The sequence below is a fragment of the Balaenoptera acutorostrata genome, chromosome 15 (genome assembly GCF_949987535.1).
Source record: "Balaenoptera acutorostrata chromosome 15, mBalAcu1.1, whole genome shotgun sequence".
Taxonomy (NCBI): Eukaryota; Metazoa; Chordata; class Mammalia; order Artiodactyla; family Balaenopteridae; genus Balaenoptera; species Balaenoptera acutorostrata.
In genome coordinates, this window is record NC_080078.1 from 39298278 (window position 1) to 39417293 (window position 119016).

The following is a 119016-nucleotide window of genomic DNA, read 5'->3' on the forward strand; positions in this document are numbered from 1 at the left end:
TCTCTGCCCTGAGGCTCTTTTCCCTGGTGTGAAAACCCAGCTTTGCTCTCCCTGCACCTGGTCCTTCTGCCATCTCCACTCCCAGGAGGTCCCAGGATGGGCAATATTAGCCTCTGTCCTCTGCCCTGAGCTTGCTGGGAGGCCTGGCATCCCCAGTGGCCCAGACAGAGCCCTCCACACCCTCCCACCAGGCCCCACCACTCCCCCCAACCCTAACCTGCCCTATAAAGCTACCACCACCGAGGCCTCCAGGACCTTTGCATATCCCTTCCTGAACAACTTCGTCTGCCCTCTCACCCTTGGGAGACTCAGTTTAAGCGTCTTGTTCTCAGGAGCCCCACTCCCACCACCACCCTCGCGCGGTCACCATCACGTGGCCCTCTTGAACGTTCACCGCACTCGTCACTCTCTGAAATGATCTACTGGCCTCTTGTTTCTCGGCTCTGCGGGTGTGCAACTGCGCTCCTCACTGAGGGAGGTTCCTGGGCCTGGCACCCCGCAGGTGCGCGGGAGATGCGAGGGCCGCGCAGGGTGCCTGGCCACCGGCTCCGCAAGAGGGGCCGGGAGGGGTAGGGTCGGACGGCCGGCGCCCAAGAGCTCGAGTCCTCTCCGCCCCGCAGGATTCGGGGTCCCCACAGCTCCGCAAAAGGCAGGGCTCGCTCCACCCGGCTCTCCCTTTGCGCGCCCAGCCCTTCCCTCGCCTTCCTCCCTCTCCCGCCCTCCCCTGCCCTCCTCTCCCCTCCCCGCCCCGCCGTGCGCCAGGGTTTGTTATTGTGCGGGCGCCCGTGGCAAGGGGAAGCGGGGGTGAGGGCCGGGATGGCGCGTGCCCGCGCGCGCCGCCGCGGGAGCGCGCTGTGCGCGCGGTAGGGCGCGGCGGGGCGGGGCGGGGCTCAGCATCCTCAGCGCCCCCGCCCGGGCTCGCCAACCCGGATTGGCTACCGGCGCCGGGGGCGCGCGAGGGAGCGGCGCTTAAGGCCGGGCGGGGGGCGCGCTCGGCGCCGCCGGCGGCCGGGGAGGAGCGCGGGGAGGAGGGCAGAGGAGGAGGGCGGGGAGGAGGAGGGCGGGGAGGAGGGCGAGGGGAGGGAGGAGGCGCCCGCCCGGCTCCCTGCAAAGCGGCCTTATTTATCTGGGTACAGCCTCAGCCTCCCCGGTGGGAGGCTCGGGGCGGCCGATCCTCTCCCACCCAGGAGCTCCTCTCGAGGCGCGGCAGAGGGGGCCCGGCCAGGCCGGGCGCGGGGCGCGGCCGGGCCCTGACTGCCAGACCAGCACCTCGGCCGCCTCCCCGCTTCGCCGGTGCCCATGCCGGGCTCCCCATGACGGGAGGACGCCCGGTGGACAGCGTGGCATGAGCCAGGAGCCCGGGCCCAGGTAAGGTGTGTGTGCCGGGCCAGGCCTACAGGACGGGGAGGGGGCAGGCCACAACACCGCGGAGACCACAATGAGGACGAGGCGGGGAGGGGGCTTGGGACAGCGCCGCCGCCACCCCCGGAGGGCTTATGTAACCGCAGCCCCTTTCCTGGCTGCTGCAGCTGGGCCTCCAGCCCTGCCAGGCCTTCCTGCAGCCCTTCACCCCAGTGGCTGGCCTGGTCGAGGCCCGATCCCCATGGCGACTGGACCAAGGCTGGGGGTCGGTGCCACTGTGCTGTTCCCCTGTGGAAGCCGAATTGCAGGACCCCAGCTGGGTTGGCTGGGTGAAGTCCTGGACTCCACTGCACTCTGGGCTCCCCACCCCAGCACCATGAGCCCCTGCGCCTGTGAGACAGGTGTTATATACAATTACACTCCAGGAGGAGCTTGTGAACGCGTGGCCCGGTGGCTGATCTGCCTCTGGACACCTGAACCTGGCCCTGTTTGGAGCTGCCACAGTGGGAAGACGAGGCGAAGGGAGGGGGCTGGCCACGTGCCTGGCTCTGGAGGAGGGGTTGGGCGATGTCCAAGGCTGAAGGGCCCCAGAAGGAGAACTGGGCACCCTGAGACTGCTGGAGGAGGGTCTTGTCCTTCTGGGAGTTTGAGTGGGTGGGGAGAGTCCCCACCCATGACCCCAGAAGGAGAGAAGGCCTGGTTGTTGGAGCATCAGAAAACCCACAGCCCACTGGCCACTCCTCCAGCCCCTCCCAGCCTCTGCACAGGAAGCCTTCCCTCCACGGAGAGAGCAGATGGCAGATGCTGCTTCACCTGCCGCCTCCGAGGGCCCACTGACCAGGGTCAGCTCAGGCCTCCCTGGGGCCAGATGGGGCATGGGGCCCTTTCTTCCAGCAGACTCCTTTGAGGGATACTGGACAGCAGCCTTGGAGCAGAAGGCCTGAGCTGGGTCAGGACCCTGAGAGGTTTGGGGTCCCACAGGCCAGGGCAGAGGCCTGATGGAGACCCACTGGCTTGGCAGGAGGTGGCCACAGGGCTGGACCGAGTGCTGTCTGGGGAGGAGGGAAATTCAAGCCCCAGTCATAAACACTGGCAGAGCAGGGAGGGCTGTTCAGCCCTCAGGGACCCCAGGATTCATCTGGCCCAGTGCCTGCCGCGTCCACGGCCTGGCCTGGCTCCCCCACCTCTACCACCCCTCGCCTTGGGAGGCCTATGGGCACCTCTAACGCTGGGGAGGTTCATGGGACAGATGCCACCCTGCAGCTCACACCCACTTCCAGGGCACTTGGATGAGTCCTGTTTCCCACTGCTCAGAAGGAAACAAGTGGCCCCGAGGTCAGGGCACCTGGGACACTCAAGACAGCTGGGCCTCAGGAAGGCTTTCTCAGACAGGGAGACACCTCACCTAGAGGTCGGGGAAGGGGTTCCTTGGCTGGCACTGTCAGCTGTCCACAGCCCCCATCTTGTCACACGTGGGAGCTTGCTGCTGTGTCTCAGAGGGCTGGCTCAGGGGAAGAGCGACGGTGGCAGCAAATGAAGCACTATGGGGTAAGTGGGTGGCCCAGAACCTTCCCTACCAGTGGCCCGGGAGGAGCCTTAGCCAGACCAGCTGCAGAGGGTGGGCTCAGGCCACATTCCTTCCCTTGGCAGTGTTTGAGGCACTAGATGCCCCAGGCCTAGGCCCTGTGGGGCTCAGGTCCTTCAGAGCAGAGAAGCCAAGATGAGGACTGAAGCCCAACACCCACCCCCGAGGCACCCGGCCCCACATGGCTGAGCTGCCCTGAGTTTGGCCTCAGGACTTGGTCTGCTGAGCACCGACTCAGGTCTCTCCTGAGGCCCACGTGCTCCCTTCCCAGAGCCCCCAGTGCACGGGTGGGGCAGCCCGCACCCCAGAAGCATCTCCGAGCTGGGGGCGGGAGGGGAGCGCTGCTGCTAGGACGTGTGCAAAGTGGCAGGGATGTGAATGTGCCTGAGTCACAGGGCTTGTCATGGAACTTGTCAGCCTGCGCTGTGTCCCCAATCCCAAACTATCCTAGTTGTCACCCCAGCCCCTGGGGCCACCACTGCAGATCGACCTGATGTGAGTTTTTCTGGCTACCAATGCCCTGCCCAGCTCCATGGTCTTCAGCTGGCAGGGAGAACTGGTCAGTGCAGGTTCTACTGGGGCCGGGCCCCCCCAGCATCCAGAGCATACTGCATTACATGGGGGCATCAGGGATGGAGGAAGAGACCTCTGAGCTTAGGGCCATGAGGAGTGGGGCGTTTCCTGGGCGTGAGCAATCTAAAAGAAGAGTGTCCCAGTGGTTGACATCAGCTTGCAGCCTCTGGAAGAAGAGCAGGGGCATGACAGGGGCACGCTGGGAGAGACCCCAGCCGAGGGACCCAGGCTGGGAGGGCACAGGGACTGAAGCAGAACAGAGCAGAGAAAGGAGGTAGCAGCAGGCTGGTGGGGGCCCGGGATTGCCCTCTGGACCACCATGCCTGGCCTGAGTCTTGGGGTCAAATCCCAGCTTTGTACAACTTCTGAAAATTCACTCTCTGAGCCTCTCTCTCCCCACTTGTGGTCAGGCAGTGTTTGATGGGCTCAGACCAGCAATGGGTGGGGGGTGGGGCACGTGGTGCTGGGAAGAGCAAAGCAGGACCAGGCTTCCCTCCCCTCTGGTGCTTCCTGTTCCCTGCCCCCTGGGTCTGGCCAGATTATGGGGAACAGGCAGCCAGCTTCCTTAACTCTGCAGCTCTCAAGGGGGGGACTCAGTCAAAAAGGAGAATGAGCCGTCCTCTTCCCAAAGGTCTGAATAACAGCAAGGCCCACCCCAAGCCCCAGGGTCTTGGGAGCCTTCTCAGGGACTCTGGCACCAACCCCTCCCTCCCCTGTGGACACTGGCCTCTGTCACAACCAGGACTGACAAGCTGAGCTACAGCTCTTCCACTGACTGCCTTCCATCCCGCCTCCTGGGCCTCTGTCAGCTGCACCCCTTTCTGCATGACCCTGATAAATGGACTGCCATTCTTTTCATTCAGCAAGCACTCAGAGGCCACTCAGTAGTCATGCTGTCTGTCCTCAAGGAGTCCCCAGCCAAGGAGAGGCAGACAGGTAGACAGTGATGATAATCCATGTGATGGCGGAGACTCTGGAGATGATTTCTCAGTGCTGGGGGTCCCCCAGGGAGAGGCAGGGGCAGTGCTCACACTAAAGGATGGAAGAGAAGGAGCTGGCAGGGTTAAGGAGCAGGGAGGCCTACTGAGCAAGCGGGGGGACCAGCATATGCCCAGGCAGAGAGGGGGAGGGGAGGAGGAATGCAGGCCAGAGGGTCTGGCTGAACTGTAGGGTCAGGACTGGAAAGGGGCCAGAAGTGAGGCTGTGAGATGGACTTGCTGGGTCTCGGAGCCCAGTGACTTGACTTGCAGAAGAGGCAGCTCCTTATGAAGCCCCAGCATGGCAATCTGCAGACTCTTAGCCTGGAAGCCACCAAGGTCTGGAGTCCTCCCGCGAACCCCTGGGACCCCCCATGCTTCACATGAGTCTGCTGGGGAAACACAGAGGCATGGTTAGCTCTCCTAAGTGGCACCCTGATCCAGCTCTGGCTCAGGCTGATGAGGACAAGACAACTAAAGTAGTGACCATCACCTCCCTCCTCCTGGGGTGAACCCAGGACCCTCGAGCCCCTGCAGCCTATCCCAGGAGGAGGCCTCCCCCAGAATTCCACTCCACACAGAGACACAACACACCAGGGGCTGAGGCTAAGAATAGTGCCAGCCTGACCATCTTATTTTAAAAGCCTCTTTTCCTGGCGTTAGCTCCTGGTGCTTATCCCTAAAGGGGAAGTAGTCCCCAGTGGACTGGCAGCTGCCCCTGCCCCATCCTGGCAGGAAAATCCAAGCAGGTCCTCCTAGCCCCACTGGGTGCAGCGGGGGCAGGTACCAAGAAGGTGGGAGGCTCTGCAACCCGTCTGGCTGGGGGGATGGGGCCAGGGTCAGGGCCAGGCAGAGGGGACCTCATCCCAGCCCCCCAGGGACCTCTTGCCTAACTGGCAGGCAGACCCATTTCCGAAGTGAACAGTGAGCATTCTCCCAAAGCCCTGATGCCTGGGCTAAGGTGTGGCTGTTTCTAGTTTTGAGCTAAAGAGCCAGGGCTCAGGCTGGGTCAGAGGCTTAAGGATGAGGAGCAGCCGGAGCACAGGAAGACCATGGACAAGGTTGGGGAGCAGCAGGGCTGCCTCTGTGGGAAGGCAGCTCCAACCCAGGGCGTGGGGGTGGTGCTGACCAACAGGCTGGCCAGTGCCTTCTGACCGGGGATAGGGTGTGCAATGAGGGGCAGTCAGGCCTTGGACACTCCCCACAGGCTGCTGAGGGCCATCTTTGGCATGGCCCCTCCCTCCTGTGGACTCTTTTCCATGGGCCAGTTCCACCCTGAGGTCTGGAGGGTGGGGATGGGACTGTGGGTGTATGCAAATGTGAGCTCCTGTTGGGGACGGGAAGGGAGCCCCGCAGATGCCCGGGGCATACACGTGATCCCCCCAACTCAGGCGGTCCACGTGCACACCCATGGCTGGGAGAATTTTCAACCTAAATCGGCACTGCTCTTGAGTTATTTCTCCCCTGGTGCCGCCTCCGCCGCCTCCTCCTCCGGATCTTAGCCGAGCGGGCGTCTCCTCCCCCCGCCCCACACCCCAAGCCTCCAGGGCCCCTCCCAGCTCCAGCTGAACTGGGTTTGCCGGGCCGTACCCCTCCCTACCCAACCCCGCCGCTGTCCGTGGTGGAGCGGACCGGGCCTGGCCTGGCCTCCTAGCCCGCGCGAGGCGGCTGGAGGGGCGCTGTCCATGGTGCTGCCGCCGGGCGTCAGGCCGGCCGCACCTTCTCTGCAGGAAGCCGGCGTGCCCTGCTCTGGGGACACAGAAGGTATTCAGGCTGGGGCTACCCCTCTGTACCCAGCACAAACCACAGGAGGGAGTTGCCAGGATAGCCTCTCCACTGGCCCCAGGAGTGGGGCAGGGGCAATTGTGGGCTTCATCCTGTCCCTCCATGAGGTACTGCTGTCCCAGGATGGTCCCCTCCTATGTACTGGCATTAAGCGATGTCGGGCAGCCCTCATGTCAGGCCACCCCTGCCACTGTGGGCAAACTGTACCTCCTGGGAACCTCCGGTTCCTAATCTGAAAACGGTGGTAACAGTAGTGCTTTCCCCTGTGCCCCCAACCCAGGCTGCTGTAAGGTTGAAATACACAATTATCCCGGTGGGCATTCAGCAAATGTGAGGGATGTCGTGTATCAGCCAGTGTGAGGCTGCTACTACCTGGTCATGAGCTGTAGTGAAGGGGCAGCCAAGGTGTGGGAGCCTCCTCTGGGGAGGGAGGCCCTGGGGTGGACTGCCAGCCTGGAAGTTCATGGCTACCAGGGCAGGAAGGCCTTTGGACCCAAAGCTGGTTGGCAGCCATGAGGGCCACATGTTCCAGTAAGACCCTTGGACCCAGCCCAGGATGCACCCCCTCCCCAGATGTGGAATACTGGCAAGTGTTGTCCTGTCCAGGGCTTGGACGCCAGTGGAGGGTGTGGTGCTGGGAAGAGCAGGGCAGGACCACTGGCTCCCCTCCCTCCTGGGGGCTCCTGTCCGCTCACCCTTGGGCCAGCAAGCTCACTATGAGCCAGGCACTGCACGTAGTCCTTGTCACATGCTGTCCCGTGGGGCAGTGTCGTCACTTCCCAGGCTTTGAAGTGAGGAAAGTGAGGTTTGGAGAAGGAAGTGGCTCCCCAAAGCCACATAGCCAGAGTGGGGTGAGCCACTGGGTACGCTACCTCCTTGCTGAATGTCTGAGGTGGGGATGGGCAGGAGATATGCAATGTGGGACAGATGGTAGCACTGTGGGGGTCCTGCTGCCCCTTCTCTCCAGGGTCGTCTGTGCCCAGTGCCCTCTGCCACCCATTCACAGCCTTGGAGGCCTGAGGAGGGGAGCTGGGGGTTGGTCTCAGCCCCCACCCTGTGGGAAGCTCCCTACACATAGCCTTCCACAGCCAGCTCAGTGTCCATGTCTTGGCTCCACCACTTACTATGACCTCAGGCAAGCAACTCATGCTGCCTCAGCCATGATTTCCTCATCTGTACAATGGGTACAGTCATCACATCATCGTCCTCAGTGGGTTGAGTGGAGGATTAAAGAAACAGTATGTGTGCAGGGCTCACTGTGCTGGCATCACGGTAAGCACCCTGGGAAGACACCTGCCCTTTCTCTGGTTAGATTCTGAGCCACAGAACCTCCTGTAGCCACTGAGATTCTCAGAGGCTGGTGTGTGAGTCTCAGATGGCGTACTCAAACCACTCCAGACAGCTACGCTGGCACCCCATAGAGGAGTGGCCAGGGAATACCCCAAACCCTCAGTTCCCCAGCCCCTGTCCAGCAGAGGCAGGCCTGGCAGACATTGACGGTGAGCAGCAAAGGTAAAGGGAGCAGTCATGGGCGAATGTCCCTCCATCTCTGTTCTGTCATCTGTACCTAGGTCTCGAAAAGCTCTGTGAGTGGTATCGAAAAGCTCTGTGAGTGGGGGGAGGTTGAGCTCAGTGCATACAGTAGGTGCTCAAAGAGTGTCATGGTCATGACCAGCCCTGCCTTCCTGTAACTGCTCAGTCAGGGAGGGAGGGACTTACACTCAGATCCTTTCTGTTGGGTGGTTCTGGGAATGGCATGGGAGGGGATGACCATGGATGGAAAGGAGTCCAGTTCTGCCCTGGCAGCAGACTCACTACCCTCTCCTGGACCCTGTCTGCAGACCGAGCGAGGAAGATGTCGAGCCCGGGTGTCGACGGCGACCCCAAGCCTCCATGCTTGCCTCGGAATGGCCTGGTGAAGCTGCCAGGCCAGCCGAACGGCCTGGGCACAGCCAGCATCACCAAGGGCACGCCGGCTGCCAAGAACCGCCCCTGCCAGCCACCCCCACCCACCCTCCCACCACCCAGCCTGGCTGCCCCACCGCCCCGGGCTGCTCTGGCCGGGGGCCTGTGCCCCCAGGCAGGGCTCCCCCTTGGTGGACCAGCCTTAGCCCCAGTGCCCGGGCCCCCGGTAGAGCGGCCGCCACTGGCCACAGACGAGAAGATCCTCAATGGCCTCTTCTGGTACTTCTCAGCTTGCGAGAGGTGCGTGCTGGCTCAGGTGTGCAAGGCCTGGAGGCGTGTGCTCTACCAGCCCAAGTTCTGGGCGGGCCTCACGCCTGTGCTGCACGCCAAGGAGCTCTACACAGTGCTGCCTGGAGGTGAGAAGGAGTTCGTGAACCTGCAGGGCTTCGCAGCACGTGGCTTTGAGGGTTTCTGCCTGGTCGGTGTCTCCGACCTGGACATCTGTGAGTTCATCGACAACTATGCCCTCTCCAAGAAGGGTGTCAAGGCCATGAGCCTCAAGCGCTCCACCATCACTGATGCCGGCCTGGAGGTGCGCACCACCACTGGCCCAGAAGGGCAGGGATGGGGGGCAGGGCCAGGCAGCAGCCACTCAGCACATGTGGGGGGAGTAGGAAGAAGCTTGGGCAAACAAGCAGCAAAGCAGCCAAGGGTGGGGTCGGTGTCCTGAGGAGGAGTGTAGCTCTGGGGTGGGGGAAGCAGGCCTGGCTACATAATTTGGGGGACTAAAATGAAAATTTGGGTTCCTTGTTCAAAGATGACTAAGAATTTCAAGACAGCAACAGCAAAGCAGTCAATTAAATGCGAGGCCATGCATGCCCAAGAAGCTCACATTGGGTAGGGAGGATGCTGGAGGAGGTGGGAGGAACAGGGGCAAAGGTCAGAGGAGCAGCTGTGGAGGCAGCCCCTTCCCCAGGACCTGGACTCTAACATCACATCATTAACACCTATGGCTCTGAGCACCGGCTCTGGCCAGGCCCTGGACTCCCAGGCCCCCTGTGCCCTGCCTCTTTTAGATGTTTTTCAAGTGTAACGAACACACTGTAAAGTGCACTTGTCAGAATACAGCTTGATGCATGTTTACACCATATACACGCTCAAGAACACAGCTTACTGCCCCTCGGCGGGCTCCTTCTGCCCTGTCTCCTACCATCCTCACCACGCCCTGGGGGAAGGGGCGTGTCTGGGGAAAATGTGGTAGGGTTGCACCCTGGTGAGGGGGAGCTCAGGGCCTCCTGACCCCGCGCCTGCCCGCCCTCAGGTGATGCTGGAGCAGATGCAGGGCGTGGTGCGCCTCGAGCTGTCAGGCTGTAATGACTTCACCGAAGCTGGGCTGTGGTCCAGCCTGAGCGCGCGCATCACCTCGCTGAGTGTGAGCGACTGCATCAACGTGGCCGACGACGCCATCGCGGCCATCTCTCAGCTGCTGCCCAACCTGGCTGAGCTGAGCTTGCAGGCCTACCACGTGACGGACACGGCACTGGCTTACTTCACGGCACGCCAGGGCCACAGCACGCACACGCTGCGCCTGCTCTCCTGCTGGGAGATCACCAACCACGGCGTGGTCAACGTGGTGCACAGCCTGCCCAACCTCACCGCACTCAGCCTCTCTGGCTGCTCCAAGGTCACTGACGATGGTGTCGAGCTTGTGGCCGAGAACCTGCGCAAGCTACGCAGCCTCGACCTCTCGTGGTGCCCACGCATCACCGACATGGCGCTCGAGTACGTGGCCTGCGACCTGCACCGCCTGGAGGAGCTCGTGCTGGACAGGTGTGCGGGTCCCCCACCCCGGGGCCATGGAGGGCGGGGCTGGGCGAGGCCTGCCGGACCTCTAAGCAGGGAGCCTAGTGGACTAGTGGACAGGCCTATAGCTAGAGTAGGGCTGCAGCAAGGGGGGGGCGGGGCCCTCATAAGAGGCCTGCCTAGTGTGGGCTATAACGCGAGAGCAGGGCTGAGCTGTGTCCCCCCAGTAGGGAATACCACCGAGGGTTCAGGTGGGGGCAGAGCCTCGGTGGGGCGGGGCTATGGAAAGGGCGGGGCATGTTGGGGCAGGAGGGGAGTTCACGCCCGGGACACTTCGGGAAAAGGAGGAAGGGGTCGGGTGTTTTGAAGGTGGGCAGCCTCCTTCTGTTGCGACCACAGGTGTGTACGCATTACGGACACTGGCCTCAGCTATTTGTCCACCATGTCGTCCCTTCGCAGCCTCTACCTGCGATGGTGCTGCCAGGTATCAGCCCTCCATGCCTCCAGAGATCGGGGAGTAGGCAGGGGAGGTGGGGGGCACGGGGAAAGCCCCCACCCAGACAAGCCGCTGACCTGCACCCGGCCCCCTCAGATCCTGTAAGGAAGTCTGGGATCCCTCCACACCCAAGCGGCCGACGTAAGCGAAGCGCAGAGTCCCCAGGGCCTCACCGACTCCTTGGGGAGCTGAGAACCCCCGTTTTGAACCCACCCCCTGCCCCCTATGGCCTGACCCCAGGAGTGGGGCTCCCTCGGGGCGCGAACGGAAATAGTTAACTCGCCCCGCCTTCCCGCCCAGGTGCAGGACTTCGGGCTGAAGCACCTCCTGGCCATGAGGAGTTTGCGTCTCTTGTCTCTGGCAGGTGAGACCCCCCCCCCCCGCCGCCCTCCTGGACAGTGACCACCCACCCCCATTAGTCCGACTCCGCCAGCCCTGCCGGGTCCGCTGTGCAGACCCATACCTGGTGCTGACTCGCTGAGTCCCAAGTCCCAGTCAGAAGGCGGAGACGCCGGGCAAAGTTTAGCCCGGCCCGGTCCTGCCCGGCTCCCGAGCTCCCTCCCCCAGCCCCGCCCTCCGGAGCCGCCGGGCCGCGCCCACTCAGCCGTCGCCCCGCCTCCCGCCCGACGCAGGCTGCCCGCTGCTGACCGCCACAGGGCTGTCGGGCCTGGTGCAGCTGCAGGAGCTGGAGGAGCTGGAGCTGACCAACTGCCCTGGGGCTACCCCCGAGCTCTTCAAGTACTTTTCGCAGCACCTGCCCCGCTGCCTCGTCGTCGAGTAGCGCGGGGCCTCCCCGCCTCTCGGCCCCTCGCTCTCCTCCCGGCCCCGCCTCGAGCAGGGAGGGCGGTGGGCGGGCCAGCCCCGCGCACGCACGCACCCTCGGGGAATTTGTGCATGCCCCTCGCACCCGCAACTGCACGCCCGCCCTCCACCACGCCACAGCCGCCGCCATCGTTTGCCCGCCCGCTGGGTGCGGGGGGCTGGGGCTCGGTCCTGCGGGCTCTTTGAGCTCGCCAGACGGCCGCCCCTATCGCCTTCCCCGCCACACCCCGCTCTGTCTCCCCGCTGTCCCCCCCACCCCTGGCAGGGCCCAGGGGGATTGAGGGGAGCTGGGTCCCCCAGGACACAGGGGACCGGAAGAGACCCCAGGGCTTCGCGCATCTTCCACTGCACCGCGCCTGGAGCCCTCCGAGGGGTACGAGGGGAAACAGGCTGCCGCCAAAGCCATGGCCCGCCCAGGAGCCCAAGTCCCACCCGCCCTTCCCCCACCTCATACCAGCCTGACCCCAGCGACCTCCCCTCTTCCTTGCCGCTGTGTGAGACAGGCCGTGCTCGCCCCACCCCCATCCACAGGCCTAAGGTCCTTGGGCCCTGGCCAGGCTAGGGCAGAATTGGATTAGGAGAGGGACCGCTGGGCTGACAGTGACCCTGGCATAATCAACATTAGCCCAGCTGGCTCCAGTCCACTTCACCCCAGGGGTGGTACAGCTACCCTGAGAGACCTGAAGCTGGAGCGACCATCAGGGCCTGCAGGCCTTGGGAGCAGTCCTGGGTGAACCCTGCCCCGCAGCCCCTGTAGCCAGCTGGGCCCAGGCCCCTCAGCATCACACTTCACCCAGGGCAGGTATCCGTCAGGTGGAAGCTGGAAAAGGGGGCCCCAGCCAGCGGCTCCGATCTTCCAGTGGCCAGCTCACCCTCAACACCCAGAGGAGGGAGGGCTCCTTTCTAGCCTCACCCCCCTCCCCAGCTTCCCAAACTTCTACCTGCCCACATGGGTTCACCGTGTTCTGTCCAATCCCAATATATTGGGAGGTCCCAGGGGTGCTGGCACATCTTGGCAATTACTGAGGAGGGGGCTGGGACCCCTTTCCATCCCAACCTTGAGCCCCAGGATATACAGCACCCACATCCAATCTTGGGACACTCCCCCCACCCCCCATCCGGTTGGAAGAGAGTAACCAGTTTCCAGAGAGCCAGAGAGTGAGAGAGAGAGAGAAAGAGCGAGCGAGAGATGCTGTTGAAGAGAAACAGTTCAACAGCCCAAAGATTTCCCTGCCCCTGGAGCGCTGGCCAGAGGCTCCAGGGCTGAGGTGGTCAGGAGCCAGTTTCTTCAGCCCCTCCTCCCCACAGCTCCCTAGTGGGGAGGGGCAGCTGTCCATTTGTCCAAAGTATTAATGCAACTGAAGCTGTGATATTTCCAACGACTGTAGGAGGAAAAATTAGGGGGAGAGAGGAAAACAAAACCAACCAACCCCTAAAATCATTTTCTTATTGTACATACGACCTCATTCTCCTGTATATGCGGAAGATATAACCTTATATTTGGTAAGTGTTTCTTGTGCTATTTTATCACGTGATCTGTTTATAAAAATATATATTAAAAAAGTTGTAAAAACACATGTCTGAATTGGTTTTAGGTCATGACGCCATGGTGGGGGGAAGGTGTATCTGTCCTGAGTGGCCCAAGTCTGAATTTTTGTGCCCCTCTCAACTCATCAGACTTACTGGTTCTTTCAACAAACGTGCAGAGGCTGGTAACACTGTGCCAGACTGGAAACCCAGCAGCGACCAACAGAAGGTCCCTAACCTCTCACTGCTTCAGGGAGGGGAGAGACACTAAAATCATTACACATAACATTCCCTCCAAAATATCTAGGATCTAGCCCATCCTTCAAGAAGGGCAAAAATGAGGCCTGTTTCATGCACAGGGTAACTAAGAATAGGAATGGGTCAGGGATATCCTAAAATGGGTCCGCAACACCCCCCCACCCCCGGCTGCAGAGCAGGAGGTGAGCGGCAGGCAAGCAAGCGAAGCTTCATCTGCCTCTCCCCATCGATTGCATTACCACCTGAACCATCGCTCACATTACCGCCTGAACCCCCCCAGCCCCCACCCCACGTCCGTGGAAAAATTGTCTTCCACGAAACTGGTCCCTGGTACCAAAAAGGTTGGGGTCCGCTGTCCTAAAAGATCACACAGTGCAGCACGGACAGACCAGGGCTCATACCCAGGAGAGAAAGGCAGGCTCACAGAGTCACTGATTGAGCCGAGCCGCTTGTGTGAACAGGTCGGGTCAGGCACTCGAGCTCTTGGAGACAGAGACAGATGTAATCCCTGCCTGGTTGAGTTCACACTCGTGTGCAACAGATGATAACCAGTATACAAAGGAATGGGTTGTGACAAGCGCTGTGGAGGTGACAGTGACTGGAGAGGCCACGTTAGATGGGGTGGCCAGGGAAGGCCTCTAAGAACGTGACGTTTAAGCTGAACTCTGAAGGAGAAGGAGAAGCCTTCTGGAGAGGACAGCGGGCGAAAACGTGCGATGGCCATGAGGCAGGGAAGAGCTTGCCCAGCTGGAAGAAGGGCTAGAAGCCGCCGTGGCTGGAGGTGCGCGGAGAGGAAGAGGCCGCGAGTTTGGGATTTACTCACAGCGCGGTGGGGACTTATGGGGGACCTTAGGCCGCAGAGTGGTACCTGACTGCTGTGCGGAGTTCAGATGAGGGGGAACGAGGAACCGAGGGAGAGCCGTTAGAAGGCTGCTCCTGGGGTCCCGGGGAGGGCGAGCAAGGAGGCGGAGACGATGGAGGGATTCAGGACTAGTTTAGGGATGCCTGGACTTGCTGATGGACCTTGGGGCAGAGATGAGCACTAGCATTAAAATACTGCGATAAAAAAAAAAACCACCACTCGAGGCGGAACCGGGGGAGCCCCTCTACCCTAGTTCTGGTCAACCCCTCCGCCCCCACCAGCGCAGCTCCCTGATCCGGAACTTTTGTGGTGTGGGCACCCGCCTCCGGCGAGGGGCTGGCAAGAAAAGGACCACGTCCGGCGGGGGACGGGAAAGAGACGGGCTGCTTCCGGCGCGGCGGTTCCTCCCCGGCCCGGCAATTTTAGGAAATGGTTCGGGTGCTCTCGGAAGGAGACACTTCTCCGTTCGGCTGGCTCTGTTCCCGCTGCCTCCGCTCCCCCGCAACCTCCGCGCCGCCAGCCTCTCCTGCCTCCGGTCCCGCCAGACGCCCCTAGGCTCCTTAAACAGCTTGGTCCTTGAAGTCCCTCTGTGTCCCTCGCGCCTCTGTAGCCTGTGTTCTCCGGGCTCCTCTATCCTTCTGCCCCCCTTCCAGAGGCCGACTTTGCGGACGGTGGGGACCACCTGGCTTCCCGGGCGGGATTGACTGACCGAACGTCCAGTGACTATCCTAATCTGGCAGTTGTGGGGTTGGAGAGGTGGCCTGGCCTGGGACTGACCAGGTAGGGTCTTCCCCATAAGTCAGACATGGGACTGACTGGCCTCAGGGCAGCTATGGCGCCTTCTGAATGCCCAGCCAGGGTGATGGAATTTGCCTGTCAGACTGACTGACTAATGGTGGACTGCCCTGGACTAAGCAGTTTTGGAGGAACCACCCAGGGTAAAGGCTCTGAACTGACAGGCCCCTACCCCGAGGCTGACCAGCCCTGCCAACTTCACTGACCTATCCCCACCACCCGTGCAGCCATGGAGAAGATGTCCCGTGTGACTACAGCCCTGGGTGGCAGCACGCTGACGGGCCGCACCATGCACTGCCACCTGGATGCACCAGCCAACGCCATTAGTGTGTGCCGTGACGCGGCCCAGGTGGTCGTGGCAGGCCGCAGCATCTTCAAGATCTATGCCATTGAGGAGGAGCAGTTTGTGGAGAAGCTGAACCTGCGTGTGGGCCGCAAGCCCTCGCTCAACCTGAGCTGTGCAGATGTTGTTTGGCACCAGATGGACGAGAACCTGCTTGCCACGGCGGCGACCAATGGCGTCGTGGTCACCTGGAACCTGGGCCGGCCGTCCCGCAACAAGCAGGACCAGCTGTTTACGGAGCACAAACGCACGGTGAACAAAGTCTGCTTCCACCCCACTGAGGCCCACGTGCTGCTCAGTGGCTCCCAGGATGGCTTCATGAAGTGCTTCGACCTTCGCAGGAAGGACTCTGTCAGCACCTTCTCGGGTGAGGCCCTTGGAGGCGGGTCGGGCAGGTGTGCATCTCTGCAGGTGGCTGGCCTGTCTAGGCGGGTTGAGAAATGCTGTGTGCATCAAAGGCCCTCAGATGTGCTCTCAGAGAGCTTCCTGGAGGAGGAGCCAGCCGAGCTGGCACTGGAAGAGTGGGTGGAGGTGAGCAGGGAAGGGGCAGGGCAGGGGTAGGCCTGGTGGAAGTGTGAGGGGTACCTGGAGTGTGGTCACAGCTCTGATGCACTTATGGAGTCAGCAGGAGTCAAGGCTGGGTATGGGATCAGGGAGAGAGAAGGGCCTGAGCAGATCCACAGCCCACCTGGGCAGCTGAGCAGAGGGTTTGTTTTGCTGTCTCCTCTTTCCGTGCCTCAGAGCTCCAGGCCACCTCATTGCACAAAGTCTATCTCCAGGGTCCTCAGCCCAGGGAAGCAGTGGGGAGTGGTGCACTGTCTGGTCTCCCCCCAGTTCTCTTCCCAGCAGGCGCAGCTCCCTGACAACCCCCCTTGAGCCAGCTCTCCCTTTTCACCTCGATGAGACCAAGTGAAGCACAGGGCAGAGCCCAGAGAGAATCTGAGGGCCTCTTAAGACAGACCTTGAGCTACCTGTTCTGGGGAAAAGCTGGACACTGCACTCAGAGGCTCTTGGTGCGGTGGTCCACAGGGGTGGACATATACCCTCAAGGTGTCCAGTGCTCTGGGGCTGACCTGGCAGCTCCAGCTCAAGGTGTAGGAACTGGGCAGATCCTGGGGCATCCCATCCATGCCTCTGTGGGCCTGAGGCCCCCGAAGGATTGTATTCGGCCCACTGAGGCCCCTGTTCACTCAGTGCTCTGAGACCTGGTCCTGAAGCTGACCACAGCTTCGCCCAAGGACTGATGTCAGGTGCAGAATCCAGGGAAAATCGAGGTCCAGGAGTCTGTCAAAAACCACCCAATGTCTTGTGTCCCTCTCACCATCCCAGGCTATTGTGTCTGCTCTGCCAGGCCTCTCCTCGCCCCTGTCCACCCTGGGCAGGCCTTGGCAGTATCTACTCCACCCTCTAGGCCTCCTGGCCTGTGCCACGGGCAGGCATGTGACACCAGTCCACATCCATTCCGAGGGATCCCCCTTGGTTGCTCTCCCTCCTGGAGTCCCTGTAGGCTACCCAACCCCCCACCCCCAACTCTCCCTCCACTGACGTCCTGCCCACAGGCCAGTCTGAGAGTGTGCGTGACGTACAGTTCAGCATCCGGGACTACTTCACCTTCGCCTCCACCTTTGAGAACGGCAACGTGCAGCTCTGGGACATTCGGCGGCCCGACCGCTGTGAGAGAATGTTCACGGCCCACAATGGGCCTGTCTTCTGCTGCGACTGGCACCCCGAGGACAGGTGTGGGGTGGGGTGGGGGCCGGGGCAATGGGGCAAGATGGGTGGGGCTTATGGAAGGGCTCTCTCACTGCCTCAAGACCTGTGAGACAGAGTGGGGAGCCCTCCCACCCCAAAAGAGGTCACTGAGGACCTCACGGGCCTTCCACAGGGGCTGGTTGGCCACAGGTGGGCGTGACAAGATGGTAAAGGTCTGGGACATGACCACACACCGCGCTAAGGAGGTGCACTGCGTGCAAACCATTGCATCCGTGGCCAGAGTCAAGTGGCGGCCTGAGTGCCGCCACCACCTAGCTACGTGCTCCATGATGGTGGACCACAACATCTACGTGTGGGACGTGCGCCGGCCTTTTGTGCCAGCTGCCATGTTTGAGGAGCACCGCGATGTCACAACAGGCATTGCCTGGCGCCACCCGCACGATCCCTCCTTCCTGCTCTCCGGCTCCAAGGACAGCACCCTATGCCAGCACCTGTTCCGTGATGCCAGCCAGCCTGTTGAGCGCGCCAACCCTGAGGGCCTCTGCTATGGCCTCTTTGGGGATCTGGCCTTCGCAGCCAAGGAGAGCCTAGTGGCCACTGAGTCGGGGCGCAAGCCCTACACTGGGGATCGGCGCCACCCAATTTTCTTCAAGCGCAAGTTGGACCCTGCCGAGCCCTTCTCAGGCCTCGCCTCCAGTGCCCTCAGTGTCTTTGAGATGGAGCCTGGCAGCAGTAGCATGAGCTGGTTCGTGGACACGGCTGAGCGTTATGCCCTGGCTGGCCGGCCACTGGCCGAGCTTTGTGACCACAATGCGAAAGTGGCTCGGGACCTTGGCCGCAACCAGGTACATAGGGCTGGGCTGAGGGCCATGACCTTGGTGCAGGGTCAGGGAGCTCATCTGACTGCTGTGCCCAGACCCTACCCTGAGTTCAGTGCTCAGTTCTGGTTGAGGTCACCACCAGCTCTTGCCCCAGTAACTAAGGGTGTCCAGAGCCCCAAGTGGGCCAGATGCCAGTGCCATTCCTGGGATGCAGGTCTGGGGTGCTGTGGGGCTGGAGCCCCCTCTTCTGGCTTATCCTTGCTTTTAGACTTCCCAAGGTGTCCAGCCCTACAGAGAAGACCCACATTGCCTCGCTTATCACCTCCCGGGGACCCCAGGCTCATTTCCATGCTTCTTTCTGTGCCTCTACAGGATCGAGGCTAGGGTTTTTGTCTTTCCATGGGCATTGGTTTCCCACCTGGGGCGGGCCAGGACATTGGGTCCCTGGGGCAGCTGAAAGCTGAGGGTTTGTGGTTCCATCCAGGCAGAGGGGGGCCTGCACGGGGCGCCAGGGACCCAGGACCCCCGTGAGTGACCAGTGCCCACCCCTAGGTGGCGCAGACGTGGACCATGCTACGGATCATCTACTGTAGTCCTGGCCTGGTGCCCACCACCAACCTTAACCACAGCGTGGGCAAGGGCAGCTCCTGTGGCCTGCCACTCATGAACAGGTAGACACCTGGGGGCGGCTTTCCCCAGAGGGTGGGATTGTTGGGGCCCACCCATCCATCGGCCTTCTCTGCCTCCAGTTTCAATCTAAAGGATATGGCCCCAGGGCTGGGCAGTGAGACTCGGCTGGACCGCAGCAAGGGTGACGCACGGAGTGACACAGTGCTGCTGGACTCCTCAGCCACGCTTATCACCAACGAAGGTAGGCTGGGAGCAGACGCAGGGCATTCATGGGAGTGGGACTGGGGCCTCCCAGAGTGAGCTGGCCCTGCAATGCTCTCCCTCGGGCAGATAACGAGGAGACCGAGGGCAGCGACGTGCCTGCCGATTACTTGCTGGGCGATGTGGAAGGTGAGGATGACGAGCTGTACCTGCTGGACCCGGAACACGCTCACTGTAAGTGGGGGCTTGGGGAGGGGTGGGACCAGGAGGCGGGGCCAGAAGCTCATACCCTGCCTACCCCCCGCTCCCCTGCATCGCAGCTGAGGAGCCCGAGTATGTGCTGCCCCAGGAAGCCTTCCCACTGCGCCACGAGATTGTGGACACCCCACCCGGGCCTGAGCACCTGCAAGACAAGGCCGACTCGCCCCATGTGAGTGGCAATGAGGCAGATGCAGCCTCCCTGGTGCCTGTGGACTCTTCCTTCTCACTCATCTCCGTCTCACACGCACTGTACGACAGCCGCCTGCCGCCTGACTTCTTCAGTGCCCTGGTGTGCGACATGCTGCGCTTCTATGCGGAGCAGGGCGACGTGCAGATGGCCGTGTCCGTGCTCATTGTGCTGGGTGAACGCGTGCGCAAAGACATCGATGAGCAGACCCAGGTGGGTGATAGGGTCTGGGGGGTCTCCCTGGAGCAGCTGCCACCCCCAGGACTGCCCCTCTGTCTGTGCCCAGCACACTTGGGGGAAGCTCCTCAGTGTGCTGGAAACCCTGGTCTCTTACCTCCTTCCTCCCCTCCCTGCACCACCAGGAGCACTGGTACACGTCCTACATCGACCTGCTGCAGCGCTTCTGCCTCTGGAATGTGTCCAACCAGGTGGTCAAGCTCAGCACCAGCCGTGCCATCAGCTGCCTCAACCAGGCCTCCACCACCCTGCACGTCAACTGCAGTCACTGCAAGCGGCCCATGAGCAGCCGGGGCTGGGTCTGCGACAGGTGCCACCACTGTGCCAGCATGTGCGCCGTCTGCCACCACGTGGTCAAGGGTCTGTTCGTGTGGTGCCAGGGCTGCAGTCACGGCGGCCACCTGCAGCACATCATGAAGTGGCTGGAGGGCAGCTCCCACTGCCCCGCCGGCTGCGGCCACCTGTGCGAGTACTCCTGACCCGCCTGCCGGACCCGGATGGGTGTGCGGGGCTTGTGAACTAAATAAAGGAAGCGGGAGACGTATTCTGAGGCTGCCTGTCACCCGGTCGCGTCGCTTACGGTCCAGTCCCCGCGCGGGCGACTCTGGTGGGCGGGTGGCAGTGTGTGCACGGGAGCTGGCAGCAGCCAATAGCAGCTCTTGGTGCGACCTTCGTCCCGCCTTCCGGAAGTGCCCCCTCTTTCCAGGACGGGCCAAAGGAAGCCGCTTCCGGGAGCTGGCCTGTTGCCACGACGACGGAGCTCCCGGCATGCCTCGCGGCGGCGGGCTATGGCGTTGGGGGTGCGGCTACTCCTGTTGCTCGCGCTCTGGACGCTGGCGGTTCCAGCCCGGAGTCTCCGGGAGGCAGGCGACGGAGGGTGGTGAGCGGCGCCGGGCGGCAGGGCGGAGCGGGGCGCGCGGCGGGGCGGCCAAGGGCACTGACCAGCTGTGTCGGCAGGCGGCGGCCCGGGCCGGGGGCGCCGGCGGCCGTGGCGGAGGAGGAACGCTGCACCGTAGAGCGCCGGGCCGACCTCAGCTACGCCGAGTTCGTGCAGCGGTAAGTGCGTCCTCTTGTGTGGCCACACCTCCCACGCCCGAAAACCCTGGGGTTTCGTCCCCGTGCATCGCTGAGGCCGCACACTGGTCGCCGGCCCGTCCTCCCGGACCTTCTTAGGCCGCTTCCCCTTGAGCTCGTGAGAGCGCGTGTGGGCGGGAGCGGAGGATGGGCGCGGGTCAGACTGAGGCCGTGATTCCGTCTTTCCTTCTAGCTACGCCTTTTCCAGACCTGTCATTCTGCAGGGGCTCACAGACAACTCGGTGAGTGCTCACGCCCCTCGCGACCACCACTCGCCCGTGCTGAGCTTGGCCCCTGAGTATTTTCCCCGCCCCCCGCAGAGGTTCCGGGACCTGTGCTCCCGTCAAAGGCTGCTGGCCTTGTTTGGGGACAGCGTGGTCCGGTTGAGCACTGCCAACACCTACTCCTACCAGAAAGGTGAGCTGCCCCACCCTGCAACCCAGCCTGCTGGCCAGCATCCTGAAGGCAGCACCAACCAGTCTTGACCAACCCCTTTCAAACTGCAGTGGACCTGCCCTTTCAGGAGTATGTGGAGCAGATGCTGCACCCCCAGGACCCGTTCTCCATGGGCAATGGTGAGCCAGACGGGTGGCCATGGGGTGGGGTGGGGTGACTTAGGAGTACCCAGGTGCCAAGATCTCTGCATCCTCCTGTGTTTTCTACTGTCAGACACCCTGTACTTCTTTGGGGACAATAACTTCACCGAATGGGCATCACTCTTTCGGCACTACTCTCCACCTCCATTCAGCCTGCTAGGTACCATTCCTGCTTATAGTTTTGGAATTGCAGGTGGGTGCCCTGCAGGACCAGGGGACTTGGGAACTGGGTGGGGGAGGATTAGGCTTGGTAACCAGCTGCTCATAACTCACCCCACAGGTGCCGGCTCTGGGGTGCCCTTCCACTGGCACGGGCCCGGGTTCTCAGAGGTGATCTATGGCCGAAAGGTCAGCACAGGGTGGGGCTGAGACTTTGGGTTCACTGACTACAGCACAAAGAGTGACCTTGTTGCTCCCACCCTCAGCGCTGGTTCCTGTACCCTCCTGCGAAGACACCTGAATTCCACCCCAACAAGACCACACTGGCCTGGCTCCGGGACACATACCCGGCCCTGGCACTATCTGCACGGCCCCTGGAATGCACCATCCACGCTGGTGAGGTCAGTGGCTGGCAGACAGGGGCCAGGCTGGGCTGGGCCAAGGGCCCTCAACCAATCCCTGTGTCCCCCCCACTCCCAGGTGCTGTATTTCCCTGACCGATGGTGGCACGCCACACTCAACCTCGACACCAGTGTCTTCATCTCTACCTTTCTCAGCTAGCCAAAGGGGGTGGCTGGGGAACCCGTCGCACACCAGCACATGCCCCTATAGTGCTCACAGATTTTATTACAGGGACAGAGGTGGCAGCGGCAGCCTCAGCCCAGCCCACTCTCACCCGCTGTTTCTGGCCCAGAAGGGGGATGGGGGAGGCTCATGACCCAGCAGAACTGATGCGGGTGGGCTTGGGGACACCAGGATAGGGATCTAGGGACACAAACTATGTACAGCGGCTAGAGACTACTGCCCAAGGCCCTCCTGAGCCAGGGTACCGGGCAAGGCGGGTGAGTGGCTCACACACCCGCCCTGCGTTAGTAGTCCTCCACCCAGCCATTCTCGGAGATGAATGCGTCAATGACCTCTTTCATGGCCAGGTTGGGGATGAGCTGTTCCTGGGTCAGGGGGCTCCGAGTCACAGGGTCAAAATGGCCCACACGCTGCAGTGACAACAGAATCAGAATTAGGAGGTGCTCAGTGGGTGTGGGTCCTGCTCCCAACTCCCATGGGCCCTCACCTGCAGGTGCTCCTCAATGTCCTTGCGGTCATAGGTGATACCACTGGGTGTGATGCAGGGCTCTCGCATCAGCTCAAAGCTGATCTTGCCACACAGGTAGTCGGGTATATCTCGCTTCTGCAGCACACAGGGTCAGGTCAGGGGCTGGGAAGGGGCACTGCTCCGACTCCTGCTACCCACAGGCCCCAGAAGACACACAGCTCACCTTTCTCTTCTCATCTACCTGGGAGAAGAGCTCATCCATGTCTGCCAAGTACTTGTCCTGCAAAGAACCAAGCAGCTATATGTGGGCCTGACACCCCATCTCCCTTCCCCAGGCACCGAAACACACAGACCCAGCAGGAGCCAGGGGCACCTCACGTCTGTCACACGCATGCAAATACACACAGGACCCACACTTGGGCTGGGGCACTCTCACATGCTTGGCCTCAATGCAGGCCTGCTGGGCCCGGAGGTGGCCATCGTTCTCATCACCCTCATGGTTCCGCTGACACTCTTCCAGCTCCCTGGAGGTTGACCAAAAGCTGATCAGAGATGGGTCTGGCCAGGAGGTCAGACTCCACTCCAATCTTAGGCGCATTCAGGCCTTATTCCCCTCCATCTCCTGCGTGCCAGAGTTGGCCTTCAATAAATGGTTGTGTTCACGACTCAGAGTTAACCTAAAGGTGGTGACTTCCGGGGGGCACCTATCATCACCACAGCCCACCTCTCACGCTCGGCCACAATGAGCTGTGTGAGGTAAGAATGCAGCTCGTTTTCCTGGTGGATGCGCCGCTCCTCAATGCTATTCCAGCGCTTCTTCTTCGCGATGCGCAGAGCACTGGGGATGTCGTCCCCAAAGTTGAGCCGCTGCTCCTTGGCCAGGTTGTAAGCTGGAGGAATAGAGGATTCGGATAAACCTCCAGCCAGTCCACCCGCTTGGTCCCAGGCACCCTGGCACCAGCCAGCCTGTGAGCCCACCTCGCTGCAGGTTGGCAATAGCCTCATCATAGCTCTCCATCTCCAACTGGCATTGCCCCAGGAAGAAGTGTGCCTTCACAGACTGCCCGTCCAGCTCCAGGGCGCGCCGGCAGTCAGCCAGGGCTTGCTCATGCTGCTGCATCTTCAGGTAGCACAGTGCTCGGTTGGTGTAATACACCGCCACCAAGGGATTCCGGGTCTGGAGAACAAGGGCAGACCAGCCAGCATGAGGGAGTGAGCTCAGCCTACCCCCTCTGTCCCAGCTTCAAGCCCATAGCTGGAATCAAGACACTACAGGTTTCTCAGCTTCCAAGCCTCTGGGTTCTGAGAGAGGGTGGAGCCTACCTGAGCCCACCCTCTGGACTCCAGTGAGTCTTGTGAAGGTGGCTTTTCCAGATCTGTGGAAATCACCAGCTTTGGACTTGGGCTCCTCAAGGGGCAAGGGTCCCTGGCCCCCAGCCGAGTGGGCCTCAAGCACGCTGAAGCTCCCACCCGCCACAGTTCTCTGGCAACCAGCAGTGGCTCGGCAGCCGTGGCCTTAGCCCCTTTGGAACAAGATCATCACTGAGTTCTCAGAGCCCAAGCACCAACCCCCTCCGAAAGTCGGGCGGGGCGGCCAGCCAGGGGCTCCGGGGAGGACGCGGAGGCGAAGCCGCAGCCCGGCCCCTCCCCTGGCTCGGACGCCGGCCCCCTCCCGCGGCGCGGGCGCACTCACGATGGCGCGGCCATAGCAGGCCGCCGCCTCCGGGTACTTGCGGCCCACGAAGAGCCGGTTGCCCTGCTCCTTGAGCTCCTGCGCGCTCGGGCTCTTTTCCGGGCTGCCGCCGCCGGCGCTCAGCCGCGCGCCGCCCTCCTTCTCCTCCTTGCCCTTCATGGCGCCGCGCGGCACGGCCTGGGCTCCGCTCCCAGGCTCCGCGCCGGGCCCGCCCTACGCCCGCAGCCCGAGCCCGCGATCCGCTCGGGCCCGGTCCAGCGCTCCGCCACCGGAACTTCCGGCCGTGCAGGTGGGCGGGGCCAGCGGGAAGGACGGCCTGCGGGCGGGCGGGGCCGCGCGTGCACCAGACGCGAGGCGGAGGCAGGGGCGGAGGCGGGGGCGGGGCAGGCGGGAGAGCATGCGCTCGCGGCGACGCGACGCGCGGCGTCTGAGGCCTGAGAAGCGCCGAGGTCGTCGGGGCAGGAGCCCGCTCGGGCGCTCCGACGCCCCGCCCCCGAGGCTCCGCCCCGGCGCGTGGGGATGGCGGCTGCCCGCGAGCTCTGGGGCTGTGAGGACCCGAGCAGCTGGGCCGCCGTCCTGGGGTGCCACCGGGAAGTGCTGCGGGCGCGCGCGAGCGGCTGAAAACCCTGGAGCGATGGTACCGCGGTGGGGACATCGGGCGGGCGGGCCGACCCCCGTGGCTCGGACTCCCCGTCACTGCCCTTCCCCAGGTATCGAGAGGAGTTGCCCGCGGCCATCGAGGGCCGAGCGGAGAAGCACGTGACACGCGACGAGCTGGAACAGCTGCTGGCGTGGGAACTGGCGGTGAGGAGCTTCCCACGTGGGGGACGGAGCCTTCCGGGGCGGGACGTAGCGCCGTGGGCGTGGCTTCCTCCTGGGGGCGGGCCCTCGCGCCTTGGGGCGGGGGCGGCGCCCCTAGCGAGGTCCACCAGCCGTGACCCCAGACCCGACCTGGCCACCGAGGGGCCGCTTTCGGCCGCGCCTGCAGCGGCTCGTGACTGCCAACTCCCCGGAGCTGGTGGTGCAGCGCTCGGCTGCCGCCTTCCGCCTCCTGCCAGTCGTGAACGCAGCGGTCACGGAATTGTGGGCCCGGCTATCGCCTCGAGTTAGTAGGGAGAGCTGGGCGTCCCCCCGGCGAGGTCGTGGGCGGGACCTGGCGTGTTAGTGGCCTTATCTGTGAAATGGCCCGATGGTCAGATACGTGATACCGAGAGTTGTTGGGAATGGCAGCCCCACGCCAAGGTGCGGCTGAGTGCTGTCCATTTACTTCCCGCGGCGGTCCTGGCTGCCAGAGCTCTCGAGGTAGCAGCCTTCATGTCTGAGGAGGCAGTGGCCGCAGTGCCCGGTCTGCCAGCCCTGCAGTACACCCTGAAGCACTAACTCCTCTACCTGGACCGGGTTCAGGAGCGTGCCACAGCCTGGAGCCAAGGTGCAGTCTGTTGGCGGCCAGGGAGGGCATCCGGGACTCTGGTCAGGGTGATGTGCAGAGTTATCCAGCAGGGTAGGGTGACTGGTGCCCCTGAGCCCCAGACTCCCTCTGCCCCTCCCCAGGCAGTGCCTCAGGCTGTGGACCCCTCACCGTGTGGAGACAGCACTGTGGATCTGGGCTGTAGGGCAGAAGCTGTGCCCTGACCTGCTGCCTGACCTCGGTCCCAGCCTGGCCATCCCTGAGGACACCAGGCCAGCCAAGAAGCACAGGACCCAGGCCTGCTGACTTGGTTGTGGCCCAGGGCTTGCACACCTATCCTGTGATCTCAGGCCACAAGTCTTTGGACAGGAGACTGGCTGCTGTAGGAGCTCAATAAATGCTTGCTGAACTCAAACCTGACTATGAGGTCCATGACCCCTCCCCAGGGGCTCCCATCTCCCATACAGAGACAGCTCATGCTGGGTGCAGAAAAGCAAGGGGGAAGCCCAGGCTGCTGCTTGTGTGGAGGGAAGGGCCCTCACAGTTTGATCAGTGAGTTGGGGGGAGACCAGCCCAGCCCGCAGTGCCCCAGTACAGCCACCTGGTGCTGTGTAAAATATTTATTCATTCTCCAAAAAGGGTCAGACTGCAAGTCTCATGGGAGAGGCCAGGGCAGGGTCTCCTCTGGGGCCACCCTTGAGGACCTCCACCACTCAGCCCAGTCCAGCAGTCCTATCCCTCCAGGCCTGGGAGGGGACGGCCAGGGCTGGTGTAAGGCTTGGCCTGGAGTCAGTGGGCCATAGGGGCCACCTGCCCCCACCAGGAAGAAGCAGCCTCAAGACATACATTCACAGAGGATGAACATGCAGGCCTGCCTAGTGGCTGGCCCACAGATGCTGCGCCCTGGCTGGTGTGGCCCTGGGAACTCTTGTCAGGGTGGCGGGGGAATGTGGGCACCCAGCAGGTCGTAGGCAAAGATGTTCCAGAAGATGGCGAAGAGCAGGAAGGTGCCATAGGCAAGCAGCACCACCCACCAGCCACACTGGTCTCGCAGGCGCGCCTCATAGCTGCGCAGGATGGTCAGGCCCATGCTGACACCAACCACTGCGCCCGCCAGGTGTGCCATGAAGCTGGGCTGTGGGCCCGAGGCAGGCAGTGGCGGGGAGAAGCGCAGCCACACGGCCCGGCCCACCTCGGAGCTCACTACAGAGGGAGGCAGCAGGTGAGAGGCACCCTAGCCATAGGCTGAGGCCCCTCCACCCTGGCTCCCTACTTACTGCACACCAGGGCCAGCACCATCCTCAGCAGCTTGTAGGGACATCTCATCCCAGCCCAGTTCTGATGGGGTGTGAATAAAAAAGGCTGTGAGGGAGGCCTTATGGGCCCCTCCCCGCACCCCGCCACAGGGGCTGCCCCGTTACCATGACGACATTGGCCAGGTGTGCAGAGCACAGGGCGTAGACCCCGCCGGAGCCCCCCACCACAGGGGCCCGCATGTCAGTAATGGAGACGGTCAGGGAGCCTGTGTGAGCAAGGGGAGAGCCGTGAGGGTGAGGCCCACCAGTGAGGTGGCCAGGGCGCACGCACCTGCCTCACCTGCCAGCACACCAGCCAGGTAGAGCAGGCTGATGCGGAGCAGGCCATGCACCATCTCCAGGGGCACCCCAATCATCAGCTGCAGGAGTGCGTTGAACCCCAGCTGCTCCAGCCTGGCCGTATGGGGCAAATGGGTGTGAAGGGTGAGGTCTGCCAGGGGGCTACCAGCCCCCTGCCCCCACCTCGAGAGGCTGAGCCCTCCCGATCCAATCTGAGGGGTGCCAGAGGTGGGCCCACTCACCCAACATGCATGAACATGTAGGTGAGAAAGCGCCAGGCCCGAGCACGGTGGCCGGGGTGGTATACGAGGGGGCTTTTCATGTACTCAGGGTGGTAGGTCTGCAGCACCCACTTGTTGAGACGGGCCCCGTAGCACAGGAACACGATGATCTGGGAGGAACAGGAGTTGGGCCAGGCAAGACCAGGGATGAGGGAGGCTCCCGGGGTGGTGGGCAGTGGACGGGCAGGCCCACCTGGGCGAGGGTGACCGAAGCCATAAACACGGGGGGTGGGCAGCTGCGGTGCCGGTAGAAGTACCAGTGGCGGTCCACCTCTCGGGGCAGGATCTCGTAGGCCACGTAGCGCACGAACCGCTTGTAGACACCCAGGCCTGGCTCGTCCAGCAGCCCATCCTGGGGCAGTGCCCGCTGTCCATTGGCGATGGCCCGCTTGAAGCTGCTTGAGCGCTTGCTGCTGATCTGGGGGGCGGGGCCTAGGCATAGGCCACCATACTCCCCCCATGGCTGCCCCTCCTGAGTGGTCCGCCCAGCTCGTCACAGGGTCTGAGGCCCTGCCCCATGGCTATAGCCCTCCCCGATGGGAAGGGCAGGGAGGAGGGGCCGCCTGCCCAACCCACTCCAGCCAGGGCACTGCGCCCACAACCCAGCTGCCCACCCACTGTGGCACTGACCAGGTCCACCAGCTCCTGGTAGCAGACCTGGCCCCGCTCGTTGCTCTGGGCCAGGGCCACCAGCATGTCCAGTTTGGCCGGGTCCAGGGGCAGCTCATGGCGGTGCACCAGGCCAGTGAAGGTGTCCGCACCGATGAAGCCTGTGTTCTCAGGGTCCAGCTGCTGGGGTCGGGGGGCCGGCGGCCAAGGTCTGAGGATGGGCCGGGCCCCACGACCACAGGGCTGAGCCACGTCAGGAGGGAGAGGCAGGCTCCGAGCATCCTGGGTCTAGGCCCCTGTGCCCACATGGTCCCAGGAGCTAGCTGTAGGCACCGGTACCTAGGTCCCCGGCCTCCAGCTCCGCTAGCTCTCCAAGCGGTCTCCCCACCTCATTTCTGCCTTGCCCATCCTGGAAGGGTAGGGCCAAGGTCTGAGGGCAATCACCAACCCTCTTGCCCCTCCCCAAGCGCCCTAGTCTGGCTCGCCCTTTCCTGGGGTCTCGTGCAGGGGGCCAAGGTCGTGCAGGGAAGGGGCTGCGCTGAGGGTCTCAGAGCTCCGTCCCCCCGGCGCACCCAAGGGCGGAGGGCCGGCAACGGGGGCGGTGCCGGCGCCCCGCACCTCTCCACGCACCTGCTCCTGGATAAGCTGCAGCAGCGAGCTCCTGTCCATAGAGCCAGGCCGGGCCAGGGGCCGGGGGCCGGGGGCCGGGGTCGGCGGCCGCGGCCGGGAGGGGCTTCTCTGCGGACTACTCCGCTCCGCCCCGGCCCTCCGGCTCCGCCCACTCCGTTCGGCGCCGCGTCACGGAGCCGCCCGCCCCCGCCGCACACGCCACCGCTGCCAGCCCAGCCACTCGCGGTCAGGACACGCGCGCGCCCCGCACGCGGACGTGCCTGGGCAAGAACGGCGCGGGGCGCTTGGCTCCAGTGCCGGCGCCCCCGCCCCCCCCCCCCCCGCCCCGGGCTGCAGCTGTTCGTACCTCGGGGCAGCAGCCGGGAAACTGAGTCACGCGCGGCACGCAAGCCCCTTCGGCGCGCACCCCTTTGCCCCGGGCTGGGCCTCAGCGCCGATGCCACCTCCTCGGGGAAGGCTTCAGGGAACAACCCACTGCTGGGGACTGCCCCCGCCGGACTCCCTGAAGGCACCTCCCTCCCTGCCAGACATGCTTGCCCGTCCGGGCAACAAGAAGGCTCCACGGCCCCAGGGGCGAGCACTGAAGCCAACAGGGCAACTAGCAGGGTTGAGGGAGGTCCCTGCAGCAGGCCCTGCTCAGTGGGTGGGGACCAACACAACTGGGGCTGGAGGTTCCTGACTACTCCTGTGGCCACAGTGCTAAGCTGACCCATGGACATGGGGGTGGGGAGAGCCCCAATGGACAAGGCCGCAGCTGGGATGGAGAGGAGCCCTACTTCCCAGGGAGGACAGATAGACCCCCTACAATAAGGAAGGTGACAGGCTATGGGAATGTGCAACCATAGCAACCCCTGACAGCACCACTCAGAACACCTGTGCAGCTGAGCCTCAGGACAGATGCAGCAACTAGAAGTAGCATCCTGCCCTGCCCAGCTTTAGTAAGAACTGCACCAGGGGTCCTCAGGTCACTGGAGCTGGGGGGCCAGCGGGATGGTTGAGACAACTTCAGAGTGTGACCCCCAGCCCCTATTGGGTCAGGCCTGAGCATCCCCTGCCGAGAAGGCAGCTCCCCCGCCTCTAGAAACAGCTTGTCAGGGCTGGGGGAGGGGCCCTGGCCTAAAGGCCTGCCTTGCACGGAATGATTAATTACAGGAAGTAGAGGGGGTACTTGAGTGGCCAAGGTCCTCCGCCCAAGCACACCACATACTGCCTCTGCTCCACGCCCAGCATGCACGCCAGAGTGAGCACCTGAACTCCAAGCTGATCCCCCTCCTCAGCCCAAGAAAGGTTCTCTGTCCCCTTGTCCTTAGGCTGGAGCTCTGGCTGTCTCCTGCCCAGTGGGAAGGGCAGAGGCCTCTGGATGGGGTGTGAGAAACAGGGCAGCTCCCCCAGACCAGGGCCACCTCACACACCAGGACATTTCAGCACATCCCAGAACCCCAGATCCTCAGCACACCTCAGCCAACCTGACAGGATGCTGAGGCTTGGGTAGTGGATACACCTGGCTGTGGGGAGGGGTCACATCAGGGGGTCCTCAGGTATCAGGTCCCCTCCAGCCTCTCACCCTCAGGCCAGCATGGACCTCAATGGACTAAAGGCTCTGAAGCTGCGGCTGGGCCATAATTGGTCCTTACCCTGGCCTGAGACCTCAGGATGGTGACCCAGAGAGGAGGCGGGGGGGGGGGGGTCAGGAGTAACATTCCCAGCCCACACCCAGACCAAGGACACGTTTTAGTTAATTCAAGAAGTCATCCTCAGAAAGCAGGACCCAATATGGAAAAGACACAAGTGAAGTTTAATCAGGAAACCCAATCTCATACGTCTTCTGGGAGAGGCACAGCCCTGGACCTGTCTTCAGATTGGGGGGTGGGGGCGCGCACAATGGTCCAGCCATTTCTTGCCTCCATGCCCCTGCCTTTGGCCCAAAGCTCTGCCTTCTTACCCCCTTCATACCCTCTGGCCACATGGGACCAGGAAGGAGGAGTGGAGCCCTGAGAATTCGGGTCTGAGGTCACTGACTTCCTCACCCACACCTCCCGGTCCCTCCAACACATGATGCCCACAAAAGAGGGTCATGCCCGGCACCTGCAGCAAGGCCGGACACAGGCTGCTGGGAGCTGGGGCCACCCTCGGGGCTGAGGCAGGGGTGGGGCAGCAGGTGAACTGTCCTCAGGAGCAAAGTTGAGAGGGTCTCCATCCCCCCCCCCCAAGCAAGTGGCCCCACACCAGCACCCTGAGATCAGACTGCGGGGTCCGGGGCCTCATCGGCTCTTCACCAGGACCCTGTAGAGTGAGAAGCTGAGAACGGCAGCGACGGCAGCCCCGACGGCCCCCAGCGCCACCCGGAGCCAGAAGGAGGTGGCGTGCAGCTCCCCGTGGACAAGGTGTCTGCAGGAGAGAGGGGAGTCTTGCTGCTGTACCCCCACCTCCGTCTCCTACAAAGTCCCAGAGCCCCACTCAGCTGCTCCGTGTCAGTGCCCAGCATGGCAGGACCCCCAGATGAGAGGGCAGCCTGTGAGGCCAGGCCCCGAGGGCCCCGCCTGGGCATCGGCATGGGCACCAAGGCCCACCCTGCAACCTTGACTGACTCCAGTCCTGACACCACAGCTGTGCCACTCTCCTGGGACAGGGAGGGGTCTCCCACACAGGGGCTTCGATCCTGGTACCCACGGGAAGGTGGCCATGGTGGCAAGCCGGGTGAAGATGGCCGCGCGGGGCTCGGCTGGGCCGACACAAGAGAACAGGGCGGGGGCGGGCAGCCGGTGCCTACGGCAGAACTCAGTCGGAGACAGACCAGGCAGCAAGACGCCTTCGGGCAAGTCAGCCTTGGAGGAGACGAAGAGGCAGGGGGTCTGCCTGTCCATGTAGTGGCGCTGCAGGGGGAGGGGCCATGTGAGTGTGCTGGGGGACACCTGCCCACAGTCCTGCTACCCAGCAGGGCCCCCAGGGTGGGCGGGACCTTGCCTTGTAGACACTGGCGCACAGCGAGAAGGACCTGGGGTGCCTGCTGTCAAACATCAAGCAGGCAATGTCACAGGTGGCGTCGGCCGAGGCGGTCAGGAGGCTGTCTGCACCCACCTCACACAGCTGAACAGAGAGGGTGGCCTCAGAGGGGCACAGGCTAGGTCTCCCAGGGCCGCGTTGGGCGGCTCCCTCAGCATGCACGCTCTAGGCCTACCCTGGGGACCCCCGCACTCACTATCAGGTACTTCTCCTGCCCGTTGACCTGCACGGTGTCGATGGTGTAGGCAGAGGGCTCCCCGGCAGGCTCCCCAGCATCCTGGTGCAGAGGGACGCCCCTGAAGCTCGCTGCTCGGACTCTTTCCAGAACCCCTGCCCCCCAGGTCCACGCACGGCACACACGGACACTCACCCCCAGGCCACGGCCGAGGAAAGCCTGCAGGAAGGAGGACTTGCCCACTCCGCGGGCCCCCACCACCTTGCACAAGAAAACGTTTCTCTGCGTTTGTCCCTTCTCCTGGTCCAGCCTCTTCTCCCGGGTGACTGTGGGCAGGGGGCAAGGATGAACGTGAGGGAGGGGCTGCCGGGGAGGCACTGGCTGGGGGCCAGTGTGAAAGCGGGCACCCACCTGTGATGGCGTGGGCCTGGGAATCCTGCTCGCAGAGGGTGGGGAAGCCCAGGTAGCCAAGGTGCTCAAGACAGTGCTGGACGTCCAAGTAGGTCACCAGACTGGGGACGGGGAAGTGGGGATGTGGCGTTACAGCAGGGCAGAGGATGAGGCCGTCTCAGTGAGTGAGGGCTGCACTTACGTCCACTGGCAGAGATACCCGTGCAGGGGCAACCGACCGGCCTCGGTGCGGACCGTGCGAGGGAGCTGGGGCCCCCAGGGAGCAGCAGGAAACACGCTGAAGAGGCTCTGCAGCTCTGCTGGCGAGAGGGCGCCATCCCGGTCCTGCGGGCAGAGGAGCTGCGGTGACACGTGCGGGCGGGAGGCCGAGGGGGGGGCTCAGTGGGGCCCAGCGCCCTCACCTGGTCATGCTTCTCGAACATTCTCTGCACAAACTGGTAGCCGCGGTGGTTGAGCTCGGTGCTGCATCCGGGGGGCACACGGAGCCTGCGGGTGCCAGGATGGGGGTGGGGATGTGCACACCTCCTTGTGCTCCACAGGGCACCTCCTCTGAACACAGGCCGTCCAGGCAGGCAGTGAGTCCCCCCGCCAGGGAGAGACGCCCCGATGGCCCCCAGCACAGGGTCCAGGAGCCCCAGGCCCCATCTGACACAGATGGGAGGCGAGCCCTGAGCCCGAACGCCACTCACGGTGGACAGAGGTAGTTGGCCGTCAGCTCAAGCGAGTCGCCATAGCCAAAGCGCCTCAGGATGGTCCACGTGGTCTCGTGGCGGCCTCGCTGGATGAAGAGCATGTTCAAGAAAAGGAAGCCTGCTCAGGAGAAGCAGAGAAGGGAGTAACACCAGGCACAGCCTAGCCTTGCCCCACACCCCACGCCCGGGGTAGGCAGGGCGTCGGGCCTCACCGTCCAGGGTCAGCCGGTCATCCTGCACGCCTCCTGCCACATTCTTGCTCACCACCATCTTCACGTCCTCCAGGGCCTGCGGGGCAAGAGGGTGCCCGAAGCAGGACATCTGCTTCCAAGAGAAAGTGGCCGTTAGTCAGACAGCTGCCCTCTCCATCCGTCACAAGGGCAGCCGAGGCGTGGGGTGCGGCTACAGCTGGGAGGGTGGGTACCGCCAGGAGACAGAAGAGGGCACACCTGGAAAGCGTTGAGCTCCTGGTCACTGAGCACCTGGTCCATGTCCTGGTCTGAGAGCCTGAAGATGCGTGTGAGGGCCTGGGCGCACTTGGGCATCAGCTGTGGGGACAGTGGCTCAACACCCCACCGCTCCCTCCTGCTCGCCCTCCCCACCAGCACCTTCAGCCCACCTGCTTGGCCTCAGGGTCATAGAGGGGAGCAGTGGGGTGTAGCACGGCCTTCTGTGCGTAGTAGAACAGCTCTGAGATGTTTTTCAGGTTCTTCGCCGAGCACTGGGACACGTGGGAACAGACTCAGAGGGGGAGGCAGGGAGGACCCCTGTCCTTGCCTCTGCGGTCCTGGCACCCCCGGGGCCCTGCCCGCTCACCTCCACACAGGTCTCGATCTCGGGGAACTGGCTCATGATGGGCAGCACAGCCTCCATGGAGCCCCCCGGCCGCAGGTCCGACTTGTTGCCCACCAGGATAATGGGGACCCTTGGGGGAGAGACCCACGGTCACCAAGGATCAGGGAGCTGGCGGGGCCCAGTCCCCCTCCCCGAGCCCTGCCTATTACCTGGGTCCCCTCTTGGTATCCCCATTCACCAGTGGGATCCATTTGGTTCGGATCTGAAAGGTAAGACCTGGCCATGAGAACGGGGGCCTGCCCGGCCCACAGCTCCCATGTGGAACTCTCACTTGGCTCGAGGAGAGAGGGGGGAGATTGAGGGCCACTGAGAGTCAAAGTCACGGCCACTGGCAACAAACCCAGTGGGGAAGAGCAGCGGGCAGGTAGGACCTCATCTGATCCTAGCAGTTCCCAAACACCCACAAAGGGCCTGAAATCAGCAACTCCTCCCGCAGACCTCACAGATTCAGACGCAAGGCCATCCACGCTCTCGGCGGGAAACAGGGTCATGGGAACTCGGGGGAAGCTTTGGGGGCCCTAGCCAGGGTGGCTCCGTGAAGCTCCCCAGTGGGGCCAGCCACGGGTGCAAGTTGCCCAGAACCCGGGTCAACTGAGCGTCCGCCTGTGGTGTGTGCAGAGAACAGAGAACAGGTGGGTGACCAGGCTGGGCACCAGTGACAGAAAGCTGGGATGGACAGAGAGTTCCCTTCCTCACCTTCTCAATGGTGGCCTCCTCAGACACGTCATACACCACGCACACCACGTTTGCCTGTTGGGGGCAGGGAGAGGGATTGTATGGTGGGATCTGAAGCTCCCTGCTCCACTCACAAGCTGGACAGGACAGGGCTCAGAGACTGGGGGAGCCCACCCTTCCAGCTGCTCCCAGGCCGAGTCACTGGCTGTTGGCCACTCACACCTCAGGCCAGCCCTTCCCTACCCACTTCTGCTGCAGATACCAGGCCCCAGTACTGCAGCTCTGGTCAGCGAGTCTCCTGAGGGCTCAGGACACAGCCACCCTTAAACTTGACGCCCCAGCCTCAGCCCTTCGCTCCCTGGTCACTACAGGCAACAGCAGACAGAGGACAACAGCACAAGGTGGGGGGATGACGGCAACACAGTGGCTGCGGCCTGTACCCTTGCCCAGTGGCACCCCCAGGACACAGATGCTGCAGGGGCAGCACCCCCACCAGGAGCTTGGTCCAGGCACAGGTCCTCCTGTGCAGAGGAGAGCAGAGAGCTAGCTGTGCAGCCCACAGCACTGGTCATGACACCCGGTGCAACCCAGAGGCCCAGGACAGTGGACTGGACTAAGGAGTGGGGAATGGGGGTGCTGGGCACAGAGCTGTCCAAGGGATCACTTTCAAGGACTTGGAGACTGCTCCCCAGGGTCCACCAGAAGAGGGAAGGCTAGGCACGGAGGGCTGTAGGCTGTCCAACCACACATGCAGGAGGAAGGAATGGGCCTTCCTCCCGGCTCCCAGCAGAGTGCATCACAGGGACCCCAAAGACTCTCAGTGCTAACAGGTCACAACACAATCAGCGAGGCTGCGGACACTCTGGGCACCTTAATCCAATCCCTCAGAGAATGAAGCCGATCAAGCCAGGGCGGCCATACCCCCAAGGCCTGAGCCCTGACCCCCATGCCCAGCACCCCCTTCCCCAGGACCCACTGTACCTTGTGAATCTCGTCCTGGAGCTCCTCGACTGTCTGCTCAGCCTCTGGGTGGAAAAAGAGATCCCACTGCAGACCTGCCGGAGACGCCCGCTCCTGGGCGCAACCGCGGGCAGGCGGCCCCTCTACCTGAGTAATCCACGATGTGGGTGGGCACCTTCTCTGGGGTGACGTCCGCGGGAATGGTGATCTCTTCTGCCCGGGGGGGGACCTGGGGCAGACGCGGCCGTGAGGACAGCCGGGAAGGGCGGAGGGCGGCGGCGCCCGGACCTGGGCCCTTCTTGGGCGCGGGGACGCGCTCGGCCTTACCTCCTCGGGGAACTCCTCGCCCACCAGCGACAGGATCAGCGACGTCTTCCCCACCTGGGCTGCGCGGGGCGGCGCGGTCAGCGCGACGGCCAAGGTCGCGGCGCCTCTCCCCACCCCGGCCCCAAGACCCACGACCAGGCTCGACCCCCGCCCGACCCAGGCCCAGGCGCCTACCTACCCTCGCCCAGCAGCAAGATGCGCACGTCCCGCTTCATGCTGGCCGCCGGGAGCTGCAGCCCGACCCCGGTGCAGGACCGGCCCCCGCCCACGACCGCGGTCCCGACCCGCGCTGTAGCTGCGCCCGCACTTCCGGCCCCCGCCCGCGCAGCCGCACTAGCGAGGCGGGCGGGCCAGACCGGCCTAGCTGCCTGGCGGCGCCACCGCGTGGGCGCGCCGGGCACTGCCGGCCAGGGGGGCGGGGCCTTTGCCCAGTGCCGCCCCGCCCCGCAGCTCCTGCTCAGGCTCCCGCGGCTCTTGCAGGGGTCAGGATCCCTAGCAGGGAGCAGGAGGTCTGGAGGTTGGGCAGAAACTGAGCTCAGGCAGCCTGGAGTGACCAGGAGACAATGCCTCAATGCAACACCCACATTTATTTGAACTGTACAAGGTAGAAACAAAAGCCCGAAGGAAAAGAGGCAATAAGCACTTCATACATGTTCAAGGTCTTGATGATTTGCACACACTCCTGGGCAGCCGGGTGTGGAGGCGTGAAGCCCACCCAGCCATCCTGGCCCAGCACAAGGCCCCTGGCCAACCCAGCTTCTCAGCCAAGCCTCTGCCCAGGCCAGGTGCCCGGCTGACCAGCAGGGCAACACCTGACCCCGCACTCCCCACTGGGGGTCAGTGGCCTGTGACTTCCCACACCAGTATCTCACTGTGGGCCGCCGTGAAGAGCAGCCGAGCAGACGGGGCAAACCTGCACAGCTGCACCGAGTCATCATGGCCAGCAAAGTCCTGCATGGCCCCCGACGCACAGTCCACCAGCCTCAGCACACGCTCTGCCGGGGGACAGCATAGGGTGGGCTGGGGCAGGTAGGGTGCCATGGGCCCTGTGCCTGTGTCTGTATAGTTCCAGGACCCAGGGTTCCTCCAACCCACCCTGGCTCTGTCTCCAGCTGGGACCAGTGCCTCATTGGGGGAACCTGGCACCCCACCCCCCCTCATTTCCTGACCCTATCTAAGACTCCCCTGGAGCAGGTGTCCTCGCCCCACTTTCAGGGATGAGGGGTACGGCTCAGTGTGGGGGCACAGGTGTACCCACTGGGCCCCACTCAAGACACCAGCACTCACCAGAGAAGCCAATGGCCATAAGGTGGGCCCCAGGGGACAGGCTCATGGACACAGCAAAGAAAGGCAGTGGGATCTTCTCCATCACCTGCAGACAGCAAGCGTGAGGCACTGGGCAGGGGTTCCCGTGGCCCCAAGACCTGCCCCTCCCCAGCCCTGGGTCCCTCAGAACCACATGGAGGGGTGCACGTGCCTGCTTCTGGCGGAGGCTGTAGAAGACCACCTCATGGTGCACACCGAGGCCCGCACACACCAGCAGCGCCTCATCCCAGGGGCAGAAGGCGGCGAGGGAGGGCGGCAGGCAGCTGGGAACCTACGGAGGGCACAGCACATTGTGGCAGGGTGGGGGGCACCCCGCCCACAGGGCCACCGGGATTCTTACCTCCGTAAGGGCGGGCGCTGGGAAGCTTAGCCAGTCCACGAGCTCACAGCGGTCCTGCAGCCAGTTGGAGGCCCAAACGCTGACCTGCTGGTCCCCACTGGCAGCCAGCCACAGGTCCACACCCTCTGCCCCGAAGTCTCCATACTGGGGGCATAAAGGCTGGTGGGTGCTGCCTGCCCTGCTCTCCCATCCCCTTCCCTGCCAGCACCCTCGGATCAGGCCGGGCCCTGCAGGCTCACGAGGCTACTTCACCTCTCTTCTCGTGCTCTGGATGGTGCAGATCGGGGCTCCCCGATGGTCACTCAGCACACGGAAGGTCATCCCCGTGCGAGGGCGACTCACAGCCACGAGCCCATCCTTGTCTCCGGAGAGGATGGTCTGACCTGGGCGAGGCAGAGACCACGCTGTTACTTGTGAGCCCCTAGCCCTCAGCCCAAAGGTGTGGCCTGGGCCAGGCAGAAGCCGTGCTGTCACCGTGAGCCCGGCCTCACCGTCAGCAGAGAAGGCGATGGCCGTCAGTGCAGCCGAGTGGGGATGCATCTTGAGCTCCATCGCTATGCGGGGGATGCTGAAGAGCCGCAGCGTGCCGTCACTGTAGCCCGCTGCCACCCACTGCTGTTCTGGGCGTTCGCAGGATGGGGGGCTCCAAGACAGGCAAAGGCAGCTCTGGGGACCCACGGTGGGAAAACATCAGAACTCCCCTGGGGAGGGGGGAAGGGGCCCGGGCCCAAGGCCACAGACCGACACCAAGGCTGGAGGGAGGATGAGGCTGCCGGAGCGCCGGGCGTGCACCCCAGCCCCAGGCGCCCCCCCGAGTACCTGGCTGAGCACCTGGAACTGGATCAGCAGCTCCATGCTGGCCACGCTCCACACCCTCACGCTCCCATCGTCACTGCACGTGGCACAGTGGGACTCGCTGGGGCTGAAGACCACCTCGTTCACCTGTGAGGAGGCACCACCCTACCTGAGGCCCACGGCCTCCCAGGGGGCCACTCCTGGGCCTCATCACAGCAGGGGGGGTGGGGCTGAGATTGTAGCGTGTGTGTGTGTGTGTGTGTGTGTGTGTGTGATGTGTATCGAGGGAGAAAGCAGTTGTGTGATTACACAGAGTCAGGATCTCTGGTGTAAAAAAAAGGAGACAGGCTGTGCACCAAAGAGGTAAAAAAAATAGCCGAGTCCTGAATGTGAATTTCAAGCATAAGTATAAACTCCTGATGCATTTTATCTTAGAAAAATAATAATTTAGGTCTGTTTGGCTGAGACGTGATGGGCCCCTCTGGGCCTCAGACCGTGACCTCTAAGCCCATTTCCCACTGGAGGGGCCACAGGCTCTAGAACAGCCAAGTCCCGTCTTGGGCGGAGTTGCAGAGGGAGAGGCTGGAGCACCTGTGGTCCACAGAAGAGGGGGGACCACCAGTGACCACCAGCTCAGGTCAAGAACTCAGCACCCTCAAGCTCATGCCCTGGTGGGTGGATAAACTCATCCTATCTGTACCACAGAAGCGTATTTAGCAGTAAATAGGAGTGAAGCACTGACACTCGCTACAACTCGGATGGACTTTGAAAACACAATGCTCAGTGAGAGAAGCAGATAGAAAGCACCACAGAGGGCTTCCCTGGTGGCACAGTGGTTGAGAATCTGCCTGCCAATGCAGGGGACACAGGTTCGAGCCCCGGTCTGGGAAGATCCCACATGCCACGGAGCAACTGGGCCCGTGAGCCACAACTACTGAGCCTGCGCGTCTGGAGCCTGTGCTCCACAACAAGAGAGGCCACGACAGTGAGAGGCCCGCACATCGCGATGAAGAGTGGCCCCCGCTCGCCGCAACTAGAGAAAGCCCTCGCACAGAAACGAAGACCCAACACAGCCATAAATAAATAAATAAATAAATAAATTTAAAAAAAAAAAAAAAAAAGAAAGCACCACAGAGTGTGTTTCTGTTCACAGGGACCATCCAGAACAGGCAAACCGACAGAGACAGAGTCGGTGAGCGCCTGCCAGGGGCTGGGCGGTGAGTGCTTAATGGGTGGGGGGTTTCCTTCTGGGATGAAAGTGACTGCGGTGATGGTTGCACAGTTCTGCAAATGTTTCAAAAACCATTGACGTGACATGGGTGTGTGGCCCACAGATTATACCTCAACATAAAGCCATTACCAAAGAAAAAGGAAACACATAACCCTCACTACCTCACACAAGAGTTTCTTTGTTGGCTACTGTTACGCCTGAACAAATGAACGTAGAATTTTTTTAAAAAAGACTCAGGAGCCAACTTGAAGACCCTGCCGCCAGCCGAGGCCAGGACTCCATGAGCATCAAGAGAAAGTGACGGTGGGGAAGCCAGACCCATGTTTCCACCCACCAGCCCCTAATAGCTCTCAGAAAGTAACACATTGGCTGCTGCTGGGGAACTTGGTCCACGAGGGAGAGACTCATCTACCTGTGCCCTGTCCCAGCCCCGGAAAATCTGAGAGCTCTCGAGGCCACTTCCCTCCTGAAGGAACGAGGGATCTGACTACTGCCACCTGCAACTCCTGCCGCCAGACAAGGGCATCACTGGTGGCAGACACAGTGCTACCAGAAGGAAGTGACGTTGGGACTGGCTGGCCCTGACTAGACCCTGGCCCGGCTTCCAGACCCCTCGGACCCCAGGGAAGCATGTCCAACAACGGTGGTGGAAGACTCCAGGGTGGATGACCAGTTTTCTTCAACACATAAATTACAAGAGAATAAAGTGGCGGGAAAGAATAAGGGTCAAGAAGGCCACAGGGCCTGGAGCTGCTGCACGCGGACACGGCATGGACCCCATGCCCACGCGGAGGGGCGCGTGGTTCCAGGGGTACAGCTGGTCCTGGGAACGCCTGGACGCTCGCAGCTGCGCTTGGGCTGGGAGCACCCTGGGGGCGGGGACGGAGGGAGTGCGCAGCAGCTGCCTGGCCCGTGCCGGGCTGGGATCCCCTCAGACATCCTCGGCAGCAAGCCGGTGGCCCAGCGGCCTCACCTTGCTCCGGTGGCCGCTGATGAGGCGGGTGCTGGTGCCCTCAGCCCAGCTGACATACCAGAGCGTGCCTGCCGTGGTGCCCACCACACCCATGTCCATGCTTTCGTGGAAGACCGCACTCACGACGGCCCCGTCAAGGGTCAGCTCACGCTCCATAAACACAGAGCTAGACCTGGAGGGGCAGGGGGTCAAAGGGGTGGCAGCAGCGAGAGCCGAGGGAGCCAGGTGCTTTGGCCCACAGGCCCTGGCCTTGCCCGAGCATGTCCCCCGGGGGACGGGCCCAGCTGGCAACAGAGTGCCGGCTCCCAGACACACTGTGGATGCTCACCTGGCCCCGGAGCCCTTGCGCCTCAGCTCCGGCACGGCCTCCACGGCCCACAGGCGCAGCCGCCTGGTGTTGCTGCCACTGACCAGACGCGCGCCCGAGCACAGCAGCACTCCTGGGGGACAGGAGATGCCGTGAGCCACGTCCCCAGATGCCTGGGACTCAAGATGGTGTCCACCGCCCCAGCACCGGGACTCCCAGGGAGAACCGAGCCCCAAGCTGTCAAGGGCCACAGGGGCTCCGTCAGACACCCACCGATCTCACCGTCGTCCGCGTCCCAGGCCAAGAAGCAGCGGCCGGCACACACGTCCCAAACACACACCTGGCCAGCATGGGAGCCACAGTAGAGCAGGGGTGTGGTCCCGTAGCAAAGCGAGGTCAGCTCGCACCCCCCCACCTCCTCAGGGATGGGCTCTCGGTGGACCTGGAGGAACATGAGTGCAGTGTGGGTCAGCGATGCCCTGGGGCCCAGCCAGACCCCATCCTCCGAAACCTCCTCTGAACCCTGGCACCTGGAGGCTGACGTCGCCCCCACGCTGCTGCAGGAGCCACAGGGTGACGGCACCCTGGCCCACGCAGGCAAGCTCGCCGGCGTCCCAGGGGTTGAAGGCCACGCCGTGTACTGGCTCCGGGAGGCACGTGGAGGACACAAGCTCGTAGGTGGCCGTGCTCCACAGGGCCAGGGTGCGGTCGCCATAGTCCCCTGGGGGAGATGCACAGTGACGTCAGCTGCCCAGGGTTCCCAGGACAGGCAGGGGAGTCCGGAGACCACTTTCCTCCGCCCCCGTCCTGCTGACCCAGCGTGACGAGCAGCCTGTCATCTGGCGAGAAAGCCAGGGCCTGGACAGCAGTGTCGTGGTGAGAAAGGAGCTGCCGACAGGAGCCCCCCGGCACATCCCAGACACGGATCTGGCAGCGGGAGGCAGTGCTGCTTCGGCCTGAGGCAGAGGCCAGCACCTGGCGGGCAGGCAGGTGGGTGGTCAGCAGGAAGGGTGCAGTCCACAGGCCCGTTCCCGCTCTGGGTAAAGGGCTGCTCTGGAAGCGAGAGCCAGCCGCACACAGTTCGAGGAGCCAAGCTCTGAGGCACACCTTGGCCCTGGGCATTCAAGGCGGGCTGCAGGACAGGCACCTGGGCATCATGGCTGAGGGCCAGCGTGGAGATCTCCTCAGGGTGGCCAAGCCAGTGCTGCTGGACACCAGAGTGCAGGTCCTCCACCACCACCAGGCAACCACACGTGTAGGCGAAGAAGCCTGTGGGCAGGGAGGAAGCGCCCACCCCATCAGCCCCACAGCCCCAGGCACTCGTGCCCACACCCCCCAACCCCACCCCAAGGAGAACTCCTGCTCACAGCAGGAAGTGCCACCAGGAGGACACACCCGCCCTGCAGCCCAAACCACCTGCGGGCCCCTCCCTGGGGCCTGGCCTAGGGGTGGACAGAACTGAGCCCGCCCTGCAGCGTCTGGGCCGTGGCCCCCACCTGTGTCCGGCCTCCAGACCAGGTTGGCGCGCCCGTTCCCGTTGTAACCCATGACGGCCTTCAGGTGCAGCTGCTCATCGCCAACAGCAGGGAAGGAGAGGCCCTGTGAGGAAGTGGACCCAGGACGCTGGCGCCGGCCCCCCCAGCCCAGCCCCCCAACCTCAAGCTCTGCCCATCAGGCCGGGCGTGGGACTGAGCCTTGGGAGATGCATGCTCCCGGGAGGAGGCAAACGGCAGGAACGTGGGCACCAAAGTCTGCACGCGGTGGCCAGCGGGGCTGGGAGCCTGGCATGCAGCATGCAGACAGGGAGGCAGGAGGAGAAGATGAGGAGGCGCCTGCTGGGGGGGAGATGAAGGGGAGCCAGGACCATGGAGTGAAGCGAGTGTGTGGGCTCAGCAGGACACGCCTGGGTCCAGTCATCGTGTGACAGTGAGAACCTTAACCAGCCCGGTGAGAGCATGGGGCTCAGCGCGGAGGGGTGACCCGTGGGCCGACTGCCACCAAGGCCTGGGTTGCTGTCAGCTCTGGGAGCTGCACCAGGGAAACCCCAGGGAGCCTGTGTCTACCGGGGAGCAGGAGTACCCCCAGACACCACAGGGCCATGCCGCCCGGACCCCTGGGCTTCCAGGATATCCATTGGTGGCAGGGGCTATGAGGACGCCCCACCCGGCCAACCTTGGCCAGCAGGGAGGCCTTGTAGCGAGTTGTGAAATGCCGATAGGAGTCTGGGTGAGTGGGGGGCTGAGCCCTGGCTCTTCCAGTGCTGCAGGCACCTGTCAGGGAAGGGAATGAGGCTGTGAACCCCCAGGGACCACACAGTGACCCTCCTTGCAGTCACCCTGCCCTGGCTGGTCAGATGCTTGGGTTCAAAGGGCACAGATGAGCCACGTCCCATCACCCACCTGGCCCAACAGGGGCCTTGGGCTCTCCATTTTTCCTGTAGGTGACCATCCCTTGTCTGCCAGGGGCAGCCGGGTCTGTCCTTAGGCCACCTGGAGTCCACGTGGTACATGCACCTGGGCCCTGGTCCAGTTATGAGTGACCCTGCCCCACCCTGCTGCCCCTCCCCTGCTTACTGGGCCAATCACGGGGGTGGGGAGGCCTGCCAAGGTCCCAGGGGCCCCCCGTGGCCCCCCAGGCCCCATCACCAGCCCTGCCAGCCTCCTTCTGCACCAGCACAGGTGGGCCTGAGGCCTGGCAGAGACCCTCAGGGCCACGGCTCTCATCTGACATGGAGAAAGCGCCTGAGGAGAGTGGGGAGACAGTGAGACGAGTGCCCCCATGCCCTTGCCCCTCCCCCTGGCCAGGAGCAGCAAAGCATGTCAGGATGGGAGCCAGACGCACATCCCCTCCAGGCCCTCCCAGGACCCCTGCCCTCACCGTCATGGTCCTTGGGGGGCCTGGAACAGATGTCCAGCCAGGGTGGGGACGCCTGGGATGGCATGGGCACCTGCTGCCGGGGAAGGCCATTGGCCCCAGACACCATGTCCTCCAGTTGTCTTGTACCCAGGCCTGAGGACGGAAGGAGCTCGGCTGAGCTCAGGGTCCGGGGAGGGCAGAGCAGGAGGCGTGCCCAGCCCCTCACCCCCAACCAGCTCTGCATTGGGACTCCCAGGAAAAGAAAAGCGCTGTGCACCCACAGCATTTACAGTGCCAGCACCAGACATCACCATGGAGTCTGCCAGTGTGGTGGGACCACTCACCAGCTTCGCAGGTTGGGGGGGCCCCGGGAGAGCCTTGGACACTGCAGAGGTGACAAGAGAGATGGTCAGGTGGGGCAGAGGGGTGCAGAGGGAGGCCTGGCAGATGCATGTCGAGGGCAGGAACTTGCCTTCCTGGAGGGGACTTCTCAGAGGGAGCCAGAACGTCCCAGAGAAAGATGGCGTCTCCCACACTAAGGAGTTGCTGCTGGTCGGGGGTGAAAGCCACAGCCCGCACAGGCTCTGAGTGGCCGATGTACACCTGAGGGCAGCAGTGTGGCATGTAGAGACCACTGAGGCACAGCTGGAGACGCCTGGCCACCAGACTGCAGACTGACCAAGAGGACCTCGTGCAGTGTCAGGCCCCAGCAGGCACGGGGGAACCTCGGGGACTGTCGTCCACCCTCCTTCCTACCCGCTGTGTGCCCACCCAGGGCACACACCTGGCTGCCAGGGCCAGCCTGTGCTGAGTAGTTCCACACCTTGATGGCCCGGTCGGCGGCCGTGAGCAGAAAACGGCCATCCCCGCTGAGAGCTAGGACAGAGCAGGCCGCAGGGGGGACACAGGACAGCTGTGAGAGAGGGTGCTCGCTGAGGGAAAAGGTCGGAGCACACAGGACCACCAGTTGGGGGAGCCCCCTTCTCACAGAACACAACCTCTAGGGAGCAGCAAGCGGCCCAGGGCCTCCCCTCCTCTGGGCACTGCGGGCACCAAGGCCGGAGCCGGGAAGGCGGGGGAGGCCAGGCCGCCAGCCGCAGTCTTGGGCTCACCTCCCGGACCAAGCGGCCCGACGTGGCATCTAGCACTGCAACCATGTTAGAGGACGTGGACACCAGCAAGTGGCCAGGGGGTGCGGGGCCAAAGCAGACGGCCACAGCTGAGTCCAGGCGGCTGCCAGCCAGGTCCAGAGTGCTGATGTCAACCCTCAGCAGCTGAGGGAGAGCAGCACGTGTCCTCACCATGACCTCCAGCCAGAGCTCGAGCCCCAAGAGCTGGGCCCGGGCCGTGGGCAGCCTTGGGCACCCATCCGGCAGGCTGCCCACAGCTCACATGTCCTCTGTGCCATGAGGGGCGCAGGGCCCAGGTCCTTTCTGAAATGAGCATGGCCTCCCACCCAGGGAAACACGCAGCCACCAGGGTCAGGGTGCCCACGGGGTCTGAGGGCCAGACTGGTGTGGCTCTGCCCTCACTGCACACAGGGAGGGTTCCAGTTGACCCACCTCATCCAGTGAGGTTGTGTCCATGACGGTCACCGTGTACTTGGAGGGACCCACAAAGGCCAGCAGGCGGCTGTCCCCACTGACCACCAGGGCACTGGGGTTCGGGCAGGCCTCCTGGCACACCACGTTAGCTGCCGGCACATGGGGACAGGCAGTCAGCTGGGTCGGGGTGCGGGGGGGCGCACCAGAACAGACACTGGTCAGAGACCTACTGGTGTGGAAAACACCAGCCTGGGCTGGGCAGATCCCACAGCAGCCAGCCCATGGGGCCTGGATGTGAGGGCACCAAGACACCAGTGGGCACCACGGACTGCCAGGAAAGCTGGGGGCTCTCCCAGAGTGACCACCAAGTGACCATCTGGCTGGCCCGAGTTACAGTGGCCATGAGAAGGGGCCGACCCCCCTGCTGGCCTGGTGCTCAGGCTTCAGGTACTCACTTCCTCTTGGGGAAGGGTGGGCACAGACTCTCACTGACCTTCAATCTCGGGAGGCTGGTGAGTCCTAAAACCACACTTGGCTCTGGGGATCTCAGTAGTGTGACTGTGGAACGCAGTACCACGGTCGGGGGCGCCACGTACCCCCACCCCCGCAGGGACCTGACCAGGGGATGGCTGGGAGGCCAGAGCAGGGCTGGGGTTGGGCCTGGGGGCCTGACCTGCCACACGAAGGATGCGGCACCGGGGTGCGCCGCTATGGTACTGGGCCAGGGAGCCCCGAGAGCAGGAGCTGAACAGGAGGCTGCCGTCGGGGCTGGCGGCCAGGCCAGTGATGGCTCCACGGTGACACCTGCACACACGAGACGCCGCTGCCTTGCCCTTGAGCTGCACTGTCCCAGACCTCCTGTGGAATCCCCAAGGGGCAGCAGACGGCGGGGCTTCCTGTAGACAGCCCTCCCCTGCACTGCTCGGTCTCCCACACTCCCCAGGGAACCCACAAACCACTGGAGCTTCCACCTCAATCGTCTGTGGGGCCAGGGCCGGCTGGCCACCCACCTGTGCTCCACTAGGACCTCGGTGGCCTCCAGGCTGAAGGAGCGGACGGCCCCGCTGCTGAAGCCACAGAAGAAGGTGGGCTGGGTAGGGTGGAAGGCAACAGCACACGGGGCCTCCTCCGGAGACGCGAAGTCGTACAGCTGGAGGACGGGGCCGTGTGAGGGCGGACAGGCTGGGGCAACCAGCTGGCTACAAGGCCCGAGAGCCAGTCTCTCTCCAAGTACCTTGAACCTTCAGGCCCCAAACACAGGCAGAAGGACCCAGGGCCCTACCCACCAGGCCTCAGTGAGGCCTGCGGCCCTCCAGTCCCTCCCTCCTGGCTGGCTTCCCTCCGGCCACACCCCACCTGCTGCAGGGTCGCTAGGTCCCAGATGCGGACAGTGTGGTCCTGGGACACAGTGGCCAGCTGTCCCCGGCTGCACTCAGTGGCAAGGGCCAGCACCGGGGCGGCGTGGGAGCGCACCAGCACGCTGTACTCCCGGGACAGGATGTCCAGGAAACCCAGGTGGCCCGAGGAGGTGGTGGACAGCACACGCAGGCCATCAGGGCTGACGCGGACGGAGCTGATGGGGCCCTCGTGCTCTGCGGGCAGGGTGGGTCGGTGACCACCCAGGCCTGTAGTGGGGTGGGCCCGGCACCTTGGCCAACCGGGACAGGCTGACCATATCCATGCAGTGCCCGTGCCCAGCACCCCTGCCCAGGACACTGAGAAATGCGCTTCCCTGCTGCCTGGAGCCCCATCTCCCTGTGAGCTACAACAGGCACCTCCCCTGTGACCACCCACTCCTGGGCTCAGCGACGGTGGACCCCAGCTCAGGACACAGCCCCTTGGAGCCCCATGACTGCCATCCAGCCCGGGGACACGGCCCTCCTATGGCAACCCTGGTGGCAAGGTGATGTCGAGGCCCCACCTGCCTCCAAGAGCACAGAGGAGAAGTCCAGGGGCCAGAGGCGCAGGTAGCCGTCCTCAGAGCCCACGGCACACTTGGCCTGGGAGACGCTGAGGCTGCTGATGGCGATGCCGGGGCCTGGGTGGGGGGAGGCATGGTCAGCCCAAAGCGTCAGGGCCACTCCTCCCAACACAGCAGGGCCCACCTACCTGAACTGAAGGCCTGCTTCTGTGGAAGGGGGCCACCGGGGGTCTGTGTGGGCAGGAGGCGGCGAGCGCGCTGCACAGCCATGCTCTGGTGGTCAATCTCCAGGATGTGGCCGCTGCGGCTGCAGACGTAGCTGCCCAGAAAGGCAGAGGTAACAGGTGAAGGCGGAGGGGCCGAGGGGCGGGGCAGGGAATGGGCGGGCCCTGGCCATGAGGGGAGGGAGGGTGGGGCTCACAGTGTGTGGCCATCCTGGGCCTGCCTGAAGGCGAGGTCAGTGAACTCCAGCGCGTGGTGCTCCCCCAGGTCCACGGGGCAGGAGCGCAGTCCCCCACCTCGCAGTCGCCACAGCCGCACGCTGCCCCGTCCACACGATGCCATCCTGCGAGGGGTAGGAGGTGAGCCAGGGAGGACGGGCCAGCTCACAACTCGCTGGTCCCAGCACGGAGGGTGGGCAGGCGGGCGGCCAATCACCTGGTTTCATCGAAAAAGGCCACCTCGAATGCCTGGATGTCAACGTCGCTGTGCACCTTCGTGAGGATGACGGCCTCTCCGCCTCGCCCCACCTGGGCCGTGCCCCACACCACCACCGTCTGCAACAAGTCTGCGCTGAGCACCCAGCACCCGCCTGGCCTCTCCCACAGAAGCAGGCGCGTTGGGCTGCAGGGGGTGGGGAAGTTGGCCCCTGCGGCCCAGAGGAACCTACATGTGCCCACCCGGGGCTTCCACAGACATGTGTGTGCAGAAAGGAGCAGAAGACACAACCACGAGTGGAGAAGAGGCCCCGGGTGAAACACCCAACTTCAGAGATGCTGGCATGTTAAACATGCCCAGCTCAGGCGTGGGGGACTTGCCACTGAAGAGGGTGAGGCCAGTCAATCAAAGGTCAGCTCCATCCACGAGGGAGTGAAACAGACACTCTGTGGCAAGTATGGCGCAGGGGTGCCCGGCGAGGCTGGGGGAGGCCTGCGGGGGACCCTTGCTGCCTGCCTGCACCCCAGGATGGGCTGCCCCACCTCCCCGGCCTGGGCCGCTTACCATCCGCCCGTGGCGGTCCTTGCCGACACCACACAGCACCTCCCCGCTGTCAGAGAAGCTGCGGACAGAGAGGTGGAGGTCAGTGTTGCAGGCGCAACCCCCACCCGCCTCGGAGACCCTGCACCCACCTGAGGGAGCAGACGGTGTGGACTGGGCTCTGGAACAGGGACAGGCACTCCCCGGTCTGGAAGTCCCAGAGACGCAGCATGCTGTGGGGCCGTGCCTGGGCTGAGGCCAGCAGGGAACCGTTCCCGTCCAGCGCCAGGGCAGAGACCTGGGGGGCAGCAGGGTGAGGGAGGGTGTGTGCCTGCAGAACAAGCCACCCCTGGGCCAGGGTGCCCACCTTGTCTGTGTGGCCAAGGAAGAGACGCTGCTCCCGGGTGTTGACACACAGGACGACGATGACCGCATGGCAAGGGTACACGACGGCGGCCCCATCCCGGGTCCACAGGGCCTGTGCACAGGGGCCGGAGGCTGAGGTCACAGGCTGGTCGGCTTCGTCCCCCCACCCCAGCACTCCCCCGAGCCCCACGCACAGGAGTCAATGGGATGCATGCGCCAAAAGAACAGAAAGAGCTCGGGTGCACGTGTGCATGGGCAGGGCTTCCTCTAAGCCCTGTCTGCAACACAAAAAACTTTGGGATTCAAGTGACAAAAGACCAGAGAGCCCACAAAGACTCAGAGTTCGTGTCTAGGAAGGCCTAGCGAGCACATAGCCTCCTCTCCTGCTGCTGTCCCTGCAGGGTCCCACAAGTCTCGCCCATACCCAGCCCCACTTGGCTGGACGACACGCATCAAAGCTTTAAAGGGTGAGCAAGGGCTCTCAGGTCTCTGGAAGCTTGAGCGATTGGACCAGCACCAACCCGGCTGGCGTTCACGACACAAAGGGATGCCTGCGACAGGATGTCATCACGTCAAGGAAGCACCGAGCGTGTGAGGATGCGGGCAGGGCTGGGCGTCCGCAGCGGTGAAGGGACCCGACGCCTGGGGGAGCTCAGCTGTCCACACAGCCACCTCAGGGAAACACGGGGTGTGCCCACTGTCCCCTCTGTGTATCTGACACTTGCACGACCCAGCAAGAACAGAGAATCCCTCACCCATTTGGTGCTGTGACCCCCAAAGCCGATGACCCCCTTGAGCCTCAGGACCGGATCCGGGAGGAAGCTCTGAAACAGGCAGACTCACAGTGAGACCCCAAAGTGGCGAGGCTCCTGTCCCACCAGGGCTACCCCACCCAAAGCTGGTGCCTGCCTCCCAAGAAAGCCACCTGGTTCTAGTGCCTTCTGCCAGCCGCTGACAGGAAACCAGGATTCCAATCACATTGCTAGACCCTCCAGGTACCCCAGTCCTGCGCCTGCCTGGAGCCTGAGCGCCAACCCCCTAAACCACTTGGGCTGGGGTCAGGGCACCAGCCCCCCTCCTTACTCTTTGTTGAAAACGATCCTTGCCCAAAGCTGCCTCCTGTTGGTTCTGCTTTCTGCCAGGAGACTAGATGGGAAGGGACCATCTGCCCCACGCATGTTCCCAGTGGGCAGAGACCCAGCAGCCCTCCACCCACACCTCGTCCACATCCCACCCCCCTCGGTGGCACAGACCAGCCCCACCTTCCTTGGGAAAAGCACTCACCTCTTGTGGGGATGCATCCTCTGGGGCCGTGGGCTCCACAGTCGTCTGACGCGCAGACACGTGAAGGCTATCACTGACCACGTGCTTGTCAGTGGCCTTCACCCAGGCCAAGGGCTCCTGGCTACGGCCACTGGGGCCTCCCACACTACAGACCTCGGAGCGCTCACAAGACACACTGACTTCTGGAAGGGGCCTGGGCACAGAGGGGGCCTGGCGGGACTTCGGGAGGACAAGTGCCTGTTAGCACCCTGTGGCCACCACCCTCAGCCCCATCTCCAAGGGCACAGGGCACTCACGGCTGTGGGGCCATGCTTCTGGACCATGAGGGCCAGGCTGTCCTGAACAGGCTTGCTGAAGGCCGCTGGGTGAGGGAGAAGCCGCGGCACAGGCCCCGCTAAGACTGCAATTGAGAAGAACCCACTGAGCAGAGTGCAGACAAGCCTGTGAGGACATGGCCACAAGGCACGGGGCAGGGGGCAGCAGTGGGCCCTGGCCTTGCCCACTCTGCAGGAGGGAAGCCACAACAACAGCTGCAGCCCACCCTACCGTGGGCCCCGGCACCCCTTCCCAGTTGGAAAGCTTTAAGCCACCAGGCACCCTAATTGGAACCTCCCACACTGGGTCTGGAGCCTCGAGACAGCCTCCCCTCACCCTTGCAGGCATCATGCTGCTGCATTCACCTCCCCAGATGCAGCATCAGGCCCCCCTCTCCCGCCGAGCTCCATGGGCCCTTCAGGCCTGAACCTGGGTCACCGCTGGCCCCACAGGCCCACCTGCCTCAGAAGGGGAACAGCTCTTCTGAACTGCCTCGGAGGATGTTTTTGAGCTGTCGCTTGGAAACCTCGGCGGGGTGGAAGGACAGTCAGCTTCCAGGGGCGGCCCTGCCGTCCCTCCACCCGGCTGCCCTCCCTCCACCCGGCCGCCCTCAGGACAGGCAGAGCCACTCACCGGACGTGGACATAGTGGTCATGCCAGCTCTCCCCTTTCGGTACCGGGAATGCCATTTCTCGAGGTATGGGGGTGATGGGCAGTTTTGCACGCCGGGCTTCAGCGACAGTGACAGCTACGAAGAGCAAAGTCCAGGGAAGCCCACCCAGCTCCCTCTCCCAGCCCAGACAAGACAACACCAGGTGTCAGCCAGCAGGGTACTGCCTGGCCACCAGCCCAGCCACCACCTCCCCCAGCGGCTGCCTTGGGAGCTGGGAGGCTCAAACATGGTACAGCATGGGCATTTTCACCAAGTGCCAGGGAGGGTGTGGAGGCCAGCACGCAGGTAGTTAGAGCAGGTGGGCTGCAGGCTAAGCACACCTTTAGCCCTCACCAGGATCGAAGCACAGGTCACTGGTGTAGAGGTTCCTGACCAGCAGGCTAGCACACAGCTTGATGCTCTTGAGCTGACTGTAGCGTCGGTTCAGGTAGACCAAGAGAATGTCGTGTAGGTCGAGCTGCAGGCAGGTCCAGCGGGCACCAGGGGAACCCACACCTGCCAGGTGTGCAGGACAGGAGCAAAGGTCAGAGCCTACCCCCTCACCAACCGGCCCACAGCACTCTCTGTCCTCGGCCTGTCCCCACTCTCATGGCCACAGCCACGTGCCCCTCCACCCAGGCTGTCCCTGGCCTGCCTCCCCCCTGAGCCTTCTGGCTGGCTGCCTCTCCAAGATCATCTGTGCCCCGTTCACACCTCATCTACATGTTACCTTTCCTGGGTGTCCCAGTCTCACAGATGAAAGGGAACTGAAGCCATGTGGCTGTGGACTTGAACTCCTTGAAAAAGTTGGAGAATGACACTCGGATGACCTGGCTGTCCTGTAGGTATACAGCATGGCCGTGGAGAGGAGACTGCAACAGGAGTGCAAGGCCCCCACCGGCAGCTCCCGCTCTCCAGCTTGTAACCTCGGTACACAGGTCCAGGTGAATGACGAAATGCTTGGCGGGCAAGGGCCGAAAGAGCACGTACAGGTAGCGTCCGGTCAGCCCCAGGGACTGGGTGCTGGTTTTGGGGAGCTGGATGTAATTGCCAGCAGAGACAGGGCCCCGCACGCGATACACGGTGCACTTGAGGGTCTTGTCCTGCAGAGAGACACGGGAGGCGTGGCGTCCCGCTCAGCCCCAGGGAGCGCCAGGAGCGCTGCAGCAAAGCGGCCCAGGAGACAGAGGAGAGGCCGCCGCTCCTGCTGCCAGGCGCCCCGGCCCACTTACCGTCACGACGGCCACGTCGCCCTCCTTAGAGGACCGCTTCCACTCGTCCACCTTGAAGTGTCTGAAGACGTTGAGGAACGGCTGCTGCCACACTGGGGGACACGGGGGCGTGAGGTGCCAGACCCACCGCGAGTCTAGGGAGGGGGCCGTGGCAGGCTCTGCTAGCTCCCCAGCTGTGACAGCCAGCGCAGCGCGCGGACTGGGCTCCGGGCGAGTCTCAACACCAACCCGTCCGCGGCGGCGCCGCATCTCGGGCCCCAGCCCCCGGCACCCGGCCCCGGGCCCCCAGCCCCCGGCCCTCCCGCCGCGCGCCGCTACCTCGGGCCATGGCGCCGCCGCTCGCGCTTCCCGCCTCGGCCGCCGCGCCCCACGCAGGGCACGCAGTGCGCGCCTAGCAACGGCCGCCTGGCAACGGCGCCACTTCCGCCGTCACGGCACGTGATCGCGCTTCAGGGTCGGTGCCTGACACGTGACTGCGCGACGGGGCGGGGACTGGTGAGTGACCGCGCTGGGGGCCTGGACTCCCACCTCACCGGCTGTTTCTCGGGGTGCCCCAAAACCTTGCCCGACCACTTACTCTTCTCTGCTGTCGTGCCCCGGGGCATAAGGAGCCTCCGCCCCCAGGCCTCTGCGGCCACTCCCAAGCCGGGACCCCCTGGGGGTACTCTAGCGCCACCAGCTGTGGGATCCGGGGAGGTTCCTGACTCCTTCTGGGAGTCATCTTTGTATGGGGAATGAGACGCAGCCCAGAAATTGTGAGCTGCACTTGGCAGGAGCTGTCCCCACCTACCCTGTTGCTACCTAGCCCTGTGGAGGCACGTGTGTCAGACGCAGGCAAGGTCACCTGGCCCCACAGGTAAAGCAATGTCCTACAGGACCCCGAGGGCTTCCCACCAGACCTGGAGGATTCAGAGACAGCACCAGGCGTCCTGAGACCTGAGCACAATTCTGGGTGGCTGGGGCGCCATCTCAGGGCCACTTATGTAACATTTCTGGGTCTTGAGGCCAGGTTCAGACACCTGCCAATGACTACAGGGCGGGGTGGGGGGGGGTGTCAGGTGGGGCAGGGTGGCGTTTACAGACTTCTATGCAAAATGACCTGGCCCAGGACACAGGAAGGCAGCTGGGCAAGAGGCCGGGGCGGGGGGACCAGATTTAGACAAAGCTTCATCTGTGAGGAGATGAGGCTACAATGGAAGGTTGGGCTGGGCCTGGTGCTGGGACAGAAGCGCCCCCTCCCACATCCACCCCCCACTGCCCCCAAGTAAAGACCTTTCCAAAGGGCAGTTTCTCAACTTTATTAGCCTGGAGCTCCTCCCTGCCAGCCCCACAGGCTGGTCCCCGGGCACAGTGAGCAGGACTGAGGTCAGATTCAACCCCTGGCCTCTGGCAGCCTGGAACAGCTGGGCCAAGGGGTCAGCGGGAGCAAAAGTCCAAATTCTGGCACTTCAGGTGTGGCCAGCTCCTGGCCAGGCCCAGGGTGAAGCACGGCCCACCGCAGGGGTTGGACAGGGCGCCGTGGTCCTCTCCTGGCAGAGGGTCCAGCGTGGGGCAGGGCCAGGCCCTGCACGGGCAGCGTTCCTTCCAAAGCTGCGACTAGGAGCAGTTGGTGATCCTGGCCAGGAACTGCTGTGCCCACCACTCGTCCAGGTCGATGGGTACGAAGTCTGCGGGGGAGCAGAAGCCTGGGCAATGATGCTCCTCCCAGGCTGACCAGTATCTCCCACCTCGAGCTGACCACAGGCCCCTCACCCAGACCCCAACTGTAGCAGACGCTGGGAAGAATTGGGTCAGGCTCCAGTCCTCTTCCCAACCCCCTGGGGCTAGAACCTGGCTGAGCCAGATCAGGGTTGGAGGAGGTGGAGGGGACACCCTGAGGGCGGGGGAGGGCTCACTCTGCAGCCGGGGGTTGGGGGTCCTCTCCACGTATTGCACTGGCCTCGGCCCGCTCTCACCGGCTGGGCCACCACCCAGCTGCTGCTCCACTTGCTGCCAGGCTGTGGGGAGAGGATGGTCAGGCTGAGCCAGGCCCCTGGCACCGTGTCTCCCACCCCAGGGCCTGGTGGCTACCCTGGACCCCAGGCCAGAACTGGGAGTGGGCAGCCTGCTGGATGGTCACAGGAGAAACAGGCAGAGAACCCAGGAAGAGCCCAGGCCTCTGGCAACTTCGAGTGAGGTTACAGTGGGAAAAGGACCCATGGCCCAGGTCACACCCTTGGGCCTCAGCACTACCTTCGGACACAAATCGGACGTTCTCCTCGTGGGCCAGTGTGTAGGTCTCCTGGGTTCCCTTGAGGGACGGGGATGTGGCAGGTGGCCGCCGGCCATTCACCCGATTGAACACGAGCCTCGGCCCTGGACTGCAGGAAGGGGGAGGAGATGGTCAGCAACTGTTCTGAGCCCAGGTGTTACCTGGCAGAGCTCCCGGAGCAGCCTCAGGCCACCCTCACCACCCCTGGGCCAGGCCCAGCCTGGGCACTTCCCTGAACCACAGGAAGGCTGTGTGCTGCTGCCAGTGGCCAAGGCCTTTCTCGTGCAGGCCTGCGCCCCCAGCAGCTCAGCTCACAACTGCAGCCCCCCACCCTGAGCCAGGCCTAAGACTGCGGGGGTGGAGTGGGGCCTCTCTGTGTCCCCAGATCCCCTGCAGAGCTCCATGCTCAAGGCACACAGGCGGCCCTCCAAGGGTCTCAGGCACCCCTACTGCCACCAGCCACCCACCTCCCCTGGACCAGCCAGGCCTCCATCAGCCCAGGTTTTGACCTGAGTAAAGGTCGCTTGGCCCAACCCCACCCACTAGGCGCAGTTCTTGGCCACTTTCTCCCCCACAGAAGTCTCTCCATCTCACGATGCCCCCCAGTGTGGGATGAAGGACCCAAACAAGAGCTGCCGGCCTTTGCCCTTCCCTCTCCCAGCTGCCCGAGGCCCCCAGGGACAGCTCATGGTCTGGCTAGACAGCACCAAGTGCTGAGTGGGCCATCCTGAGTAGGGAGGGTGTGACTGCAACCCTGGCCTACCCCTGCAGGCCTCAGACGAGGGGCTATGCTCTTGCCCACGGGGGCAGGAATGCTGAGTGAGGAGATGGCCCTGGGTGCTGGAGCTCGGCCTGATGGGCATTCGATGTCCAGGTGGCCACTGGGCCCATCCCGGCCAGCCGGGCCCAGGGCATTGGTGGGCTGCCCTGGCCAGTGGCAGCTGGCCCAGCCCTGTGCACGTGAAGCCCGGGACAGGGCCGTGGAGAGTGCGGGGCCCACACCTACAGCAGGAGGTGGGAGCCGGGAGTCCTGGGCTGCACGTGCCACTCCGCCAGGCACTCGCGGTCCCGCCGGCCTGCTCGCCATCCTGGGCTCAGGTGCCCCACCGCCGCTGGGGTTTCCTCCTCAGTTGAGAGGGGCACTAAAATAAAGAGGAGCGTCTTGAGGGGCACCGGTCCCACCAGCTCCAGGCTGGCAGGGTCGGGTGGCCACATAGAATGTGGAGGGGCAGGGCTCCTCCCAGGCCTGAGCTATACCAACCAGAGGGCGTAGATATTTGTCCTTAACTGGAACAGCCCCTCGCCTGCTACCCTTAGCCCTGCAAGGCCGCAAACTAGGAAAATTTGGAGACTGAACATCAAAGAAGGAAAAAAAGAATTGCAGTCAAAGGCTGTAAGTCGCAAGTACCTAGACGGTGGCCTGGCTGGGGCTGAGAAGGGGCCCCAGCAAGCGGGCACCTGACCGCCCGCTGCCGGCAGTTACATAAGGCGGTTTTGCAGGCCCTCTGGGGGAAAGGGCGCAGCTCCCTGTGCACCTATGGACGAGTCCAGCGTCTGTCTTCCCCACCCTTCTCCGTGCCAGCACCCAGGGACTCGGCCTGCAGGCAAGCCCCGCCCACAGGCAAGCTCCGCCCACGGCAACAGCGGCACCGGAATCCCTGCTAGGTGCCTGCTGATACAGGCCTCGCTTCCTTTTACTTAACCCCCTTCACTACCCTCCAAGGTAGACCACCCATCCGTTTTCAGCCCAGGAACCTGGGCTCAAGAGAGAATTAACCTGTCCAAGGTTACATGTGGTGAGTGGGTGGCAGCATCAGAACTCTATGCCTGTCTGACCCCAAAACCCACAACCCAGTACAGCTTCCAAGCCCCCTCCCCCACCAGTCCACCTCCCCTGCACCATCAGGTGGCCCCATTTTCTCTTCTCCCCAACAGTTGATCTTATTCTCTCTCGCTGGAAGGGAGAACTCATCACAGGCACAGACTAATGTGGCTTGTCTACCACCACGGGCAGCGCCCGGCCGGAATCTGAGCCCGGACATTTAACGGGTCAGATGCTTTGAGCACCTGTGGTGCACCAGGCACAGAGGGTGCAGCAGTGGCTCAGACTCCTTCCTCCTGGGCAAAGTCTGGGTGAGGGAGGGTAGACAGGAAGTCTGGGTGGAGTGATTTCAGAAGTTTCAGGGGCTCCTGGTGTGGAGGACCTGCTGGCTGCTCTGGCCTCCCAGCGGGGGGACTCTTCAAGGTCCCTGAGACTGGCAGGGGGCAGCTCAGGGAAGGAGTGACCTCAGAGGGAAGGGGGGACGGCATGACCAGCACATACTCTGCCTTCATGCCGCTCCCCTGCACTCACAGTGCCACACAGGACTGCAGCAGGCTGAGGGGCCAAGCACCAGCACCCCCCTGAACCCAGGGACCTGGCAGGTCGCAACATCTTAAGGGCTCTGCTCTGTCTTTCCCATCTCTCTCCCCAGCACCCTGATCCTGCCACAGATGCACATTTCCTTCCCCATTCCCCAGCAAAGGGGCCATGGAGGAAGCAACAAGTTTCTCCAGGTAAGGGAGGGGGGGAGGGCTTCCTGCTTGGGTGATAGGGGCGGGGCTACACACCTATGCCTTATTCCCTCCCCTGGGAGGTAGGGCGGCTGTGAGGACCAAGGCTGACGTCACAGGCAGTGTCACAGCACAGCTGGGTCCTGGGAAGTGCCCCCCAGGGTCCCACTCACCCCTCTCCCCAGGAGGCACTTGCGGCCGGCCTGGAACATTTTCCTCACTAGGACCAGTCTCAAAGTGTCAACATGCTCCTAGCAGGAGGCCCCTGGAAAGGGCCTCAGCCAAGAAGGGTCCTCACAGGCTGCCCCCACCTGTGGCATCTGAGGCCAGTAACTGTGGGGGAAGGGCAGGCTGTGGCGTGCAGCACACAGCCCCCACCTCTTAGCCAATCCTGGAAGCTGTTTGTCCTCAACTTGGGAAGAAATCCCAAGGCCTGGTCAGCGCTGCCTCGGGGCCCTGAGTCTGCTGCCCCCACCCATCCACAGCCTGAGGAGCCCTCAGGCCTGTGTGGGCCTGGACTAAGCCCTGGGCCCAGAACATGCATAGAATAAGTGAAACCAGAAACCAGGACCTGAGCCAAAAAGTGAAAGGTTCAGTCCTGAGGGATGGAGGATATGACCTCCAGATCACAGTCACTTGGAGGCCAAAGTGGTTGAACTGAGCCTATGGCAAAACTGCTGGTCAAGAAAGGCGGAAAAACCACAACTCCAGCAAGCCCCGAGCATCTGCGGGGGTCTCCGCGCCCAGCCAGGGTGTTTCGGGTGAAGGGCAGAGGCGGGCAGTGGCCTGGCAGGGCCAGAGGGAACCACGTGCACTTCTCCCCCAGCTGCCCCGCAAGCATGGCGCTGGCAGCCTCCTGCCGCGGGCAGAGGCAGGCCACCTGCGGGCCAGCGTCCTGGGCCACCGCGCTCCCGCCCTCTAGGGCGAGTCCCCAGCAGCTCGTCTCAAGCCTTGGCCTCGCGCAGCCCAAGGTCGGCCCAGGCACCTGACTTAGCCGCCTGGAGCCCCACAGATCCAGGAGCCGGTCGGCTTTCTCCCGACTCGGGGTCCGCGGGATCCCAGAGGACTCGGAGGTGTGTCACGCACATCCGGTCCAGCCCCCTCGGACCCAGCCAGGTGCCAGGTGAGGCGGAGGTGCGGGGCCAGAGCTGCACGCGCGGGCGGGGTCGGCGTGCTCCGCCCCCTCCGCGCCCGCCCGGAGCATGTGGCCCGGTCTCCGCTAACCTTTCCCCAAGGTCACCCTCGCGGCCCCGCGGCGGCCGGCGGGGGAGGGGAGGGCCGGGCTCCGGCCGCGGCCGCGCGTCTCACCTCGACAGGGGCCAGGGTCCCGGCGGCTGAGCCCGTGGGGGCTGCGGGGTCGGCGGCGCGAGATGCCGGCATTTCAGGAGCTCGCCGAGCCTACTCTCCACCTGCTGCTGCGTGGGACCTGCAGGCACGGGGAAGGCGCGTCAGCCGCCGTCGCGCTGGGGGCGGGCAGCGCGTGCGGAACCCCGGTCGTCCCCTCCCTACCTTGCCCGCCCCCGCCGCGCACCTGTGCGCCGCTGCGCGACCAGCTTGCTGGGTCCCTTGGTGATGGTGTACATGGTGCGGAGGGGCCGCAGCGCGCCCGCGCCCTCCGCGCCCTCCCCGCCCGCCGGCCCGCAGCCAGATCTCGCGCCCTCCGCCCGGCTGGCACTCGGCGGGTGCCGAGGGCGCGGCCCCTTTAACGGGCGGCCGGCGCTGCGGGGAGGGGGCGGGCCCGCCACACACCCCCGGCCCTTAAAGGGCCCGCGCCGAGGCACGCGGCAGGGGTGGCGCTCGGGCCTTTGGGAAACTGGCTGGACCTGAGGCGGGGCCCGAGGCTGGGGTTGGGCGGCCGCAAGCAGCGCCCGCCCCTCTGGCCCAAGGCCTAGGTCAAGGAAGTTCCCTGAGGCCTGGGCTGCCGTCCGCCACAGGAGGCTAGGGGAGCCATAGGCACACAGACGTGGCGAGGTTCTGGCCCAGGCCCTCGGTGATGTCCAAGGAGCTGAGGCATTGACAGACGCTGGGAGTGATCTGTGTGAACCCTGGAAGCAAGGGTATTCCCACTCACGTCGGAGACCCTCCTCCAAGGTGCCTGGGTGGGCCTGGGCCAGTGTGCCGGTTCACCCAGTCATGGGACTGAGGGGGTCAGAGATGAGAAAAGGCGGTCAGCCCCCAGGTTTGGGCAGACATGACGCCCTGGGAATCCCCCTTTCATCCCATGGGGCAGGAACAGAAAGTACATTCTGCCGGAGCCAACCCCAGGGAGGCGGGAGGCCGCTTACCAATCCAGGAGCATCCTGGGGGTGGAGAAGGCCGGTGAAGCAACCCAGTTTATGTCATCCCACAGGGGAGAAAGAGCACTTACTCCTCCAAACCCTCCAGGCAGTGGGGTCAGCCGCAAGACCTACTTCAGTGATAGTGTCTCAGGAGGAGCCAGACCTGCTGGAGGAGAGGGGCTGCTGTGCCCTAATCTGCCAGGCAGCCCCTTCCCAGGGGGCTCTACCCACAGGGTTCCTTCCTGAGGATTAGATAGAGATGCCCCTTCCTCACAGTTCACAGGCTGCTTAGGGCTGCCTCAGGCTGTCATTGGGGGCAGGGTCATCACAGGGTCTCACACGCAGCAGCCTGGGTTGGGGGAGGGGGAACCACAGAACTCTTGGGTTTGTGAGCCTGAGGGCCTTTTGGATTCTGCAGGAGGTACCCATCCTCCCTTTGGTTGAGTTCAATCCTTAATGCCCCCCCCCAAAAAAAACCAAACTCTGCCCAGGGTCATCCAGGGGGTGTGGCATCCGCCTCAGAGGCTTGTGCAGCCACCTTGGTCCCTCAGGGCTCCTGCACTGCTCCTACAAGTATTTGGGGAGGCTCAGTCGGGCCAGCACCAGAGCCTGGGGTGTGTCTCAGTCTGGGAGCTGCTGCCCCAGGGGGCAAGGGGGCTTCCCCTCAGCACTGTGGCCCAGTGGGTTCCTGGAGGGCACCTAGCCCAGCTCCCCCCACACCCCACACCTGAGCGGGCCTGAAGCTTCCCACCCAGGCAGGGCTGAGAGGCCAGGTCAGGGGCTAGAGCGTGTCTTTCTCCTCATATCATGTCCAGACAACGAGTACTGTGTACAACATGGCGGGGGTGGTGGTGGTTAGGGTTGGGGTGGGGGCAACCAGCGGGAGGATCCCCCCACCACCCTACCCCATGCACCTGTGTGGCTGCTGGTCGAGGTGGGGGGACTGGGCCTTCTGGGGCTCCTTCAGGGAGGTCTGCTTCCTGGGGCAGCTGGGCTGTCCTTCCTTCCAAGTCCCCCATAGCCCCTTGGCTCTGCGTCTTGTTCTACCCAAGGCCAAAGGATACGACCCCTATCCCTGGCCCCAGCTGCCCGCTCTGTGGGGCTGGGCTGAGCAAAGCCTGTGACCCTGAGAGGGGAGAGCATGTCCAGGGAGTCTGGGCATGAGCACACCCCCTGGCCAAGCTGGCCCCCCTTTCCACCCGAGGTGCCCATCCCTCGTCCCTCCCCCCAGCTGTGTCAAGGCCACCACGCTCCTGCCCTGCATCATCTGTGCTGGCTGCCCTGGTCTCCCTGGTGGCCTCAAGCACAATGCTAACTCACTCAGGCTAGGGAGACCCCGCAGGGTGAGGGGCCTGGGCGGGCCTGTGTCCTGAAGGCACATGTTCTTGGCAGAAGGAGCCAGGCCCTGGGGTGGGGGAGTACCTCCCCCCAGGTTGACATGAGTTGAGAGCCGCCTCTCTCCCAGGCACCCCCTCAGGCCAGCGTGAAGAGGGGAAGGACAGGACCTGTTGATGAGCAGATAGGCCTGGCCTTGATGGTGGCCAAGGCTGCTAGACTCTAATGTCCCAGCCCTGCCTACGGGCCTTGTCTGAGGTCAAAGGTTGGGTCCAAGACCCCTTGGAAGGGCTCCAGGAAAGAGGAGCAGAACAGGAATGGTCCCGACAGGCAGGAGAGGAGGGGGTGCAGGACAGGCTGGGCCTGGGGGAGAAGTGAGAGAACCCAGAGGTCCCCAAAAGACACTGAGCTAAGGGAGAGGGGAGCCAGAGAGAGAAAGGCCCAGTTGTAGGGGGCAGGCAGCAGAGGAGGGCAGGGAGGAGGGTGGGGCTGATCTCCCCCTGAGGCACCTTCCCAGCCTCACTGCTCCCAGGACTCAAGTGTGAGACCTGCCCTGGCCCCAGGACAGAGCCATGGGGCATGGGGAGGGCCCAGCCAGAGCCTGGGAGAGGTCAGGGTCTGGATGGGCCTGCAATCAAGATCTCAGTTTGGTTCTCCTGTTAGGGTAGGAACCCTGGCCAGCCTGGCCTTCCCTGGACTACACTGTCCATGACGGCGGGCCAGCCTGCTAAGCCCCCGTAGAGACAGCGTCTTGCAGCCAGCAACATTCCCTATTGTCAGAGAGGCTGGAAACCCATCCTGGAATTGGAGTCATGGGCAGTTGAAGAGGAGGCAGGGGCCTCACCCAGCAGGCTGAAAAAAATGGGTGTCATAGTAAGGAAAGGCCTTTACCTCACTGACCCCAGTTAATCATAATAAAAACAAGTACGGTTTTTCTCTTCTAAAAGGCTCTAAATATGACACTAAAATGTCATGTTAGAGGAGAAAGAAGTTTAAGTTTTCAGTCGTCCTCCATCACTTTCCAGATCTGAAATCCATGCCCTCACCAACCCAGACTAGAGGATGGGCTTCTGCCAGTAAAGGGTGATCAGTGGCCCCCAGGAAAGGCTCTGGCTGGATGCTGCCACACCCGCCACCGAGTTTCTAGGGATTGCCCATTCCTTTTTTTTTTTTTTTTTTTGGCCTCATGGCTTGCAGGATCTTAGTTTCCTGACCAGGGACTGAACCTGGGCCCTAGCAGTGAAAATGCTGAGTCCTAACCACTGGACCTCCAGGGAATTCCCAAGGGATTGCCCATTCCCATACCCAAGTGCAGTGAGTTGAACAGTGGCCCCCCAAAGATACATCGCCCAGAACCTCAGAACATGACCTTATTTGGAATAATGGTCTTTGCAGATATAATTAAAGCAAGGATTTCGAGATAAGGTCATTCTGGATTAGGATGGGCCCTAAATCCAATGATGAGTGTTCTTGTAAGAGAAAGGAGAGGGATATTTGGACACAGAGAGACACAGAGAAGACCATGTGAAGACAGAGGCAGAGACTGCAGTGAGGTGGCCACAAGCCCAGGAATGCCTGGAGCCACACAGAAGCCGGAAGCTGTGATCACGAAAGGGCTTCCTGTAGGGCCACTGGAGGGAGCTGACATCTTTATTTTGGGCTTCTGGCCTGCAGAACTGTGAGAAAATAAATTTTTGTTTTAAGTCACCAAGTTTTGGGGTAATCTGTTATACTAGCTCTAGAAAATTAATATACAGAGGGAAGCGGTAGTGGGTGAGGGTGAGGGAATGGGAGGGGAAGTGCCCAGGGTGCAGCACTGGAGGGCTTGGGAGGAAGTTCAGTGAATGGTGGGCACACGGGCCTGGACCTCAGGAAGGAAGCTGGACCCTGCGGTTGGCTCTGGACATCATGGGGCAGCACTAGGGGGGCTTACTCCACAGCCCTCTGTAGATGAGCATGACTAGCAGGAGAGGCCCCTCCGGCTCCAACAGTAATCCGCAGGAGACACAACCCCAGGAGGTACCACTGAGCACAGGCTCGGGTCTGGGGCACTTCCAGGTGTCCCATGTTCAGCATCCCCTGGGGGACTTGGACCCTCCCAGAGTCTGACACACATCCGGCACTTTAGAGAAAATGTGTGCTCACAGTTGTTCATGCAGTTCACACATGCTCACATACATGCATTCACACACACACACACATGCACTGCAGCAAAGGCCACCGCTTGGCTGCGCCCAGCTGCTTCTGTCCCAGGCTCTGAGCTTGGTGAGTGCGGAGGGCAGGTGTCAGTTCGCACAGCATCCCGTCCAGAGTGATGAACGTGGCAGGGGGACGTCAACCTGAGGTCAAGTGCCGTTAAACAGAAGACGTTGCAGGGCATGTGGGCAGTTCCTCAAGCAGCACCATACAACATGGGGGAAGCAGGCTCCTTCCCTCTTACAGGACATGAGTGTAAAGGAAAAACTTCTTTTTCTGTACTCACAACACTTCTGACACCAAAAGTGGGAGGGGGGTGGTTCTTACTGGTTCTCTAGTGAGAATGCTCTAGTTCTCTTTGGACACCAACTGGGTGTCCGACAATTTAACTGGATTCTAACTCTAACTCCCAGCATCCGCGCAGACCCACTGGCTGAGGGCTCAGTCCCTCAACACCACCCCCCCAACCCCGCGGACGCCAACGAGGAGTCCAGGCCGTCACCTGTGCTTCTGACCAACCAGATGTAAGTCAGGGTTCCCACTATCCCCTCCTTGGGTTCCATAACTTGCCAGAATGGCTCACAGAACTCAGGGGAACATTTTACTTATATTTACTGGTTTATCATAAAGGACATGACTGAGGAACAGCCAGGTGGAAGAGATGCCCCGGGAAGGTGTGAGGAAGGGGTGCGGACCCCCACGGCCTCCCTGGGAGCCACCCTCCCAGCACCTCCAAGTTCACCATCTGGAAGCTCCCTGAACCCCTCCATTTGCGGTTTGTATGGAGGCTCCATTACAAGGGCAGGGCTGATTAAATCATTGGCCATTGGAGATTAGCTGTGTCTCCAGCCCCTCTCCATCTCAGGAGTCAGAAGTCGGAGTGGGGCAGAAAGTTCTAACCCCCTAATCACAGGGTTCCCCTGGCAACCAGCCGCCATCCTCCAAGAGTCACCTCATTGGTATAAATCCAGGTAAGGCTGAAAGGGGCTTGTTATGAATAACAGATGCTCCTCTCACCCCATCATTCACGAAATCTTCAGGGTTTTAAGAGTTCTATTCCAGGAACCAGGACGAAGACCAAATATCTATTTCTTATTATACTATAATATGACAGGGTGGCCCGTGCCCAGGAATGCCATGTGAAGTCACCAGGAAGCGTGGTGCCTCTCGAGTGGGCAAGGAGGGCTGAGGGGCCTGGTTGGTGAGGCCTCAGATGACCACTGATCATTACAGGTGAGGGTCAGGGATTCACATTGAGAGACACCTCTTCTCCACCTGGAGACACAGAAAATGCTCAGCCAACAAACTAGGAGGTGAGGCAAAAGTGAGTCAGGTAATGAAAGCTCAGGGCCGTGAAATGGGAAAGTCAGCTACGAAAAAAGGGTGGTCGTAATGCAGAATGCCAAAGGAGTTGTCTGGAGACCGGCCCACTGAGTGGAACTTTCCCATCTGCCGTCCCTAAGATGCAAGGTTGTCCTCCTTTTCTGACCACATCCAGACAGCGGCCTCTGGTCCCACTCTGCATGCCCCCTCGACAGCAATCCCAGGCTAAAGTCCCGGTCAGTGCCATTCTCAGAGCTCTTGCCAGAGCGACGTTGGGTATGGGGGGAGGGGTGTCTCACGCGAGAAAAAGTGCCCAGCAAAGGAGATAAGCTAGTCCTGACTGCAGAGCACGGTCTCCAGCCTGCTGAAAGGGCCCCTTCTGAGACATGGGCCCCAAGAAGACAACCAGGGAAGAACCGTGGACACAACAAATCGGCCTCCGACTTGACTCAGAGGTCACCGACCCCTCACAACATCCGTGAACTCTAGGCTAGCATTGGTCATCTCAGTGTCACAGAGAAGCCCTGAGCATCACAGGCTTAGTTCCGGCAGGCTGGGCCCGCCCCTCCCGGAGCCCCACCCACCGCAAGGAGCCCCGCCCAGCACAACCCCGCCCACATAAGAGCCCCGCCCCAGAACCCTGCCCAGCTGCAGCCCCAGCCACGCCCCAGCGGAGCCCAGTCCGCCACAGGGAGCTCCGCCACAGAACACTACCCACCCGCAGCCACCGCCCAGCCAGGAGCCCGCCCCAGCCAAGAAGGCCCTCCCATGGTCCCGCCCCCACAATTTCCGAATGCCGCGGTTGCCATGCTTTCCACGGAGCACGTTCAAATCCAGTCGGCTACAAGCCCACGTAGCTCATCCCCGCTCCTTCCCCTCGAGCGCTGGGTGCCCGAGTGACACCGCGAGAACCCCCCACCACCGCGGACCCCGCCAAACCTGGTGCGCCTAACCATTAGCGACGCATGCGCGCTAATGTCTCTGCGCGGAGCCGGGGAGGCGGAGATGGGAAGGGTAGTGGGGGAGGCTGGTAGTTGCGTCACAATCTCCTAAGTCTTGCGGGCGAGCTCATCAGCAGCAGCGCCGCTGGTGTAGTGGTATCATGCAAGATTCCCATTCTTGCGACCCGGGTTCGATTCCCGGGCGGCGCAGGCCGTGTTTTTTTTCCCCCTCAACTCAAAAAAAAACCCGAGAGATTTCATAAAGGAAAGAAAGACTAGAGGGAAGCATCCCATTCCGATGCGACACGAACGAGACAATTTTGGAGTAACAAGCGCTATGAAAATGTGCCAGAACAGCCACGGGCACCGGGTGCTGAGCCAATGGGCGCCTGTAAACCAGCCCCCCAAGCTCCTCGCCCCGTCCCCTGCGGAGGCCGCGGCTCGCTACCCGCCTCTGCGGCTGCGGGGCCTTTAAGGCGCGGCGCGTGTCCTCCTGGGAATTGTAGTCCGTGTGTGTGTGTTGGGTGGGTGCGGTGGGTGCGGCTGCTCGGCGGCCAGGCCACAGCTCCCGACGGGGCCCGCGGCGCCGGACTACCACTCCCGACGGGCCCCGCGGTACCACAGCACCACTCCCGACGGGCCTGGCGGTGCTGGATTAACACTCGCAACAGGCCCCGCCGCGCGGGACTAGAAAGATGCTGGTGGCGGCGGCCGCCGAACGGAACAAGGAACCCATCCTGCGCGTGCTGCGGCAGTACGTGGACGCGGCCCAGCGCGGCGTCCGCGTGCTCGAGGTGGCCTCGGGCTCTGGCCAGCACACGGCCCACTTCGCGCGGGCCTTTCCCCACGCCGAGTGGCAGCCGTCCGACGTGGACCAGCGCTGCCTGGACAGGTGCGGCGGGAAGGCGGGACCCCGGGGGTGAAAATGTGCCCCGTCCCGCTGCCCTGGATCCCCACGCTATTGTGATCCCTCTAAGCCTCCCCCAAGTAGGGGTGCAGAAACGGCTGCACAGGCCACCCCACCCACGGGCTGCCTTCCCGCAGCATCTTGGCCACCACTCAGGCCCAGGGACTGCCCAACGTGAAGGCCCCGCTGTACCTGGACGTGAGGTGGGATTGGGAACAGTGGGGCGGGATCCTGCCGCAATCTCTGGACCTGCTACTCTGCATCAACATGAGCCACATCAGCCCCCTGAGCTGCACCGAGGTCTGTGGGAGCGTGGGTGAGCTACCCAGGGGCCACCCACCTGCACCATGCGGCATTCCTTCCCCTGCACTGGGAGGGAGCGGGATGCCAGGTTTGCCCCGAATCAGAGACAGGGCACTCAGGCCGGGGGAGGTCAGGCTGAGATTCCAGTCCCGGGCCCAGGGCTCTTTTGGGCCCTGGGGAAAGCTCCTCACTGCTCTTCTGCTTCCCCCACTTCCCAGGGGCTCTTCAGAGCAGCAGGACACCTGCTCAAACGCAAGGCGCTCCTCATCACCTATGGGGTGAGTGCTCCTGCCTGAGACGGGCCTCTCCTGGCAGGACCACCCCAGCCGGCCTTGGCTGTCCCCGCCTTTCAGGACTCCTTTCTTGTCTCCGTATTTTCAGTTGCCCTTTTCCCCAGCTTCCCATTATCACTGAAACACACCCAGGCCCTCCTCTCTCCATCACTCCTCTGTCATCTGCCAGTCTTTCTGCACCCCGTTGGCTCAGCAGCTGATCCTCAGCTGTTCCCCTCTGGGAAGCAATGAGGGGTGTGTTCTTTCCATTCTGTGGGTGCCATCCTGCAAGTCTGCCCAGTGGATGACAGGGGATGGCTGAGCCTGTGGATAGCGGACAGAATCGTGTTCTCCGTCTCCACAGCCCTATGCCATCAATGGGAAGATTTCTCCTCAGAGTAACGTGGACTTTGACCTCACCCTCAGATGCAGGTCAGAGCTGGGTGGGTAGGGGGTTTGGTTGGGGGGCAGGTGGGCTGGGTGACCCCCAGGCCGATTCCACCTCCTCTCCTGCAGGAACCCAGAGTGGGGGCTGCGGGACACGGCCCTTCTGGAGAACCTGGGCCAGGCCAGCGGGCTGCTCCTGGAGAGGCTGGTAGGTGGGGAGGACTGTGGTCACAGGCAGCCTCCCTGGGGACCAGGAGCAGCTTCTCCAGCCAAAGTATCTCCCCCAGGTGGACATGCCAGCCAACAACAAGTGCCTAATTTTCCGGAAAGAGTAAACCCTTTCTCCGCCATGCCTGTGTCCCTGGGATAAACCCCGATCACCAGCCCCTGCCACCCTGGGCCAGACTATGGGGACTGGCCCTCCCCAGACTGGGGATTCTTACCCAGTGGCCACAGGGCTGCTAAGAACCTGGGAATAAAGTGTTTCCTGCTGTCCCATTGCTGGTATCTGCCATGCCTCCTCCTGGGAGCACCCCTGTAGGGTGCTGGGTGGGCAGGCTGTGTCTCCAAGGGTTCCATCCTGGGGACAAGAAGGGTCTGGCCTGTGGGTCAGGGCTTGGGGGCATCCTGGACTCTGCTGCTCCACTCGAGCAGAGAGAGGAGGGAGTGAGGAAGGACCCAGGGACTGCTGAGACAGGACTGAGCTGGCTGCCTGGCCCTCCAGGCGTGGGAGGTGGCACCCGCCTCAGAGGCTGGTCCTCACTGGTGCTCCCTGGTGACCTCAGACTGGAGCCAAATCCCCGTGTGGTGGCAGAACCCCCAGCACCGGCAGGTTATGAGGTCCAGGACGCTTTTATTCAGGCGGAGGGCGGGGAGGGCGGGGCGGGCCGGGAGTGGGTGGTTTGTCGGGAGGGCGGGGCGGGCCGGGTGGGCGGGCTAGTCTTGGAAGCGGTTGAGCAGCTCGCAGGCCTTCCTCTCTAGCAGCTCCGAGATCTTCTTGACGCGCTTCTCGCTGGCCGCGCGGACGTAGCTGCCCGCGTCCAGCATGGCCACGCCGTCTCGCACCTCGCCCATGATGACCAGCGGGCTGTCGCCAGCCGTTACATTGGGGCAGGGGCAGGACCGGTCCATACCGCTCAGCGTCACCTCCAGGTACTTGGTGCCCAAGAGCCTGAGGCCCATCTTGTCATCCTTGAGCACGTCGTCCAGGGCCACGCGAGCGATGCCGCCGCCGCCCGCCTCGGGCTCCTCCAGCACCTCTGTGAGCCGCCCCACGATGGCGAAGTCGCTGCGGCACAGGCTGAGCGCCAGCTTGCTCCGGAGACGGCAGGCCCGGCAGGGCGGCGTCCGCGGTACGGGGCAGGCGTCCTCGCAGCTCTCGCGGCTCTCGAAGTTGTTGCCGTTGCCCTCGCAGCCGCTGTACTCAAAGGGGTGGCACTGCTGTAGCAGCGGACTGTAAGCCCAGCGCGGCTCCCAGCCCTGGCAGGGGCCCTGCACGGCCGGCAGCACGCAGGCATCCCTGGGGCCACGGGCGCAGGCCTGCTGGCACGCCTCGTAGGTCTCGAAGCCCTGGTCACCCCCGGCACAGCTGCCAACTGGGAAGGTCATGCAGCCGCCCCGCTGCGGGTCAAAGTGCCAGAGGACCTGGCCAGAGGGGGTGCCGACACAGGCCTGCGTGGTGGGCAGGCATTGGGCTGGGGCGACGGCCACTGGGGCCCTGTCCTCGGCCAGCTCCCGCTGGACCACGGAGAGCGGGAAGTCGGCCCGCAGCAGGCCAGCGGCATTGCGTGCGGTGCACGTGTAGAGGCCGGCGTCCTCCAGCCTGGCATTGTAAAGCACCAGCTGCCCGATGCTCGTGACCACCACGTTGCCATACATCTGGTCTGGCCGCATGATCAGGTTCTCCCGCTGGTCACTCTGCTTCTCCCAGGTCACAGCGGGTGGCGGGCGGCCACTGACGTCGCAGTGGAGGCTGGCTGTGCCCCCTACATACACTGCCTGTGGGGAGGGGCTGCTGTAGAGGGCAGGGGGCACCAGGGCATCCCCTGGTGTCGGGCGGGCGGTGGTCTCGGGGGGCCCGAGGCTGCTGGGTGGCCTGCTGAGGACGTGCTTGCAGGGCACGACGTGCAGGCGGAGGCCACGCAGGCAGGCCTCGGCGTCCATGTAGCAGCGGTTGTAGTAGGTGAGGCCGTCTGAGGCGCAGGTGAAGCTGGGCTCCTTCTCACAGCGGTCACGGCAGCGGCACACAGGCTGCCCATCCCAGATGTCGCAGTCGGAGCCCTGCTGTGGGCACATGAAGCCATCACATGAGGCCGCCAGCTTGGGTGTGGCCAGGCCGCCGTCAGGGAAGCGGGCTGCCACGCAGCTCTGCAGCCCACACACGTTGGTGCAGCACTTCTCAGTGGCAGCGCAGTCCTGCGGAGGGGGCGGGGGCGGACAGCTCAGCGGACACCCAAATACCCCTCCCCCTTCAGCCCTGCCCCAGCATGCCCAGCGAGGGCAGGGGTGAGTCCCCTGCTGCCTCTCCCTGAATCTGTTTCCCCTCTGGGAGCTAAGCAGGTTTGCAGGTTTGCCTTCCATCTGGACAATGAACTACAACTGCCTGGCGCACCCATCACATAAGTCATCTCACTGGACCTCACGGAATCCTCAGACCCCTGGCCCCCAGAGCAGCTTTTGTTATTATCCCATCATACACATGAGGACACTGAGGCTCGGGGAGGACGTAAAACGTGCTCAAGGCCACTGCAGTGGTGCAGGGCCAGGCTGCAAAGGCGGGACCTCCAGACAGGTTTCCGCCTCTCTGCCCCGCTGGACCTGAAAACAGCTAGTTGCAGGGTGGGGGTGGGCAGGTCTGAGGAGTGAGAAGGGGGCCTCCAGTTTTCAGACACATGAAGGCAAAGACTGGGGGTAGCTGTCCCCAGGGCCCCTCATACAGAGCACAGTGTGAAACCCCAGCAGAAGAGTGGGGAGCCCGAGGAGGAAGTGACTTCTAGGGTTGAGGGTCCCCTCTGCAGGCAAGGCCTGGGGCGTGGGGGAGGTCCGGGCTTCTCCCATGCTGACCAGGGGCCCCCAAGAGGCCCTGGGCCCCCAACGTAGTCCGTCTCCCCCCAAGCTGGGGCCAGTGGTGACAGTGCCTGTGCTCACCTGGTCTCTGACGCACTCACGCTCACAGGTGCTCTGGGCGTCCACCCACAGGTTGGGGCTGAGCTGGTTGGGGCACACACCCGGGTGGCTCCCGGGCCCCGGCGGCAGGCTGGCCCCCGCAGTCAGCCCAACCAGGAGCAACAGCAGCAGGAGTGGCCTCAGGGCCGGCATGGGGACCGAGGGACCAGGGGGTGGGGGGTGTGGCTGCTAGCCCCTCCTCAGGCCCTGCCGATCCCCACTCCCTGCAGGCATCCACCCTCCCGGATCTGTGATCGGTGCCCCTGCCCTCTGCCCCTGGACTCCCCTCTGTCCCCCAAGGTCGGAGCTCACAGCAGACGCTCAAGTCTCAGGCTGGGTGGGTTCCGGGCTGAGTCTGTGCATGTGGCACCAGCCCCTCCCCCTCCTGGCCCCTCTGGTCAGCTCAGGGCAGGGGGCGGGGAGAGGAGAGGAAGGCTGGGGAGGGGCCAGCGCCCAGGAGCACAGAGACACTGGCCATGAGGGTCACCAAGGGGCGGAGAAGGGCGGCTCTGGCCAGAGACAGGAGGGGGAAACGCTGTAACCGGAGCCCCTCCTCCCTCCAGGCCCTGGGATCAAAGCTGCCCTGCAAGAGGGGGCAGGGCTGGCCAACCCCTCCGGCTCCCCCATCCAACCCTGGGCCTGGGTCTTCCCCAGAGCAGGCCAGGCTGGCCTGCCACCTGGTAGTCACTATGTCCAGGCAAAGGTGCAGGGGCTCTGCGTTAAGCCCAGCAACGGTGGGGTTCTGTTCCCTTCCCAAGGATGATTCCACAACCTTCCCCATACCCCTTCTCGTGGTCACACCGTGCCAGCAGGTCTTGGGGTCAAATCTAAACCCTTCCTACTGGAGGTGAGGCCTTTGCAGCACAAAGGTACCTGATGGGCACGGCCTGGGGGAGCCTGAGGCATGGCAGAACTTTGCATTTAGAGAGCCTGCTTCCCGCCCCTGCTGAAACCCAGGCACCTGTCTCCTGGTTCAGGCCCTTCCTCAACGGTTTATGGTGGTTGCCAAAAAAGTGGGGTCCAAGAGCAGTGGGCAGGGAGGGAACGGTCTGTGTGTGCTGGCTGGCACAGGCGCCAGTCACAAGGGCTGTGGACACGAGAGACGCGGTGAGGGTGTTTACTTGGACTGATCTGAATCTCAGCGGCTGTGTGTGGCCCTGCGTGGGGCAGCGCAGTCCTGAGAGAGATCAAGGGCATCTAAGAGCACCCTGAGAACAGCGTGTCCCAGGAGAGCTTAAGGAACTGCAAGGACCCAAAGGTCTTCGCCTGCCCCTCCAGGCCCCTGTAACATTCAGGAAGGATGAAAGCTCCTCCTGGGCGTGGGGTCAGTGGGGAGATCAAATGCAGCCACTGCCAGAATGAGCTTTTCCCAGGGGTCTGGGGCCCCAGGAGTGCCTGCTCTGAGACTGGATGGGAGAGTGTCCTGTGACCCTGTGTCTGTCTGGCTGACCTGAGAGACAGGGTAATAAGAGCCTGGTTTGGTCCAAATGAGACCAAGAGACACCCCAGGTGTGGAGGACACCATGGGTCCCCAGCCCTGTATAGCCACAGCCAGAGGCAGCGGTCTCCAAGCGTGGGGGCTACGTTCAGAGCAACTGCCCCCCTAACCCCAGCCCTGCCGACCTCCAGGGCGTCTGCCGCACCCCTGAGCTGAGCCCTACATACCCTTTTAAGTGGGTGGCTCTCCCACTGAGGGTGCTGGTGGCCCCAAGGCCTGGGTTCTCAGTTGTGGTCAGTCTCGGGGGACAGTTCTTCTGGTCCGCCACTTGCTCAAGCAGCAGAGGGTACCTGGTAGGCCCTGCCCAGGACACTAGTGAGAGCTCAATATCCCAGGTTCCGGCCTCGGGGGCAGCAGGCAGCAGATGGTCTCAGCGGCCATGGGTTGGACTACTGCACAGGCAGGAACAGCTGGGGAGAGCTGCTTCCAGGTCCACCTAGAAACGCAGGGAGGCCTGAAACCGTTTGGAGCTCAGCAAGGCAGTCATGGGGGATGGAGCAGGAACAAAGCAGCCCTCCGCAGTGCCACCTCTCCACCCGCCACTCAGCCCAGTGGGTTAAAGCCAGACTTTCATTCACTCACAACGCAGCCTGGAGGCCAGAGCTGAATTATGTTTACTGTACAAAGAAACTAAAACTGTCCAAAACGAGCCCAGGAATAGTGCAAGTGTGGACAGCAGCGAAGGGTAGTGTTGATATGGTGAATGCAGGATCATCCGTTTCCTCAAAACAATGTCCAAAGAAGGGGTTCCTGCTGGCAGGACAGGATGGGTGGGGCCTCCTCTGCCCACCCTACCCTGCTGGCAGCCAGGCCTCAGCCAGGATCCTGCTCACAGGCGCTGCAGCCCCTCCCCACCTCACCTCTCCCATAACAGCAGCCCTCGGGGCACCCACCACAGAACAGTCCCGAGCAAGGGGGTCACAGGCCAGGGAGGGGCCCGTGGGCAGGAGGTAGAGTTGAGCACCAGTGTGACCTGTGGCCACGTCACCAGCCAGGTGGACGGAAGGAGGCCAGGCCTGCAGCTCAGGCTGGCTGGTGGGTCCTCGAAGAGGGACTCAGCGTCCACCACTAAGAAACGGGTGAGAAAGGTTTTGGTGACGTGTGACCTCACAGAGGGGTGAAACTGGGTGAGGAGCAGCTATGGGATCACACCCAAGGTCAGAAGACAGAAGCTGGCCAGAGAAGGGTCTAGACACCCCAGGAGGCAAGTGGGGCAGGCTCAGTCCAGACTTGCCCAGGGCCTGGTGGCCCCAGTGAGCACTGTCTACAAATAGCTCTGTGTCAACTCGGAGAGACGCTGAGCCAGTTTCATGCAGCAACAGATGTAAACGGAACCGAAGGTGCAGAATCACAGAAGGAAGGTTGATGGCCCCCACGCGGGGAGAGAGGGAGCTGGGGAGGGACGTGGGGGGTGCACCCCGCTTCCCCTTTTCCAAGCAACGTGGGAACCTGCGAGTCGCCCCTGGCTCTGAACCTGTAGCTCCATGACACACACGGATGTCATCCAGGAAGGCTGGTGGGAGCCCTGGAAACTGCAGCTCCACCATGCACACTACTGGGGCCCACACCCTCAGCACATGGCGGGCACACTGACCACCATGCTCAGAAAGGCCGATGCATGTAGCTGGGGAGTCCAAGATTGCTGCCCAAAGCTTCCACATGTTCTCCACTGGACCCCACACAGCCCATAGCCCCATGTGAAGTGTTATGTGAATTCAGATTCAAGCCTTGATGGTGGATTCTTTCCCATCTTTGCCTCAAACACCTCCTCTCTCCCAATGTCCCAAAGCTCGTCCCCTCAGCTGTCATGGGCTCACCATGTGGTTGCACGGAGGCTTCCCTGCTGGTCCTTTTAAAATGTACAAAAGGGGTGAACCATCTTTTACATAAATAAGAAAGGGAACCTGGTCTCCCAGTCCCCAGGGACAGCCCCCTCAAGGCTGGGGCCAGGCAGAGCCGCCTCCGGGGGGCTTCTCAGCCACACCTCGGGGTCCTGGGCGTGATCCGCCACCATCCCAGCAGCATGGCCCTCCACTGTCCTGTGGAGCTGGTCTGGCTGAGACCACCAGCCTACTAGGGGCATCCCCACGCTTCCCAGGAGGGACTGTGTGGCCAAAGTTTTCCCTGCACACAGCGCTGGGCCCAGCGCCCGGCTGGGAGCACTCCCCAAGCGTGAGCCCTCCCAGAGTGCATCTGGATGGGGCACGGCCTGCCGAGCTAGGAGATCTTGCAGTTGCTCCGCGAGCAGTTCTGTGGTGGGCTCTGGGGTGGTCGGATGGACTTGGACCGCTTGAGGCTGTTGCCCTTGCTGCCGCCGCCCCCTGCTCCACTAGCCAGTGAGTAGGAGCGCCCGTGCATCATAACAGCGTTCATGCCATTGGCCATCGAGAAGGACTTGAGATGGCTCTTGATGGTGACAGGAAGCGGGAGCTTGTCGATGAGGTGCACGGGGGTGCAGGAAACGATGGCCCGGCAGCAGAGGTCCTGCAGACTGAACACTGCAGGTGGGGGTCAGAAGATGGGGGGGTGGGGTCAGACCGTGGGGAGGGGGATCAGACCATGGGGAGGTGGGCGTGAGGCGCGGGGAGATCTCAGTGGCCAGTGGCAATCTCGCCAGCAGGTAAGCACAAGTGACGCCTAGAGGGGGCTGGGATTGGGGAGGTCTGCAAAGCTCCCAGGGTTCCTGAACCAGAACACCCCCAGACCCTGCCCCTGCCCCAGGCATGCAGAGAGCAGCCACTGGACGCCCTGCTCCTGTTTCATCCCCGGAGCCACGGCACACCAAGAGGTGCCCTGGGAGACCCTGCAGGGCTCGGCGGCTAGACCTCCAGCCCCGCAGCCTGGGCGACCACTGAGCTTCCCTGGCCGCCTTGGCAGCTCTGCTCTGGTGGGACTGCTGAGTCCAAGGGCCTGGGAGGCAGAGCCTGGAACCTGTCCGCCTGCTGGGGGTGGGACAGGTCAGTCACGGTCCCGCCCCTCCTGAGCCACACCCCCAGCCCCACAACCAGCCCCGCTGGGCACACTCCTCACCTCGGTTGGGCCTCCAGATCTTCTCCATGCCGTGCCGCATAAGCACGATGCGGGACAGTTCGGTGAAGGACTCGATGACGTTGAAGTTGCACAGTGGGCTGACCTCGAAGAAGGTCATGCAGTTCTTCTCCGCGTAGGCACGCGCCTGCTCTGTCGGGACTTGCCGCTTGAAGGCCAGGTGCAGCCGGTTCCCAACCAGGATCCGGGGGACCCCGGGTGCGTGCTAGGTAGCGCACAGGACTCAGCAGAGGCACGAACGCGGGACGCCCCCTCTCTGTGCTGCCCCCCCCGGGGGGCCCTCTGTCGCTTCTGTGATGAGGTGGGGCTCCTTGGGGCACAGGACCCCACTGGGAGAGTGCCATAGCAGTCAGTGCATGAGAAGATACAGAGCCGGGGCACAGGAGGGGCTGAAAATGGGGGTAACAGAGGCTCCTCATGGGGGATGGGAGCGCACATGCTGGGCAGGGGGTGACCCTGGAAGGGGGTGTCCACAGGAGCACACCTACCTCATCGATCTCCTTGATCCACCGGTCAATGCCGTCGAAGGACCAGCGGTTGGTGATGTCATACACCAGAAGGATCCCCTGCAAGGGAAACGCGGGCATTACGAGGCCGAGGCGCCGCCCGGATGGAAGGGGTCTTGTTCAGGCTTGGCCCTACACCGCTCCCTCCCAGCACAGGCAGGGCCAGGGACACTGGGGCACCAGCCAGACAGCTGTCAGGTGGACCATACAGTTTACTCAACAGGCGGCATCGTGGGAAACGTGCTTTGAGCTTTCCTCTTGCGTTTCAGGGCGGCTCTGTGCACAGGGCTCGGCTAGACCCGTCCCTGTCTCCTCACCGTGGCCTGGCCCTGTGGCCCTGGACGCCGTTGTGTGTGGGGGCCGCCTGACTGCCAGGGATCTCGTGGACTCAATACTGCCTCCTCCCTCCCCTTGAGGACTCAGCTGGGGCAGAACTGGCATTTTTTCAGTGTCTTTTCTCCAAGCACGTTGTATTACCCTGTGATCATTTAAAAGTCACTCGACCTAAGACAGGTGCACACAGGACCACGTATGGTGAGGGGCTGCATCGCTACACTACCCAGCAGTGCATTCTTCCTGGGGGGCACCGAGCAGAGGTGTTTCTGAGTTTTCCAACCCACACGTGCTGAGGACTCCAGTCACTCGGGCAGCTGCCCCCACAAGCCGCACAGAGGATTTGCTGCAGGGACTTTCCTGTCACGTTCCTTAGAGACCAATTACTCCATCTGCCAAGCTCTCCTTGTCGTCTGTGCCTGGTACATCTCAGCGGGGACCTGTCACGAGCCTCAGGAAGGCAACTCCAGCAAGTGAGTGTGGCCCCCAAGCCCACTGCCTGTCTCTGGCCTTACATCCCACTCTGAAGCAGTCTCTGCCAGAACCCAACCCTAAGCAGGACTCACACCCCTCCCCATCCCAGGAAGTCTTCTTCATTCAGCCCACATCTCTATCACACACAGGGGAGGAGAAAAGTGCAGCAGCTGAGATGGAAGGAACAGGGCACCCTCCATCTCAAAATGAGGAATTTTAAAGTCTTTCCCCTTAAAAATGTCCTTCAAATTCCAGAAGATGAGGTCGTGTTAAGACAAAGGTTGAGATTACTTTAACCCATCCTGGTGGCTCCTGCTCCCTGGATGGAAAGTCTTTTTTTTTTTTTAATTTTATTTATTTATTTATTTATGGCTGTGTTGGGTCTTCGTTTCTGCGCGAGGGCTTTCTCTAGTTGCGGCAAGCGGGGGCCACTCTTCATCGCGGTGCACGGGCCTCTCACTGTCGTGGCCTCTCTTGTTGTGGAGCCCAGGCTCCAGACGCGCAGGCTCAGTAGTTGTGGCTCACGGGCCTAGTTGCTCCGCGGCATGTGGGATCTTCCCAGACCAGGGCTCGAACCCTTGTCCCCTGCATTGGCAGGTAGATTCTCAACCACTGCGCCACCAGGGAAGCCCCTGGATGGAAAGTCTTGCTCAGAGCAGGGCGGAGCTGCCTGCTAGGGAGGAATGCCAGGCCCGGAGAGGAATCGGTTGCTGTGGTGGGCGACAGAGTACACTGACAAGGAATTCATCCTGCTCCCGGGGGCACAGGGACCAAAGCCGTCTCCCTTGGTGTTGGGATGGGGGTAGAGCCACCCGCCTTCCAACTTGGAAACCCCCTTCTAAGAAATAATTGAGGACGTATCTAAAGACCAGCCTTGCCAGATGCTCATCACGGCATCGCTCATAAGACAAAGATCAGGAAACAAACTAAACGTGCGGCCCCCAGGGCTGCTGAGCAGTCCAGCGAGGTGCAGACTCCCTAGGCAGGCAGGCAGGCGATGAAAGTAAGGATTCACTTGAGAGCACCTGTGCTGATCACATGCATAACAGACTGCAAGGTGACAAACACGGATCCCAAACGTTACACACAGGGCAGTTTTTTAAAAAAATACAAGTATAAACACTCCACACACCACACAGAAAAGGTTTCCACGGACGTGACCACACATGGAAGGGCTGGACGGGGACTTATTTTCTTGCCTACGTTTCCTATGTAATATTTATTAATTTTTTTATTTTTTGGATTCTATCATCTTTATTAACCTATCAATGTTACATTTTATACATAATATCTAGTTGTGTTCTCAAAGGGATCTACTTTAGGGGACTTCCCTGGCAGTCCAGTGGTTAAGACTGCGCTTCCATTGCAGGGGGCGTGGGTTCAATCTCTGGTCAGGGAACTAAGACCCCACATGCCGTGCGGTGGGGGGAAAAAGAAAAAAAGGATCTACTTTAGTACATCGTGTTAATAGTAAAAAGCCAAGTAAGATGGCTGAACTTCAACCTAGCATTTTTTTTTTATAAATTTATTTATTTATTTAGTATTTTTTGCCACGTTGGCTCTTCGTTGCTGCATGTGGGCTTTCTCCAGTGTGGTGAGCGAGGGCTACTCTTCGTTGCGGTGCGCAGGCTTCTCATTGTGGTGGCTTCTCTTGCTTTGGAACACAGGCTCTAGGTGCGCGGGTGTCAGTAGTTGTGGCTCCTGGGCTCTAGAGCGCAGGCTCAGTAGTCTTGGTGCACGGGCTTAGTTGCTCCACGGCATGTGGGATCTTCCTGGACCAGGCTCAAACCCGTGTCCCCTGCATTGACAGGCGGATTCTTAACCACTGCACCAACAGGGAAGTCCCCAACCTAGCATTTTAATATCCTCTGGACAAGGCAAGCTAGAAAAGTCAATCACTTTGCACACATGTAAGAGTAGTGTTCCAAAATGACTAGGAAGCTGCTACTTTTAAGCAGGGGAGGAAAAAAACCTTTCACTTTTGTCTTTTATTTCCCCAGCAAATTATACTTCCAATTAACAGCAACAATATCATAAAAAAAAAGCTCTGCTTTTTAAATTTCTGTACTTCAGTACGAATTAAAATAGTAGTATTGGAGTATTTTGGGAGTGTAACTGAGCCTCTTTATCGATAACCTGGTCCAGGTTGGGTATAGCCCTAACCGAAGGGAGGACGGCTACATGCATAAGGATTAGACCCAATTGGTACTTCCAGGAGGTAGAGTGAAACCTGGTCTTGGTTGACAGGCCCCGGGTTGGCTTGGAGCCGTACTGGGTTGTAAGGCAGGGGCCACAGTGTAATTAGTGGGCTGTAAGTCTATGGAGGGTGGGTAACTGCTTGCCTGGTACTGCTGAGCCAGGTGAGTAGGCAAGTTGCTGAGACTGACCAGAAAAGGCAGGAGCCGGTGCCTGAGAAGTTGGTTGCTGGCCATGTCGCTGGAACTGCTGAGGCTGTTGAGGTGCATTTGGCCGATACAGCCTGCATACTGAATACCATTCTGCTGTACTGTCTGGGAGGTGCCTGTGGCTGCTGAGTGCCATGGCCGGCCTGCTGCAGGTACTGCTGGCACATCTGACCTTCACTCTGACCTGCTTGAGTCTGAGCTCCTGTACATGGTGGCTGCTGTGGTTGAATTCCTGGTGGGTAAGCTGCGGAAGAGGAAGCAATGCTGTTGCGAGTTCCCCAACAGTCTTCTGCAGGAGCACTGGCTGGCCCTTGAAACCTGATCATCTGTTAAGCTGAACGCTGACAGGACATTTTTATTGATTTCACCTTGGTTTTTTTTTTTCTTAGATATTTATTTATTTAATTAATTTATTTGGCCACACCGGGTCTTAGCTGCGGCATGCAGGATCTTCATTGTGGCATGCGGGCTCTTAGCTCCCGACCAGGGATCGAACCTGGGCCCCCTGCATTGGGAGCGTGGAGTCTTAACTCATCATGGAGCGGAGGATTTCTGCAGAAACTAACGCCTGTGGCTGGCGATTTTTAGTTTGGCCGGTCAAAAAGTTAATTCTGTTATTTCACTAACACTTTGCGGGTTATCACGTTCAATAGTTACACCTGACACACCTGTAAGGTCCTCTAATTTTCAAGAAATGTTGTCTTTGATCCACTTTTCTGCAGAAGCAAAGGAGTTTCATTTTCACTTTCCGTATCAGAATCAATCACTAAGGTTTTTTGTCTTTTTGTTGGTCTACTATTCACATCGTCTGAATCAAAACTATATTCTGAAGAACTATCATCTTCTGAGACACTAGTGTATATGTCGCTTGGACAATCAGAGAAAGCATCTGCATAAAATTCACCAAAATATTCTACTTCACTCAAAATTTCACGATGCGTCATTTTTGAAAATTTTACATTTATAATATACACAAGGTTGGAACAAAAACCTAACGGAGCAAAATGTGAATGATAACAACAATCGTAAATTGTATAATGAACCCATGATCAATTTTAAGCTCTAACAACTTTGCATGGTGATGTTAATTGTATCACTCTCTAAAAACATATTGATACATCTCCGGTCAGTAATATGTTAACCGCTAGACCACCAAGGAAGTCCCTCACCTTGGTTTTTGAAAGGATCAAAAGCTGACATACTTGCTGCCATAACCTGAGTAGACTGTTTTCCAGAAGAATCAGAAGCAGCAGGCTTTTTTTTTTTTTAATGTCCTTTTCTAGCAGCAGGTTTTTCTTCCCTACCATTCACAGTATCATTTTCAGGAATGTTGGTGGACGGTCCTGGTTCTCCAGGTGGTTCCAAGCTATCCAAAAGTGATTCACTTTATTTAGAAGTTCTATCAGTTCTTGATGAAGATATTTCACCTGACTTGATTCAAGGCGTGTTGGTTGGCAGTTAACATATAATGTCGGTTTCAGTATCCTACTACACTGAATTGCAAAGGTCAGAACTATCAAAAACTGTTATAAGATCTCCATCTTCATGTTTATATTTTATTGTAACTTCATCATTACTCAGAAGATTTCCTCTGAAGAGTCGCTGCATCATTAGCACTAATTCATCATAAGTATTATCTTCATTATGAATGGGAATTCGCTGAATATCCTCCCCAAGTTGAGCTTTGATGATTAGCTTCCCACTCAGATTCAACTGCCCAATCATGGTGGACTCCAGGATGTTCTATATATAAAACTCTAGAGAAAGATGGTTTGTCCAGGTCACTGCTGCCGCCCCTCCACAGGTCTCCGCTGATCGGATCGGTGCGAGGCTGCCACTGCTGGACTCTGGGGCATTGGGGGAAGGCTGTGCTCACAGCCCACTTGGTTGCCCTCCCCAGGGCCGCCGCATCTTGCTGGCAGGCTCTCACGGGCCCCGGCCAATCACACAGACCCACCAAGCCTAGCGAAAGCTTGGGCCAGTACTGGCAGGTGGGGAAAGAAGAGGGGAGGGCCTAAAAGCTCAAGCAAATGAGGAGAAGCCCATTTCTTGGGTTCAGGCTTCAACTGCACCCTGAGGCTGTCAAGGAGCCTGCCCCTGGCTGCTCCCCCTGGCTGGCGCCAGCCTCTGCCCACCACCACCAACCACCACCTAAGTCTGACAGGGCAAGGTGATGACAGAGAGGTCACAGGAGGAAGGACACAGAGCTGGTCACACTGCAGACAGGGACCTAAGTGATCATGGGCTTGGCAGAGAAAAACACCTAGGGTTGACCACAGGTGGGATAGTTGAGAAACTAAAATGAGGCTCCTGGTTACCAGGACCACCCCCTCAAAGGACTCCAGAATCAGCTGTGTATCTCAAAGAGCCAGAGGAGGGGCAAAGAGATTCTCACTATATTTCTTTTCTTTTTTTTTTGCTTAGCTTTTAAAAAGTTAGTAAGTACTCTAGGGTATAAATAGAAGCTCTGGTCCCTTAACCCCCCCAGGAATAATCTGTCTTTCAAGCATCTCCCAGGCGTTTCCTAACCCAGACTGGGTCATGGTGCAAACCGCCTGGCACCCGCAGGGCCCTTTCCCCACAGCGGCCAGCACCTCATGCCAGGCTCATCAGCTAGCACTGCTGTTGGGTCTCAGGTAATGCACCTAATTTTATTACAAACATCAGCGATGAACCTCTGAGTACATACATATAACTCGAGCTGTAAGAGAGAATCTCTGGATGCGGAGCTTGGGCCTAGGAGTGCGCACCCTTATTGTTGCCAAGGTGATTTACTGAGCTTATACACCAAAAAACCCACAGGTTTTAGGTATGAACAGTTTGATGAGTTTGGACAAATATATATACCTATGCAATCACCACCCCAACTAAAGCACAGAGGTGCGGTTTTTAATTAAGTTAGTTTTGGAGTGAGTAATGCATTTGTGTGGTAAAGCTGCCAAGGAACCAGGGGCTGTGGCTGAACACACCTGCCCACGCTCATATGCACGGGCTCTGCCCAGAAGCCAGCACACTGACAAGGGGAGCAGCCATCAAAGCCGCTGACCCACACTCGCCCCACCCAGGCGGGGCCAAGTGGCAGGCTGGTGTCCTAGTCAGCACTCGCTGGATGGTAAGCACGCACCCAGACCACTCTCCATGTGAAACCCGAAACCCTCCCTCCAGGAGACCAGTGCCTGACTGAGCTCCCCCTGGTCCTAATCCAGCTGACCCCAAACCCCAACTAAACAGGACGTTGCCCACCCCTGGATCCCTCCACATGCACAGCCCGGGGGGAACTGGCGCAGGGGACCGCTCTCCCCCTGAGTGGGAAGCGTGGGCCTCCTGGGCCACGAGTGGCCACCTCAGACCTCGGCAACAGAAAACAAGGGCCACAAGACAGAGAGGGCCAGGGGTTGGTCGGTGGCTCTGTGGCCTGGGCCCTGAGAGATCTGCAAGGCCTCTTTGTTCTTAACCGAGGGTAGGAGGGTGACAGGAAAAACAAGACTTGGGAAGACAGTTATGCCAGTCTGCACTAACGGGCCGCACAAAGCCACGCTGGTGCCAACTCTGGAAAACACCAACCAGGCAGGATGGAAACAGGAAAGGTGAGGCACTACTGTCTAGGGAGGAGCACCCACGGTCAGCTTTGCGGCCAAAAACCACCTATCCACCCACCATCCAGGCCCGAGATGCGCACTCAGAATCTGCAAGGCTCCTCCAGCCCAGAAGCAACAAGAACCCCTGGAATTAGCATAGAATTAAGCGCAAGCAACGACACATACACACTGACTGCTGACTGCTCTGGAGAGGATGTGGACGTGGTAAAGGTGTTCCCTTCCCCAAAGCGCATGCTCTGGCGAACGCCCAGGTTCTCAGGCGTGCCCTTCTGTCCTGCTCCGTGTTCACATCCGAGCAAGCGGACATCTGAGCCCGTTCAGGTTCAGTCTCCCAGGACCTTCCGTGATATTTCCCAATCGCCCAATTATCATAACCCAAGGTAACTACTCCCCTTATCTCTTCATTTTCTTTTTTTATCGAAAAAGTAACAATGTGTGTGCCATAAAAAACTGGGAAACATTCAAAAGCAAAGGGAAGACAACAGAACTCATCAGTAATCCCATGGTCCAGGAATAATGAACACCTCCCCTCGGAACATGGCTTTCTCACTTCCTTGTATGTATGAATCATTGTCAGGGTCCCTCCTCTACAGAAGGTGGCCCGCGGGACACACTCCTTGGTGCTCAAGCGCTCCCCGTGCGTCCTCAAGGGCCCGGCTGTGAGGGCCTTGTCCTTCCTTAACCTCACATCCGGTGCTGTCCACACCTGAGGGCTGCTGTCCCTGACCACCCAGCACCAGCTGCTCCAGGTGGAACTGCCAGGTTAACCACCACCTCTGCGGCCCCTCACACCAGGCACACACTGGGGGGTGGAGCCAGAGGACAGGCAGCACCACCGCAGGACGGAGCCTCTGAGCACAGCCTGAGGGTCCTCCACCCACATTCACACCTCAGCAGGGAGGGAGGGGCTCTCACCACCCCTGAGCGTTTCTGGCTCAGGAGGGGGAGCCTGGTCACCTGAAGACACCATCGATTCCTGCTCACCAGGCAGAAAGGACGCCCGGGGCTCCCCATTACCCAGGCCAGATTGAAGGGGTGACAGGCCCCACACAGCCAGAGGCCCTGACACGGGCCCATGGGCCCCCTGGCGGAGCACCCTGTCTGGGGAAAATGGTTGGACAGGGCTGACTGAGGGGTCTCCTCAGCAATTCCAGAAGCCCAAGGGGTCATGGCCCTGCCCTGCACAGACAGGGCTGGTCGTGAATCCAGTCCCCTCACGCTGAAGCAGCGAGTGGGTAGCTGGTCTCTTCACACAACTGCTTCTTCCCCTCCTTCCAGCCTTGAATCACACACAGACCCGGTCAGCATGCAAGCCCGTCATAGGGAGCCCAGTAGACACAGAGAGGGACGAGCAAGTCCCCAGGCCCCCCAGTGAGCCCCCTCGCAGGCCACAGCTTAAGTGCTCTTCCAGGGCAGGCCCCGCCCAGGACAGCCCCCACCTCCGCTCCCTGCTAATGCCCTGCCCTTTAGGACCTGCGACAGCTGGCCGGCTCCAGCTCCCAGTCCCGTGGTCTGATGAGTGATCCAGACCGGCTGGCCCTGGGAGCTCCGGCAGCCTCCTCACTCAGCACAGGGAGAAGTCACCCCTGGTGAACCAGATGATGGGGGATCTCTCCACAGTACAGGGTTCCCACACACCTCCTGCAGCAGCTCTGGGCAGCGAGGGCCACAGGAGCTCGTGGGGCCCTGGCACCCTCTGAAGGCTGAGATCCCTCCACTCGGGGGCATCCTTGTTTGGGCTCCTGGATGGAAGGCTGATGTACAAACGTAAAACTTCCTTGGAAAGAACCCTGCACGTGGTGTCTGACAGCACCGCATGTGTGAGGAGAGCGGCCCCTCTGGAGAACAGCCCCGGCAACACCGCTGGTCTTACCTGTGCGCCCCTGGAGTAGGACCTGAAGATGGTGCAGAACCTCCCCTGGCCCGATGTGTCCCTGAAACAAAGGGGGTTGGGGATGCGGCCCGTGGGACCCCAGCATGCACAGCATGACCCCCTCCTACTCTGCTGCACATGCTGGACAACCTCCATGGGCCTGGGCACCCCAGGAGACTGCCCTGTGGGGCTGGAGAACCCCAAACCTGGAGCAATTTACATCTCAACTTTGAGGTTCTGGAAATGCCCTAACGTGGAGCCCAGTAAAGGGCGAGGCGAGAGGGGCTGTGGCCCCTGTGGAAGTGAGTCTTTGTGGGCAAAGGGAGCTGGGCTCTGCCCAAACAAGCAGTCCTGGGCCTTCTGGTTTCTGCATCACGTTCCAGCCCATGTTTATACAGGGGCGGTGTCAACATCTAGTCTACTGACACGTAAACAGGGCGCCTTCCAGTCTCTTTAAGGATTCCTGAGTCACTTCACTTGGCTTCCCGGCCCGCGCAACAACTGAAGTGTGGCAGCCAGGCACCTTGGCCGCACAGCCTGACTCACCAGAGTTCCAGCTTGACCCGCCGGCCGTCCAGCAGGATGGTGGTGGTCTTGTAGTCGATCCCTGCAAGGAAGCAGAGGGTGCCTGAAGGACCCACCTGGCCAGGGCCCAGTCCCTGAAGCCAAGCGGAAGTGTGGCTCCAGCCCAGGGAGCCCAGCGACCCCAGCTGGCCACCCTCTGTGTCACCCCCGAGGCCCAAGCCAGGTACCAATGGCACTGGCCAAAGGGAGGGCAGCTGGTCTCAGCATCGGCCCACGTCGTGTGCTTCTCAAAGCTAATGGGTCTTCTGAGTTCTTGGGTTCACCGCAACTCCCAGGTACTGACAACGGGAGCGTGCTTGGAGCATGATTTAGTGGTATAGTAATGTCTAAAATGCCATTTCTCTGGAGAGGTACCTGGAGAACCTCTGCTTGCCATGTCTTTAGTTTTTATTCTTTATAGTTTTTAAAACTGAAGTATAGTTGAATTATGTTTCAGGTGTACCGCAAAGTGATTCAGCTACACAATCCTTTTTCAGATTCTTTTCCATTATAGATTTATATAAGATATTGAATATAGTTTCCTATGTTACACAGTAGATCCTTGTTTATTATTTTTTTATACTTTTAAGCGAAAAAAGTCAGTCCGAGAAAGGTGGGTAGGAGCAGGGCCAGTGCTGGATGCATTACTTTAGATGTAAGATCTTCAACTGGTTTGTGGGCCATCAGGAAACTTCCTAAAAGCTGTCTTTCCTCTCCCTCCCTTAAGCCTTAAAAATGTCATCAGCTTCTTGGCTGTTTATAACACTTGCTCTAAGAAGGCTTGGAAATGGGCATTTTTAATGCAGACACTGCTCTCACACATTGTGTGTGCGTATGCGAAGCCAACCTCAGAGAGCTGCACGTGGAACCTCTATCCCCAATGTCCTTCCATCTGCCTAACTTCTAACCATGTGTCAAAACCTGGCTCCCACCCATCAAAAGACACTCAACGGAATGAAAACACAATCCACGAAATGGGAGAGAATATTTGCAAATCACATATCTGATGAGGGACTGATATTCAGAAAATATGAAGAAATCCTACCACTCAACAACAACAAAAATCCAATTAGAAAATGGGCAAAAGACTTTCTCCAAAAAAGATATGCAAATAGCTAATAAGCACATGAACGGATGCTCAACATCACTAATCAGTAGGGAAATGCAAATCAAAACCACATGAGAGGGACTTCCCTGGTGGTGCAGTGGTTAAGAATCCGCCTGCCAATGCAGGGGACACAGGTTTGAGCCCTGGTCCAGGAAGATCCCACATGCCGCGGAGCAACTAAGCCCGTGTGCCACAACTACTGAGCCTGCGCTCTAGAGCCCGCAAGCCACAACAACTGAGCCCGTGTGCTGCAAGTACCGAAGCCCACGCACCTAGAGCCCAAGCTCTGAAACAAGAGAAGCCACCGCAATGAGAAGCCCGTGCACAACGAAGAGTAGTCCCCACTTGCCGCAGCTGGAAAGAGCCTGCGTGCAGCAATGAAGACCCAACGATGAAGACCCGACGGAGCCAAAAAATTAATTAATTAATTAATTAAAATAAAGAAAAAACCACATGAGGTATCACATCACACCCATTAGATGGTTATTATCAAAAATCCAGAAAATAAGCAGCATTGGTGAGGATGTGGAGAAATCGGAACCTTTGTGCACTGCTGGTGGGAATGGAAAATGGTGCAGACACCATGGAATACAGTATAGCATTTCCTCAGAGAATTAAACACAGAATTACCATGTAATCCAGAAATTCCACTTCAGGTTTATACTGCAAAGAAGTGAAAGCAGGAAATCAAACATGTATATATTTGCACATCCATGTTCACTGCAGTATTATTCACAATAGTCAAAAGGTGGGCACAACCCAAGTGTCCAAAGATGGATGAAGTCCATCTGTACAACAAAATATTATTCCACCTTAAAAAGGAAGGAAAGGGACTTCCCTGGTGGCACAGTGGTTAAGCATCTGCTTGCCAATGCAGGGGGAACATAGGTTCGATCGCTGGTCCGGGAAGATCCCACATGCCGCAGAGCAACTAAGCCTGTGCGCCATAACTACCGAGCCTGTGCGCCACAACTACTGAGCCCACGCACCCTAGAGCCCACACGCTGCAACTACTGAAGCCCATGCACTCTAGGGCCCGCGTGCTGCAACTACCGAGCCCGCGTGCTGCAACTACTGAAGCCCACGCTCCTAGAGCCTGTGCTCTGAAACAAGAGAAGCCACCGCAATGAGAAGCCCGCACGCTGCAATGAGAAGCCCGCGCGCCGCAACAAAGAGTAGACCCCACTTGATGCAACTAGAGAAAGCCCGTGCACAGCTACGAAGACCCAATACAGCCAAAAATAAAAATAATAATAATAAAAATTTTAAAAAATAATAAAAAGGAAGGAAAGTCTGACACATGCTACAGCATGGATGAACCTTAACGACATTATGCTCGGTAAAATAAGCCCTACACAAAAGGACAAATCCTGTATGATCCCTTCTACGAGGTCCCTAGAGCATCAGATTCAGAGACAGAAAGTAGATAGAGGTCGCCAGGGGCTGGAGGAGGGGGTGGGGAATTAGTGCTTAGTGGGGACAGTTTCAGTTGGGAAGATGAGAAAGTTCTGGAGCTGATGGGGGTGCCACTGAACTGTACACCCAAAAATATTTAAAATGGTAAATTTTATGTTGTGTATATTTTGCCACATTTTTTTTTAAAAAGGGAAAGAAGATTCTCCTGCACATATTCTCAAGCTAAAGAAACACTCTTCAGGGAGGAATAGAACTCAGGCCCGTCTCCACCGTCCTTCCTCTGCATCCACCCCTCCCCTCAACTGTCTGCTGATAACCCACTTCTTTGGGTGGAAACTCCTGGAATTCTCTGTCAAACAGGAAGCTCAGATTTGGCCCAGGACACCCTCCTTTCAGTCCTGGCTCTACAGCTGCTGTGAGCTGGGCCCCATGAGGACAGTGTTGGAAACAGCAACTTCCAGGAAGGCTCTGGATGGGGATGCCCATCCTCTACGCAATGTCACCTCCATGTGGTGGACCAGCCCAGCAGGCTCTGGCCATGGGGACTGGACACCCTCTGCCATGGGCAGCCCCATGAAAGGACCCCGACCGAGGTGGCACCATGGTCCAAGGGCCCAGCCTGGAGCTGAGGGAAGGAGCGGGCGCCCAGGAAGGGCCCAGGGGGAAGCAGGGCACAGGGAGCGGGGCTGCTGCCCTTGCCCGCCTCTGGGGAGGACGCCAGCCTCTGCACACCGTGAGGTTTGCACAGCCGGGCGCCTTGCCCACCCACCGCCTGCGCCCGACCGACCCCTTACTCACGACTTCAACTTCAGAAAGGATGACCAGTCCCCACCCTCCAGGGGCTCTGCTCAAAGCTCTGCCAAATGCCCAAGAGAGACCTGTGGGGACAGGCACTCAGAGCCAGGAGCGGGCACCATGGGGGGTCAGATCTGCTCTCCTCCCAGCAGGTCCCCCCGCACCTCCCACAGCCCACCAGCTGGGTCAGAGGGCTCCTGGAGAACAGGGTTCCCAGGGAATGGGCTACTAAACCAGTGAGACTCCCACCCAGGAGCCCTCCCCACAGCGTGGCACTGGCACCCCCAGAAAGGCTGAGCAGCCTTGTGAGGGGACTGAGGGCAGTGGACAGCAGGTCCCCACAGCAGACGGCAGTGTCCAGCTGAGAATGGCCGGGGAGCCGGCCGTGCAGAAAACACGGACAGCCCACAGGTTGACACACTCCCTCGGAGGTCAAAAAAATCTCAAGTAGGGGACTTCCCTGATGGTCCAGTGGTTAGGACTCCGCACTTCCACTTCAGGGGGCAGGGGTTTGATCCCTGGTGGGGAACTGAGATCCCACATGCTGTGCGGTACAGCCAAAAATTTTAAAAAAACAGAACAAAAAAACTCACGTATATTTTTCATGCGTGCTCTGCCTCTCACCTGCCCACCTCCCAAATCTGGATAAAAATGCACGGTGTGCTTTATGAATCCATAGAAAATACTGACACGGCAAGTCCAAAGAGAGGCCTGCCCGAAGCCCGAAGAGGCAGCATCTCCTGTAGGCAAGGATGGTGCCAGCCAGACTCCACGGCTGAACAGCTCCGACAGCTCTTAGGTCTCAATATCTGCTGTTGCAGAACTTCAATCACCTCTCCCTCACCTCACCCCACCTGTGCTTGAGAACGTGAGGAACAGAGGTTTCATGGAAAGCATCTAACACCTTGTACAGCACAGGCATGACTGCTGAGAACACAAACCAGCTCTCAGGAGCTGGAGCAGCTGCCCAGTGCGCAAGGGGGCGGGAGCAGCTCACACACAAGGAGGGGTCCCCAGGTGACCAGGCCTCAGGCTCTAGGACTACAGACACCCCCTTGATGGACACAGGGCTCGGGAGGCCGCCAGGGGCCAGAGTAGACCTCCTGTGTCCCCACTGGGGGCTGCCCAGCCACTTGGCCCCTGGCTCGGGGGTCCCTGCTGGCCCCTCACAGCCCAGGCTTCAGCTCTCTGCACCTCCCAGACTGTCAGCCCCTCTCACCTGAGGTGTTCACGAGTTCTTAAGAAGGTCTTCCTACTGTTTCATGGGGTTTCTGAAAGGAGTGCAATTCACTTGACACAAGAGGCTTTTTAAACTTCTACTGTCCACCAGGCACCCAGCTGTCTCGGGCAGCACCCGGCCAGGACCTGCAGCCTGAGCATTCAGATTCCCACCGACGTGTCCCCGCCGGCTGGGTATTCACGGTGCAGCACCGGTGGCTCTCGCTCTGTGCCGAGACCCTGACCCGCCCCGCGCAACGTGTGGGCCCCACCCTCACACCACGTTTTGCAGGGATGCTTCCACCTTGTGAATCACAGGAGACTGTGTCGTTTGTTCGGAATTTTAACGAGAATTGTTCACCATTTTGGAAAAAAAATCACATCACCCACAGTAATACCTATATCAGGTACATTTTTCTTGTCACTTTCTCAGCATCTAGTACAACTGTCCCCAAGCACTGACTTGCTTAACCACAAACGACCTTACGACATCTCACTGCACCCTTTTCTTCCTCCTTTACGTTACCGACGTATGTATACGTACGTGTGTGTTTTAGTTCCTAGTGTGGGTAGAACAGATGATCTACTAACTTCACTCCTTTTCAGGACAGTAAAGGGGATGCTGCAGAGCACTGGTCCTGACGGCCTCCTGACCCCATTTCTGCATCGCTGGCCTTGCACCCAGCAGGGAGGAGCTAAGCACCAAGCAGCTCGCCAGCTCTGGGAAAACGTGACAGGCTGGAGAGGCAGGAGCACTGTAATTACCTGGTTGCTGATGCTGCCGCCTGTGCAAGAGGTGCTTCAGAGCACAGACTCAGAGATGGGGGAGGCAGAAGGAAGAAGGCTACCAAAAAGGTCACTCAAGTTTCATCTTTTCTTTCTTTTTTTTTTTTTTTTTCAGATTTTTAACAAATATTTTCTTTCTTTTCTTTCTTTCTTTCTTTATTTTGTTTGGCTGTGTTGGGTCTTCATTGCGGTGCGCGGGTTTCTCATTGTGGTGGCTTCTCTTGCTGCGGAGCACGGGCTCTAGGTGTGCGGGCTTCAGGAGTTGTGGCACGTGGGCTCAGTAGTTGTGGCTCACGGGCTTAGTTGCTCTGCAGCATGTGGGATCTTCCCGGACCAGGGCTCGAACCCTGCATTGGCAGGCGGATTCTTAACCACTGCGCCACCAGGGAATTCCTCAAGTTTCATCTTGACAGCTGCCCACATCCTAGTGATTTGGGGAGTCTACCGGGCACCCCCACAGGCCCCCTGAGACAGGGACACACAGGAGGAAGGCTGAGAGCTGGGTGGCACTGACCAGAAGGACACACCCCTGTCTTCGCAGCTTCCCACATTCGGGCATGGGGCGTCTCCACCTGAGTGGGGCATCCACGGCCACAGCGCCAGCCTGTCAAGGACAACCTGACCTGGTGCAGAAGCCACGTTCCTTGGGCTCCTTTTCTCCCGCATGGCCAGTCCTCCCTCAGGAGTCACACTTCCCACATCTGTTGGCACCAACTCAGAACAAAAGACCCCTAGAAAATTCATCTTCACTCCACCCCTAGGAAATTACAAGGTAATCAGGGCAAAGGGAACAAACCAAGTTAATTCTCAGCTTCAGCTCGTGTGTACAAATCAAGACTGCAGATGTTTTAAAGCCTAGTTCTCCATCGCTCCTAGGGAGCAGGAGCCAGTCAGAATGAAGACCACTAGGCACAGCCTGACTGACCCCCAGGTGGAAGCATTTCCCACGTACCTGTCCAGGCTCAACTCAGACCCACCTGCAGGGAATGGCAAGGAGGGACGTCCCACCACACAGCACATCCCCCAACCTCTCTTCTGTCTTTATGTCTGTTCAGTCAACACTAAGTGCCTAACCATCCAGCTACTTTCTAACAACATGAAAAGCCACAGGACAACTTGTTAAAAATTCATAACAAAGAACAAAAACTGAGTGATAAAAGACTGAGTTAGGAATGAAAGAGAAAATGTTAATCAATGCCTTCCTCTGCAGTATTAAATCCAGCACCTGAAACTGGCACGCAGCTCCCGGGCAGCGTGGCCCCAAGCACACGCCCTCACAGGCAGCAGGGGAGCCCGCGGTTTCACGGGGGGGCTGCAGACGCAGCTCGGTCCCCACGCTGGAGGAGTTGGTCTTCCAGTAGAGCTCCCAGACCTCACCTCCTGGACCCAGTCAGGCTCCCCATGCATTTCCAACACGAAGCCAACGCACAGCGTCAGGGTGCTGTTCCCAAACCCAAGACAGGCAGCCGCTGTTCTTAGTGCTACTCCTTAGGGAGGGAAAATAAGGTCTCGCCAAGTTCCCAGAGACAGACAAAAACAAAAAAATGTCTAGGTCCTCTTGGAACCAGAAAAAACTTCCAGCGACACAGGCAGACACACAGAAGTGTCTGGGACTCACACACTGCCGTGCAGGCAGCCCCAGGCTAAGCAGTCCTCCTGGACATGCCTGACCATCCTTTACGCGTCCTCCCAAGGGGGAGGCCACAGCACAGGCCTCTGTCAAGGCCACACACCTCGCACCATGGCGTGCGTGGAGACAGAGGAGGGTCTCAGAACAGTGTGTGGGCACTAGCAGGTGGGCACAGGTCCCGCCTCCCGGCACTCCCACCCCAAACATGCCCCTCCCGAGGGTAGTGGGAGCTGAGACTGGCTTCTGACCCTTGGAATAAGGCCGAGTGACGACGTACCTTCTGTGATCACGTTGCACGGGGCTGTCCTGCTGCTCCGTGAAGCAAGCCGCGCCGGGGAGAGGCCCGTGGCCAGGAACGGAGGGTGGCCGGCTGTTGCCAACAACTACAGGAGCTCAGAAGGGATTCCGCCCCAGCCCACACCTGAGCACAGTCTGTGAGAGACAGAGGCCCTGTGAGGCCCGGCCAAGCCATGCCCAGATTTCTGACCCACAGGAACTGGGCGCTAGTAAGTAGGTGCTGTTTTAGGCCACTCAGTTTGTGGTATTTCTTGGTTGGGTTGAATTCCACAGACTGGGACTTCCAAACAGCAGACATTTATCTCCCACTGTCTGGAAACTGGGAGTCCAAGACCACAGCGGCTGCAGATTCTGTGCCTGGTGGGATGGCTTCCTGCTGTGTCCTCAGGGGCAGAGGGGGCAAGGGAACTCTCCAGGATCTCTTTTACAAGGACAACAACGCGCCCTCCTGACCTGATCATCTCCTGAAGGCCCCACCTCCTAAGACCACCACCTGAAAGTCAGGTGTAAGTGTGTGAATTTGGGGGGGACACACGTTCAGTCCACAGCAGTAACTAATCCTGGCAGCATCTTGCAGAAATGCAAGTGTGCACTCCTCCGACCAGCCTGTAAATCCCTACCAACACAAAATAACAGAAAGAACCTTCATCAGGCTGTGGTGGGAGAGTCCTAGTCCCTGGAACCTGGGGACATGCTTCCCACAGGGCAGAGGGGCTTTGCAGATGTGATGGGTTATGGGCCTCAAGAGGGGAGAGGACCCTAGGTTACCCGGGTGGGCCCAATGTCATCTGGAGCCCTCAGAGGTGGGGACCCTTTGCCGGCAAGTCTGACAGATTAGACGGAAGGAGGGTCCTGACCTGGCTTTGGAGGTGGAGGAGGAGGACATGGTGAAGAGTGCAGGTGACCCTGAGAAGCTGGGACAGCCCTCTGTTCACAGCCAGCAAAGGAACAGGGACCTTGGTCCTACACTGTGACTAATCACTACAGCTTCAGAACAGTAAGATGACGAGGTACAGCAGCAACACAGAGGGAACGTCCCAGCATACCAGTAACCGATGGTATTCCCCTCAGCATCGTTTTCTATTATAAACAGACTCAATACAGGCTAAAAATCCACCCACTGGGAGGATTTAACAGGAGGTGATCCACAGGATGGAATGCTATACGGCCCTCAGCATGGCGAGGACGGAAGCAGGATATAGAGCGAACACAACTCTCATACCCTCCTGATGGGATAGAAACTGCTCGACTGCTCTGGACCACTGGGTGGTATCTACTAAGGCTGCACCTGCAGCCCAGCAATCCCCCCCTCACTGCATCCCAGACAGAAACACAGACACTCACTCACCAAAAACACGTGTGAGAATTTTCACAGCAGCACTACTCAGAGTGACCCAAACACGGCAAGTCTCCCAAAGCCCACGTGCAGAGTAGATGAATACACTGCCGTCCTCACACGTGGAACGCTGCACACAAAGGAGGCATGAACCACAACTACACACGGCGATGTGGCCGAAGCCCACACGACACGGGGAAAGAAAGAAGCCACACACAACTACACACCGTGTGGTTCCGCTCATAGAAAAACACCAGAAATGCAAACCAGTCTGTGATGTAAAGGTCAGCGGTGGCCAGGTCTGGGGCAGGGGGCGTAGTCTGCAAAGAGTGGAGGGAGGTGATGGCTTCTCAGGTGAGTGCACCTGTCAGCACAGCCACTGAACTGCAGGCCTTACACAAATACAGGTTCTTGGTTACATAAATTATACCTCAATAAAGCTGATTAAAAGGGAAAGAGGCTGATGACAATGCTGGCCAAGACGTAGAGCTACAGAACTCTACGTGTTGCCGGTGGGGACTCAAAATGAAAGGTCACTTCAGGACCCAGTCTGACCACTCCCTGTATGGGAAGCAGACACACACATGGCCAGCAACCCCACTCCCAGAGACACGTACACACGAGGATTTGTGCGTTTGAATGTCTCATGTCACTGAACCAGACACTTACAAAGGGCCAACATGATAAATATGTGTATTTCTCCACCAAAAAAAAAATTTTTTTAATTTTGAAGGATTTGTACAAGAATGTTCATAGCAACATCATTCACAGTAGCCAAAATCAGGAAACCCAAACCGTACTGATAGGTAAATGGACAAACAAACCAGGTGCCTGCGTGCACAGGAGGGCCACCAGGGATAGGATGGCACTTGCTGCAGTATGCGAATGTGAATGGACTTGCTGAGATGAACGAGCAGACGAGAAAGGCCATGCTGTATGGTTCCACTTACAGGAAGTGCTGGCAAAAGGAACCTAGAGACACAAGAAGCAGGCCAGTGGGGACCGAAGGGGCACGAGAGAATCACACCTAACGTGCTGACCACGCGGATGTTCTAGGGACAAGGACGATCTGCTGGCTCCAGCACCTGCCCTTCTCCAGAGGGGGCTGGCACCACGGGTACATGTGCCAGCCTGCTGCCAGGGCTGCTCAGAAACAGAGAGGACACAGAGGCACCTCATACAATTCAAGACGTCCTTGTACGCTGGCACGCGGGATGGGGAGCAGCAGCTCGAGGGTGGTTTGTGGGCTGGTTTCCTCAATGCCTTAAAAACCACGCCAGACCAAACCAAAGCAAAAGCTTTCTGCTGTCCATAAAGAGCAAGCACACTTTGCACACAAAACCTGGCGAAACACGGATTATAAAAACAAACAAACAAACACAACTACTCATAACCCCAAAACTCAAAGGTTACCATTAACATTCTCCTAGATTTCACTCGATTCTGTCCTCCATCTTACATACATTTATACACTATGTAATTCGACATGCTTTTTTTCCCACTTAACAAGATAACAGAGAGATTTCCCCATATCATTGAATATTCATTAAATATTGTTTCAAACCAGCATTTTTAAAGGCCTATAATATCTCACTCTACAGATATACCATATGTCCCCTGCCAGACCCCTGGGCTGCTTCAAGTTTTTCATTTTTATTAAAAAAAAAAAAAAAAAAAAAAGCCTTGCTTTTCTCCACTTGTGTCCCCTTATGTTCCCCAGGATAGACTCTTGATCACTTCGTGGAAAGGGCAGTGTCTCACAGCTTTGGACACAGGCTGCTGAGTCCCCCAGCAAGACGGCAAGCGCTGTCAGACTTGCTCTGTGAGGAGCTCCCGGGTGAATGTTCCATCCTGCTGGATTTTAAGGTTAAACATCTTCCCATGTATTCTTCACCAGGACCTCCTCTCTGAAGGGTCTGTGTGTTGCCAAGTGACTTGAAGTAAGGAAGATACTCCCAGCAATGACAACACGACCAAGCTGTTCCTACTTGTTGAGGGGCCTCATCGCCGCCGACCGGGACCCAAGCCGTGTGCGCAAGACTGTGCGCATGTGTGTGCCTGCGCATGTGTGTGCCTGTGCACGTGTGAGCCAGTGAGCGTGGGCCACGCTGAAAGGGGCCTCTGCCGGCCACACCGCACCGGAGCCCATGCTCAGGGACACACCTCCTCCTGCCCCAACTACGTCAGCAGGAAAATCAGACTCAGCTCCCAATGCACTCCACAAGTTTAAGGACCAACAACATCGGACCCAGGAAGAGAGAGAGGCCTAAACAAGGGAAAGCAGAGATCAATGCAAAACAACTGGCTAAAACTAGGGGACTGCTATAAGCCACACCAGCCCAGGGCTTAGCAGGCAACGGCCAACAGCGGCAGGTGGGCAAAGTGGCCAGACAACGCTGCTGCCGAGTTGGAGCTCCCAAACCCTCCGCGGTGGTTTCTGGACCTAAACACAGACCCTCGGCACCCTGTTAAACATCTCCGTGTTCCAAGGCTGCACAAAGCATCTTACGTCCCTGTTATCAGTCCTCCCAGCGAGATGTCGCACAGACCTCATCTGCAGGCACCCACCCTACCTCTGCCCAGGTGATGGACAACCACTGCCCGGGAAGGTGCAGGCCAGCAACAGCTCAGCTTACGCCCCCAAGAACCGCTTCAGTCCCAGCGCGTCTGCCCAACCCCAGGGACCACAGTGCTGTGCTCTGATTCACAGAACACACCGGGTGGCCTCCCGGGCTCACAAATATGTGTTTATCACCAGCCAAGACCTTTGCCCAGGGGTGGCACTGACTCCCTCGCCCAGACCTGGCACCTGGCTGCCTGTGGAGAGCCGGTCCACGTCCAGGGCTCGGGCCTTCTCCACTCTGTTCTTCCTCTCTGGGGATGGGGGCTTCCTCTCTGTATGCTGGCTTCCTGACACCACACCCTCTGCACTCCTTGGCTAAACCTTGGTTAGACCCCTCCTCACTTTCCTTCCCTCCTCACGATTCTGGAAGCCTGTCTGCCAAGCAGCCCTCCTCCTGTGTGAACAGCTTCCCTCTTCTGCGTTCTAGCCAAAGGGCCGTGAAGAGCCGAGGTTGCCTGATCATGCCCCACCGCCTCCATCAGCATCAGTTTACCCCGTCATCTCTGTTCCCCTGTCCCTCCTCTACCTTCTGAAAGACGTAAGTCCACAGCCAACGAGGTCCTGGACATTCTGACCTCCGCAGAAAAAATCGTGCAGCACTGTGGACACCGGAGTCTGCCCGTCACTATCAGACCCCAGTCATGACCAGAAAACCTAGGTTACCACCTTACCCTCAGAGTTCAAGTTCACTTTATTCACTTTTATTTCCCAGCTCATTCCCAAAGAACTTAAAGGGCCCACCTTCCCACATTAAGGGTGACCCCGCACACCCGGTTTTGGCGCGGACGGCCCCACCTCGGTCTCTGATGCCTGCACTCAGTTCCAACGCCCTTCTCCCGAGCACCCAGGGCAGTAAATCCAGGCCCACCCGCCACCTCTCCCTCCCTTCGCGCATTCCTTCTGCAGCTCACTCCAAGCCAGGGTGCCTGACACTGAAACCTTCCCCACTTTCTCCAAGCGCCTGATGGACGACGCCCTGACTGATGTGGCCCCAGGCCCCACGACACCCTGTGAGCGGCGTGTCCCCACACTAGATGCTGCCCGCTCCCCGGCCTGGCTGCAACCCCGCCTCCTCCTCCTCCTCCCCTGCCCAGGCCAGGTAAGTGGCCAGCTCTTCATGGACCAGCCACCATGCACCCTGCCAATTCCAATTCAAACAGAACAGCAGCCGAAAGTGCCCCAGGACCCTTCCCACGTGCTTCCCCACACCCTCCTAGGGTTTCCTTCCTGAAACACACTTCTACCTGATTCATCATCCAAAACACAAACGCTCTTGCTGATGGGAACAATGATATCATGTGTGCACGACACAACACAGCAGTGTTGCTAGGACCACGCAACCCCTCGAGGGAGACCAGCTCTGCGCTGCCCGTGCCTGCCACTGAAGCCTTCGCTGTCCTCTGCTCAAACTTACGGCATGTGCTGAAAGCTGGGGAAAGGCTTCTAAAACTGAAAATATTCTAGCTACACACTTAACTACTACCTGAAAATCTAGCAAAAACCATGCCTATCCAAATTACAGATCAACGTAACTAGCATAATCCGAAGCAGGTACCAAAATCCGTCCCTCAAAGCCTGCCATCCTCTTGTGTAAGGTAGGTTGGTCTTTATACCACATGTAGCACATGAGTACCTCCCACAAAGGGGCAGACTAGAGAAATCCCTCCAGGCGTGCAGATGGGTCTACGTGTGGCCCTGTCTGGCTTCCAGAAACTTCTCTGGAAACTGGTGGTTTGCTGTCCTGGTTAGTGGCTGACCCTGGGCACTCTTGGGGCTCTGCTCTGCTGGCACACCCAGGAGAGAGACAGGCAGAGCAGGAGCACTGCAGTGAAGTTAGAACAAATGGGCCTTGGTGACTGGTCCCAGGCCCCAGAGCAGCGGGAGGGGCCCCAGGACCTGGGACAGAGACGCCAGGAGGGCAAGAAAGTGCAGGGAGAAAAGAAAGAGCTCAGCTTGGGAAGCACTGAGGACAGGAAGTGCTGGAGGGGAGGGTTGTGGTCATCAGAGAGAGAAGCCAGGCCCAGGCCCAGGGTGGAGGCGAGGGTAAGGGCCCAAGAGTGAGTGGTGAGAAGGGGTCACCCCCGCAACCACAGTGCCGGGCTCCTGGCAGCCAGACTCTAACTGGGGGAGCTCAGCGCCCAGCTGCCCAGCGCTGCCTGAGCCCCGGTTCTTCACCTATAAAATGGGAGGATACTGGTGCCTCGTCCAGGGTGGTGGGGAGGAGAGGATGAGGAGTGCCTGGCACACATCACATTTGGGCCCACACCTCACCTCAGAACCTGGCACCTCACAGAGGAAAGGCAAACCCAAAAAAATCACCCAGAAAAATGGGTGAGATCCAGACACAGGCACCCAGGCAAGCACAGAGACAGAGAAGGGACTGGGAGGGGTTGCGTGGTGACCATCACCACAGGGGTGCCACACCAGGCTGCTCTCTGCACCTCCCGTGTGCAGCTCTCAAGCTCGCACTGGGGACAAAGCAGTGGAGAAAACACCAGGCATGCACAGTCCAGCACGAGAGCGTCTGAAGATGCAGTTTCCCTTAGATCTGCACTGAGGACAGAAACCAACTTCCAGCCAGAGAAACACCTGGAACTGTCCAGGGACATGGTAACGCACTGGCACGCTGGGGCGCAGGCACACAGCATCACTGGGTCCCAGAAACAGAAAACAGCCAGCAGGCCCCACAGGTTCAGGGCAGACCTCCACGCTGGCCATGCTTTGTGCACACCCGTCACAGTCACCTTGATCCTCCAGCCATCAGACCTCCTTCCTTCCATCCCCCACGCCCTGGGCTCAAAGGAGGCGAGCTCCCACCAACACTGACCCCGAGGAGTGGACAGCGAGGATGGAGTTATGCCCACTCTCTAGCCTTCCAGGACGTGGGTACATCAACCACGATGTGTTTTCCTGTAGGCCCCCAACCCTCCACGTGAAGACTATTGGGAACCAGGGTGCGGAGGATGGAATTGCCTTAACCGAGGCTGTTCACCGCCCTCGGTAGAGTGGGAAGGGCCCAAGCATGGCAGCAGAACGCTTCCCGAGCTCCGAGGTGCACCCGGAATGCTGCCTCGGTGCCAACACTAGCCCGGCGCCCCAGGGGCCCACCAGCATGGAGCAGTCTGGCGCTGCGCTGGGGAGAAGCTGCTTTCAGAGCCTGGCCCTCCCTCCTGCCAGCTTCCACCATGCAGACTCCTGCTGCCCGTGCTCTGAGCCTAACTAGCCAGTGGCCGGCCCTCAGGAGCCTCGACAACGACGATGATGCCGCCGCCGCCGCCACCGCCACCGCCACCGCCAAGTCCTGACGACGGCAAGTCCTGACGCGTGCACAGATCCCTCTCCTCAGACCACTACTGGGTATTAAGAGAAAAGAAATCAGAGCTCCTAAGGGGAGCGAGCTGATGCCCTGACCGAAAGGACTGTCTAAGAGGGGGCTCTCCTCACCGTTCCTGGCAGATGGCCCTCCCGCTGGCCCAGGTCACTATGAGTCCCTGCCGTCTCCACCACCTCAGGCAGGCCTCAGCCCTGCTTCGGTCAACGTGCAACAGGAAGTGCAGCAACACATCACTCCCCGACAGCGGGGACAGGAGGCAGGTCCCCCTCTCCACCTGTGGCTGTGTGTCCCCGAGCACTCGCCGCACCCGGCTGGAGGACCCTCGGAAGCAGAGATCACGTCCTGGGAAACCGCTGCTGCCCTGATGGAGCCCAGGCCCTCACGCTCTGCTGGACACACACCGCCGGCCTCCTGGGCGCGGGGCTCTGGAAAGCAACAGCACCTCTGGGGAGGCAACTCAAGCGTCCACCATCTGCACCTGGAGAAACACCTGGCAGTGGCGGCGAAGGGGCCGGCTCAGCCCTGGAGACCTCCCACTTTCCCTCCCGCCCCTAAAATGAACCCAAGGCCCTGCTTTCCCTTCCTTCCCTGGGGCTGGGAGCATGTGCTCGGGGAGGCGGCACAGCCCCCAGCAGGAAGGGTGCTCGGCCAACCCAGGTAACCCCACGACCCTAACGAGTCCTAAAACGAAAGGGTGGGAAAACAGCGCCCACACTCTCGGCTGCTACAGGCAAGCAGTTTAGCAAACAGCCGCCGCTGGCGGTGGTCAGGCGGGACCGACAACAGCCCAAGACACAAAGCCACAAAGGGTGTGCAGAATGAGGATGCCAAGAAGCAGAATTCCTCAGGAAAGACAGCCCAGCCAGGAGCACGAAGGTCCTCGGGAAGGGAGGGCCCGTGAGCCTGGGAGGGGCCGCAGGGTAGGGGCACCGGCCACAGGGCCGCACTGGCCCCTTCAACCGCGGAAGCTGAGGGGAGCTCAAGCAGGTACCAGTGACGGGTATTTGCTGTGTATTTTGGCCACACGTCCAGAAATCTGGAGAAAACGTTTAATCCCGTCAAGAACGGGCATCTTCCTCCAGCACTAGGCATTGATGCTCTAAGCCCTTAGCCAACGGCTTGCCTTTGAGTACACCCAGGTATGCACACCTGGTGTGGACCCGCGACCAAAGAAAAGCCCTTCTTCCTCTGGAGACCCGCGGCCAAATCTCCGCCCCCAAAGAGGCCGCGGGCCCCAGAGGGCCTCGGCGAGCTCGGGTCGCTGCTCCCCCGGCCCCCGCCCGGCCCCGGCCCGAGACCAGGCGGACGGCAGGTCGCCGGGCAGCGCCAGGTGCGCGCAGCGGCCCGCCGGCCGGCCTTACCATTACTGTAGGCGTACGGGGACTCGGCCGCGCCGTCCTGCAGGCTCTCCAGGATCTCACCCTTGCCCACGTCGCTGTCGCCCACCAGCAGGAACTTAAGCAGGTAGTCGTAGCTCTTGACCGGGCTGCCCTGCGTCCCCATCGTCGCTCACGCGCGCGCGGGCCTCGCCCGCATGCCCACTGCGCCGCGGAGCCCGGCGGCGGAGGCCTCCAACCGACCTGCGGGCGCCGACGCGGGTGAGCGGGATCTGCGGACGGCGAGGCCGCCCCGCCCGCACCTGTTCCACCGCCCCCGCCTGGCCTCTTCTTGCTCAGCCTCAGCGCCGCCGCCGCCGCCCCGCCGCTTCCCGCACGGCGCCGCGCAGACCCACCGCCCCGCCCCGCCCCACGCGCCGCCATTGGCCGCCTGCCACCTCCCTTCCCGCGACCATTGGCCGTTGCCCACGCCCGTCAGCACCACTATCGCCCCAACCCCCTCCCCGCTTCCCAGACTTCGCTGCGAGACCTCCGCTCGCCCCGCCCCGTCACCGCCCCGCCCCCACACTGTTGCCATAGGTCACCCACCGCCCCCTTCATGCGGCCATTGGCCCGTGCGCACGTCCATCACAGATGCCCCGCCCCCCACCTCTTCCCACGCAGCTCTGCGAAGCCTCCGGTTGCCCCGTCCCATCGTCGCCCCGCCCCTCCTTCCACCCGTGGCCATTGGCCCTTCGCCTCCCGCTTTCCCAGAAACAGTGGTCCGCCTGCACGTCCGTCACAGCACTACCGCCCCCGCCGCTTCCCGCAGAGCATCCGAGACTCACCAGCAACCCTGCCCACTGCCCCCGCAACTCCTCGGCCCTCGCCCGCCCCCTCCCCTTCGCCTTTGGCCACCGCTGCCGATCTTCCCAGAGCCACTGGACCGTCCGCACGTCGATCACGGCCCTCTAAGCCCGCCCTGCTCACCCCGAGCTTCCCGCCCCCTTCCGAGACGCTCACCAATCAGGAACTTGGAACTCCAGGTTGTTTGCATACGCCCCCTTCCTTCCGCAGACGGAGCAGGATGGTGGCGGTCCCCGAGTTGAGGTGACGCGGCTGGGTCCAGCAATACTGAACCCCTTAGAAAGCTGTGGCCGCTGCTCCCACAGAGACCCCGGAGAGGAGAGCGGAGCCCACCCGGAACAGCGCTCTCGGAAGCCGCTGTCCCCGCGGCGGGGACGCGGCGAGGGCGTGGGGGGGCGCGGCGAAGGCGTGGCGGGATGAGGGTGGCCAATCGGCGCTCAGAGTGGCTGGGGAGGCGGGACTTCCGTTCCCGCGCGGGGGCCGGGGCCGAGGGGGCGGTGGGGTAAGCTGGGGCGCAGGGGGCGGAGGGGTGACGCATGTGTGCTGGCGGAGGCGCAGGGTCCCCAGCGCGGCGGCTCTGCTCTGGCCCCTCGTCTGCCCCTCCCTTGGGCAGGGCCTGCAGGTGACAGCGGGGCTCCGAAGGCCCGACGCTGCGGAACGTCGGGGTCAGCGGGCTGGTGGTCCTCCAGCTCCAGAGACGACGGCAGCACCGGCTCTGAGCCTCCTACCCGGGGAAGAATCGGGGTCAGGCCGGGTGGGGGACCCAGGAGGGCCCAGGAAGAGGGTTAGGGCGTGAGGCTCTGAGGCTTGACCAGGGGGCCTCGAGGAGGAAGTGACTTTGGGGTTGTTTACAGAATGGATGGGTTATGAAAAGCCTATGAAGTCGTGCGAAGATACAGTTTTACTCTGCAAGATGGAAAGTGAAGCAAAATAATACCTTTTTCACATATCAGATTGGCAATGTCGCATGTGGGCCAGGATGTGGGGAACAGCTCTCTGGGAGGGAGGTTGAACAGCCTAATAATTCCGTATCTCATTGAGCCTGGAGAAATTCTCAGAAATGAGCTCAAAGAATTTCACTGTAGCGCTGTGGTGATGGTGAAAGTAGTGAAGCCATCTGGAGCCCCCGATAGGGTGCCATTAAATCAACCAGGTTCACGCAGCCCCTTCGATGAACAAGGTAAGATGCAGGCAATACTGACCTGAGAAGACAAGTAAGCAAATGATAGTACAGTATATCCAGTGCAACTTCAACGATTATGCTTTAAAAACTTAATTCATTTCATTCTAGATTTACATATAGCGAAATGTTATGTATGCACAGGATAAAACCTGGAATGATGCTCACCAAATGGACAGCATCGTTTCCTTTGGGGTTGGAGGTGGAGAGTGATGTTCTCGTCATTGATAACATTTTCACGAGAACATATTCACATATGACATGTAATTGACAACTAGTAACTCAAAAAGTTCAGCATAAAAGTACCATACAATGCAGCAATTCCTCTCCTAGAGGAATGAAAATATACATTTACACCAAAACTTGTGCATGAATGTTCACAGCAGCATTACTCACAACAGCCAAAAGGTGGAAACAACCCAAACATCCATCAACAAATCAATGGATAAACAAAATGTGGCTTATCCACACAATGGGTTTTCATCCATAAAAAGGAATAAAGTGCTGATACCTGCTACATTTCATTTATGTGAAACTTCCACAATAGGTAAATCCACAGAAAGTAGACTAGTGGTTGCCAGCGCCTGGGGGAGGGGGAAATGGTGAGTAACTGCTTAATGGGTACCCTGTTTCCCTTTGGGGTGATGAAAATGTTCTAAAATTGGTGATGGTTATACTACTTGGTAAAGCTATTAAAAATTATTGAATTGCACACTTGAAATGGGTTTATTTTATAATATGTAAAATATGCTTCAATGAAGCTGTTAAAAATTATAAATCAATCAAAAGGATACGTTGTCCAAGCTGAGCCACTAGACTCAGCTGGACGAGGCACTGAGGGTGTGTGCTAGGGAGAGGCCACGTGTGAGTTGGGGCTCCCTAAAAAGCAGGTTTGTGCAGAGAGAACAAGCACATCATAGTGACCAGGCCCCGAGGGCTGCACCGAGGACAGCTGGGCTGGCACATCTGTCCAGCAGGCGAGAAACAGGGCAGCAAGAACTCCTCCCAAGGGATCACTGAGCCTGGGCTGTGTCTCCAGCAGCAGGTGGTCTTCACAGAGAGCAGACCCCTGCATGGGCGGGGCACAATACCAAGTGACCACCCCCTGCAAGCTGCAGATAACCCTCACTGGGCAGTGAGCCATGTGGACTCTGCTGTTTCACTTTGGTGGGGTGCCTGGGGAGGCTTCCTGAGGAGCTGGTCCCTCTGTTGGGTGGGCAGCAAGCACCTGGGCCTTTCTCACCTGCCTTCAGGGAGAGGCTCTCCTGGTATCCTGGCCCTCTGGGACATTCAAGGGCAGAGGCTGGCCAGGGATGGGCAAGGCCACCTGCTCATTCGTAATCCACGGAGTGGCCAAACCCTGGATGCTGGCTTACAGCAGACACAGCCCCCAGCGTGTACAGAAAGGGCACATGCACCCACAACACAGTGTTTACAGAAACAACAGCCAGTGGGCGGAGTCTTGTTAGCCTTCAGCTGGTGGGGGCGGGAAGCTGAGTCCCCACCGCCTGCCACCCCCCAACCACGGCCAAGCTGGCCTCTCTGGCAGAGGTCACTACACCCAACCTGGAGCCCGCCTCAGCCTGGCTTTGCCTACTCCCTGCTTTGAAGTCGCTGAGGCCCCTCTCTGGGTCTGGAAGCCATGTGGGGCTGACATGTCCTTGGTTTCTGAGGCTGCCCAGAAGGGATGGTGGGTGAGAAACTATTATCATTCCACTTTGCAGAGAATTTAAACCAAAAGCACCCTTTGTACATCAGGACTTCCCCCGAAGGGGCTCCAGCAGCTGTAGGCCCCGCTGCCTGGTTCTCCATCACCAGGGACGAGGTGAGGCCGGCTGGGTCCTTCCCAGCACAGCTTGTGCAGCAGGCGTGACCATCCCTAGAACCTGTCCATGGAGTCTGATCCTGGGAGCAAGACTCAGCAACCTCTGTCAGGTGCTTCCTGTCCCCCTGATTTACTGGTTTCCTGTGCTGCTCCAGTTCCCTCTGACCTCCGACCTCCCAACCTCAGAGCAGAAAGGCACCACAGGAACCCACAGGGTCTGGGGCAGTGGGGCCCAGTCGAGGGAGGGATGGCTGGAGGGGTGCCATTCCCTGCTGTCCAGGAGGCCCTGTGGGTGGAGGAGCTGGCCTCCAACATAGCTGCATGCCCTTCTGCAAGGACGCTCTGGGACCCACTAAGTGCCAGGCCTGGCCCAGGGGACCTTGGAGGAACCTCAGGCCAAGGACAAAGCAGCCCAGAACAGCCCTCCGCTCGCAGGTCCTGGGTCAGCCCTGTGAGGCGCCCAGGTGTTGCGTGGTCGAGGGTAACTCTGGGCCCCTCTGAAGGCCCCGGAGGTGTCTGGTGAAGAGCCCTGACAGTCTCCCCTGCGGTTCCCACACCCACTGGCTCCGAGCAAGGATGGGGGCCAGGCCTCCAGACCCAGCCTCTGTCCAGGAGGGAACAAACGAGTGGTCTGGGGTGTCTCCTTCCCCCCACTCCAGGATACCCAAAGCTGTCCACTCTGAGAAGGGCCTGGGGACCACCCATTGGGGCAAACAGACCTTGGCCCTGGTGCCCTAGGAGCTCTCACACAAGTGTCAGTTACTTGACCCCCAGTCCAGGCCTGCTGCCAGGAGAGGCCCCACTCAAGTCCTACAGGCAGAGGGCGCAGAAAGCTGTGTGCATCCGGCAAGAATCAATAGTGGACGCTGCCAGCTAGTGGGCCAGAGGGGGAGGAGGGACGGGACAGTCACGTGGTTGAAAATATCTGTACTAATCACTTGTTATGTAAAAGGGAGAGTAGCTTTACAGAGGAGAACCTGGTGGGTCAGGTTGACGTCACTGGTTTGGGCAGACACGGTGTAGAGCACAGAAGCTGAATCTCAGAATCATCAGACGAACCCCACATAGGGACAGGCTACCAAGTGACTGGCTGGATCTTTGAGGACCCCAGTGCTGGGAAAGGCAGAGACGGGCTGTGGGGTGCTTGAAGGCAAAGGGTCCTTGAGACTGGCGCCCAGGAGTACGGGAAGCGAGGTGGCCCCACCCATGCTCCTTGCTGTGCCCTGGTTACACAGGTCAGTCCTTGGCCTTACAAGATATACACTGGCCATCTTAGGAACACAACTGGGGCAACTGATGATCAGATGGTTTAGAAAAGTTAGAGCATGAGCACGAAAAAGCAGCTGTGGCAGAACATTAGCCCCGGGGAATCTGTTGAAGGTTGTGATGTGCTAGCTGTTTCTTTGAGTTGAAATCACATCAAAGTAAGTTTTCAAGGACAGGAGGGAGCTGGCAGGAGTGAACTATGTGGCTCAGACCGCCTGCTTCAGCAGCTCACCGCCCCTCTCTGAGCCTGTCTCCACACTGGAAGAGCACCGGGCCCTTCTCTGTGGGTGGCCGTGAGGACCTGTCTGGGAGGTGGTGGCCCCAGCTGAAAGGGGAATCGTCCACTTTTCAGGGCAGCCTGAGGGTCAGCCTCGGAGAAGTTGTAGGACAAGGCTCTGCCAGGTCAGCGTGGCAGGGTGGTCAGAGCCCTGGGTTGGGGATGAGGGGCCACAGATGAAGGCTGTCCCTAGGCAAGGGCTGTACAGGTCCAGGGACGACACACAGGATGGGAGCAGCCTAGGACATGCAGGTGGCACGTCTTGGTGGCTGCTAGTGGCTGGAGTGACCACTGTTCCCTCGGCCAGCTCTGGTGCCAGGCCTGGGCTGGCCCTCGGGAGATGGGCAGGCAGCCCCTCACCTGGCACGAGAGTGACAGCTGCCATAAAAGGCTTGGAACACAGCCACCACTGCCTAGCAGGCTGGGCGGAGCAGGGGAGAGAATTCAGCGGGAGGTGAGGCAGGCCCCATGTGCCATCTCCGTGTCTTGGCATCTGGTGACTGGGAAGGTGGCCCCAGAAATGCAGGTGATGGAGGCTCTTCTCAGCAGGCTCTGGGGTGTGGTCCTGCCCACCAGGACCCATGTGGGGCCCTCTGCTGACCCTCAGTGGTGATGCAGGCCTGGCAGTTGCTGAGTGACCTCTTTGGGCTCCAACCCCTTGCCTCCATAGCCAGTACAGCAGGCACAGAGGAAGCCACCTGAGGGTCCCTGGAGGCTGCAGGTCAGGCAGAGCCCATCAGGGAGAGCCCCTTCCTGCGTGGAGTCCACAGGTTTCAGGTGGTGACATATATATATCAGAGCTCACCCCTGCTCCCAGAGAGGTCTGCACCCCTGCTCCCAGCCCTGCCCTGGGAGCTCCTCACACCACAGCAAGGCCAAAACTGGAAAGCAAGTGGCCCTGGGTCCATCCATCCACACAAGGACATCTTCAAGGGGCCAGAGCCTACGTACACATGCACCAGACCTGCAAAGAGGCCTGCTCTAGGGGACAGGGAGCCCAGTGCCCCGCAGCTTGGCAACAAACAGGAAACAGGCATGGTAGTCATCTCAAGACAAACAGTGGGGGCCAGCTGTCCCGCCACCCCAGGAGAAGGGGCGCCTCCCCAGACCCACTGCCCACGTGGTGATGGGAAGGCAGAGCGGCACACTCCAAATACGTGGGAGGCTTTATTGTCCCAGCAGAAAAGACAGAGCCAGTACCCCTCCTGCCCGACCCTGGGCTGGTGGGGACTCCCCCAGGCCCCCTCCCACTGTGGCCCACAGCCAAGGAGCGTGGGTGACAGAAGTGGACAGTCCCAAGTGCCTGGGATGGACAGAGAGCGCTGCCCCGCCACCTACAGCATGATCATCTCCAACACCACGATGACACACCGTATGTGACGCCACCCGCATCTTGAGGCTTCCTCCCCCTGGGGATTCTGGGGCTAACACCCACACTCAGATTCTGCTTGCGGCCAGCAGGCAGATGCAGCCTGAGTGCTAGGGCCCCTCCCTGGGGGCTGCACGAGCATCTGCCCAGGAGAAGCCAGTGAGCGAGATGGAAGATTTGCAGGGGTACAGGGCAGGAACGGGGCAGCGTGGGTGCGTGGATCTCTGCTGACAGCTCCAGGCACCCCATGTGGCCTGGCTTCACACAGGGACACTCAAAGCCCTGAGGGCAGCTCCTCCTGCAGAGCAGTCTCTCCAGGAGCATCAACAAGCCCTGTGCGAATCAGGGCGTGAGGGGCGCTGCTGCCCAGCTTCCTGGAGCTGCTGGACTGCGCTGGGGGTCAGCAGTGGCTTGGATCCCCGACTGGCTGGCTGTGGCTCCACTGAGACAGCTGGAAGGCACTGGGGGCCCAGGAGGGCATCTTCCAGGGAAGGAGATGCTTAGGGGCGAGAGTCTCAAGGACACTTGAGTGCACCCTGGGAAGGATCCCCTCCACCCCATGACAGGGTGGGGTGCCAGTGAGCAGCCAGAAAGACCTGCCAGCCCACCCCACTGGGAACGGGCATGGTGGGCAGAGGCAGGGCTCTGCACCCCCTCCTAGGGTCTGGGTATAGACTGGGGTGGGGGGCAGGACGGGGCTCCTCGATAGGCCTGGGGGGCCGGTGTGCACCAGGTTAACTGTGCCATCACAACAGGTCAGCAGGGGGTTCCCGAGGCAAATGTGCTGGTGCTGGAGCGTGGGCCGCTGGCCTGGCTGGCCGTTCCCGCATCCTCCTGCTCACCACTCCCACGACCTCAAAGTCAGGAGGAGATGCGACGGGCAGGGCCCCGGCAGGGCCTGCAAAGGCCCCAGACAACCAGGGGCAGGAAAGCAAAGAGCAGGACCACGTGCTACCCTGACACCCTGGCAGGAGGTGGTGCTGGGCTGGCTGGTGGCCAGGGTCCCTCAGTCCTGCTTGTCCCCTCTCTGCCTCCAGGGGTAGATGAGCTCCCCGAAGAACAGCTTGCGGCACAGGGAACCCCAGGAGTGCTTGGGGTGGCAACCACAGGTGGGGAGGCGGTAGGTGTGCACCACGCGACTGTAGGGCAGGGGGTTTATCTGGAAGCACAAGGGCAGCAGTCAGCCGGGACACAGCCCCCAACTCCCTGGGAGTCCAGCTCTCTAGGCCCGGCAGGCCTTCGTGGGGGGTCCCCGGGCTGGACAACCATGGGGCAGGGCCAGCTCTGTGCCAGATGCGCTCTCGCCTGGGGTACACGGGGGTCAGGGTGAGCGGCCTGGGAGGCAGGCTTGGGCCACGGTCAGGCGTGCTCTGCTCTGGCCCGGCTACGGGGCGCCGACCCCTCCATTCCAGGACTCACTCAGCTCCCTGGAGCCTCCTCAAGTGAGAAGTGTCTCAGGACACCCCCGAGAAAACCACACAGGGCCCGGCTGCCTCAGCATCTGACCTCTCCCCTCAGGCCAACCGGACGCCTGCATCCAGCAACACAGGCACCTGGCCTGCTCCCTCCCGCAAGACAGGCCCCAGACTGCTTAAGATAAAGGAGCTCAACAGAGTAGGCCTCAGGTGTGTCCTGAGGCCTTTGCCAAGTCTCTGCTATTCCGCCTGGAAGGAGAGCCTGGGGGCCCAGGGCAGGAGACAGGGATGCAGGCCCAGCAGGCAGGTGCCCTGGGTGGTTGAGGGTGTCCGGCACAGCATAGGGAACCCCATACATGGGCCCTGCTGGAGGAGGTTCCAGGCACAGAGGATCATGGTGCCCAGAGGCCTTGGGGGTGGGCGAGCCTCCCCCGGGCCCCACCCCTCAGCTCTGCTGGGCCCTCCTGCCTGCACCTCACCCAGGCCCGTGAGGCCCACACCCAGGGCGGCACAGAACATGCCTCAGAACATGGGCGGCCTCATGGCGGGCAACAGCATGAGGGCTGCGTGGAAGCCTTACCTGCATCAGGAGGCGGAGGGGCCTGCCAGTCTCGTGCTCCAGGACTCGGAACTTCACACCGGCTGTAAGGAGAGCAAGGTCCCCGTGAGGGAGGGTGGCCCTCCAGGGCTCCCAGGGCCCCGCAGGCCGCCCCCACCAGCGCTCCTGCTCCGAGCGGCACTCGGAGGGCTACAGGCTGCCCGGGCAGCAGCTCGCCTCTCCAGCCCATCCTTCCCATCTGCCTCCTTGAGCTGCAGCCTGGCCCTCGTCAGGGCCTCCTGCAGAACTGCACTGAGAGACCAAAGCCGTGGGTCTGGCAGGCGGGGAAAAGCCGGCAGGTTGTGCTGCTTTCTGAGTAGGACGGGGGTTTTCCCAGAGTGGACGAGGCACTTGCTGGGTGGTGGGCACCCTGCTGGCATCTCAGTGCCTTCCAACTGCTGTGTGCACGGCTGACTCAGGGACCCACCTCACTCTGGCCTGCGGTGTGGGCTCTCAAGCCTGGGGATTCCCAAGGCGGAAGGTTCTTGAAAGGAGAAACAGGAGCTAATTATCAATTGATGAAGAGGCCCCAAGGCAAACTCGGTGGAGAGAAGAGGCGGCATCTGTGGCCTTTTATGTGAAGTTAAAAGGACTCTGCTCTAGCCGTGAGCTGAGGGCTGGGAGAGGAAGGTGCTGGGTCCGGGCTCTCCACCTGCCTGCTTCCAGGCGTGCTGAAGTGTGGGTGGGGGCTGGGGGACCAGGGAGCATGGGCAGCACTACACATGGGCCCCTGGCCTGGGCCACCTGGGGGTCTGTGGAGAACGTGGCTTGGAAAAAGGGTTTGAGGACATCCAGCGGGCAGACTCAAGGCCCAAAGCCCAGGGAACATGCACATTCATGTCTTCTGACTCGGAACTGGCTGGGAGCAGCAGCCGTGAACTCTGGCGTGTGGCCGAGCTGCCGGTTGCAAACTAGTCCAGGGCCTCCTGGGCATGCTGGTCAGCTCAGGGGCCGTGCCAGCAACTCCTCAAAGTTTCCCGTTATGTTCAAAGCCCCTGAACTCGATGAGCCAACCCACAACTCAGTGACCAGCTGGGTCAGGCCTCCCTAGGCCTGCCGTGGGGACAGCCTCCCGTCAGGGGGATTTGGCCAACCTGTGGCTGGTGTCAGCATGCAAACAGGGGCATCGCCTGCAGAGGGGATGGCAGAAGCAGCTGGGCTGGTGCGTGTTGTCCCCGCAGGTGGTGGCCTGCCGGGGGCGGGGTGGGAGACACGCCTGTCACACAGCTCTGGCCAGCCCGGCGTCCTCCACCCTGGCCGGTCCCCTCCAGGAGGAGGGGCACCAGCAGGCACACACAGCTCCACACAACCACACGAGATAGGTCTTTTCTGAGCCACTTTCAGGCACCACCTACAGGACTACTGCAGACAGACCTCAGAGCAAACGTCCACACTCGTCACAGGGGAGGCTGAGGAGGCGGGAGGGCTACCTGTACGGCCTCTGAACCTGAGGGCAGGGGGCCTCTCCCTCCAGCTCACGCCCTGGGACCAGGCTCTTGTCCTCCCTGCCCGCCCCACACACTGCCACATCCAGGGCCCACAGGTGCGCTGCCTAGCCAGCACGCAGACCTACCTGCGAGCCTGTAGGGCCGGCAGAGCCGGAGGCCGAGTGAGTACAGCGGCAGGGAGTTGATGAGGTCCACAAGCAGATGGATCAGGCCCTGCACAGTGACCACCAGGAGCCGGAGCTGCATCACAGACAGTGCTCAGGGTCTCTGACCTGGGACTGTGGCCACAGCCACACTGCATGCCCCTGAGCAGAACAGCCTGACGGGTCCCAAGAGGAGGGCAGGGACCCTGCCCTGAACCTGAGGCCTGAGCACAGGGAGGCAGGGAAGCCACAGGCTGGAGCGGTCTGCCCTGCTGCCAGGTCAGAGGAGGTGGTGCTCCAACCCAGGGAAACGTGCCACTGGGCCCTCAGCCCAGCCACCTGGGGGCCACTCCCCTCCTGCTGTCTGTGCTCGCCTCCCCCATACCACGGGAGACCCCTGCCCTCCGTGAACCCAGCTGCGTGTCCCAGAGCAGTAGTGGGTGGTGTCCCCCCCGGGTGGGACCCCTGCCTGTTCCAGGGCCAGCACACACTGCCCAGAGTCCAAAACAGCCACACCCCATGTGGCCGGCAGGGATGGACGACCTGCCCACAGCTGCTGGCAGTCACCACTCCAAGCACTGTGGGCTAGGTCCACTGGCCAGGTGACACGCCCAGCACCCCCATGGTACACAGCACTTGGCTCACCAGTGTGAACACCAAGTAGTACAGGGCCGTGGTGGGCAGAAGGAAGACCAGGATGGTGAACAGCAAGGTCCCAATGAACAGCTACAGGGAGAAAGGATGCAGCATCAGCAAAAGTCTCGTGCTGGGCGACAGCCCTGCCAGCACTAGCCACACCCCTGCTACCCATCCCACCAAATCCATCCTGTAACTGAGCAGAGATGGAATGCCTGCCGGCTTCCTGAGACCACTTGGGAAAGCCCACTCAGGACAGCTCTCTCCAGTACTGGGAGGGACACCTGCCTCCAGACCCGGTGACGCGTGGGGTGACAGGGGTTGGGGAGACCAGCTGACAGGGTATACAGCCTGTACACCAAAGATAGAAGGGTGGTGAAAATTAGGCAGCAAAAAACATGCCCTGGAAGGCAGCACTCAGGGTCCCCGTGTCAGGTCTGAGCAAGCTAATGGGACTAGCCAGAGCCAAGCCCCGTGCGAGGTCACCTGAAGCGCCGGCAGCCCTGTGGCCTCCCGAGAGCAGGGTCCATCCCCGCCTGGGCAAGGTTCTGCCCTGTCTGAGGCCCCGCATACACCCTACCCCTTGCAGCTCCCCGCACACCCCGGAGCCCTGCAGAACAGGAGTGAGGTTGCCCCTTGTGGTGCCTGAGCAGCTGCACCGGCCCATCTGAAGGGGCAGCTGGACTGGAGCTGGAGCCAGTACCTGGTCCAGGTCATAGGAGCAGGAGTCCACGCGCTGGCGCAGAACATTCCACTTCTTCCCTCGGAACAGGCGCCAGAGTGAGGACAGGCCATGGATCTTCAGGCAGTATAGCCTGCACGACGTGGTACCATCAGAGCTGGGCTGGTGACCCCATGCCCACCCGGCCCCGGAAGCCTGTCTGTGGTGCCCAGGGCTCGGGGGGCTGCACTGGGTCAGCCCGCAGGGGTGGGGGGTTGCACACCCACCTGGCGCCATAGACATAGAAGCAGTAGATGTGGAAGGTGAGGAGGGCTATGATGTCTGAGAGGATGGACAGGGCGACCGTCAGGCCCAGGCAGGCTGAGAGGCCCACGTGCCACAGGATGCGCTCAATGAAGGGGGACATGAGGTGGATGTAGCCTGGTGGGATGGGGGTCAGCCTTGAGGGGGGAGCCCAGGGAGGTCCTGGTCCCCCCAAGTCCACCATGAGGATGGCTGCCCCAAGCTTCTGGAAACTGTGAGTGGCCAGCACAGCACAGCAAGGCTCCACACACGGGATGCTGGGTCAACAGGAAGCAGAGACCAAGGGGACAGGGCCTGGCTGGGCCCCACTGCCCCCCCTCAGCTAGGGTCTGTGTCCCTGGGGGCATGGGCTTCAGGAGCCAAGGTGTGGGTCAGTGGGGCTGGGTGAAACCCCGAGGCGGCCCACCTGACCACTGGCACTCACTGATCCACAGGTGGATGTGGTACAGGAAGAAGCGGCCCAGCACCTGGTCCAGAGCCCGGTTCATCTTGAGCCCAGCGGGTGCGCCCATCAGCCACTGTAGCAGATGCTGGAGCTCCTTGGCCACGTGCTGCGAGGACACATGAGGGCCACACCGTCCATCAACTGGCCCCACCCCGGTTACCCATCTGGGTGACCCTGCGTGAGAGTGAGGGGGTCAAGCCCATCAGGGGCCCCCGTAGCAGGTGGGCGGGGCGGGAGGTGGGTGCTGGAGGGTCCCGCAGAGGGAAGAACAATGTCAAGTGAGGACCAGAGATAGCACAGGGACCCTCACAAGCAAGCAGAGAGGCCAACTACTGTCCTGGCCGCCCCAGGAGGAAAGCTGTGCCAGCCCTGGGGGGGCAGGCCTGCAGGACTCCTAGCCTCATCACCAACACTGAGGCCACAGGACCGACATCCCTGCCCCACAGTCTGCCACCTCCCTCCCACGTACCAATGCAGGCCTTTCCCAACCCTGGGTGAAGGCCTCTGCCGTGTCAGGAGCAGTGAGAAGGGGAACAGAATGTTCTTTATAAATAGACCTTATTTAATATTTAAAGGATAAGAGCTTGGCGGCAGGAAGAGGCTTTCATTTTTAAATTAAATATTTATATTTCTGAGCAATTTTGCAAAAGGGAGGCCTAGGATGAAGCTGGCCAAAAGGCAGAGCATGGATGAGCAGGGCGAAGCAGCCAAGCCCCCTCCCCAGCCCCTGGGTCCTCCCTCCTCCCTCCTGGGCCAGGCCTCCCTGAGAAGCTACGGGACTCTTGGCCTGTAGGCGCTCCTGCCTGCAGGGTCCTGGCCTGGCCACAAGCAGGCCCAGTGCACACTTGTGCCTGGATGCTGATGACAGCAGGCAGCGGCTGAGCCCACAAGGACCTTGCAGCCAGGCTGCAGCCGCTCTACCACACCCAGGGCCAGGAGCCCCACAGAGGCCTGGGCAGAGGGGGCGGGGGGGTGGGGCACTGAGGGACCAGAGGGGCTGCCCTAGGCAAGAAGACAATCTCCCAACAGAAGTGACAGGGCCTCCGAAGGAGGCAGAGAAGACGAAGGCTCAGAGCCAGCACGGACAGACCGTGGGAGAACGACTGTGGAAGGGAGAGGAGGCTGGGGCAGTGCCCAGGCCCTGGGAATGGTGCACAGACTGTGCAGGGCAAGTTCAGGAGCACAGCCGATGAGCTGGTGCCTCTGGCTCTCAGCATGGGAGCTGCAGAATTGGTGCTGGGAGCAGGGTGGGAGGCTGAGCTCGACCACACAGACACCTGGACGCACACAAGGTCTCTGTGACGCTGACTGTGCAGAGCGCCCAGGCCGAAAGTGAGCCACCCCGAAGAGCCAGGAGAGCAGAAATGGTCATGCACGGTGGGGAGGCAATGGGGATGCCATGACACTCAGCCTGGCAGGGAGGTGGCTCCCCCTAAAATCTCCAACACAAGGGGGCTCCAAACAGCCCACCTTCAGGAAGAGGCCAGGAGCTGGAGGGCCCGGGTCTACACAGCCCCACCTATTCTGTAAGACACAGCAGCTCCTAGGGGACTTGTCTGGGGTCAGGGGTGAGCTGCTCTGGCTGGCTGAGGGGCCTCTGCTGCCCCCAGGAAGGGTCCTGCCCCTCAACCCTGGGAAACAGGTGTTCAAGTACACCTCAGCCAACTCACGTCAGCCACAGGGATGAGGGCATCAGCCAGCTGCCCGATGAGGTCCTTCCTGTGGAGCCAGGACAGCAGCATGAGGCCAAGGGCCACATCCAGGAGCACAGAGACAAGCATGTTGGCCTTCCTGGAAGGAGGGGTCCAACAGGAGCGAGTGGTGAGGGTGGCATGGCCGGAAAGGGTCAGCTTGGGCAGGCCTGCTGTGGGGAAGGGGCTGGGCCCATGGCGCGTCTGGCCACTGTGGAGACCAGGGCAGGCCCCTCACCTCATCAGCTGGGCAGGGTTCTTAGCCTTCCGGGTGCTGAAGATGAGTGTGAGCTGCTCCAGCCGGTGCCTGAGCTGCTCACACGTGGAGAGTTTGCTCCAGATGAAGGACAGTGGCCACAGCTTGAACACCCTGGGGAGGAGGGGAGAAGGATGGGCCTCCGGGTCCTCTGGGGTTCTTCTGCCCGCCAGGGAGGGAGGGCCATCTCAGCTGTGGCCAATATCCCTCAACGTGCAGAGAGGAAGGGCCCTGGTAGCCCCAAATACCAGTAGCCACACTCCTGAACTCAGCGGGGTGGGGACATGGGGGGAGGACCCAGGTGGGCAGCCCAGCGTGGGTTGCGGTCGCTCACGACCATCAACTGGGAACGCAAGGTGCTGACTCCAGGCACTGAAGCTGAGTGCCTGCAGGACGGGTGTCCGTGTTGAGGGTTTCAGCTGACCTGACTGTCCAATGAGACTGATCTCTCACGCAGCAAAGAAAGCACCAGACACTTCACAGACATGCAGGCATTGAGGGGAGATGTTCTCAAGCAAAGGTGGAGAAAGCGTCCAATGGCAACTCAGAGCCTGGCTCCCACCCAGAGCCCCGCTGCCGGCAGGAGGGACCTCGTGCAAAGTGCAGAGCCGCCAGATGACCATGCTCAGGCCCTCGGGAGGAAGGAGGTCTTGACCTTGAAGGTCTGAAGCTTCTGTCCTCAGCCAAGCCACTCTGACCCAATTCCAAGAGTGAAGTGTGGTCTGCACCGCACCCCCCGTTCCAGTCCAGTGGAAGGCAGCCTCGCATGGGCTGCAGAGAACCCCATGCAGGGTCTCCCTGAGGTTCAGGCCAGCCCTGGGCAGCAACAGCCATGCCCCACATGGACGTCACAGGGCTCTGACCTCTGCCAACAGCCAGCACCTGCCTACCTAAGGGGCAGATCGGGATTCAGGGCACTCGAGCGGTTCAAAACCTTTCTTGCATTCTTTGAGAGCTGACAAAAGGAACTTCTCTTCCCAAAGTTGCACCCAGGCCCAGACACACTTTCACACGATTCACTCCAAGGGGCTGTGAAGCTCTGAAACCCACCACGCAGGTCAGGATACCCAGCAGCCCCCACAGCCCAAGGTGGTGTGCACACATAGCTGCTGGGGTCTCTTTGCAGGGACAGGCCCAAGCGCTCCCAGAGCCCCTGGTGAGCCGGCGAGGCCAGTCCCCAAACCTGACAGCCGAACCCCTAGACCTGAAGATGGAGCACAGTTGTCCCGTACCAGGTGGTGCCACCAGGGAGGTGGCTTCTCACAGAGAGAGTGTCCTTCGGCTAACTCGCCAGAACATCCGCGTGCTGCCCCAGCATCCCCAGGGCCCCCAGGGGCTTTTACAAATCCCTCAACCAGGCCCGCAGCCAGGAGTGTTCCGGTAATTCTAGAGAGCGGCCCAGGGTGGGGACCACGCCCCCAGCCACCCAGACAGCGAGTGGATGCTGTCCCACAGCCTCCCAGGGCTGCCTCTCCTGCGAGGCCGAGGCCAGGGAAGCAGGTGGGCCTGTGGGTCTGCAGGAGGACAAGCAACTCCCCAGCAAGGCAAACAGTGGCCCCTGCGCAGCAACAACCCGGGTCTGTTCATCATCTAATTCTCCTTTCAGAGGCCTGAGCTGTCTGAGGGTCACCATGTATCCCTACTCAGTGTGTCCCACGCAACCACAGGGGCTTCCAGGAAGCCTAGCTTTGCCACAGGAGCGAGGGGCACCAGAACAGAAACCACCACTAGGGTGTCCTCTGAGCTACAGTGGGGAGGGAGCGTGGGATGAGAGTCGGGGTGCAGGGGGCAGTCGTGAGCCTCAGAAGGGCCATCTGGGCCTCCATGACCCCTGCACACCAAAGGGTGGGCCTAGGCCTCAGGGGCCCGACTCTCCCTCGCCTGGCCCAGGGGCACCTACCGACAGGCACTGGCAGCCGAGACGAGAGACAGCAGGCAGGCCAGAAGCAGGCAGACAGGCCCTGCTGCCCACTTGGCCAGCTCCACGAGGATGCTGGCCTCCACGCCCTCCGACTGCCAGTGGCTCAGCCGCACGGGGCCCTCATCGAACCGGTCACTTTGGAAGAGTGCCTCGCTACGCGCCACTGTGTCAAAGACAGCAGCCAGGCCCCCCGCGCTGGCTGTGGTGTCCCCAGCCTGGCGGTCGGGCAGGACTGCGGGTGGGTGCAGTTGGGACAGCAGCACCTTGCGCTGGTCGTAGAAGATAAGCATGACCTGGTCCTCGCCAGAGGCGGCATGGGAGGTGGGCCCCTGCCAGTGGGTGGCCTTGCAGCTCCAGGACTTGCTGCCTCTCTCCCGGCATAGCTGGAACCAGGGCTTGTGGGAGAAGATGGCACCCAGGCCCTCCAGGAAGTGGCCCAGGCTCTCCTCCGGCTCCTGCCGGCGGTGGCACCAGGTGCCCAGCACAGTCACGCCCACCTGACTGGCCTGCTGCACCTGGGCCAGGAGCTCCTTGACCTGGATGGGTATGAAGGGAAAGTGCACCACAGCCAGGACCACGGCACTGCTCTGCTCCGGGACCCACCGTCCAACCAGGAGGCCGCTGTCTGCCGAGGCACAGCACGTGGGGAAGAAGGCCTTGAGCACCATGCCAGGGCCGCTGGAAGAGAGGAGGGGCTCAGCTCAGAGCTGCTGCCGCTGCCACCGTGACCCGAGGACCCGGGGTGGCTGGCAGTGCTGGGGCTGCAGGTCCTGGCCAACAGGTGGCCCTGACAGACACATCCACGTGGCCACTGGGCCCACAGGTGGGGGCGACCCAGTTTTGGGTCTGGTCACGAGGCTGGCAGGGGGGCCCGGCTGTCCATCTCTGCCCCTGGCTGCTGTGAGTACAGGCCCAGGCCACTCCCATCCCTACCCTGAGGCAGGGCAACGCTTCCTCACTCCAGACACAGGCAGGCTGATACACGTGAGGTTACGTGACCTGCTCACCACCACTCACAGGCTGTGCTGGGTTGAGCACAAGGGTTTAAATTTTTTTTTTTAATAGTAATCTTTTATTTATTTATTTTTTAATATTTATTTTTGGCTGTGTTGGGTCTTCGTTTCTGTGCAAGGGCTTTCTCTAGTTGCGGCAAGCGGGGGCCACTCTTCATCGCGGTGCGCGGGCCTCTTCACTATTGCAGCCTCTCCCGTTGCGGAGCACAGGCTCCAGACGCGCAGGCTCAGTAGTTGTGGCTCACGGGCCCAGTTGCTCTGCGGCACGTGGGATCCTCCCAGTCCAGGGCTCGAACCCGTGCCCCCCACACTAGCAGGCAGATTCTCAACCACTGTGCCACCAGGGAAGCCCCAAGGGTTTAATTTTTGTTTTTAGGGAACTGATTAGTTTTTGATGTGTAGCACATGGAAAAATCTACAATCTCATTAACAATTAAAGTAATTTAAATTAAAAATCGAACAAACCTTGATTTACTTACTAAGCTGGCAAGAATAAAGATGAACATTTAAACAAATTGCTGCTGACCTGAGGGAAATCAGACGCGTGCACATTGCTGGCAGCTGTGGGCATTGGTACAGGTGCCCCAGAAGATGCCTGGGGACATGCCTGGTGCCAAAGCCCACCTCCCTTCCCAGTGAGCCCCCTGGAGGAGGCTTGGTGCTCAGGGAACAGGTTCAGCTCCATGGGGCTTCTGCTTCTACCCCAACCCTCCAGCCTGTGGCTGTGCCCATCCTTCCCTGGGAGCCCCATCCTCTTGTCACAGCTGAGCACCTCCTTCAGGACTACCTATTCCCCCAACCAGGTAGTATTCTAGAAATGGGGGTGGGAGAAGTTCTCCAGCCCTGGAGAATGGCTGAGGGGACACCAGCCTTCCCAGGACCTCTGAGCAGCAAGGACATCCCCGAGCAGCTGCGATTCCTGAATCCTGCAGGACTGTGAGCCCTGCCTTGCACAGGAGTCAGCTCACTGCGGATGTGGATTCTCAGTAAGCACCTCATTTCCCACCTGAGCACTCCTAGACAGGGCCTGACGGGCAGGAGGTTCACCTTGGTGAGGGTTCACCTTGGAGCGCGCCCTTTCCTAGACACTAACGACGCCGCTGTGTCAGCACAAAGGGCAGAGCAGCTGCCCTGAGCTAAGGCCCCCAAGTTGGAGCTACACCTGAGAGAGGGACACAGGCCCCAGACAGAGCCTGGCCCTCCAGGCCCCAGTGCTCAACAGGCCCTCGGAGAGAGGGGGACAGAGAGGGACGCACATGTTGGGGAGGTGCGACATTGAGGGAGCCCTTTCCTGAGGGTCAGGGGGGCTCTGGAAGGGGCCTCAAATGCCCAGGGCTTAAGAGGCAACTGGTAGGACTTCCATGGTGGCGCAGTGGTTAAGAATCCGCCTGCCAATGCAGGGGACACAGGTTCGAGCCCTGGTCTGGGAAGACCCCACATGCCTCGGAGCAACTAGGCCCGTGTGTCACAACTACTGAAGCCCACGCGCCTAGAGCCCATGCTCTGCAACAAGATGCCACCGCAATGAGAAGCCCATACACCGCAACGAAGAGTAGCCCCCACTCGCTGCAACTAGAGAAAGTCCGCCCACAGCAACGAAGACCCAACGTAGCCAAAAAATAAATTAATTAATTAAAAAAAAAAAAAAAGGCAACTGGTGAAGCTGCTTTCCTCCCCTGCAGTCCAGAGCGGGGCTGGAGGGGCGAGGCTTCTCCCACCTGTGCGTGTTGACAGAAAAGCATCCCTCTGAGTCCAGCAGCAGCTGGACTCCCAAATGCCCCTCCCCCCCAGAGACCAGAGAGGGCAGGCAACATGGGTGTCAGCAGGGGAAAGCCTGGAGCCCAAAGGCAGCCCCGGGGCTAAGTTCCTGTGGCCATCAGCAAGGGCATCAAGGACCACCTTGTCTTACTGACACTTCTGCACAGGCATCG

General features: G+C 60.9%; 12 protein-coding genes, 1 non-coding gene and 2 pseudogenes across 31 annotated transcripts; 6 read left to right on the top strand and 9 right to left on the bottom strand.

Moving 5' to 3' along the window:
• Positions 1 to 1077: 1077 nt before the first annotated feature.
• FBXL16 (F-box and leucine rich repeat protein 16) lies at positions 1078 to 12870 on the top strand. Of its 2 annotated transcripts, XM_057528627.1 has the most exons (6): positions 1078 to 1368; positions 8124 to 8779; positions 9509 to 10017; positions 10390 to 10474; positions 10787 to 10850; positions 11119 to 12870. In XM_057528627.1, the coding sequence occupies exons 2-6, from the start codon at positions 8138 to 8140 to the stop codon at positions 11265 to 11267; spliced, it is 1449 nt and encodes a 482-aa protein (XP_057384610.1). In that variant the 5' UTR covers positions 1078 to 1368; positions 8124 to 8137; the 3' UTR covers positions 11268 to 12870. The 2 variants fall into 2 exon arrangements, with proteins under 2 accessions (XP_057384610.1, XP_057384611.1); XM_057528628.1 differs by lacking the exon at positions 10390 to 10474 and having other exon boundaries at positions 11119 to 11203.
• A 1466-nt stretch (positions 12871 to 14336) lies between these two features.
• On the top strand, positions 14337 to 19687 carry WDR24 (WD repeat domain 24). 2 transcript variants are annotated; one of them, XM_007181766.2, is made up of 8 exons: positions 14337 to 15460; positions 16653 to 16830; positions 16979 to 17651; positions 18180 to 18298; positions 18377 to 18498; positions 18588 to 18692; positions 18779 to 19119; positions 19269 to 19687. In XM_007181766.2, exons 1-8 carry the CDS (start codon positions 14980 to 14982, stop codon positions 19620 to 19622), a joined length of 2373 nt encoding a protein of 790 aa, XP_007181828.1. In that variant the 5' UTR covers positions 14337 to 14979; the 3' UTR covers positions 19623 to 19687. The 2 variants fall into 2 exon arrangements, with proteins under 2 accessions (XP_007181828.1, XP_007181829.1); XM_007181767.2 differs by having other exon boundaries at positions 15396 to 15624.
• Positions 19688 to 19832: 145 nt separating this feature from the next.
• JMJD8 (jumonji domain containing 8) lies at positions 19833 to 22697 on the top strand. Of its 6 annotated transcripts, none has more exons than XM_057528633.1 (9): positions 19833 to 20023; positions 20101 to 20199; positions 20411 to 20459; positions 20538 to 20634; positions 20724 to 20792; positions 20887 to 21006; positions 21094 to 21161; positions 21239 to 21368; positions 21453 to 22697. In XM_057528633.1, exons 1-9 carry the CDS (start codon positions 19932 to 19934, stop codon positions 21467 to 21469), a joined length of 741 nt encoding a protein of 246 aa, XP_057384616.1. In that variant the 5' UTR covers positions 19833 to 19931; the 3' UTR covers positions 21470 to 22697. The 6 variants fall into 6 exon arrangements, with proteins under 6 accessions (XP_057384616.1, XP_057384615.1, XP_057384613.1 ...); XM_057528632.1 differs by having other exon boundaries at positions 19834 to 20023; positions 20887 to 20973; positions 21094 to 21143; positions 21239 to 21373; XM_057528630.1 differs by having other exon boundaries at positions 19838 to 20023; positions 21094 to 21143; positions 21239 to 21373.
• On the bottom strand, positions 21582 to 24009 carry STUB1 (STIP1 homology and U-box containing protein 1). The gene is made up of 7 exons (XM_007181985.3): positions 23720 to 24009; positions 23005 to 23203; positions 22751 to 22916; positions 22463 to 22550; positions 22250 to 22306; positions 22045 to 22161; positions 21582 to 21967 (listed from the first exon to the last, which is right to left on the bottom strand). Exons 1-7 carry the CDS (start codon positions 23876 to 23878, stop codon positions 21842 to 21844), a joined length of 912 nt encoding a protein of 303 aa, XP_007182047.3. The 5' UTR covers positions 23879 to 24009; the 3' UTR covers positions 21582 to 21841.
• A 26-nt stretch (positions 24010 to 24035) lies between these two features.
• LOC130704838 (uncharacterized) lies at positions 24036 to 25542 on the top strand (annotated as a pseudogene).
• Positions 25543 to 25629: 87 nt separating this feature from the next.
• On the bottom strand, positions 25630 to 28401 carry RHBDL1 (rhomboid like 1). Of its 4 annotated transcripts, none has more exons than XM_007181771.2 (8): positions 28243 to 28401; positions 27634 to 27792; positions 27197 to 27421; positions 26965 to 27113; positions 26724 to 26836; positions 26549 to 26649; positions 26405 to 26465; positions 25632 to 26330 (listed from the first exon to the last, which is right to left on the bottom strand). In XM_007181771.2, the coding sequence occupies exons 1-8, from the start codon at positions 28279 to 28281 to the stop codon at positions 26059 to 26061; spliced, it is 1119 nt and encodes a 372-aa protein (XP_007181833.1). In that variant the 5' UTR covers positions 28282 to 28401; the 3' UTR covers positions 25632 to 26058. The 4 variants fall into 4 exon arrangements, with proteins under 4 accessions (XP_057384617.1, XP_007181833.1, XP_007181832.1 ...); XM_007181770.2 differs by having other exon boundaries at positions 25633 to 26330; positions 27634 to 27795; XM_057528634.1 differs by having other exon boundaries at positions 25630 to 26330; positions 27197 to 27398; positions 27634 to 28390.
• Positions 28402 to 30016: 1615 nt separating this feature from the next.
• Positions 30017 to 35665, bottom strand: RHOT2 (ras homolog family member T2). 2 transcript variants are annotated; one of them, XM_057528751.1, is made up of 17 exons: positions 35519 to 35665; positions 35341 to 35399; positions 35035 to 35078; positions 34075 to 34128; positions 33528 to 33580; positions 33340 to 33448; positions 33143 to 33244; positions 32973 to 33071; positions 32736 to 32844; positions 32521 to 32641; positions 32233 to 32380; positions 32013 to 32155; positions 31832 to 31932; positions 31616 to 31746; positions 31442 to 31522; positions 31202 to 31329; positions 30017 to 31115 (listed from the first exon to the last, which is right to left on the bottom strand). In XM_057528751.1, exons 6-17 carry the CDS (start codon positions 33394 to 33396, stop codon positions 30515 to 30517), a joined length of 1821 nt encoding a protein of 606 aa, XP_057384734.1. In that variant the 5' UTR covers positions 33397 to 33448; positions 33528 to 33580; positions 34075 to 34128; positions 35035 to 35078; positions 35341 to 35399; positions 35519 to 35665; the 3' UTR covers positions 30017 to 30514. The 2 variants fall into 2 exon arrangements, with proteins under 2 accessions (XP_057384734.1, XP_057384733.1); XM_057528750.1 differs by lacking the exon at positions 35341 to 35399 and adding an exon at positions 35161 to 35242 and having other exon boundaries at positions 35035 to 35076; positions 35519 to 35663.
• Positions 35666 to 35907: 242 nt separating this feature from the next.
• WDR90 (WD repeat domain 90) lies at positions 35908 to 51959 on the bottom strand. Its single transcript, XM_057528752.1, has 43 exons — positions 51680 to 51959; positions 51374 to 51550; positions 51178 to 51286; positions 50802 to 50963; positions 50429 to 50543; positions 50254 to 50321; positions 49777 to 49880; positions 49481 to 49699; positions 49280 to 49342; positions 48952 to 49020; positions 48198 to 48308; positions 47983 to 48128; positions 47855 to 47912; positions 47291 to 47409; positions 47055 to 47198; positions 46822 to 46952; positions 46634 to 46750; positions 46069 to 46304; positions 45723 to 45862; positions 45386 to 45516; positions 44731 to 44861; positions 44281 to 44442; positions 43953 to 44081; positions 43641 to 43771; positions 43513 to 43553; positions 43190 to 43321; positions 42886 to 43053; positions 42712 to 42801; positions 42485 to 42582; positions 41809 to 41911; positions 41460 to 41581; positions 41128 to 41287; positions 40843 to 41033; positions 40586 to 40754; positions 40334 to 40445; positions 40006 to 40177; positions 37826 to 37948; positions 37498 to 37672; positions 37259 to 37389; positions 37007 to 37150; positions 36818 to 36937; positions 36628 to 36712; positions 35908 to 36335 (listed from the first exon to the last, which is right to left on the bottom strand). The coding sequence occupies exons 1-43, from the start codon at positions 51926 to 51928 to the stop codon at positions 36178 to 36180; spliced, it is 5715 nt and encodes a 1904-aa protein (XP_057384735.1). The 5' UTR covers positions 51929 to 51959; the 3' UTR covers positions 35908 to 36177.
• A 1167-nt stretch (positions 51960 to 53126) lies between these two features.
• MCRIP2 (MAPK regulated corepressor interacting protein 2) lies at positions 53127 to 58213 on the bottom strand. Of its 2 annotated transcripts, none has more exons than XM_057529898.1 (5): positions 58015 to 58213; positions 57792 to 57909; positions 53912 to 54039; positions 53575 to 53676; positions 53127 to 53346 (listed from the first exon to the last, which is right to left on the bottom strand). In XM_057529898.1, exons 1-5 carry the CDS (start codon positions 58064 to 58066, stop codon positions 53276 to 53278), a joined length of 471 nt encoding a protein of 156 aa, XP_057385881.1. In that variant the 5' UTR covers positions 58067 to 58213; the 3' UTR covers positions 53127 to 53275. The 2 variants fall into 2 exon arrangements, with proteins under 2 accessions (XP_057385881.1, XP_007181842.1); XM_007181780.3 differs by lacking the exons at positions 57792 to 57909; positions 58015 to 58213 and adding exons at positions 54937 to 55072; positions 57469 to 57587.
• A 6483-nt stretch (positions 58214 to 64696) lies between these two features.
• Positions 64697 to 64767, top strand: TRNAG-CCC (transfer RNA glycine (anticodon CCC)). The gene has a single exon. It is a non-coding gene; the product is annotated as a tRNA-Gly (tRNA).
• Positions 64768 to 65087: 320 nt separating this feature from the next.
• Positions 65088 to 66924, top strand: METTL26 (methyltransferase like 26). Of its 5 annotated transcripts, XM_007181783.3 has the most exons (6): positions 65111 to 65449; positions 65602 to 65764; positions 65986 to 66045; positions 66404 to 66471; positions 66556 to 66634; positions 66714 to 66924. In XM_007181783.3, the coding sequence occupies exons 1-6, from the start codon at positions 65253 to 65255 to the stop codon at positions 66759 to 66761; spliced, it is 615 nt and encodes a 204-aa protein (XP_007181845.1). In that variant the 5' UTR covers positions 65111 to 65252; the 3' UTR covers positions 66762 to 66924. The 5 variants fall into 5 exon arrangements, with proteins under 5 accessions (XP_007181847.1, XP_007181844.1, XP_007181846.1 ...); XM_007181784.3 differs by lacking the exon at positions 65986 to 66045 and having other exon boundaries at positions 65102 to 65449; XM_007181781.3 differs by having other exon boundaries at positions 65108 to 65449; positions 66556 to 66924.
• A 430-nt stretch (positions 66925 to 67354) lies between these two features.
• WFIKKN1 (WAP, follistatin/kazal, immunoglobulin, kunitz and netrin domain containing 1) lies at positions 67355 to 72972 on the bottom strand. Its single transcript, XM_007181786.3, has 2 exons — positions 69574 to 72972; positions 67355 to 68841 (listed from the first exon to the last, which is right to left on the bottom strand). The coding sequence occupies exons 1-2, from the start codon at positions 69742 to 69744 to the stop codon at positions 67363 to 67365; spliced, it is 1650 nt and encodes a 549-aa protein (XP_007181848.2). The 5' UTR covers positions 69745 to 72972; the 3' UTR covers positions 67355 to 67362.
• A 199-nt stretch (positions 72973 to 73171) lies between these two features.
• Positions 73172 to 100154, bottom strand: RAB40C (RAB40C, member RAS oncogene family). The gene is made up of 6 exons (XM_007181787.3): positions 99796 to 100154; positions 83874 to 83934; positions 83328 to 83388; positions 74626 to 74703; positions 74120 to 74342; positions 73172 to 73587 (listed from the first exon to the last, which is right to left on the bottom strand). The coding sequence occupies exons 1-6, from the start codon at positions 99935 to 99937 to the stop codon at positions 73307 to 73309; spliced, it is 846 nt and encodes a 281-aa protein (XP_007181849.1). The 5' UTR covers positions 99938 to 100154; the 3' UTR covers positions 73172 to 73306.
• Positions 74717 to 82797, bottom strand: LOC114237890 (protein TFG-like; annotated as a pseudogene).
• Positions 100155 to 101503: 1349 nt separating the features above from the next.
• Positions 101504 to 116784, bottom strand: PIGQ (phosphatidylinositol glycan anchor biosynthesis class Q). Of its 3 annotated transcripts, none has more exons than XM_057528663.1 (10): positions 116052 to 116783; positions 114134 to 114265; positions 113875 to 113995; positions 112184 to 112310; positions 111723 to 111876; positions 111478 to 111589; positions 110784 to 110864; positions 110121 to 110235; positions 108530 to 108591; positions 101504 to 101819 (listed from the first exon to the last, which is right to left on the bottom strand). In XM_057528663.1, exons 1-10 carry the CDS (start codon positions 116738 to 116740, stop codon positions 101763 to 101765), a joined length of 1650 nt encoding a protein of 549 aa, XP_057384646.1. In that variant the 5' UTR covers positions 116741 to 116783; the 3' UTR covers positions 101504 to 101762. The 3 variants fall into 3 exon arrangements, with proteins under 3 accessions (XP_057384646.1, XP_057384645.1, XP_007181853.2); XM_057528662.1 differs by lacking the exon at positions 101504 to 101819 and adding an exon at positions 106317 to 107693 and having other exon boundaries at positions 113875 to 113923; positions 116052 to 116784; XM_007181791.3 differs by lacking the exon at positions 101504 to 101819 and adding an exon at positions 106317 to 107693.
• Positions 116785 to 119016: the final 2232 nt, after the last annotated feature.

Bases quoted from the DNA above. Each gene is read 5' to 3' on its own strand.
- FBXL16 (XM_057528627.1), top strand. From the start codon at position 8,138: ATGTCGAGCCCGGGTGTCGACGGCGACCCCAAGCCTCCATGCTTGCCT. The intron at 8,780-9,508 runs GTGCGCACCACC...GCCCGCCCTCAG, and splicing joins TCACTGATGCCGGCCTGGAG to GTGATGCTGGAGCAGATGCA. The intron at 10,475-10,786 runs GTATCAGCCCTC...CTTCCCGCCCAG, and splicing joins ACCTGCGATGGTGCTGCCAG to GTGCAGGACTTCGGGCTGAA.
- WDR24 (XM_007181766.2), top strand. From the start codon at position 14,980: ATGGAGAAGATGTCCCGTGTGACTACAGCCCTGGGTGGCAGCACGCTG. The intron at 15,461-16,652 runs GTGAGGCCCTTG...TCCTGCCCACAG, and splicing joins CTCTGTCAGCACCTTCTCGG to GCCAGTCTGAGAGTGTGCGT. The intron at 18,299-18,376 runs GTAGACACCTGG...CTCTGCCTCCAG, and splicing joins GGCCTGCCACTCATGAACAG to TTTCAATCTAAAGGATATGG.
- JMJD8 (XM_057528629.1), top strand. From the start codon at position 19,932: ATGGCGTTGGGGGTGCGGCTACTCCTGTTGCTCGCGCTCTGGACGCTG. The intron at 20,460-20,537 runs GTGAGTGCTCAC...CGCCCCCCGCAG, and splicing joins AGGGGCTCACAGACAACTCG to AGGTTCCGGGACCTGTGCTC. The intron at 21,162-21,238 runs GTCAGCACAGGG...TCCCACCCTCAG, and splicing joins AGGTGATCTATGGCCGAAAG to CGCTGGTTCCTGTACCCTCC.
- STUB1 (XM_007181985.3), bottom strand. From the start codon at position 23,878: ATGAAGGGCAAGGAGGAGAAGGAGGGCGGCGCGCGGCTGAGCGCCGGC. The intron at 22,917-23,004 runs GTGGGCTCACAG...CTATTCCTCCAG, and splicing joins TATTGCCAACCTGCAGCGAG to CTTACAACCTGGCCAAGGAG. The intron at 22,307-22,462 runs GTGAGAGTGCCC...GGTTCTTTGCAG, and splicing joins CCTGCATTGAGGCCAAGCAT to GACAAGTACTTGGCAGACAT.
- RHBDL1 (XM_057528634.1), bottom strand. From the start codon at position 27,920: ATGTGGGCACAGGGGCCTAGACCCAGGATGCTCGGAGCCTGCCTCTCC. The intron at 27,399-27,633 runs GTCAGTGCCACA...GCGCTCAAGCAG, and splicing joins ACCAGGAGCTGGTGGACCTG to CTTCAAGCGGGCCATCGCCA. The intron at 27,114-27,196 runs GTGGGCCTGCCC...TGTTCCTCCCAG, and splicing joins CTTCGGTCACCCTCGCCCAG to ATCATCGTGTTCCTGTGCTA.
- RHOT2 (XM_057528751.1), bottom strand. From the start codon at position 33,396: ATGGAGGCTGTGCTGCCCATCATGAGCCAGTTCCCCGAGATCGAGACC. The intron at 32,642-32,735 runs GTGAGGCCCGAC...TCTCCTGAGCAG, and splicing joins TGACCGGCTGACCCTGGACG to GCTTCCTTTTCTTGAACATG. The intron at 31,330-31,441 runs GTGAGTGCGGGG...CTCTCTGTTCAG, and splicing joins GGCAGGAGAAGTACCTGATA to CTGTGTGAGGTGGGTGCAGA.
- WDR90 (XM_057528752.1), bottom strand. From the start codon at position 51,928: ATGCGGCGCCGCCGCGGACGGGTTGGTGTTGAGACTCGCCCGGAGCCC. The intron at 47,913-47,982 runs GTGGGTGCAGGG...CTCTGTCCGCAG, and splicing joins CACACCGTCTGCTCCCTCAG to CTTCTCTGACAGCGGGGAGG. The intron at 46,953-47,054 runs GTGAGCCCCACC...CTTTCTGGGCAG, and splicing joins GCCCAGGATGGCCACACACT to CTACGTCTGCAGCCGCAGCG.
- MCRIP2 (XM_007181780.3), bottom strand. From the start codon at position 57,571: ATGTGCGTGACACACCTCCGAGTCCTCTGGGATCCCGCGGACCCCGAG. The intron at 53,677-53,911 runs GTAGTGCTGAGG...CTCTCCCCACAG, and splicing joins CGTCCGATTTGTGTCCGAAG to CCTGGCAGCAAGTGGAGCAG. The intron at 53,347-53,574 runs GTGAGCCCTCCC...GCTCCCCCGCAG, and splicing joins CCCCAACCCCCGGCTGCAGA to ACTTCGTACCCATCGACCTG.
- METTL26 (XM_007181781.3), top strand. From the start codon at position 65,253: ATGCTGGTGGCGGCGGCCGCCGAACGGAACAAGGAACCCATCCTGCGC. The intron at 66,046-66,403 runs GTGAGTGCTCCT...CCGTCTCCACAG, and splicing joins CGCTCCTCATCACCTATGGG to CCCTATGCCATCAATGGGAA. The intron at 66,472-66,555 runs GTCAGAGCTGGG...CCTCTCCTGCAG, and splicing joins GACCTCACCCTCAGATGCAG to GAACCCAGAGTGGGGGCTGC.
- WFIKKN1 (XM_007181786.3), bottom strand. From the start codon at position 69,744: ATGCCGGCCCTGAGGCCACTCCTGCTGCTGTTGCTCCTGGTTGGGCTG. The intron at 68,842-69,573 runs GTGAGCACAGGC...CCCCCTCCGCAG, and splicing joins GTGAGTGCGTCAGAGACCAG to GACTGCGCTGCCACTGAGAA.
- RAB40C (XM_007181787.3), bottom strand. From the start codon at position 99,937: ATGGGGACGCAGGGCAGCCCGGTCAAGAGCTACGACTACCTGCTTAAG. The intron at 83,389-83,873 runs GTGAGTCAGGCT...CCTTTGTTTCAG, and splicing joins CGGGTCAAGCTGGAACTCTG to GGACACATCGGGCCAGGGGA. The intron at 74,343-74,625 runs GTAGGTGTGCTC...TGCGCTACCTAG, and splicing joins GGATCAAGGAGATCGATGAG to CACGCACCCGGGGTCCCCCG.
- PIGQ (XM_007181791.3), bottom strand. From the start codon at position 116,740: ATGGTGCTCAAGGCCTTCTTCCCCACGTGCTGTGCCTCGGCAGACAGC. The intron at 114,266-116,051 runs GTAGGTGCCCCT...CCTCCTCCCCAG, and splicing joins TCGGCTGCCAGTGCCTGTCG to GGTGTTCAAGCTGTGGCCAC. The intron at 111,877-112,183 runs GTGAGTGCCAGT...CCATCCCACCAG, and splicing joins CCACATCCACCTGTGGATCA to GCTACATCCACCTCATGTCC.